The sequence below is a fragment of the Urocitellus parryii genome, chromosome X, assembly GCF_045843805.1.
Source record: "Urocitellus parryii isolate mUroPar1 chromosome X, mUroPar1.hap1, whole genome shotgun sequence".
Taxonomy (NCBI): Eukaryota; Metazoa; Chordata; class Mammalia; order Rodentia; family Sciuridae; genus Urocitellus; species Urocitellus parryii.
In genome coordinates this window covers 16,044,150-16,188,328 of record NC_135547.1, presented here as the reverse complement: position 1 = coordinate 16,188,328, position 144,179 = coordinate 16,044,150, and the positions used below count along the sequence as shown (strand labels likewise).

The 144,179-nt window shown below is 38.0% G+C and overlaps 2 protein-coding genes and 1 pseudogene across 5 annotated transcripts; 2 read left to right on the top strand and 1 right to left on the bottom strand.

Moving 5' to 3' along the window:
• The first annotated feature begins 3,357 nt into the window (after positions 1–3,357).
• On the top strand, positions 3,358–15,508 carry Cd40lg (CD40 ligand). The gene is made up of 5 exons (XM_026392229.2): positions 3,358–3,619; positions 5,511–5,642; positions 10,302–10,356; positions 12,234–12,293; positions 15,132–15,508. The coding sequence occupies exons 1-5, from the start codon at positions 3,464–3,466 to the stop codon at positions 15,506–15,508; spliced, it is 780 nt and encodes a 259-aa protein (XP_026248014.1). The 5' UTR covers positions 3,358–3,463.
• A 12,241-nt stretch (positions 15,509–27,749) lies between these two features.
• Arhgef6 (Rac/Cdc42 guanine nucleotide exchange factor 6) lies at positions 27,750–135,606 on the bottom strand. 4 transcript variants are annotated; one of them, XM_026392203.1, is made up of 22 exons: positions 135,406–135,606; positions 133,980–134,063; positions 107,419–107,503; positions 105,100–105,224; positions 103,386–103,587; positions 89,949–90,019; positions 72,138–72,232; positions 68,493–68,588; positions 66,884–67,006; positions 49,687–49,825; positions 47,489–47,548; positions 45,146–45,292; positions 42,295–42,381; positions 41,423–41,501; positions 40,275–40,420; positions 39,087–39,212; positions 37,504–37,524; positions 35,899–35,992; positions 34,737–34,814; positions 32,143–32,242; positions 30,023–30,077; positions 27,750–28,101 (listed from the first exon to the last, which is right to left on the bottom strand). In XM_026392203.1, the coding sequence occupies exons 1-22, from the start codon at positions 135,568–135,570 to the stop codon at positions 27,961–27,963; spliced, it is 2,319 nt and encodes a 772-aa protein (XP_026247988.1). In that variant the 5' UTR covers positions 135,571–135,606; the 3' UTR covers positions 27,750–27,960. The 4 variants fall into 4 exon arrangements, with proteins under 4 accessions (XP_026247988.1, XP_077649691.1, XP_026247989.1 ...); XM_077793565.1 differs by lacking the exon at positions 39,087–39,212 and having other exon boundaries at positions 135,406–135,604; XM_026392204.2 differs by lacking the exons at positions 133,980–134,063; positions 135,406–135,606 and adding an exon at positions 126,978–127,065.
• Positions 28,550–28,884, top strand: LOC113185193 (protein BEX3-like; annotated as a pseudogene).
• Positions 135,607–144,179: the final 8,573 nt, after the last annotated feature.

The window sequence follows — 144,179 nt, the reverse complement described above, 5'->3', positions numbered from 1 at the left end:
GTAGAGCATATTATATTCCATGCATCTATGATTATGTTTAAATGAACCCCACTATTATGTACAACTATAATGCACTAATAATTTTTTTAAAAAGGAAAAAAAACTGAAAAATGAGAATACGTATCATTAACTTAATTATTTCTGTGCAATAAGAAAAAGATGGTCAATATTTGATTTTGACAACAGGCACTTTCATGAACTCCATAGATGTCCCCTTTTCATGAAAGCAATGTTTGAGAATCTTTTCTAATGGGTTAGGCAGCTGAAGATTTTTAACTGGGGAAAACTCGATGGCCATCCCACTCTTTGTTGGGGAGAGAGAGGTATGGGGGTGTTGACACAAAGGCCATCTGATACAGAAGCAGATATCAGAAAATGGAGCTTCAGCTTGGGAACTAAGCAGGTAGCCAATTATGGCACCAAACTAGGAGGCTAGGTAGAAGAAGGATGGGAGAAAGAAGAAGCTTCAAGGATTGAAATACAAGCGGTGCATTCTGGAGCTATTATTCATGCTGAACACACCAGGGCACTATATCAATATGCTTCCTTGGGTCTGGGATAGAATCTCAGGAAGTCAAATCAGATTAGTTAATATGATCACTTAAAAGACTTAGAATTAACATTCTGCTGGTGGCATGGAAGATAGATGGGGTGAGGCAGGAAATAAATAAATCAGGATGATACAGTTTCATAAATTACAAAAGAAAGGATATATAGGCCTGGACTAGGATGTTTGCAAGGAGACATGGAGAGAAGTAGTGGTAATCAAGAAGATTTGGGGAGGAAGAAACCATTGAAATTGGGGAATTGTCTGGGTAAGAAAGATGAGGGAATCATAAATGACTCCCAGGTCTCTGGCCTGGGCAATTAGAAGCGTGGTGGAACCTGATTCATCAAGATACGGAGAACTTGAAGGGAGAAGTAGTCTGCGTTGGAAATGAGATAAGTCTGGGGCATCTCAAGTGTAAGGTGGATCTGGAACATCTAAGTAGAGATATTTAGTGGTAGCTAAACTTTCAAGACAGCAGTCTTTAGGATCTCCAAGTGGCCTATTATTTGGGCAATGGAAATATTATTAATCAGGACTTACAAATTCCCAATATTGAAGTAAGAAACAATATTTGAATGTACATAAGGGGAGGACCTTAAATTGGAAGGACTGTCTAAATAGGACATGTCATGGAAAGCCTGTAAAATACTGGTAAAAACAAGACTAATTATTTTACAGTATATACATATATCATCATGGTGTATACTTTAAATATATACAATTTGCATTTCTCAATTACACTTCAATAAATCTGGGGAAGCAAACAAGAAAAAAGTGTATTATGGTATAGATTTCAAGGGTGGTGTGTATTCAGAAGAGTAACAACAGAATAATAGGTCAATAGGATAATAAAGTGGTCACTAAAAATGAATTCTAAAAACTACGCAACTCAAACTATTATTGAGCTAATAATAGTAGGAGCAGTTTCAGTGGTATTTATGGGCAGAAGTCATAGTGAAGAAGGTTGGAGATCACAAAGGAGACCAGAAAGGTTAGACAACAACTCTTTCTTGAAACTGATCACACAAACAAATCCTGACATTGCATCTCTGTGGTCTCTTCAGCATCCTCTTCCTCTGGGCTTGGCTGAACCGATCTTCACAGGGACCTTGCAACTCTGATATTCTGTAATCGTATGAAACTGACTCTGGAGGAGGCCTTGAGCCCATTTTGGCTCTCATATTAATTTTCCTTCAGCAGTACTAAGGTCACTACTCTAAGAACTGAATCCTCTGACTTGACTGATCAAAGTTCATCATGTGCATTGAAGCTACCTACTTGGCAAATGTAGTGAAAAGCTAGCTGCACAGATCAGGGCCCAGGACAGGATGCTGGGGCGTGGGAGGGAAGAAAGCAGGTGCTAATTCCACAGAGAGCATGCCTATCAGAGCAGTTTTTACGTTTTCTATTTGTCTCTCAAAACAATTGTATAGGAATCACCAAAGCAATTTTATCACTTTCTAGACAAGGTTGGGATGTGGGCTAGGGAGTACCGCAACTGCATTTAGTTTGAAGACTTCTAAGATAGCACACAGTAGCCAGTCAGGAACAGATAATCCTACACACCTCAATGATTCAATTTATGGTCACAACTTTAGGTGCCTTTTGGGGGGCAGCACTGGGGATTGAACTCAGGGATGCTCGGCCACTGAGCCACATCCCCAGCCCTATTTTATATTTTATTTAGAGACAGGATCTCACTGAGTTGCTTAGTGCCTTGACATTGCTGAGGCTGGCCCTGAACTTGCAATCCTCCTACCTTAGCCTCCCAAGCCACTGGGATTACAGGCATGAGCCACTTGATGTTTGTTGTTCATATGTTTTTTTAAAACCACTGTAAAGAGTAGGCAATGATTTATAAAGCTCAAATTTTAGGCTAAATAATTGTTTAAAAAATAGGGATGAGAGCTACCTATTGCTGAACATGTTTCAAATCTCTTTTGTGTACATCTTTTTTCTGTCTTCACAACAGCCTATGGGATAAACAAAGCAGGTGCCCTCTTTGGGTCTGAAGAATCTGAGATCTACAGAAGTTTGTGATTTACAAAGTCCATAGCAATTTGTTGGTAGAGCAAGGAATAGAATCCAGGTGTCTCAAGTGCAGCCTATTTTCATTATTCTGAACCATTGTATCATCATTAGCAATTGAGACCTGCAACAGCTAAGCCAAGTTAATATTTCTGCTTTAATTTCTGTCCCAGAGTTTTGGCCTGATTTCCTCAAAGACCCTACTTAGCTCTGCCTTTGGACAAAGATAATATTGTTCTTGCATCACCTTTTTGCCTAAATTTTATTCAGTAATTTTTAGAACTCATTTTTTTTTCTTTACGCCATGTAGTCTTGACTTGCAAAGCTTCTGGGATTTTTATTGAGCTGAAAATGTAAAGAAATAGTCTTGAGAAGAAATCAGCCAGTAGCACACCAGTCACAAAATCAATCCAGACTTTTGTTGACAATTTTTTCTGTCTTCTTATACCAGTTTCCCACTTTATATTAGTAAGATTGAAATTGAAATGAGTCGATTGCTTGTGGATGAATTTGTCACTTTCCTTGAAACTGGTGAACCCAAAAAGTTAGATAGCGATAGGAAAATGCTGCCATTGTCTGTTAAGAAGTCTATGACATCTCAAGGCAAGAATGAATATATGGAAGAAGAAACTTGTTTCTTCTTTACTAACAAAAAGGAAAGCCTGGAAGTGAATGATATGGGTATAATTAAAAAAAAAAACAAAAAACCTTTACGTAACTTTTTAACTAGGAGAGAAGACTACGAAGCACTTTTTCCAGGAAGTGTGGGTTGCAACGATTGTGCGCTCTTAACTAATCCTGAGTAAGGTGGCCACTTTGACAGTCTTCTCATGCTGCCTCTGCCACCTTTTTGGTCAGAAGATATCATTTCAATTTTAACCCAGCATGATCGAAACGTACAGCCAACCTACTCCCCGATCTGTGGCCACTGGACTGCCTGTCAGCATGAAAATTTTTATGTGTTTACTTACTGTTTTTCTTATCACCCAGATGATTGGATCGGCACTTTTTGCTGTGTATCTTCATAGAAGGTTGGACAAGGTAAGATGAACCATGAGCCTTTATTAACTAATTCAAACTCTTATTGATCTGTGGGTTGCTTGGTTTTAGTTCTAACCAAATGATGGTCGATGGTAGAAAACCAAGCTGATTACTGGCCTTGTGGCATGTTTGTTGTCTATTCAGTCAAGTGTCATGTTCTTACCTCTGATTAAGATCAAATGAGTCCAACCTTGTAAAGAGCTTAGAACAGTTGCCTTGCACATAGTAAGTTCTATGTGGGCATAGCTATAATTATTTGCTAAAGTTTTATTTGAAAAGTAATTTTTTCTGATAGAGACAACTTTTTTCTTTTAAACTTCCATCTAGGGGAGGAGAGAATCAATTTGATCTGAAAAGTCAAAGTGCTGCAGATTAGCACAGACATGGAAAAGTGCTTAAATTGGCAGGGTTTTTTTAAAAGCAAAAATGGTGTTCTCTGAACAATGCTTCAAACACCAGTTGTAGTTGCAAGCTGCTCAGTTTCCCTCTGAGGTGTTTTACCTTCTTAAACAGTTGGGCTTATAGAAACAGAAAAAAAGAGTAAAATTAGCACGAAGTTTTGCATTCTCAGAAAAAAATAACAGGAGTTTTCCTGTTTCCATATATTTGTCCACTTATTGGCTCTATTGATAAAACACCAATCATAGTGTGACTAGGAGAAAATGAATCAATTATCTGGTTGTTCCTAAAAGTCTGGAGGTGGCAACTGTAGCTAGACAGCACCTGGGTGACTGCAGTTTCTCAGGGATCCTTGACTGTCCTCTCTTGGAATGCACATCTAGAATTAAGGTCACAGACTTCTCTATCAGTAAAAGGTGAGGTAGTGAGGGCTGAGGCAATCTACTACAAAACTCAAATTGTAGATTTCACTGCTGAAAAAAAAAAAAAAGATGGGTTCTAGGACTGCTTGCTCGTTTGTTTGTATTTGGTCTGGTAGATTCTGTCAATCAAATGCCTGGACATAGGCTTAGCTCTTAAAGGAGAAATACTGACCTGGGTAGACTTAAATGTTCCATAACATTCAGGTGTGTTCTTAGTGACCCCCAAAGCTGCTGGTTAACTTGGGTTTTATTTGTTTGTTTGTTTTCATGCTGAAGATTTGAACCCAGGGACACTTTACCACTGAGCTGCCTCCCCAGTCCTTTTTATTTTTATTTTGAGACAGGTTCTCTCTAAGTTGCCCAGGCTGGCTTCAAACTTGTGATCCTCCTCCCTCAGCCTCCAGAGTGGCTGGGATTATAGGCCCAGCTTTCGATCTTGTTCTGAATCTTAGAAATCTGCTCCTAAAACAAGATAATGCTATAGGATTAGTTGATGACACAAGTGAATTCTATACATTTAATTACTAGAACATTGGAAAACAAAATATCTTGTTAACTTTGGGGATTAAAAACAATTTCTTTAAAAATGCAAATATTTTCTACAAATATTGAAGTTATGAAGGAAGAAAATTGTAATTAGAATCAAAGTAAAATGGACTCACATCATAAATTAACTTCTTTTGAAAGCACCTCTTCATGAACAATAAAATAAAGTGGGTAAATTAGCCCAGCAGGAAACTATTTTATAGACTGATGGGAAATATTACAATTATACAATATTGTAACTATGGTACTTTGAAAAATATACACTTTGTAATGACAGTTCATTAGAATAGCTGTGATTCTACCTACAGTTTCAGATAATATGCTTTCTTAATTGCTGGATTTTGCAGATTTTTAAATGGCAAATACCAAAGGCAATGATCTGACATAATAATTTATAATCTTCCCCACTTATGCTTTCTCAATGTCCTCTTGTTGGTATAATGGAACTGAATGTGGAGGCAGGCATTGTTAGCTGTATTCTTCTAATGAATGACATTTCTCATCTCCTTGTTATTTCAAAACAGATAGAAGATGAAAGGAATCTTCATGAGGATTTTGTATTCATGAAAACGATACAGAGATGCAACAAAGGAGATGGATCTTTATCCTTGCTGAACTGTGAGGAAATCCGAAGTCAATTTGAAGGCTTTGTCAAGGTAATGCACTCAGTTACTGGTAAAAGTCATTTAAAAGTTTTACTATACTTGTTAGGTTGAGAAACTGAAATCTGACAATGTGAAAGTTTGAAGATTTGTTATATCTACACATGCACATATACACATACATATGTAAAAATATATACATACTTGCATGGATAAGAATGTGTGTATGAAAAAAAAGCAAAAATTAAGCCAAAATCCTACATTAAAAAGAAAAGTTGGATGGGCTGGGGTTGTGGCTCAGCAGTAGAGTGCTCACCTAGCATGTGTGAGGCACTGGGTTTGATCCTCAGCATCACATAAAAATAAATAAATAAAATAAAGGTATTGTGTCCAACTATAACTAAAAAAATATTTTTAAAAAGTTAAAAAAAAGGAAAGTTGGTTTCCAGGCACAGTGGCATATGCCTGTAATCCCAGCAGCATGGGAGGCTGAGGCAGGAGGATTGCAAGTTCAAAGTCAGCCTCAGCAATTTTAGTAAGGTGCTAAGCAACTCAGTGAGACCCTCCCTATCTCTAAATAAAATATAAAATAGGGCTGGGGATGTGGCTCAGTGGTCAAGTGCCCCTGAATTCAATCCCTAGTACCGAAAAAAAAAAAAAAGGTGGAAATGGGTACATTCCTGCTTGATTAAAAACAAAAAGGCTCTCTCTGGGAAAAAATATACTTGTGGGCACATTCATGCATCCTCAGTAACTCACACATGTTGATGCCACTGAGAAAAAATGATGAAGAAGTACACCAAGTTCTATTTTTTGCATTTCTGTATCTCCCCACCCAAACCTTGATGTTTTCCCACTGGGCACCATAGTCTGTTCCCCATTTTCCAGGAAAGCAATAACTATTGGCAGCTGCCATGTTGGCAGGTCACAAGTGAATGTTGCTTATACCAGGAGTAGTAGGGATTCCTGACAGATGCAGTCTCTAGTACTTATCCCATGAAGGACTTCCAGGTACTAACAAACATATCTACCTACCTAACAAACATATTTCCATGCCAATCAAACCAGACTTCATAACATACCACTTGCTCACAAAGTCAGTCCAGTAGAGCCAATCATGGCCAGAGGCAGAGAAGGTTTGAAGCCTTTTAACACAAAAGGCTATTAGCCACCCACTAGTGATATGGCCAATAATGGGTACCTAAAATAAGAACTTCTAGAATTTTTATATTACTTTGGTCATCACAGACATAATATCAAATGGCTCTTTTTCCTGAAACAGACCATCAGGAATTCTCTCTGCCCATTTCCCTCTCTGAACACTGAGTCAAGTGCCCTTGGCCTTCAGCTCACTTAGGGGTTATGTCCAGGAGGCAGCACACCACATTGAGGACAGCCCTGTGTCAGGTTGAGTGGATACCTGAATAAATCAACAGGAATTAGTTCTCACATGCAGATAATATGTAATTGAATAAGGGAGTAAGGGACTTCAGAATTTATTCTTGTCCTCCTGTACTGTCACCAATGTATAATTTAACCCAGTAGTGAAAACTCAAAGAGCTTATTCCTGAGTCACCTATGGGGATCAAAATGTGGCTCAAATCTGTAGCTGACTTTCAGATTCTTTACACTAGGTTTTATGGAAATTTTAAAAATAATTTTAGATGGACACAATACCTTATTTTATTTATTTATTTTTTATGTGGTACTGAGGATGGAACCCGGTGCCTCACATGTGCTACGCAACTGCTGTACCAGTGAGCTACAGCCCCAGCCCCTATACTAGGTTTTAAATGAAACTTCCAACCCTTTATCTGTAAGACTAACCAGATTGGGAAATTTGGGGTTTGTCCAGTTCTTGGAGGTTTCTAGCAAAGAGTATTGGGAAGTATTGCAAATTTAAATGTAAATAAAACCACATTTAAAAAATTATTAATTATCCAAATAGCATAATCCAAGTCTATGTGCCTTGAGCTAATGACTTCACCTCTCTGGGCCTCTGTTTTCTGATGTATAACATGAGAAGGCTCAGATTATCTGCAAGGGCACTACCAGCTCTGACAGTCTGTAATAATATGATTAGCCCTCAGTCCCTTCCAATGGCAGTGAGAACAGCTTGTTGGTTTTTCCTTCTCTCTCTTATGGAGAGTTTTACAGTTGAACTGCCAATTCCTCGTGTCCTTATTTCAGATCAGAATTGTAAAACTTCCAAAACCAACTACCGGATAGGTGTAAGGAAAACAGTTGGTTTGATCTCTCTGTTTATACATATATGAAAAAAGTAACAGCTCCAAGTTTTGTATTTTAAAAAGATAGACCTTTTCAGGCAAGTCAACCAGTGACCTCCTCCTTGTTGAGACCCAGGAGGTCCCTTGTCTGAAATGTAGCAGGTATGGAACCCTGATCAAAGCCATCTGACAAAGTCCTTCAACTGCCCAATCCTCCTCCAATGCCTGACCCCTTTTCAAATACCAATTCCCCCAAATTTCTCACTCCAAAAATATTTTGGACTCTTTTTAATCCAACAGTCCAACTACAGAATAACCTCAGATAGGATTTGTGTTTTCTCATCTAATGGTAGCAGGCTTTCTTTCCAGGCTATAATCTGGCTTGTCCAGAGCAACAAGCTTAAATTTTAGGGCTTTGAGTCATAGGGCTTAACAGAGTCTTAGAAATTATCAGATCCGCTGGGCCATAATCCCAGAAATTTAGAGGGCTGATGTGGGAGGATCACAAGTTCCAGGCCAGTCTCAGCAACTTAGCAAAGACCTGTACAAGGCCCTGGGTTCAATCTGTAGCACTGCAAAAAGGAGAAAGGAAGGAAAAAATAAGTCTTTTTCCACTACCCCTACCAAGTGATCACCCCATCTTTATTTTAGCATGCCTACTGACAAGGAACTCATTATCATCTGAGGCAGGTAACCGTGCTGTCACTTTGGGAGGAAAATGGGATTCAGGGCTCAGGGCTAAATGAAGGCATCATTTTGAAAAGAGAAATTTCACATAAAAACTACCTGTCTCGCTCCCTGCTAGAATGTTCTATTCAATGATTATCTGCACATAATCCCTGAGATGCCTTTGAAAGAGTCAAATCATTTTGTTTTCAAGTTAAAGGGCAACCTGTCCATATGTGCCACATAGAGTTCTAATTAAGAGAGAAATAACTATTCCTAGATTTTCTGAAAATCAACTTTAAAAAGTCTTTCTGTTCAAATGATGAGAGAAGGAGAGAGAGAGAGAGAGAGAGAGAGAGAGAGAGAGAGAGAGAGAGAGAGAGAGAGAGAGAACGAGAGAGAGGCTCTGGGGAGTGTGGCTGGGAAAAGTTCACGAAAAGGCAAGGCGGGGTGCATAAAAGACAAACTTTGCTGACTTCACATTTTCATCTTGGCCAGGTCCTGACACCAATGCAAACATCTAGCCTAAAAGTATCTCAACCTTGATCATCACACTCTAGTTTTTTAAAAGACACTAAATAGTCATTTGTTTACTTGTTATCTCGCAAACATTTTCCTGTTGCCGCATTTTCACGAGGCCCCACTTCAGCTCAAATGGAAAGTTGAAGGCCTGCGGCCCCTGTGAGAGTTTTGAGACTCAGGTTCTCCTTGGGGCTCTGTGACTTACGCCCTCACATCTGGCAACTGAGCTGAGCCCACAGCTAAACAGTTAATAGGAGCAACACAAATTCCTTCTTGGGGAGGGATGCAAAGGGAGGGCTCTGTATGCAATTGATTTCAGAGATGGGAGGAAGCCCAGGACTTTGACTATCAGAAGATGGGAAAATACCATTATCTTCCCACTTGTGTTCCTAATATAGAATAATGGAACAAATCAAGCCAGACCTGCGAATGTGTTTCTACTCTTGGTTTAAGCCTTGGACTCTTTGGGTGACCTCCAATCAGCCAGTTAAGCCCCCCAGGCCTTTTGTTCCAGTCTCTTTAAAATGGCAGAAATGGCCTTGATCATCTTTCAACCAATGTCAATGGCAGTTGTTTTTGGCTTCTTAAGAACCTCTAATATCCCTTCAGTTTGTAGTGAAAATAAATCTGTTAAGTGTTGTATCTGCCTTTGAACAAAGCAGCATTGGGAGATGACCTGTTTTCCTAATAAATACAGATTCAAATAAATTCAAAATAAATACACTCCATATAGGATGACCACTGAGAGAATCTCTTAAGCCCATTGACAAGAATAACAAAATTTAAAATGTCTGAAGGTCTTTTCATATCCTGGAATTTTTGTCTTAAGGTTAAATTTATTATTTATTATCTTTTCCTATGAGATTTCAGGCCAATTTTATCCTAATAGATATACACTATGCTTTATGTTAAAAAATATGCCATTACAAGTTCCCAGGGTAGAATCAGCTCTCCATTCAGCATTATTTGTCAATACCTGTCAAAGCCAGGGAGGTCGGGGTCATAGGGAGGCTCAGTACCACAGCCTCTGGTATAGAGAGAGCACTGGAATGGAGATAATAAGGCCTGGATTTTGTTTCCAGATTCTCCCCTGGGATTTCTGGCCTTGTCAACCCATCTGTCAGAGCCATGGGCTCCCAATTGGTATGATAGAATTAATGACAGCATCTTTGTCTATATGATAATCCTCACCAGAAACAGACTACAAAGTAATGACGGATACCAAATCAATTATATTTCTAAAATCCTGCAGCAGAGTTCCTGTCAAAATAACCTTTTGCAATGATTCTTCTTTTAGGATATAATGTTAAACAAAGAGGAAAAGAAGAAAGAAAGTGTTGAAATGCAAAAAGGTAAGCTGCTTTTTACCAATTTTGATGAACACGTGAAAAGTAAAAGGAAGTTTGAGGCTGATCATATTGAACAACCCAGTGATGAATCAGGAAAGTTTTAGCCCTGGAAATAAAACAGAAATACCATTTACAAATGGGTACTTTCTCTGGTCCCTCTGATTTGGAAAGGCTTGGTGTGTATGTTCCTTTAATGATGACTACTAAATATGAAAAATCCCATTATATTCAATTTCTTAATTCAAAAACCATACAGCCTGGTACCACCTTCAGAGGATGAGATGACAAAAAAGCCATCAATTGGTAAAGGCGGCATCGATCACCCAATGATAACAATTTTTTCATCGGGGACAGTAGCCAGTAGAGCTTCTAGAATCCAAAAATGATAGTGTGACAGCATTCTAATTTTTGTCCTATGCTTGAACTCAGAGTATCCTGAACATCTAGGGTTAGGAAGGGACCATGATGGTTCTCAAATCTAGCACAATCCCCAGAATATAAATCTCTTTTAGTAAAAAATAAAAGGGGACACTATCAGGTCCCTGTTCAAACATGCCTAGGTATGAGGTAGCTTCTACCTCATAAGATGGCCTGGTCTACCTCTGAACAGCTCTAATAATTGTGGTAAGTTTAATATACTACTCAACAGAAGTCTTTCATCCTCTTGAGTTGAATTTAGTTCCAGTAGTTTCCACTCACTGAACCCAGTTCTGCTCTTTGGGGCTAAACTAACCAACTGTCTAGATATGGAAGACAACAAATATGGCCCCTGTACTTTGATTGGGTTTTTTATTTTCTGGTTTAAAATACTCTGTGTCTTCTAGTATTCCTCTGACAACAGTTTCTAGGCTTTTTCCTCTTCTAGTTACCTCCTTTTCTGGAAACACCCACTTTTACCTGTTCCTTTTAGACTATAGCACCCCCAAAGCAGCACAATAATACCTGACATGACTTGAGCAACTGAAGCAGGAGAGAGTATTGCCAGAGAGACTAGTATATAACAAAGTTGGTGACTAAAATGCTATAGCTTGTGCAAATCTAAAACACATGAAGAAATGCATATAAATAGAGACATAGATACTATTTTCTGACACAAAAAGAGTACTCAGAGCCTTAACCATTGGTTGGTATGCTAAAGAGTCATCTGATTCCCATGGAAGTTTCATCCTCAGAATGACTACAAGATAGGTTGAGTGGTACCATGTTGTATGTTAATTACAGTGAAATTTGAGAAAACAGTTCATGTGGATGCTGCCTTGTAGTCTTCAGGAAAATCATAAACTTAACCAAACTGGCCTTTCAGGTCATGCAGTTTGATGTCAACATTTGCAGGGTACCTTCAAAGTGCCCAGCACCACACATATAACTGGAAAAAAAGAAACTTCCAGACAGCCTTTGTACTTTCAAGACCAGCACATCTAATTAAGGAGCAAGGCTTTCTACATGAGAAACAGAGAAAAATCCAATAGTTTAGCCAGTTTCTTGACCAAATCAGACTCAATAAGCATCTTACTAGCAAAGTCTGCAGACACAACTTTGGGACCCACTGAAACCCCCATTGTGTGAGTTGTTCCTAAAAGCAAGATTCAAATTAGGCTTAATGAAGAAAGTATTTTAGCCTCTTTAAGTCTGTGTCAATTGGAATTCAGTATTGAACAACTATTAGGAGAATGAAATCAGTGAAAAATTTCTAGTTTAATTATTGATATTAGAAACCAACTTTTCCTTCAGTGGGAAGAATTTCAGACCACATAATCATTCTTTTTTATAATCTGTTTTAGCATAGTCTCTGTGACACACTTGTAGAAACTGCACCATATAGTCCTATGAGCAGTTTCATATTTTCTTGGCCTGACAGTTTGCTTTTGGTTTCATTTCAGGTGATCAGAATCCACAAATTGCTGTACATGTTGTAAGTGAGGCCAGTAAAACAGCATCTGGTAAGTCCCATAGCATCTGAGCACCAGCCACTCAAGGGGGAAAACTGGGATATAGAAGCAATGCAGCCTAATGATGAGGCTCCCCTCTTCCTCTGGGGCCCAATTTACAAACCTACTCATACACCTCAAATGCTGTCCTTTGTCTTCAAAGTGAGCTCAAATGCACAGATGGGACTTAGAGGGACAAAGGGAGATGGGAAGCAGTCCCCATGTTCTCATTATGTTCTTGCTCAATGGCTGATTCTAAATGATGAATTACTGGGTGGAGGGACCATTATTCTGACAGCATAGAAGAGATGGCATGTAGTGACCTCCTGCCTGGGAGCATCCCTCCTCCTAACCCCTCTTCACTATGTGTAAATGGGCCTCAGGGGGTCTTTTCTGTCTTCTGTCAATCCCTGTATGATTAACCCCAGCCTCACTGGGGCCAACCTCAGGGAAATTAAAGGTAAAATCATTCTGTAAAGATCAATAGGTGCCAAGACGTTAGATTTTCCAATGAAGTAACAACAGACGACATACTGTGATCTTTTCAACTCTGAATGATTTTATTTCCATATATGTTCTGCTATCATTCTAGCCCTTAGATTTTTTCCCAAATCTGTACCTTGCAAAAGCTGATGTTAGAGAATGTGTCGCATCTGATAAATGATGGAAACACGTACGCTAGCATAAAATCCCCCATCTACATAAAGGCAAGAGCATCAGAGCAGTCTTTGAAAATTTCAGCAGATTGCTCTGGAATGGAGTTCTAAAGAGAGAGAGAGAGCACTCACACGTGTGAGCACGCATGTGACAAAAACAGAGACTGAAAGAAAGAGAGGAAGACACTGTCTTATTGCTGAGGCAGCTTGGGCTTCTCAGTGGACCATGTATATACATGGTTATCATGGATCATGGTATGGAAATAAAAGCACCTGATAGAGAGCTTTTGAACAATGGGATTCAAGAACCATGACCACCACTTAGTGGTGAGTGGCGTTAGGCAAGTTCCTTTAACTATGCAGCAGTTTCCTGCCTTACCTACTTGACAGGGTGACTTTGAGTATCAAGTCAGCTAATGTGAAAGAAAGTTATGCTGTCAAATTATGCTATACCACTGAAAGGTGCCACTACTTAGCTTACCTCATTGTGATTTAGATGTCAAAAGAGTGACATAAAGTCCCTAATTAATATCAGTTATTCCTATAATAGTTAATAATTCTATCAGATGTCCCTTTCTCAGAAAATACACTTAATGGAGAACATCACAACTACATTGTAACTACATTGTTATGCCCATGGAAGCCATTCACATGACACCTTCTCTTTTGGATTACATGACAGCAACAGAGAAACCTCTTAAAATCATCTCCTGCTAGTCTTTGTCCACCTATACCTAAATTTTTGCTCTTGGATATATTTCCTGGAATTCAGACTCTCCCCAAAGTCTCATGACTGATATCAGTCCTACAATATCTTAAAGTCTATATCAAGTAGTTCTGCAGGGGGTCAAATGGGAAGACAATAACATCCCTCTCCATCCCAGTCTCCAATTTCTCATTCCTACCCAGTCACACTGCTGTAGACTTGACTTACATCTTTCAGCAAGGACTAAAATAAAGAATTAACAAAGTGAACAAAATGGAATAAAAGATAGAGAACCCGTCCCTTTTTCTGAATGGTCCCAAAGTGAAAACATCATATGGGAAGCATAATTTCCAAAGTTTTTTTGTTGGGGGGGGAACCTAAAAATGTCAGGCATTTTAGTATACCTCTCTCTTACCTGAGGATGAGTCTTTTTTTTAATATTGTTTAGTTTTCAACGGATCTTTATTTTATATGTTTATATGTGGTGCTGAGGATTGAACCCAGTGCCTCATACATGCTAGGCAAGTGCTCTACCACTGAGCCTCAGCCCCTAAGGATGAGTCTTAAAGATAGAGTCTAGTGCCCTGATAGACCTAAGACCACTGAATAGGACTTTTAAAAAAATGCTCAAGGAAGCAAATGCATCAATACTTTCACTTTTCCTCAACCCCCACCCCCTGTTAGCCAATCTAGCTCTCTGTGGGAGCTGAGATTTGAAGTTGGGCACATATACTACTTTGAACCCACTCAACATCTCAGCAGAGAAAATGGCACATGGTTGGTGGGTACTCTGGCTTAGCCACAAGAATACAGGCACTTTCAAGTTGGTGGCACCCACTACAATGGGAGATCAAAATGCACATAGTGAAATGAACACACAGTTTATTTTCATACTTCCTTGCCTAATTTTAGTCCTTGCTGTGGGAGGCAGGTCGGTTTTGCTACATGATCAGCTAGGAAGAAACAGGGGCTTTTCTCTGAGCTAAGGCAGAGCTAGGTAGGGTAACAGCTCTTTGACTTTATGAAATTCAAGGCAAGCAAGGTATCCATGTTAATATTAGCAATGATTTTGTCTGAATAATTTGGTATGCATAATTCATGATGTGGAATTTTGAAATCACTTGCACTTTCTTAAATCCAAGGGAAAATTGGCTTTTAAGAACTAAAAAGACAAGGAAACTCACTGTGAACTGTTACTTTATTTAATCTCCACAAGTTTCTGAAATGTGTTTGTTTTAATATCAGCTCCACATTGCCAATGAGGAACTGAGGCTCAGGGAGATTAAGTGACTTGTCCAAGGTTGAAGAAAGCTAGCACTGAAATCCAGCTCTGACTCTAAAGCCCATGCTAATTTGTTATCCACAATTCCTCCATAACTCTGAGGGCTGGAAGGAGCCTTGAGAATCCATTCCTACACAAAGCTATTTCCAATTAGAATGTGAACCATGTTCTTGCTTGCCCTTAACCAGAATTTTCTCTTTTTTCAGTTCTACAGTGGGCCAAAAAAGGATATTACACCATGAGCAACAACTTGGTAACCCTTGAAAATGGGAAACAGCTGACTGTTAAAAGAGAAGGACTCTATTATGTCTACACCCAAGTTACCTTCTGTTCCAACCGGGAAGCTTTGAGTCAAGCTCCATTTATAGTCAGCCTCTGTCTGAAGTCCTCAAGTGAATCTGAGAGAATCTTACTGAGGGCGGCAACCAGCCACAGTTCCTCCAAACCTTGCGGCCAACAGTCCACTCATTTGGGAGGAGTATTTGAATTGCAATCAGGTGCTTCACTGTTTGTCAACGTGACTGATCCAAGCCAAGTGAGCCATGGGACTGGCTTCACGTCTTTTGGCTTACTCAAACTCTGAACAGTGCAACCTCCTAGGCTGTGGTCAAGCTGACAGTGGCAGTCTTCATAACACAGCAAAGCAGTTGAGACCACCCCCTGTTGAACTGCCTATTTATAACCCTAGGATCCTCCTCATGGAGAAATATTTATTATGCACCCCAAGGCATGTAGGTCTGTAACAAGTGAATTACAGGATGGGCAACACCCTAACAGACCCTGCTCCATAAGAGCTTATATTCTGAAGCAGCAACCCCACTGATGCAGACACCCACAGACTCCCATGAAAAGACGAGGTCATTATGCACAGATAGAAATCTGAGTAAACAGCAGATTATTAGCCAAGTTCAGTTTTGTTTATTTATGTGCGTGTCTTTCAGTGGATAATGTATTTGATTTACTAGTGAAGATGCAGAAGGGAAATGAGGAGCCTCAGCTCACACTCATATGTGGTTGACTCTGGGTCCCTGAGGCCCTGATGAAGGAGGCCAGGTTCTAGAAAGTCTACCATTGTGGAGAACTGAGAAACCCTACCCCACTACCACCCTAACACTCATTCATTCTTTCTCAATCTCCATCCCTCCCTGTCTCTCTCACTTCAACACACACACACACACACATACACATACACACACAGTTAGGCTGTTAGTAATCAGCTGCCTTATTTCTACCCTGTCCGTATCTGCAGCACTGAGATGAGAGGCAGCAGCAGAGAAATCAGCTCCAAGCCTGCCTTCTTCTCATCATGAAATGACTGTATTTAAAGAAAATCTATTTTGTGTCCCTATGGTATCCTTTGTCTCCAGAGTGAATTTGTCATTATCTTGTTATTTATTTTTTGAATAATAAAGATCCCTTAACATTATTGTTATTGTTTAGTACCTAAAACTCACAGCCAGGTTGGGGGAAGAGGAAGGAAGTATTTGGAGGGGATTTTGCCAACCTTTGTACTAATCTCATAAACTTAGTTCTCAAGCTTGGAACATAACAAAATGTCTTGGTGACAACATACTCTCCAAAGTTTGTCATTACCTTCAATTCTTCAATGGATGACAAAGAGGCCTATTCGGTGAAAAGCAATCTGGGTCTTTATCTCCAGTTTGCATGAAAAAGGTTAAAGGAGATTGACATTTAAAAAACTTAATCACAGATAAGCAAAACTGGAGGGAGGGCCTTAAATGAGAAGCAGTAGCCTATCATTTTAACAGCTGTCTAGGTTGTTCCATCTTAGACAAGAGGAAATGGAAACAGGATACCCTGTGGGTTTATTGGCCCCATAGTCTTCCACTGAGTCCAATAAAGTCATTTCTAGTTGCCTCTAATCAGGGAATTGTTCATGTAAGAAAAACAGAGTGGCATCTTCATCTTTACTGATAGAGTGCTTTTTAAGACAAACATCATCTATCCATCTAAAAAACTATTACTGTAGAAATAAGAAAGAGGAAGAAGCAGAAGTATGGCATCCACTCTTGGCCACCACCCCTGCTCTTCAGCCCTGTGGCTAGCACAGCCCTGTCTGGACAGGGTGACTCTGAAGAGCTTGCAGTATGAGTACCCAAAACAAGGCTGATATGCCAGACCAATGTAGGTGGCTTGTATACTTTCTCCAATGGGAGAACTTTGATATGAACAAGGGTGATGTTGATTCGGGAGCTCACTGTATATGGGTCCACAGTGCTTTCTTATCCTCCAGAAGCAAAGATCTTTCTACCCTGTTAACCTTTGCATGGGAGGACTGAAGGAAGTGGGGCAGCTGAGGAGACACTATGATAACCTTACAGGTATGGGTCTTCCTTAGGAAGGCCAGGATTCCAAGACTACCTGAGGGAAGGACCTGGCCCAGTTAAAAGAGAAGGACACAATACACAGGTCCCAGCTCTCTCTTCCTTATAGTAGGTGAGTGCCCACTGTAGTATTGCCAAAATGCATTCTACTGTCATGTATTATTAATTAGAATAAAAATGGCTATAAAATTATCACATTCCACATGACCTATTTCCTCCAGCCACTCCCACCCCACTTACCACCCAATAGTTCAAATTGTTAATCCATTGAATTGAATAATTCACCAATGAGGTTTCAGCTCTCATAATCTAACCATTTAACCTCTGAACATGATTACATGGGATATCATATATGTTTCTAACACTTGAGCTTTTGGGGAAACACTTCATGTCCAAACCATACCAATAGGTTCATCAGAAGGGAATTCATGTCCACGTAGGCACACTTTTTTTTTTTATACTTTACACTCATGACCTCTTTTCATTTAAACATCACCCCTGCATTTCACCCTGTTTTCTTCTTCCTTGGGAATCATTAACTTCAAGATTATTTCTACCTGTAGTAACCAAGTTCCTAACAATATCTATTATCAAAAGTAATGTTATTGATACAAAACACTACATTTTCTAGGCTCATTTTCTCCCATGGTTTCTACTGCCCTCTAAATGTCATCTCCTGTAGTATCAACCCAGACCTTTTCCCTAAGCTTCAGTCTCATATAGATAACTGCCTTCAGCCTCTCAGACTATTTCATCAGGAGGACATCTTGATCCCATCCATCACCCTCTTTTCTTTATGTCCTCTGTACTTACCATGAGCCATCTCCCCGGGTTCATGGTTTTAATTACCACTTTCATGCTTCTAATGTAGTACTTTTAGTTTTTACCTAACCTCTTGAATTTGCCTCCATCTCCAAATGGTAGGCCCAAGCCCTTAAACCTAATGCATCCAAATGGAACTCTTGATCTTGCCCTCCACTTGATAGGATCCACTTTCACAGTTGCTCACTCCAGTGAGTGGCATCTTCCTCTACTCTGTCTAATCCAGAAACCTGGCTTAACTATCTCTCAATGTCCTCATTCCCCATGTGCAACTCTGCCTGCTTATACTCATCAACCCTATTTCTTAGTTCTTTTTTTCTCCTGGGGATGGAGATATTCTAGGCACAGCCAACTACCACCAAATTACACCCCTATCTCCTTACTTTTTACTTCTATTTCTTCTGTCACTAGTCCAGCCTAAATTATCATTATTTCTCTTCTGGAATAGTAAAGTAGCCTCCAAGATTTCTTGACCCTTCTCATCCATTCTCCATGCACAGCCATAGTGCTGTTAAACACAGTTATGATTTTACCACTCTCCTGATTCTTATTGACCTAAGAATGAAGACAAAAATAATTAACTTATCATATCTTCTACCATCACCTCTAAGTCTCCAGATGTAAGACCCATTTCATTCCCCAAATGCATGCTGCAGTTTTTTTTTGTTTCTTTTTTTTCCTTTTTTTATTGATTGTTCCAAATATTACAGAGCTCTTGATAAATCATCTTTCATACATTTGACTCTATTGGGTTTTGAACTCCCATTTCTACCCCAAATACAGATAGCAGAATCACATCTGTTACATACTCACATTTTTACATAATGGCATTAATGTCTTAATCTGCTACCTTTCCTAACCCCTACTATCCCCCCTCCCCTCCCCTCCCACCTTCCCTCTCTGCCTCCTCAGCTGTTGTTCAATTCTCTCCCTTTTGCATGCTGCAGTTAACAAGTATGGCACTTAATGTGGTTGCGATTTTCCGTACTGTGCTGTGAGATTCTTGAGGACCAAGACCTTGTCCTCTTCACCATGGTAACATCATTGTCTACCACAATGTTCAGCATAGAATTGGCCCCTTTTTGTTTCATGAAGGAATAAATGAGTGAATAAATGCAGCTGCTTTATAACTCAAGAGTCCAGGAAATAGTTCTGTGTGTTAGTTGAAGAAAAATTTACAAAATACTCATTATATCAAAAATATCTAAATAATAAAAATGTGTCCCTGGAGTAGAAGACAATTTAGAACTAAACTGTGGATAAAAATAGATAATTTATATTTGTTATAATTTCATTGTAGTCTGAAAAATAGTACATGATGCTTGCTCCAAACTTCACTTGAACACTTTAGTAGTTGTTCTAATAAATGACAAGAATTTGAGTACATTTCTGACCTACCTATAGTAAGTCATCTAATTTAGTTCCAGTTTTATAAACATGTTACTTACGTATTCCATCTAAAGATGAAGAAGGAATGCTTGAAATTCCTAAAAATTTTTATTTCTAGATAAACAAAAAATTAACAAAGTAAAAATATTACAATGTTTGTTGTTTGATGGGAAACAAATGACTATAAAATGCAAATAGGATGTGTAGCAAGCTGTCAGTACAGGGCACCCCACTTACAGGAAACAACACATAAACACTTGGGCTTCAGGAGAGAACCCATTTTGAACCATATTTGACTATTTCTACAGAGTCTGATACCACTGTGTTGGTACCTGTGCTATCTTAGGTCTCTCAATAAACCTAAGGCCCTTTGAGACACAGAAACATGGAACTAATTATAATTTTAGTTATGCTCTTTTTTTGTGAACCACATGCCCATTTAAAAAAAAAACAGAAATATTCATTGTAGTGTGGAGATTAATTCTGGAGCCTAGCAGATATAGTCTTAACCGAGGTTCTGCTATTTACCAACGTTATAACCATATGCAAGTCTTTTTGCCTCCTCTCATCCCTTGTCTCCTCATCTGAAAATTTTGCACATTTTAGCTTTGAGATGATACAGACATACAACCTGAAATTGTAGCTGCATCCATGGGTCCAGAGCTCAAAAGAAAGGTCAGAATGAAAAAAAAATGTATGGATGTGGAAGTCATTGCATTTTTATAAATGAAATAATAGGACTACTTCAGGAAGAGGCTAGAGAGTGGAAAAGAATGTTAAGGATCAGCAATATTCAGGGGACAGGCAAAGGATATGGGTACAGCAAAGAAGATAGAGGGGTAACCAGAAAGATTGAATGAAGGGCAAGGAAGTTAAGGATGACAAAAACAAAGGAAAAAGAGCTCTATTGAGAAGGCAGGGTTGAATACTCTAGAGAGGTCAAGATGGGTATTAGCAGGCAATCATCTGAATTTCTCAATTAAGAGCTCATTGTTATATTCCATGCCTTTATAACTATGTCAAAATGAATCCTATCATCACATATAACTTAAAAGAGTCAATAATAAATAAGGCTCATCGTTGACCTTACAAGGGTAGATAGCTAAGATAGAAGCCTTAACAGTTGTCAAGTGCAGAGGAGGAAATGTGGTAGAAAGAGGTAGATAGATGGAGTCCAAGAGGCAGATAGCTCAGGAGATTAAATCCCAGCTCCACCACGTACTAGCATATTGTTCAACATCTCTGTGCCTCTGTTCATTTGTAAGATGGAAATAACGGTAGATAACATCATATGGTTGTTGGGAGGCTTACATGAGCTTAATATAAAACACAGTACAGTGCCTAACACAGGAGAGGTACAATACTGTATCTATTGGTTCAGAATAGGAAAGGTTAACCACTGAAGGTGTATCAGACAGAAAGGCTATTAGGTGTCTACCAAAACCTAGGGCTATAGAAGTAGGAATCAAGGGACTTCCAGTGATCTAACGGCTTCAAGTTCATCCCACTGCAGTTGGAATCCAAATGTCATGAAGCTACTGCTGCTACTACTGCCCATGAATGCTGGCTGTCACATAGCCTCTCACCCACAAAGGTTTAGTAGACATATTGGAATGTGGAATACAGAAGCCACAAACATGTATTTAGAACTGCCTACAGGCCACCATGCTCCAAGAAGAGAGCTCCTGCCTAATTTAAGTACTCCAAATCTCATTGGCAGAACTTAAAATGCATCAGAATCCTCATTTTATCCAGAAATATAGCTGCAAGGAATTCTCATAAATGTACTTTTTGGCCTTTGTTAGCAGGAGGGTAAATAAAAAAGGGATAGGAATGGATGGTGGATAGCAAGGGATCCTACACAGCTCATCTACCTTTAGGTAGAACAAATGTTTTCTTCCTGACAGATGACACTAGCCTTTGACCGTGGACAAAATAGAGGATCTCACTGATCAAAAAAGTCATATAAAATATAAAGATAGACAAGGACAAGACTAAAGATCAAGAGATAAGCTTGAACGGGAAAATAAATGTATCCTTTTTTAGTATTAAAAGGGAAATGATGAGAAGAGGTACAAATAGTTTATAATTTGGGGCCAAAATAATAGAGGTAGGGAAGTTAAGAAAAGTTCAAATTCATGGGCAGATGATATTTGCTCCCTACTTTACAGAGATAATACATGCCATGAAATAGAATCTTCCCTGAGTAGAAAAGGTAGAGATAGGCTAGGGGTCCCAATGAGACTGGACTAGCAAATAATTCTAACCCCAAACTAAAAACCATCTATATTCCTTCTCACCATTTCCAAAGGAAATGAAATTAGAATGTCAAAGAGCTATCTGCACTCCTGTATTTATTGCAGCACTATACATAGTAGCCAAGTTGTGAAACCAGCGTAGGTTTCCATCAACAGATGAAAGGATAATATGATATACGTACACACAATGGAATACTATTCATACTTAAAAAGAAAGAAATGCTGTCATTTATGACAACATGGATGAACCTGGAGGACATTATGCTATGTAAAATAAGCCAGGCACAGAAAGACAGATATGGTATGAACTCACTTTATATGCAATCTAAAAGAATCAAACTATGAGAATCAATAAATGGGGTGGCATCAATATGAACATCATATTAAGTGAAATAAGCCAGGGTCATATATTTTCTGTCATATGCCCTTCAGTAGATGGATAAAGAAACTGTGATATATACGTGTGTGTGTGTATGTGTGTGTGTGTATGTATAGTTTTATATATATATATATATATATATATATATATATATATAAACTAGAGATAAATAAAGGACAAAAGGGTGATTTTCACAAGAATAGAAGGGAGATCAGCAGAGTAGAGGATGGGAATTAAGAGGGAGGGAAGAAGGAAGGGAAAGAGGAGGTACTGAGCAATGAAATTTACCAAATTATGTATTTATACAAATGTAACCAATGAACCCACTATTTTGTAAAACTATAATGCACCAATTAAAAAGGAGAAGTAAATAAAGATGGTTCTGTCTCTTGCTTTAAAAAAAAAGAAGAGGTACATATGGCTAACAATTATATGAAAAAAATGTTCAGCTTATCAGGGAAATGCAAATCAACATTATACTGAGATTCCATCTCATTCCACTAAGAATAGCAGCCATCAAGGATAAAAATAACAGTGCCTAATAGAACAAAAAGTAGGCCCAAATTTTCATCATGTCAGATTAGGTCCTGACTTCCTTCACTAGGCTCCTAAAACACAAGAAAAAAAAATCAAGAATCAATCGCTTCTCGGCCTTTTGGCTAAGATCAAGTGTAAGAATCAATAAATAGGATGGATTCTAACTAAAAAGCTTCTTCTCAGCAAAGGAAATGATCAATAGCGTGAAGAGAGAGCCCACAGAGTGGGAGAACTTCTTTACTACATGCACACCAGATAGAGCACTAATCTCTAGGATATATAAAGAACTCAAAAAACTTAACACCAAAAAAAAAACCCAATCAATAAATGGACAAAGAAACTCAACAGACACTTCTCAGAAGATATACAATCGATCAACAAGTATATGAAAAAAAATGTTCAACATCTGTAGCAATTAGAGAAATTAAAATCAAAAATACTCTAAGATTTCATCTCAGTCCAGTCAGAATGGCAATTATCAAGAATACAAGCAGCAATAAGTGTTGGTGGGAATGTGGGGGAAAAAGGTACACTCATATAGGGCTGTGGTTGTAGTTCAGTGGTAGAACACTTGCCTTGTACATGTGAGGCACTGGGTTCGATCCTCAGCACCACATAAAAATAAAGTAAATAAAATAAAGGCATTGTGTTCACCTACAACTGTTGAGAGCCACAGCCAAAGGGGCCCCAGCAAACTTCCAGCTGCCGGCTGATGATTGGCTCACAGTGGCCCCAGCAACATCTAGCTGATTGGCTCCTCTGCGGTCATGTTCATTGGGCTGTTTCCCTGCCCTTCAGACTGCCAGCTGATGATTGGCTCACAGCGGCCCCAGCAACATCTAGCTGATTGGCTCCTCTGCGGTCATGTTCATTGGGCTGTTTCCCTGCCCTTCAGACTACGGAACTGCTCATTGGGGGACTTCTTTGGCTCCGCCCACACGACCTAGCCAATCGGCCTCAAGAGCAGGAGGATTGTGGGAGGTGGTTGTTGGTGTGGGGGGATAGGCTTGTGGAAGCCGGTGGTGGCAGTTGGGCTCTGAGGGTTTCTTTTCCTGAGGAGCTGTTTTGCTTGGCGTTTGTAGTTCTAAAAATAAAGTTAGTTTCTTTTGACAAGTGGCTCCTGAATTGTGCCCAGCCAGACTGCGGCATACAACTAAACAAGAAATTTTTTTTAAAAAGGCACACTCACACATTGCTGGTGGGACTACAAATTGATGCAACTAATCTGGAAAGCAGTATGGAGATTCCTTAGAAAACTGGTATGGAACCACCATTCAAGACAGCTATCCCACTCCATGGTCTATACCCAAAGGACTTAAAATCAGCATACTATAGTAATGCAGCCACATCAATGTTTATAGCAGCTCAATTCACAATAGCTAAATTATAGAACCAACCTAGATGCCCTTCAGTAGATGAATGGGTAAAGAAACTGTGGTATATATATACTCAATGGAATATTACTTAGCATTAAAATAGAATAAAATTATGGCATTTTCAAGTAAATGGATGGAGTTAGAGAATATCATGCTAAGCATAATAAGCCAATCCCCTAAAAAAACAAGACCAAATGTTCTTTCTGATAAGTGGATGCTGATCCATAATGGGGGGGAGGGGGTATGGGAAGAATGAAGGAACTGAGATAAGGCAAAGGAGAGAGGGGAGGGGAGGGAGCATGGGGGTAGGTAAGATGGTGGAATGAGATGGACATTATTATCCTAAATATATTTATGATTGCACAAATGGTGTGACTCCGCATCGCTTACAACCAGAGAAATGAAAAGTTGTGTTCCATTTGTATACAATGAAACGAAATACATTCTGCTGTCATGTAAACTAATTAGAAAAAAATAGAAAATAAATAAAAGTTAAAAAAAAGAATACAAATAACAAAGCTAGGTGTGGTGGCACATGCCTATAATTCCAGTGGCTTGGTAGACAATAGGTAGGCAGGAGGATCACAAGTTCAAAGCCAGCCTCAGCAACTTAGCGAGACACTAAGCAACTTAGTGAGACCCTGTCTCTAAATAAGAGGCTGGGGATGTGGCTCAGTGGTAAAATGCCCCTGGATTCAATTCCTGATTCTCTCTCTCTCTCTCTCTCTCTCTCTCTCTCTCTCTCTCTCTATATATATATATATATATATATATATATATATATATGCTGGCAAGCATGTGTGGGAGGAAGGTGATACTATAAATCAGTCCAGCTACCATGGAAATAGTACAGAGGTTCCTCAAAAAACTAAACATGGAACAACCATATGATATAGCCATACCACTTCTCAGTGTTTATCCAAAGGAACTAAAGGAGTTTTATAAAATAGAACAAAATTATGTCATTTGCAAGAAAATAGATGGAACTGGAGAGAATTATGTTAAGTGATATAAGTCAGACTCAGAAAAACAAGGGTCATATATTTTCTCTCATATATGGAAGCTATAGGGTAAAAAAGAAATCTCTTGTGAAAAGTAGAAGGAAATCATGGACAGAGGAAGAGGATCAGGGGAGGGAAGAGGGAAGGCAAGGAGAGGTATTAAGAAGTGAAATTGATCAGATTATTTGCATGTATGAATATGCTGCAATGGAATCCATTACTCTGTACAATTAATGTACACCAATAAAAATTTCAAGTGAAACTCTCAGAAGTAGAGAATAGAATGGTGGTTTCCAGAGGCTGGGGTGGGGGTGGGGAGATGAGGAAATGCTCATCAAAGTGTACAAAGTTTTAGTTAGAAGGAATGAGTATGTGAGACCATTGTAAAACACGCTGACTACAGCTAATGCTAATTTATGATGTATTTCAAAATAGTTAAGAGAGAATTTGTAAATGTTCTCACCACAAAGGTATGATGACTATTTGAGGCAAGAGACATGTTTGTTAGCTGATATGATCTACCACAATGTATATATATTGAAACACCATACTATACCCATAAGTACATACAATTATTTTTCAATTAAAAATAAAATGAAACTTTAAACAATTAAAAGTGAAAAAAAAGAAATCTTTCTTCACTCCACCTAGAAAAAATAGAAACAAGTCACTTATGTTATAAAGCACTGTTTATTCTTCTTTATGGAAAATGTCAATTTTAAAAGTTTTTAAACTAAAAACAAGTTAGAAAATTTGCGCTTGTGTAAGAAGGGACATGACAGAGAAGAAACTGAGAGGCCTCTAAAGGCAGCAGTTTAGTTACAGAGGAACAAGAACCCATTTATAGAGTATTGTAAACAACACAGCTATGAAGACACTTCTCTCGGGTTAACATGGCTTCATTTCCTTTATATTATTGTTTAGTGTATGAACACGGACAGCTCTCTGCACAAGCTTCATTACCCAGAGTACCAAGGGCCTCTCATCAGAAGGGCCAAGTCCCCAAAACATGCATATGTACATATCACTTTAAAATAAAGATCTTTCAATATCTTAAGCAATCAACTAAAATATTTTATAGTCACAAAAACGTTTCCTATGGATATACTTTGCACATTTATTGCAAGCCGTTAACTAACGCAGACAGGGCAGATGTGAAGATCTGTGTTGTTATTGTTTTAATTTTGAGGTGAAAGATGTCATATCTAAACTTCTGTGCTTAAAAACAGAACAACAACCATTCTTAGAAATATTCACTATTCACCTTCCGAAGATGTCTGTGTGTGATTGGCTGATGTTGGATTGTGGATGCTGTAATTTCTGCCATGCAGCAGGCACACAGAAGCCCTGTACCATAAAGCTATGGAACCCTGAGACTCTCAGTGCCAGAAAGCAAAAGGGCTCCTCAGCAAGCTGAGGGATTCAAGTTCCAAGTTTGATTTTCAAACATTTGCAAATCGCACATTTATTAGGAATCCATCAAATGTATCTGTGCAGGACAACTTTTATCAGCCTATTGACCGTTTGCCTTTCTTTCCAGTAACCATCCCCATCTGTCCAAATGTCCCCTGTCTAGGTGGGAAGGAGGAGTGGGCTGCATTACTCTGTCCTATAGTCTTGGATAGACATTGAATTGAGCTGAATTTGGATGTGCACTGTTCTTTTGTGACTTTCTTCTAAACCTGGTTTCTCACAATTCTAATTTCTGGGATACTTACAAAATCAATGGTCTGATTCAATAAGTAACTTGAGTAAATCAGTTTCAAATAATCAGCATCACTAGGAACCAACAGAGCTACTAGAGGAGCCCTTTCATTCTGGATATACAAACTGGACCAACTTCACATTTCTGCAAATAATTCTTACAGTCCTACTCAAAAGAGGCTAATGATTATTACAACTTCTCATGGTGTAAAGGGGAAAGCAATAAAGTGAGTGACATGTCTATTAGGGCACAATATCTTCTCAATGTAGATTCTTTCAAAGAATGAGAGGTTGCAGTTTGAATATGCAATGTCAAATAACCACTCACATTCTAAGTTCATTTTTTTAAAAAGTAAGCAAAGCACATACATACTGGTTTACACAGCACTCAATATGGTTGGCTAAAAGCACAAGAGAAATATAGAACTTACACACTAGGCAGAAGGCTTAGAGAAGGGAACCCCATCATGCACTAGGAAGAGCTGGTCAACTCTGCAGCTGAAGGAGGATTGCCTAATGTAATTTGCTGCTGGATTTGGTGTTGGCATGAATGACCAGAGCTTCTGCTCCACCTAGTTAAAATGTACACCAGCACAAAAAAATATCAGGGTACTATAGTTTTCTTGGTCTTGTAGACAACATAGGGCAATAGTTTTAAATGGTGTGATTGAAGGGTGGCATGTGACAGTCTAGGAATAGTCGGGTAGATCCCTACTCTACTCATAGCTCAAGAAGATTGCCTTCAGTAAATCAGGTACTGAGGAGCAGCTGAGCACAGGAAGTGAAGAGGGAAACCTGGGTTCATAATTATTACTCCATGGCTAGCTACTTTATGAAAACAGTCAACCCAACAAGCATGACCAGAGGGCAATGGCTATTGCAGAGGCACTGCGAAATGAAGGCCATCTGAAGAACACTGAAGCCATTTGCCTACATTAGCTTTTCTCTTCTTATTGAAAGAAGAAGATGCTGGGGCCACTTCTACCACCACCTTTTGCTTTTTCCCATTGAAAAGAAAAACCAATCAACCAATAATCAATCAACAGCAAACACCCAAACACACAGACTCACACACACATATACCTGAGCACACTCACACATATACACACAGAGAGAGACTCAAACACAAAACAGAAGCCATAGAAGTGAGCAAAATGAGTCAAATCATTCAGCCAGACATTTGAAGATGCACCAAAAGCACAATGCCCAGCCGCACAGTGATGGTTATGGAAGAATCGGGGTCTTGCTACTGGATTCAGCTCGAATGCACTCATCTGTTTGCTTCAAGAGCCTCCGGACCAGTTTTTCTAGATCCCTTCTTGACTTCAATTCTTCTTCCAGGCACTGCTTCATTCTTTTATTCTCCTACAATGGAAAAAGACCTGTCAATTACTGAACAGAGCAAGCCTTTCCCAGGCTCTTCCTGCTAATCTTCTTGGCACCCTTTACCTGTGATTACACTTTTTCTTTCTCAAACTCTGTTCCTGCAGCTTTTAAGACAAAGCAATTTCCTCACCTGCCTCTGCCCAACCCTTTCCATTCCTCTTTACTGAAATATAAGCATTCTTTTAATTTAACACTCCTGTCACTTAGTGTCTTCTCTTTCAACCCAAGTGTCTACTAAGGGACACCTCCCAAATAACTCTGGTAGTGGTCACTCATGTCTAGCTACCAGCTCCCTGCTGCCCTGCACATGGTGGGCTGGCATCGGGCCCAGGGAAAGCAGAGCAGGTCTGCGGGGCCCAGTGTTGCAGCAGTGCACCTGGCTGTGAGAATTCAGAGGAGGGAGAGAAGGCAAGGATAGGCCCAGGAAAACAAAGAAATGGAGCAGCCTGTGCAGAATGGAGACGAAGACCGCCCTTTGGGAGGAGGTAAAGGCTACCAGCCTGCAGGAAATAACAGATGGGGACAGGCCTGTCAACTTGCCCCTAATTTTCGATGGGCCATACCCAATAGGCAGATCAATGATGGGATGGGAGGAGATGGAGATGATATGGAAATGTTCATGGAGGAGATGAAATAAACCAGGAGAAAACTTAGGAACTGCAGTTGAGAAATTGTCTTGGTATTCTCAAGGGGGAGCTCTCTAATCACCATGACCATCATAATGAATTTTGCTTATGCCTTGACTTCTGCAATTTTCCATGAGATTAATACTGTGATTCCCCCTGTTTTCCTTTTCCTTGCATTTTCCCTATATGCCTTTACTGATCTTTTTGCTGTGAACCTTGTTATTTCCATGTGTCAAGTGGGTCTTACGTTGCCAGCTTCTGATGAAGATTGTCTTTGCACCCAGCCTAAGTTTCTGCCAGCAGTAAAGTTTTACCCATTTGCATGGAAAAATTTAAATTTAATAAAGCAGTTAAAAAGTAAAATAATAATAATAACAACAACAACAACTCTGGTAGTGACCCCATCTCCTGAGCACAATGTCCACAACCCCAAATGCCAGCTTGGTATTTCTACCTAAGAGGTTCCAATCACATCAAACTCCCTAGGGATCCACAAACCATGATTGATGGTTCACTTTACATTATATGCTGTTGTGATTTGGATAAGAGTTGTCCCCTGAAAGTACCTGGATTAATGCAGTCATGTTCAGAGATGAAATAGATTAGGAGATCTGAAACCTAACTCGTGGATTAATCCATCCATTTTATAGATTAATAATTTGAATGGAATAAGTAGGTAGTAACTGTAGGCAGGTAGCATAAAGCTAGAGGAGACAGGTCACTGGGGATATGTCTTTGGGGTTTATATTTTGGATCCTCAGTCTCTTTCTCTCTGCCTCTCGGCTGCTATGAGCTGAACAGCTTTCCTCCAGTAGGCTCTTCCACTATGTTATTCAGCTTCACTCAGGCCCAAAGCAGTGGAGTTAGTAGACCATAGACTGAGACCTCTAAAACCATGAGCCCCAAATAAACCTCCCCTAAGTTGTTCTTGTCAGGTATTTTGGTCACAGCAATGAAAAGCTGACTAACACACACACACACAATTGATTGATATGCCTTTCCTGAAGCTCTGTTTACAGATGTCAAAACAAAATAATCATAACTAAGATTGGAACCCTATTTCAAACTGATAAGTAGGAATATAAGTAAGCCTCAGAAATCTAAACTCCAGGCCACATGGCAAAATCAATAAAACCCACCTTGATGACACAAGGAAAATAAAAATTCCCCCTTATCACCTTGCTCCTGGGCCTTTCCTGACAGCATCTCCCAGTGGGCAGCAAGGAAGATGGAGAGGTTCTGTTATCAGAGAAAATGACTTTTAATTTTATTACCTGCTTCAGTTCTTTGACTTCATCCTTCAAGGCATAAACAGTATCAACGAGGCTTCTAGAACATAAAGAGAAAATTCACAGATGAACGACTGGCACCAACATACAATTAAGTAATACTTAACTCCATAAACATATGGATCCTGGGAAGCAGTATATCTCTAGCCAGTGGGGAATGGGACTGCACTGACTAGTCCTTGCTTTCTTTTCATGGAAGAACAACTGCTGCATTCCAGAGTCGTGTATTGCACCTTCTCTGTAATTCCCTCCTCCTTGGCTACTCCCAGCTTGTATAACCAGAAAACAAGAGACTTTGACTATCATAAAGTTTTTCCCACCTTGAAATATAATTAACAAATAAAAAATAGTATATATTTAAGGTATACAAATAAAAATTGTATATATTTAAGGTATACAAATAAAAATTGTATATATTTAATGTGTCTGGTGAGAACACTTATAATCTACTCTCTTAGAACACTCCAAATATATAGTACTGTATTGTTAATTTAGATCCCATGCTGTACATGAAGTCTACCAAAAAGTATTGATCCTGCCTAACCAAAACTTCATACCCTTTGACCAACAAGTTCCCATTTCCTCTACACCATGACAGCTTCCAGCAACCATTTCTCTGCTTCTATGAGTTTAACTTTTTAGATTCCCATCATAAGGTTTGGATTTCTGTGGCTTTAAGGCAGGAATGAATATCACTTAATGTATAATGAGAAGTGTCAGAAGGCCCTGTCCATACTACAGTAGCTCTGCTAAACCATTGCCTTTTTCACTTACCTGACCATAACTGACCTCACATGACACAAAATCAGGGCATTATTTCTGGACTATTTCATATGTTACAAAAAATGAGGAAGTACCCTGGATAAGCTGTGAAGCAGTCTTTCCTCTCAGGCTCTATTCCTGAACAAGGAGTTTAGAGATCTACATTCCAGTTCAGATCCTGCCACTTACTAGTCTTTTAACTTTGGATAATCAGCTTCCTTCTCATCTTCTCTTGGTCTTAGTTTCTTTGCATATAAAATGGGAATAAAAACCACATTCCCTGAAACTCTAGGAAAATTGTGAAGACTAATATAGAATAATAAAATTTATTATTATTATATTTATGTACTGAATACAAGCTTTTATACTTAACTATAATTGTTCATACAACAACTTTAAAAGCATTGCTATCATTCATATTGTTCATATGAGGCAACAAGTCCAGAGAGGTGAAGGAAGTAGCACCAGGTCATACAACTAATGAGTAGCAGAATCAAGAGTTGAACCAGGCCTGGGCATGCATGCGTGTTCTCGCTCTCTCTTTCTCGCTCGCTCTCTCTCTCTCTCTCTCTCTCTCTCTCTCTCTCATTTAATTGTAGATGGACATAATATCTTTATTTTATTTATTTATTTTGATGTGGTGCTGGGGATGGAACCCAGTGCCTCACACATGCAAGGTGAGCACTCCACCACTGAGCCACAACCCCAGCCCAAGTGCTTTACCATTTCTGCCATATCACTTTATACACCAGATATAAGAATACGTAATGATGTGAAGCACTTTGAAATGTGCTATCTTGTGCAAATTCAGGTCTGACTTCAGAAATGACTCAAGATTAAACAAATTAATTTTAACTACTTTGTATTTATTTTATGAGCCATAAGGTATCTATCCTCCAAGTCATACTTACTTCTGTGAAAGGTAGATCAGAGACTTAATTTCCCTGAATCTCAGCTTCCTCATCTGTAAAAGTGGTGAGAATCATGTTCGTCTCACTGTATTACTGTAGGACTTTGAGGTCAACCATGTGAAAGACTAGCCCTGACTCAAAAAATGTGAGAGGCACCCCTGTAGGCAGGGAAATCACAGCTATGGCATTCCTAAATACCTTCCAGAGCACTGAACTCTTGGGTGCTCTGAAGCACATTACTTTCTGGGGGAGCTGGCTGCAAATGGAATTGTTCTGGAGGATTTTGGTCCTTCCACCATTCCTTTCCCCTTTTTCCTTCCCTTTGTAAGGGAGATATCCCTCCCAAGGCCCCCAACTGCATGCTCAGCAGAGGACTAGACTTTCTTTCCAGCCCCTGGACAAAACAGGAAAGATGTCACCTGCTCTACTCACTTTTCTTCAATTATGGTCTGGCCATTGCTTCTGGTTTCTTCAATGATGAGTTTCTCTTCCTCGGGGAGTAAGACTTGTGGAACAGAATCTTTGCGAGCACCTATAAATGAGGGTTGCAAGAGGGATAAGTGACTAGGAAAGATTACTTGTAAGAATTAGTTCTTTTCCACTATCATTACGGTTGGGTCTTTGTTCATAACATCCTGCTACCTTGTACTCAGAGATGAATATTTACTGATTATTTTTCCCTGGCACAAGAAATTCTAAATGCTAAAATATATTACTTAATTTGGAGGGGGCATTTTGCATTCAGAAAAATAAAATGAAATGATCACTGTAATAGCTGTTCTCAATCAAGACTCACAGAATTTCCTGTTTTGCCCACTACAGCAAAGAGCTAACTAGCAATTGCTCCATGCCTGCAGTTCTCTAGGACATTCACACTACATCCTATGCTATGCTATTCTATAATTTTAGTAAAGTTCAGGTTAAAAGTAGCACTGCATTAGACACAATGCTCTTAAAGGGTTCCAGAAGCAGCATTCCTGCTCATTTCTTTTCTTTGTGGTCCTAAAGGGGAACGGTGGGTCACTTAAACTGTTTTGGGGGAGGTACAGGGAGTTGAACTTAGGGGAACTTAACCACTAAGCCGCATCCCCAGCCCCTTTTTGTATTTTATTAGAAACAGGGTCTCACTGAGTTGCTTAGCGCCTCACTGTTTCTGAGGCTGGCTTTGAATTTGCAGTCCTCCTGCCTTAGCCTCCAGAGCCACTGGGATTACAGGCATGTGCCACCATGCCCAGCCACTTAAGACTATTTTGATCCTGGGTAGAATGAGATCATCATGCCAGCAGAAAAGCTTCAAGTGTCCACACTTCTCTCTGCTCAGACTGTCTCCAGGCAATGGCACAGTAAAGGTGACAAAACAGACATGGAGGCCTGACCAAACAGCTCTCCTGAATCTTCAACTTCCTCCTCATTCTGGATCCTTCCTCTATGAGCTCAATTGCTTAATCCTTGGTCTCTCTGAGATGCTGGCCAAGTTCCTTCAGAGTTGTGTAAACTCACTGCCTTCACTTGATCATGCCCTGCTTTCATGAGGTGAGATGTGTCTCTACATTCTCCAGGGAATAGCACTTTGTAGATACATAATAAGTGTACAGAAGACTGGCTGACTGATAAATAAATGCAGCAAAAACAAAGAGCAGTCAGTTCCCGGGAAACAGGACATCTGACTGGGCTTGGCATCTGTCAAACATGCAAAAGAGAGGCTAAGGAGAAGGGGCATAAACGTGGCTATATTCAGGCTAGGACACCTGCTTACACCTTCGCCTGTGAGTAGATGGGTGAACACTATGGAAGTGAAAAGAAGTGGTGGGGGACAGAGATGAGGTCCGATTCTATAGGAATATGCTCCTTCTGGTGTCTGCTTGTCTCCCTTGTACTCCTAACTTTCACAATAAAAACTGCTCTCACTTTTTTCTTCTGCATCCTCCAAACTTGTTTTCAAAACTGGGCATGCCTGAAGTCACAGCCAGGTTTTGTCTGTGAAGCAGAAAGTGTCCCTTCATGGTCAAATGGTTGACTTCCATGTGGAATTCTTTCCTCTTGACAGACTCAGATACTTTGAAAGAATATGTGAAAGCAGTCTGCCTAAAAAATCCCCTCCCACACCAAGTGATTGATAAGTGGCTGTTCAAATGGAGCATTGTGGGGCATTTGTTTCTTATGCAAATGTGAAAACCTCACAGTATCTTGAATGTCTATGATAATGGCAGACAAAAGACATTATCCATGTGACCTGGCTTTTATAAAGCACAAAGATGCATCAGAAAACATAATCCAGCTTTCATTTTGTAGCCTGCAAGTTGTGTAGGGAAATAACCTCACCTCAGAGCTCCCTGATCAATCTCATACATTTTGAACAGCCCTGCTACACTGCTACATATCCAGATTTTCAGAGAAACTTTGAAACTTGATTCTGGTGAAGCATTGTTTGTTTAAAATGCAGCTGATCAAAGATAGTATTTTGACTTCCTTTCCAAATCTGCCTCTAACATGAGATTAGCATCAGTTCACAGACACAGGAACTCTCTGGGCTCTTTAATTCCTAACTAGTGCTGGTGCAGGTATCTGTGTACTTCAAAGGAGAATGAATGGCTTTTTCAAATTGTTTTCATTTCGATCACCTCCAACTTTTTCCCTCTTGCATCTCTTTCTCTCTGGGTGAAAAGCAACAGTGGTAAACAAACCGCTCAGTAGCTAAAACCGCCTTATCTGAAAGATGCAGTCCTGCACCGCTCCTCTGCACTCAGTCACCTGCTTTCCACACCCTGCAACCCCATATGCATTGGCCCTCCCTCCCCCCCTCTATCTCCCCCTCCCTCCCTCCCTCCCTCTCCCCCTCCCTCCCCCCCTCTCTCTCTCTCTTTCTCTCTCACTCTCTTTCTCTCTCTCTCTCTCTCTCTCTCTCTCTCTCTCTCTCTCTCTCTCTCTCTCTCTCTCTCTCTCTCTCCTAAGAGGCAGTGAGCAGTAAAGGAAGAAACACCAGTCATTAGAGAAAGTAGTTTGAAAGAATCTAGTTGAGGCATTACCTTGTTGAAAATTGGCGCTGGTGCAGTAGGCTTCGATCACCTTAAGAATCTGCGCATCTTCTTCCAGAGCAGCTGTACCTGTCAAATTGAATTAAAAAGGATTTCATAGATCAATGCCTCTGAACCCTCGAAATGATACAGCATACTTCACCACCAAGGACCTCTCTGATGAGTAATGTTTCTAAAAGGCAGCAGAAACAACTATTAGATCCTCATGCTAGAGAAGAGTGATAGCAACCCCACAGAGCTCTGCACTGAGAGAGGCCTGCTCCTGCAGCCCAGAACTCTAAATTGGAGAGTCCTGTTTGCCATTTCTTGGAGGCCAAAATCACAGTGTGGACTTGATACTGGCTTCAGCTCTCATCCAATATACCACAACCTTCCTCTCCTTCAAATTTCAAGGCTCGACTTCTCTAGAAAACTTTCCACATTAACCCCCATCCATCTTTCCAACCACCTGGCATATTCATTGACTCTCCCTCTTCTCACCCATCTCCCCAACTCATTCTTGAAATGACTGGAAGGCACCCTGTTAATAAGTTGATGAAAATACTCAAGGTGTTGTGGGGGATGAGGCATGCAGAAGTTAGAATCCAGCAAGAATTCATCCAAACTATAATTTTTACTAATGCACATAGTACTACCACCTGTTTCAGACTTGCTTTTTTTACATGAGTCTCAAAGTACCTTGTCCACAGTATTATAGCCAAATAGGTATGTATGATTGGCTAACTGGCTTTGCAGCTTGCCTCTAAATAAAGCCCTGTTTCTAGATGTCAGCAGGCCAATTCCTTGACGGAAAACATCACTGAGCTTTAGACTTCCTGAAAGGCTTCAGTATTCAGATCTATTTAGTCTACACTGTACAGGAAAACATTTCAGCCATCAGAAACTAAGAGGAAGAAATATGTATCCTTAGCAAATGAGTCCCATTAGCAGTTCTAAACCAGGTGGGGCAAAATGTTCGGTGTCATAAAAATAAGTAGATGATGTCTGCCTAAGATGACAAGAAGTACTTATTTAAAAGTCTTAGAGATGACCAAACCTATCCATGCATTTATGTAACTGATGATGCCAAGAACAAACTGCTCTGATCATGTGCTTTGAAAAAATTCTCGTTAGTTCATCCATAAATAACTTTCAGAAAATACAAAACACATACTTTTTCTAATTACATATTCCTCCTCTGATGGTTTTCTCTCAGTCTTTCTTTTATGAAGAAACTTCTTCATTGTTTTGGGGCTTTTACTGGACTCCTGTAAGGATAAAGTTCTCTTAATGAATTAAAATTCTCTCCCAAATTCAAATTAAAATAGAGCAAATTAAACACAATAGAATACCTTTCTCTTATTTTGATAGTTAGGAGTGCATCAGAATTTAATACTTTACATAATAAAAATGACTCAAATAAACTCTACAAGGTTAGATAAAATACAGACGATGATATTATCCTCTCAAGTGCCATAACAATGAGAATAAGAATGGAGACAGTCTACTAAAGATGAGGCCAAATGCCTTTAGGGTACCATCTGCAGAGAAAGTAATGGGTACCAACCCTAGAAAAAAATAATAATATTTTTAAATTGGTTTATGTTCTCCACTGATACCATTTGAAGGGAATTAAATAATAACTGTGGCTAATAATATAGCATTTATCACTTTTCAAGAGCTTCAAAACTACTTTTAAGAGTATTTTTAGCAACAGCACCACAAAAAATATAATGTTCATTTGTCAGATGGGAAAGATTAAGACAGAGAGATTAAGTAATTTTTCCAAACTCAGAGAGAAGAGCCAAGTGAAGGATTTTCCAATAAATGATTGGGTTAAGAGTAATATACCGACAGACAAGCTGACCTATATATGTATAAAGCCATACTTTGAATTAGTAGACAGTGGAGAAGAGAATGACTAAATTTGCTTTTGCTTTAAGAATGATGAGAAAATTGAAAAAGAGTGCTCATTGTCAATATCCAAGCAAATGGATTAAATCTTACATTAGGGAAAAACTGATTACCTTATCCTAATCTTCCATGCAATGCACATATGTGATGCATAGATGATCATTAGTATTTTAAAATATATTAAACAATGCCAAATGTTTTCTCTGATATGAGGATGATCCATAAAGGGGATGGGAGGTGGAGCATGGGAGGAATGGAGGAACTCTATATAGGGCAGAGGGAAGAGAGGAGAAGGAGGGGGGTATGGGGACAGGAAAGATGGTGGAATGAGATGGACATCATTACCCTAAGTACATGTATGAAGACCTGAATTAAGTACATGTATGAAGACCTGAATGGTGTGACTCTACTTTGTATACAACTAGAGACATGAAAAATTATGCTCTATATGTGTACTATGAATTGAAATGTATTATGCTGTCATATATAACAAATTAGAAAAAAGAAAGAAAATATATTAAACAAAGAATTTCATTCCTTTTGCTTAGCCACAGTGATCCACTTAGGCTTAAAAACAGACAGACATGAAAAACTCACATGTGACAAAAATAAGAGGAAAAAACAGTATTTAAAAAAAAACAGGAAATGGACCTTTTTAAAGCATTACATAGAAGATGACACTTTTTTTATGTATCTCTCACAAGCCTGCTTTTTGAAGAAAGTACTTACATGTCAGAATCGCATCTTCATATTTGAGCCACCAATTATAACAAGGGACAAAACAAGCATAAAGCAAAGCTTCATTCATCAAAGGTTACAGCACAACATATGTCACTGTAAGCCAAAGATATTGTTCTACCCTTACCTTTAAGATATAAGACATCCTCTAAAATGAATATGTAAAGAAAGAGAAGATGAGCGTGAGAGGTCGATGGTTATAATGACCAAATCCATTTATCAATAATTCTAAAACAACATTTGAAATGTTAGTGTTATCATAAATTACACAGAAAGAATATCATCACATTTCCCACATTAGTTTCAGGTGCAATTTCATCATGCAGAAGTCCAAAGAATACAGTACTGTGAAGAATAACGAAAACTGAAAATAACTGAAATACACACTGCATAGTAAGAATATATTAATAAATCTCTTTCTCCAGCAGAAACAAAGTGATCATGCCTTAGTTTTAATAGATTAGTTATGTGAAGGATTAAGTCAACTGTATACTTCAAAGCTCACCCCTGCTCTGAATTTAATAACTGACAACTATAAATTACCCAGCATTGAAAAGGGGACCTACATAACTAGGAAGTGGCACTCCTGCTTTAGGTAATCAATGAAGAAAAGTAGATGATTGCATGAATTTCAGGTTAATTTCCAAGGCAAATCTATGGGACAGTTTTCTGGCCAAATTCTGAATAGAGGTGAACAATTCAGATTCAACTCAAGCATTTTCTCTCCTATTGTGTTGGGTCAAAAGTATCCAAAAAAAATCTCCTCCAATGTTCATACATCATTCTATTTTTACTGCACTAAGAGTTGGAGGCAACAATTAATCAAAGCAGAAGCATGGTGGTTAAAATCAAAACATACTCAAAATTGAGCTAAGTCTGCATCATCCACTGAAACACAAATTTGATATGCTGCCTTTGCAGTATAATTCTAAAGCTTATATCATAATTGTCACAAACTTATTCTTCCCTCAATGAGACCTATTTAAAAACAGATATTAATAAACAAGCACTTATTCTGAAAGCTAAAACTATAAGAAATTGGTTAGAGGGAGAAAAAATCCCACTATATGGAAAAACTAACACTCCACACAGTTATAGAAGCTAGTGACTGACCTAACTGCAACTATGAGAGAAAAAAAAACACCACCACCTTGAAATCCCACCTACTCAGATATCCAATGTCCCTTAAGGTTGTTGACAAGAAACCTCTCTTTAAAAAGACATTTCTTCCATTGAATTCTTTTCCCATTCCCACTGCAATAAATATTATTTTCATAGTTTGAACTCATGGCCTGCTCCTATAACACTTTCCTGATTTGGCTTAATAGGTCAAAATGCTCCAAAATACAGAATTGGGTCTGTTTTGTTGAAAATTCAACTCCAAATAAAGTGGCTCTCATTCGAGATGTGTGTGCATGGTTAACTAAGAATTCTCACAATCACATAAAGGTAAACCAGAGGCACTTCAGGAGGAGGTTGGAAAAATTCAGGTAGTGCACATTAACCATGTAGGTATCTGATAAACTTCTGTAGATGGACAAAAGGGAAATAGAAAATTAAGAAACAAAAAAAATCACTGAGCCTGGTAATTCAAGATTAACTGACATATATCACCTATCGTACATTCTAGCACATTCTCACAGAACTGTTTGGAATAAGCTACAAGATTAGCTTGTCAGAAGCATTTTATACCATATGTAGCAAAATTACCTCTTTATAACCTAGGGCTGCTGATGGTCTAAGTGGAGGTGCAGGTCGTAGACAACTTAAACTCCACGGTTTTATAATTTGAGGAGGCTCCAAGGGTCCTCGGGGCTGTCCAGTAGAGCTAAAAGACTGGGAAAACGTCTTATGAGATGTTGGCAATCTGCCATCTGAACCCGACCTTGGGTCACACAGTAAGACAACCACAATCACTTCATTGGGTCAGCAAAGCCAGCCAGAGAAAGGAAATGATGGGGAAACAAAAGTCTCCAGTTTGAGAACTGGCACTTTCCACTAGAGATTATGGGGTCTCTAAAGAATAGCACAAAATTGACTCAACATCCCATGATCCTGTCCTTTCTCTCTCTCTTCTGCAATTTCGTTAAAGTCAGAAGGTTCTCCCCTCTAGAAAAGAGGAAAGTTGTGTACCAGGCAACATTTGAGTTCAGTGATGTGTTTAGAACTCAAAAAGGTGTTTAAATAGGTTATTTTATCAGAACAACATACAGCACAGACTCAGCAATTGAAATCTAGCTAGTAGTTGGCAAAGTCAAGATTTGAACACAGATCTGAGGCCAAAGCCCATGTTCTACCACCACAATGCACAGTGCTCAAAATAGGAATTTTGGCATCACGGGAGTGTTAACAGACAACACAGCATATCTTCCATTTCACTCAACAAGTACAGTAAAATCTCATCAATTCAATTTTCATGAATTCTAAATGCAAGAACTCAGAGGAAGACAATACTGAAAGTTTATCTTTGAAGAAGGTTATTGAGCAAATGTGATAGCATGAATGAGGTTACATGGAAATGTTTAAGTACTTAGGGAAATAAGCTATTTGTTTTGACTCAGCATATTATTAATATGAAAATAACAGTTGCTAAACAAAGTAAGTTTTGTTGATCATGAAAACATCTTAGCAGGACTTTCGGTTGAAAACACTTGGCTAGTAGTTATTTGGAGAATCTGAATACTGTCAAACAAAACTGCACACCTCTAAATGAAACTTTTTATTAATTTGGATGAGCCTCACAATGAGAAATCAGAATTAGTGAGGTTTAACTGTACTTCGAAATCTATGAATAAAAGACTAACCAAAGACGAAGGTTGTGCTCACTACTTCGTATTAAGTGTTCAGCAGGCAAGATCTGAAGTAAGCATTCCTGGGCAGAAAAAATGGACTACTTACGGAATGAGCACTACATGACGATGATGATGTTTTGGATAATGAACCACCAGAGGCAGGTCCTTTAGTTAGTCTGGACAGCTGCTCCAGCCATTCCTGGAAGTCCTGGCTATTGTTGCAATGGACCACAACTCTCTCTACTATGTTACCTGCATCATCCGATTGTGAACATTTGAAAAGAAAAGGCAAGGAAAACCTTGAGTTTGTCTCATTCATAAATATACCTCATGCAACTAAGACTTGGATGTCTATTTTCTGGGGTCTTCATATTCATGGATAACCTTTTCAAACTTCTATATTAGGAATAGATAAGCTATGATAAGAAAGTAAATAAATATTCATGTCTGTGTTATAAAACTGTACTTGATTTCTTCCACTTACAGAATCTTAGAAGTAGTGTAAAACCTCACTATGAACAAAATAGCAATCCAAAAATTTAAGCAGAATGTGCATCTAGTTCATAGTCTAAAGTGAGGCTCTTGTACTGGATCCCCCAATATTAAAGTCAGAATAAGATTTGGGCAAATACCAAATTATATGCTTTCTATTGGGAAAGAAGAGTACTGGTAAGGCCAAGGGTCATTATCCCAGTCTTAGCTGCTGAACCACATCAGTGCAAAAAGTGCAGTCATTACATGTAAATCACACAGGCCTGGCAAAAGGAATAACAGCCCAAAATGTCAGAGAGCATTATCAAGACCTGGCATTTTGCTCAAATTGTGAAGAAAGTTTCATGGCTTTTTAGCACTTTTTTGAAACACAACCAAATCTTGCTAATTCATAGGGGGATATTAAGATTGCTGGTAAAAGTCTACATCTTTGGATCCTCTGCCACTAGGGAATAGATGACCGAGAGAGAGAAAATTACATTTACGTCAGTCCATTTTGTTATTCTTTAGCTCTCACCAGTAGCTCTTATGCAAGGGAAGATTGAAACTAATGGCAAAGCCAAGGCTTTTAAATGACCAGGTGACTTCTCTGTTCTATCACTGTACCCTAGTTATTCCAAGAAATGGAATATGCTGTGCCATGTCCACATAAAACTTTCTCATGGACTGTATAACAGAAAATAATTGCATTTATTTATTTAAACTCCACTTCATCCCCAAAAAGATTTGAAGTAGCTACATGAAAAAATGAAAATTGCCTACCTGTGATTTCAAATGTGCAGTCATTCCCTTCAATTTCATCTAATCTAGTCACCACCATTCCTGGTATTGGTATTTTTCCCTACCAGAAAAAAAAAGTAGATTCCCATTAATTCTATGATTTTATGTATCTCTCTTAGATTCTTTGATCCTCTCTGAAATCACTGCTGAATTATAGGTAGATATATTTCTCTAGCCTGTTGATAGATAATGTTTCCTCGTTTAAAATTTTAATCAGACAAGGAAGCAAAGGGGAAACAAGGGTTGTGTTTGCCTAATACACCCTAAACAATGAGATCAGGATTTATAAAACGATTTACTTTTTGAACACGTTTTCACATGAAGTAGTAAACAAAGAAAAGGCTCAATTTTATGAAAATTTGCCATGGTCAGGCCAGGATATAACAGGCATTAATAACTTATAACACTCTGTATCTTGGGAGCACACTGAGGGAAGTTTAATTTCCTAAGGAGTTTAATGACTTGCATCTTAGATACCCAAATTGTGTGATGTGACTGTAATAAGACAATCACAGGAGCAGGTGCCAGCTTTGTATTTTCTCACCAGTGATGATATGGACCTATAAAATATTGCTGCTAATTTATCCAACTGTAGACTTAGATTTCTATTTATACATTCAAAACCCAGTTCAGAAGCAGACCAATAGATATTCAGGACAAACTCATTACTAACACAAAGGTCTTTGATCTAATGAACATCTGTTCTGATAAGCTGTTTAATTACAATGAAGGATCAGAACATTCTGCCTGCCTTTGCTGGCTTGAGCTTTTAATGCTATAGTGGAGACATTATGTCTGAATGGAAGCCTATTTCATGTGGGTCCTGCCATTTGTCTTATATGAAATCTACTAACCTGATAGATAAAGCCACTCATCCGAGGACTTGCAGACAACATTAGCAAGACATTTGAAAATAACATAAGGTATCGCTCCTCTTTTTCCTGTGGTGGAATGAAAATATTAAATGGAGAATAGAAATTGGTCATTTTTATTAAGAATTTTAGATTTTAAAAAAACATACTCAACCTCAAAGCACAAAACTAGTTTAATTATACTTTCACATGGACATAAACACACAATTTCTCTCTCCTTCTTAAACATAAAGTTAAATACAAATAACCACACATGTTTCCCAAATACATAAGCCTGAGAGGTCAACAGTTTATGTAGCCAGTGCAATGAGCTAGGCCTGGGCACAAATAAGTCTCTAAGTTCACAAAATAAAAATACAATTTTACTTTGAAAAGTGGCAAAAGAATTGGTTTCTTACTTTTTTTTTTCTTTCTTTCCTTTTTTTTTGTGATACTAGGGATTGAACCCAAGGATTTACACATACTAGGCAGAGACCCTACCACTGAGCTACACCCCCAGCCCATGAAGTGGCTTTTTGAGTTATGCTCTAATGCATGTGAATTTTTTATTCACAAAATTATTTTTAATCATCAAAAATAGGATAATTAATTATATCCATATAAAATACAGAAGTAAACACACTTTTAAAAAATTTTGTGTGGTTTTGTATATGAATAGTGCTGGGGGTCAAACCCAGGGCCTCATGAATACTAAACACACACTCTAACACTGAGCTGCACTCCTCAGCCCAATTTTGTGGGTTTTTTTTAATTTACACATAATAATTGTACATATTTATATGGTACAATGTTATATTTCATGTATACATTGTGTAATGATTAAATCAGTATAATTAGTATATTCACCATCTTAAACTTTTCTCATTTCTTTACAGTGAGCACATTCAAAATCCTCACTCCCAGCTCTTTTGAGATACATATAATGCATTAATGTTAACTATATTTTTATAGCATTAGAAGAATCTTCATATATGAGGGTTCTTGGAATCCCTTAAATAGACATGCAATTGGTAAATGCAAAATTCCCATTTGGCTTTCATGCCCAGCCATCTTAGCCACAATTGTCTGCATGCCTGTCTGTATTCACCTCCTCCTATTTGAGAAGAGTTAACACTCAGAGGCTAACTATTCTAACAAGTGCTCTACATTCTCACCAACCTTTCTCTCATCTAGTTTTCTTCTGCATATATCTCCTCTCCTCCTTCCTCCTGCAGCCTCCCATGCTTTACTAAGCTTTTCCCCTTTTGCCTTTAACATATGTGGATCTGCTGTCCTAAAAGGCTTTGCTCTTCCCATGTGACTCCTTATACATAATATCTCATTTCTTGACATTTTACTGCCAAATTACTTGCTGCCTTCATTTTCTTCCCATTGATCCCTCCCTAACTGCACCCCTACTGCTTTCTCAAAGCCATCAATAACTGCCTTCTAGCAAAATCCAATGGCTTCTTCTTGGTTCTCACATTCCTTGACCTTTGAACCTTCTGGAGCACTTAACTTGCTGACAACTTTCAAGTGCTCCTCCAGGAATTTCCATGATACCACAAACCCCCAATTCTTTTCTACCCTCCTATTTGTCTTTCTTTTTTCTGGCATTTGTTCCTCCTCCTTTCACCCAAGGGATTTATCCCAAAGATGTGAAATGACTAATAGTTAGACTCACTGCATTAACCTTCCCCAGGGTATCTGCATTTTCAATGAGATTGCTTATTAACCCAAAGTAATGAATCTCTGCCAGAGACACATCTGGGAATATAGGAAGATGTTTTAGGAGAGGGAAGACAATTCTAACACCCGATAAATCATAGCAGGTGACATAATCAACCTTTCTCCCTTACCCTACCCCCTTCTTAAAAGAAATAATCTATCTTCAGCCCCTGTGCTTCTCTTTGAATATTTACCTCCTAGGAAGGCACATCTGTCAGGGACATCTAAATCTCTGCCTGTAACTCTGACCTATCACCCACATTTCCATACTATTTCAACAGCTGCCTACAAGACATCTTCACATGGATAGCTATAGTCTCTTGAAAGTTAACAGGTCTAAAATTACATTCATCATCTCCTCTAGCCCATGGGTCACCCATTCCCATTGACTTTCCCATTTAAGAATGTTTCAGAGTTGCCTCTTATGCTCTATTACCTCTACCACCACCTTGGCTGGGGGTACTTCTCACTTCCCATTCAGGTTGCCCTTTTTGTTTCTAGTCCCATCCTCATCTGATATATGTGTTCACCAGATTAAGTGTCAAACAGCCCTTTCATTATGTTTTTCTGCTACTCAGTACTCTTTCATTACTTCCTATTGCCTGCTGCATCAATCTAAACTGCTCTAGCCCAATGTCCAATGTTCTTCAAAACCTGATTCAATTAACCTTTTCTTTCATTCACTATGTCTAAAATGCTTCTTCTGATGCCCGAAGTCTAGTTTTCTTACTGCCCTACAGAAAAAAGTCACATTCCTGTTCTCGCTTGAAATAAAAATGACCTCTACTTTATCCTCCCTTTTTCTTTTTAGCATCTTCCTCCTTGAGTCCTGTCTCTATAAGGTCTTTTTGGTTGCTCCCTTCTCTGAATTTCTATGGACTCTACTGCTGGCTATTTGGTTTGTTTTCTAGTTGCAATTTGCATTTGAATCTATTTTAGTGTGTTATTTGAAAGCAAAGCTTGTTCCTTCTCTCTATTTCCCATAGCACCTAGCAGACTGTTGGGCAAAGAACGGGTGTTCAGTTTCTGATTTGAATGCTCAAGCATTTGTCCTTGATAGAAGGACAAATAAAGGAAGAAAAATATGAAACATAGAAGAAAAATGTTAACATTTAAAGCACTTTACCTCACATGTTCCATACTGCACCATTACTTGTGACATAAAAATCACATTTCCCAAGGTTTTAATATCTTCCCCTTCCCATGCCTGAATAGGTTCTGAAAGTATCTGTAACTCCAGCTGTTTTCTCTTTCTCAGATCTTGGCACTGTCCCTACAGAACCAAAACAGAGCACATTTTTGCAAAACAAGAATTCTTATGAAACAAATCAGTGAAAGTTATCAGACCTAACAGAAGATCAACGTAAGATGCAACATTTGCCTCTCACATTCACGAATCCCATTATTTTTCACCTTGAATTCCATGAACAGACCCATTCCTGACAGACAGAAGATCCACTATCTTTAGTCTCAAGCTTTGAGCTCCTTAAAAGTTATATGAGGATGAACTACTTTTCATTTCACCAAAGCATCAAAATAGAAGGGTAGAGGGCTAGGGATACAGCTCAGTTGGTAGAGTCCTTGCCTTGCATGCAAAAGGCCCTGGGTTCAATCCAGCTCCACACACACACCAAAAAAAAAGATCGAAGGGTAGAAAGGGTTTGTTTGTCCCTCCTTGTAAGAGTCTAGAAGGACAAGTAGTGGAATCACATAAAGCAGAGGCAGGAAAACAGCTGACAGATTTAGATCTGTAGATTGGTACCGTGCTCTAGATCCTTGCCATCTTGTCTATCTTGGTATAAATAGGGCTTCAGTTATTACAAAGTAATTTTATTTTTCTAGCATATCTTCACTTTCCATCAAGGTAACATCCTCATAATAACAAAAACAAACAAACAAACAAAAGCTACAAGACTTATAGAAAAGAGACTGGCAAGAAAAATGTAAATTCATTTTTATGACACAGGGAACCAAACTGAGCTTATAATGAAACACATGCACCACTCTGCTCTGTGCAGAGGGAGCAATACTAGATTGCTATAAAAAATACTAAATTAATTTTCCTTTCCAAAAGGATTAGGAAAAGGAGGACAACAGAATTTCATGATGACAAACTGAAAATTCAAACCAAGAAACAATTTACTGTTTATGTTCACACTGGCAAACAGTAAATTGTGGAGTGTGAACATTATATATATATATATATATATATATATATATATACACACATACACACACACACACACACACACACACACACACATCCCTGCTTTAGAAAGTGTGAGGCTACCTTACAGTAATTTAACAGCACTCATTCCAAATTGAATACAAAATAAGCATATGGTTAGTTATATTACTGTTTCCAAATGACTGTAATGTAATAGCTTTTTGGAAGTGATTTTTCCATAAAATCTCTGTTGTCTCATTCAGCTAAATGGATACTTGAAGAAATAAATTTATTATAAAGATACTTTCCTGCATGTATACCAAAAATAAACAGACTACAACCACCAAAGCAGGTTTTACATGATCAAAAATAAAAGCAGTTTTTTTTTTCAAAGAGGCATTTTATATTCCATTGACACAGAAAAAATAAGAAACAAATTACAACAAATGCCATGGGTTTCAGTGGGCTGTTCAATTAGGTGGAGCCATGTGAAACTGCCAGGATTTGATTGTTTTTAAGGCACAACAGCAGCGATGTTAACTTAATACTTTACTCTGGTCTTCAACTTGCTGTTTAACCATGGATATGCCAGTTACTGATCTTTTAACAGCAATATAAATGAGGTGATGGTAAACATTGCATCACAAACTTACAGCAAGGAAAATAACTGAACATTGATCCAAATAACTTAGTATGCTACAGAAATGTCAAAAATGTAGCTAAACTTAATCCATCACCAAAAATAAAATTTTCTTTGCTTTTAAAATGGCACCAAGTTGTTTTACATCAGTGGGTTCAAGAACACACATTAATCATGATGTTCAAGATACAAGATTTCAGTACCTTTGGTAGCAACCTATATAAAGCAATTGTATTTAGTAGATGATAGAGGTTTTTTTTTCCTTTTATAAAGGATTTCTTTTTCATATGCAAAGAACAAACTCAAGTCCTTTGACATAGTTGATTCCAGTACTGATGCCAATCAGTGAATGATGAGTTATACAGACATACGGTGAGGAAAGGGGGTAAAGACAAAGACAAAAGGAAACCCCCCACCTACACACCAATGCTTAATGTGGCCAAGACCTCAAATGTGATTGCTTTATATCTTTAGCCTGGCAACCTTTCATAGATAAGCATGATTTGGGGAGGACAAAATGACATGAAACAATCACTGCAATACTGTCATGAAAGGTCTGAAGACCTTTGCATAATAAAGAAAATATTACACACAAATCATTCTTTCAGGAACAAAATACAGAAAACGAAGAGTGACCATTCTCCACTTAAAACATGACCTACCATGAGCATTTTGAATGCTACGATTGCTTTCAGAATATCCTGATGATCTGGATGAGTATCCTATCAAAGTAAATATTGAAAACAATATTAGCAGAGAACGGGTCATCAGTAGCCAGGGGTTCCAGGTGGGAGGAAAGTGTGGCCCTAAATGATAGTAAGCAAGAATTTTGGAAGGTGACAGAATCATCCCAACTGTAGTGATGATAATACAAGTCTATACCTGTGTTAAAGTCAAAGAACAGTGAACCAAAAGAAAATTTAATTATCTAATAATTGAGATTCCAAATGTCAGTCTGTGTTTTAATCCTTAAACTAGCATAGAGTATAATGGACTTTTAAAACAGCAGGTATCACAGCATATATTTAGTAACAGCACAGTAGATATAATTATTGAAGCAAGAGTTCCCATTTCTCTTTTTTGCTGTTGTGCTTTAGATAATAAATATTTAGCAATGAATATGGTAATTAAATAATTACCTGAGAGACCATGTTAAGTCATAGCATATACCTAACCTTGAGGGGTTATATGGGGTTATACCTCACCTGAAGGGTGTATGTTAAATGTATGTAAACCTAACCCCTGGAACTCAGCTGGCACAGTAGGAAGATGCAATCTGCTCAACTGGTTTTGGGTGAGAAAATACAGAGCTGAACTTGAACATTATCAGAGTCTGACTCAAGCCAAGAATAATATTGCTCATGGAAAGTAGGTTTGTATTCCTTTATAACAAAATTTGTAGTCACCCAAACCAGTTGACAATTGAGAATTTCAGATTCCATTCTACTGCTAGCCAGCGATCATGCCCAGCAATCAGAAATATGGATAGTGTCTCAGCACTGGTGAACTAGCAGGAAGGAGGTGTCTTATAGGATGGTGGGCAATGGGAAGCAAGCCAAAGACAATGTGAACAATTGAAGGCAGGGGTAGAAACAGGCTCCACTACAAGGAAAGCCAAAATAGAGAATCTGAGCTGTGGGAGCATCTTCTTACTGCTTTGAGGTTTTATTTTCTCCCCAAATTAAATGTGTATTTGTACTTCAGTAATAAGAAGTAACAGAAACTTAGGCCATTGGTTTCTGGATTTTTGTGATAAGCAAGGAGGGGCAAACCTCAAACGGTTCAGCCAACCAGTTTGATTATGGAAAGACCTCCAGAGGCCAACACCAAGCCCTAACTGAAATTTCATTCCGGCAGGCTTTATTCACCTGCTCCCCACTGCCTCCAGCTTTCAGGCAGGTCAAACACCCTGAGAATGCGGTTTCCCTCAGAGTACATGATTTCAATCCTGACAAATGCTGACAAGCCTGACAGCATGCAACCTTTTGCTTTAAAGATAATCAGCCCTTTTAAAACCTCAAAACCTTCCCCCAGACACCGGAAGAGCAACTAGGGTAAATGCAGCCTCCCCCAGGGGGCCCTCCTCTCCCACCCACACCTCCACACCCCATGCATAATCACCAAAGAACAGTTTAAAGAGCTATCCCTGTTGACTGGTTTTTAATCACAACAGGATTTGGGCTCTTGATGAAAAATGATTCAATGATCAGTCTTCATCACAAATCTTAATATTTACAAAAGATTATACACTGTGTCATGTAAACTGTAAGTTTATGAGCCAAAATGTGATGGGACTTTGATGTAGATGTACTGGTGTACAGAGAAATGCATTAATATTGGATGCATTGATTAATCTTGAAGGAATACCAGAATCTTCCACTGTAATCCAGAGTCAGAAAGCTGAATGATTGCAGTGTTCTGGAGATTAAATATTCCTGTCTACAATGAATGTGTTGTTTGTATTTTCTGATGTTGGTTTGCTTTACCTCCCACAATACATTTGGTTAATAGACCAGAACAGAGATTTCTAGGTCTGATTTTGACTGCACCACCATCTACAGATGAAAAGGCAAAAGAAAACCTAAGTAAATATAGATTTGAAGCAAGAAACAGGACCAAGACTTGGGAAGAAGGGAGGGGGATAATGATCATGAACATTTAGTACAAAAGAAAATAGATCTTACTTGGTTGCATAAATAAGTAAAGTAGAAGGCTTGGAAGAAGGAAGATGGGAGTGAGTAAATTTTGAAATAGACATTTTCTGGATCCTCATCAGGGCTAGTTTAGAGGCAAACTGACTGCTTTCCAGAGCAGAGGGTCATACAGGTACAGAAGCTTAGAAAAGCTTGCCTTGCCTTACCTCCATATGTCGTTCCAGCTCTTGTAAAAGAGTAACATACTTTTCTAGTCGCATAAATGGCTTGCTGAGGCTTGTGGTTAAAATGAGGATACCTGGACTGGATGCACCTTGATTTTCCATAAATTGTTCCAGATCATCACTAGCAAAAAACGAATATAGCTTTGTTACTGCTGACTATCCCAAGTAAACAGTTGTCAATCAAACATTATTTTACTGTATTTCCCACGATATAAAACCAAATAAAAATTTATTTAACTGGTCCAAAATGCTGTTCAATTTATTTCAACTCCATTCAACCAACATTTATTCAGTTCTTCCTTTGCCATTGGCCCTGTGCCCAGCAAGGGGACTCCAGTGGTGACCAGTCATGATCTCTGATGTCCTTGACTCAGTCAGCACTTACTGACTAAGCATCTACTAAGTGGTATGCTCTGTTCTCTGACGGGGATATAGCAATGAATGAAGCAAAAATCCGCAGGATGGGGCACCCATCCTTCAGGAGCTTGCACCCAGGGGGATGGGGCATGTAGACCATCAGATGACCTCAACTTAAGTTTAAAAAAATAATATATTTTCTTAGTCACTTCAAATATTCTAGGTATTTGCTGGTCAAATACTAAGATTAGCAACTCACTAAGTACTCCCTGTCACCCATTTGCAATGTTCTAGAATAAAGTCCTACATTCAGGTAACAATATGTTGTAAGACTCACCAAAAAGTCACTTAGCCTAGGATCTGAATCCAGTGTTGCAGAATACCTGAACACTTCCATAAGGCAGCAATATGGTGAAAAGAGTAATAATAGCTTGTGAACTATGTCCTATAAATGTTTAACTCTCAGCCCTTTAGCATGCTTCCAAATCGTCTCCTTTCCACTCATAGGGGTGTTGAGTCCTGGGACCACTTGGTCATTTTAATAATCTTCTGCCTGACTGACAACATATTTTGAAATTTTTGTTTTCTCCCTTGACTCCTTGACTTTCTTGGTTGCCCATTCATATCCAACCAGTCCTAGTTCTCCTTGGATCCATTCCCTCTGCTACAGCCTAAATCCAAGCTTTCATTGCATCCAAATCTGGCTTGCTTCAATAGGCCAACTGATCTCCTAGCTTCCAGACTCTTTCACCTGCAAATCATCCTGCAGACCACGACTTAAGTCCCACTACTTTCCTACTCAAAAACCTCTGAGTTGGGTGTGGTGGTGCATGCCTGTAATCCCAGCAGCTCTGAAGCCTTGAGGTGGGAGGATCATGAGTTCAAAGCCAGCCTCAGCAACTTACCAAGGCCCTAAGCAACTCAGTGAGTTGAGTGCCTACAAGGTCAAGTATTAACTTTTTAGACTCTTACTGATTGCAACAACCTTTCTCACCACTCCCCAACAGGAACCCCTATACTGAGAAGTGACCTACTTATTCTTCCTAGAGCACATCTTGTGCTGTGGTTCCAACTGTAGTATGTTGCCACAGGTTGCAAAATGTGTTTAAAGAGACTTGTTATTGGTATTCAAGTATGGGGGATTGGGAATAGAGTGGATCACAGTTGATTTCTATTAATAATAAACACTCTTCCTCCTTGGGCATCTGTAAGCAACTAACACATCAGTAGCTTGGAGTCATGCATTAGCACACGTATGTCAGGGAGAAGAGGGGTTGGGGTTGTAGCTCAATGGCAGAGCACTTGCTTAGCATGTGTGAGGCACTGGGTTCGATCTTCAGCACCACATTAAAAATAATAAATAAAATAAAGGTATAAAATGTTTTTAAAGAAAAAAATGATGTAGTTTGATCCCCAACACCATAAAAATCAATTTAAAAAGAAGAGAGAAGAAAGGCAGGAATGGGCATCACATTTGGGTGGTCCCATCAAACCATGGCTACTAAGTATTTTATTTCAGTTTTGTCCCAGAAGCAACTGAGAAGTAGGAAGTGCCCTGGGCTTAGAATCAGAAAACAGATTTGGTGACCCTGGGTGAGTTGCCTGAGCCTCAAATGACTCATTCGTAAAACCTACTTCCTAATAAAATTGTGCTGATTAAATTGGTGGGGTTTGTTAAGGCTACAATTTGATGCTAGGATCTTTACATGAATTCATTCTTGTGTAACATTCACAACAGTATTTCAACATAGGCATTACCTCCATTTTACAGATGAGAAACCTGAGAATCAGGAAGGGTGAGTAATAGCTATGATGGGGTTCATAACCAGGTCTGAAGCTAAAGCTTCAGGTCATTCCATGTTACCGCCCTGCCTGACTGCAGAAAAGGATTGTTTAAACTCTAGTCAACAGATGTATTATTATCTTTATTCCAAGACACCTTGCCAGAATCTGATCTTTAAAAATTACTAGTACCCATGATTCCCAAATTAAAATTCAATTGATATTTAATTTCCAACCAAGAGCATAAATCACATAGAGGTTTAAAAATTCATCACATGTAAAATATAATTAGAAAAATAACTCAGATTTGGAGAGTGCATTTGAGTAGAAATGTAATTTGGAGAAAATCACTATCCTAACTTCTTTAGAGTTAACAAGTCCTATGTTTTCTTTCCATGACTAAATGACTGCTATATCTTCAATAGTCTACTCTAATTGATGAAAGAGTTATAGCAATTAAAAGAAAATGCTTATAGGTATTTTATTATTACTTTCCATTCATCATACTAACTTCTAGGCTTACTAAATGTTATTAAACAATATATTTTTTTGGTACCAGGGATTGAACCCAGGGGCGTTTTACTACTGAGCCACAACCCCAGCCTTTTTTATTTATTTATTTTTTAAAATAAATTTTTTACTTGTAGAAGATCCTCCTGCCTCAGCATCTGGCACTGAGATTACGGGTACGTGCCACCACACCTAGCTTAACTAATTTTTAAAGTTTTCAGTATAATATGAGCTCAATATCTCAGATTAAAACAGAGGCTATTGGACAGACAAGAAAATGTTGCTACTGCAAAAAAGAACAAAACTGTTTTATATGGCCACTGCCTATTATAAGCAGATCCTAAAAAGCACATTTCACTTAGCCAAATAAGCTTAGTACACAAATTAATATCATTATATGCAAATATGTATCATTATACTAAGAACAATCTGTCTTTAAAATGCAGTTTATAATTTTAAATGATCTGTTTGAAACAACAGTGGGTTAAGACTTACTTTTCAAGCTTAATGTTCTGTATGTATATGTGCTGTGATAAAATAAAAGAAGTTCTCAATGTACAAATGATGTTTAAAACTCAACATGCATTTACCTAATAGAATACACAGCAGATGGGGCTCTTTTATGTTCCTGGTTGGATAGGAAGGCAGGAGAAAACTATTCTACCTCATAACACTACAGAACTTAACCATCTCATACAACAGTGTTTCTGTGGAATCTTTGTGTAGATTTTCAATTTGAAAGGTCATGACTCTCCCTAAAAGAGGGTTAAAGATTCCTGTTTCCCATCGCATTCCTTTCCCACAAGCCTGTCATGGGAATTTCTGTGGCCTGGACAGATTAGGTGAAGCAAGAGGAGTTGGAAGGCCCAATTTCTGGCCAGTGAAAAATCCCAGTTTTGCTACTCACACTGGACTGGATGGATCCCTATTTTCCCTTTTTCATTTATCCAGACCCAAGAGTAAGCTGTCTGATTCTTTCTTGTCCCTACCACATTTTGTGTGCAATCATTCTCTTTTTTCCTGGTTTCTCAAAGACAGTAGCAAAACAGGATTGAGGCTCAGAATTTTTCCTATGCTCCTTACCCCCAAAGCAAATACACAGCTTTTGGGGGGTTTTCTGAAAGTCGTCATTGCTGGCAACAATGGTAAACAGAAGGTGAATAAAACTAACAAGAGGAAAAGTACACAGGGTGTTTGTGGTAGTTGCTACAACACAGACGGAAGTGAGATCCACATCTGTCTTAACGCCAACTCTTGTCCTCTCCTGGCTCTCTTGGAACCTTCTCCCTCATGGAAAGAATGGATATTACACCACTACACTGAAGCACAGGAAAGAAGTGGGTATTTTTGTAAGGGAGAAGTTATTCCCAGGAAGGGACAGAAGCTACCTAAGCAAGTCAGCAGGGGAGAGATAGGGGAAATCCCTGAAGGCCTCACCCAGGGGATAACAAAAAGCTGGGGCAACCATACGAATATATGTAAATATGGGGATACACCAGGTTTGGGTCAATTACATGTCCAAATTTGGGCAACATGTTACTGCATTTTTATCCCAGCATCTGCATGCAATCAAACAATTTTAGGGTTGGATGTCTTGTCATCGTTGACTGTTGTGAACATTTCTGGTTTGAGATTGCCACCTACAGACCAAAAGAAAGAAGTTACCTGAGCATCAAAGATTCAGCAGAAAGAGGAACTCAAATCCACGGATGTCCCCATTTCAGCCAAAATATTCATCAAAAATAAAATTTTAATCTGAATTTTCTGTGAATTTCATCCAACTATGTTTTGCCTCTAATATGTCTTCATATATTTACAAGAGACCTCATCGAAAATACCAGCGATTACATTAGAAGCATATCTAAGGAAAATCCCAAGTATTTAAGTTCAAATTTCATCCCTTTTATGCCTACATTCATCAGAATGTAGGCATTTAGCTCTATGAAGACTTCAGTGAGTCTTCCATCATTTCAGGGTGTATAATAAAATTCTCAAAAAACAACACTAATTAGGAGCTGGGGTTGTGGCTCAGTGGTAAAGATATTGTGTCCACCTAAAACTAAAATAAATATTTTTTAAAAAAACAACACTAATTAAAATCAAGCAAACAGTATTGTGATTCTCAAAATAATTGAGAAATCTTTAAATCCATTGGGTAACAAATTTTAAATCATTAAAGTTGAAGGCATCTTTAGTTATAAAATTAAATTCTTAACATAGGTAAATGCAGAAAATATTATTTAGCACACAGGGCTACAACAGAAACTTCTCTGAAACACCACAGAGAGTCTAGTCTTTAAAGGAAACCATTTCTTTCTGGTATTTATCCAGAGCTGTTCTCATATCAAAAGAAAAAGAACATGCACTCATATAAATAACTAATATGCCAGGGATCTCATATTTTATTGGTATGAAGCAATTTTCCCTTACACAAACAGAATATTTATATCTTCATGAAAGGGAGAAATGCCTCTTAATGACTTTTTCCTTATTGTATATATGAAGTATGAAAACATTCCTGGAAATGAAAAAACCAAGTTCAGACTATGGTTCCCTCTGGTGAGAGAGGAGGAACAAAATATATTAGAGAGTAAATATAGGACTTGAATTGCATTTGTAATTTGTTTCTAATGTTAAATGGTGGGCATGTACATTATATTGTCTATTATTTGTGTCTTGAAATATTTCTTGAAAGCCACTGGTAGCAGCAGGTAGAAGATGAATAAAGTCATATGGTGTATGGTGTCAACTACCTCATACTGTGTACTACATACTTTGTATATATCACTTCATTTAATCCTCACATCAATCCTGCAAGGTTGATGTGAGGATTTATCCTCATTTTATAGTTGAGGAAAACAAAATGTAGAAGTTAAGTGAAATGCCTTCAGTAAAACAACTTTTAAGTGGTTGAATTTTGAACATACAATTTTGAGACAATACAAAAGCAGTAAAACTTTTAGGCTAAGATGAGGTAGGGGCACATGAAGACTTAAAAGGAAATGGGGAAGAAATCCCCTTTTAGGATGGTGGCATGAGCTGCCCATTAGACCCACTCTCCAGTGAAACTGGAATAAGTGGAAACAATAAAAAACAACCATTTAAATTGTCTAAAAATTATTCTAATGGCACATGACAGATGAAGAAACATTCATTTAAAAAATGTACTAAAACTCATGAACAACAGGAAAGTGTGGCATTTGAATCACAACCTGCTGTATCCTTCTTCCCAACTCATCTTGACAGATGCTCCATTCCAGGCAAATGTGGCCAAGAAAACAAGCCCTCTCCTTCCTCAGTTCTCAATCAATAGGCGTATTTCACCAAGCGGGGCAGACCACCAGCACATCTCATCCACTATAACTTTGGGTAAAATAGACTAAATTTATGGAGAGTGTGGCTGAGAGGTAGGAAACTCCCTTCATCTAAGCTCCCACACATAGGGTTGAAGCTGTACCCCAGGACTGGCAGGTTGAAAATAGTGGGGCCAAATCGCCCTCACCCCAGCTCACTTGAAGGAGGTTCCCTGGCAGATGAGGAAAGCTGAGAACACCAGGAGACATCACCCTGCCAAGTGTCCAGAGTAGTGACTCAGAGAAAAAGGTCATCTATAGGAACAGAGAGCTCTGAAGGTCTTCCCAAGGAATTGGTTTGATTTGAAAGGGTCTGAGGAGATTTAAGCCTAAGGGCTCTTGCAAAAACAATGGAGATTATGGTAATAAGAAAATAAAAGGAATCTGGTGATTCCTTTAACTGAAGAGCAATAACCTGTACTCGTAGGCCAGCTAGGTCACCAGAAAGAACTAGGGAAATAAAATAGGAATTGCTCAAAAGAAAAAAAAAACCCACTCCTCCTTGAATTTAATTAGATTAAATAGTGGGGCAATTTATGCCCCAGAGAATTGTCAAAAATATTAGAAACAATCAGTGGAGTTTAACAGTGGGTATGATACTAAATTGGTTTTAACAGAGACATTAGGGACAGAGGTGGTCAAAGAGAGTCCTTTTCATACTCCTGTCATTCCAAGAGACAGCGTACCTGTGCCCTCTGAGGAGTGACACCAGAGGCTGTACACTGTGGGGAAATGGACTTCACTAAAATAGTTCAGTCAAGCTACTAAATTAACAAACAAACAACAACAACCAAAGCCCCAAAGAAGGGGTAGTGGAATCAGGATCTGGAGCTGTAAAACCTAAAATTACCTAAAATGTTTATTTTTCAACCCCAAAAATGTGGTATGCAAAAAAAGAAAAAGAAACAGGAATGTGTGACCCATACACTGGGGGAAAAATAAGAGCAACTGAATATCAGATTTAACAATGACTTCAAGTAGCCATTATAAATATGTTCAAAGAACTAAAGAAAACCATGTTTAAAGATATATGAGGGCAATGTGTCATCAAATAAAGAATACAAGTAAGGGCTGGGGATATACCTCAGTTGGTACAGTGCTTGCCTCACATGCCCAAGGCCCTGGGTTCAATCCCCAGCACCACAAAAAAATAAATATAAGTAAAATTAAATTATGAAAAAGAACCAAATGGAAATTTGGGAGTTAAAAAGGACAATAACTGAAATTCAAAATTTCATTAGAGGGACTCAACAGAAGATCTGTGAATTGGCAGAAGAAAGTCAATGAATTAATGACAGATTGATAGAGACTATGCAATCTGGAAAAGAGAGAATAAAGAAAAATGGACAAAGCCTCAAAGAAATACGAAACATCTATTTTTTGGAGAAGGGTAGTTATTGCCGATTGAGTCCCAGGTCACTTTACCACTGAGCTACATTCCTGGCCTTTTAATTTTTATTTTATTTAACTTTGAGACAGTGTCTCACTAAATTGCTGAGGGCCTTCCTAAGTTGCCAAGGCTGCCCTCAAACTTGGAATCCTCCTGCCTCAGCCTTCTGAGTCACTGGATTACAGGCGGTATGCCACCACACCCAGATGAAATATGGGACATCTTTAGGCATGGGAGTACCAAAAGGAAAGAAGAGAGAAATTGGAGCCAAAAATTTTTCAAAGAAATAATGATGGAAAACTTCTCAAATTTGAGGAAAATATTTATGTATACATCTAAGAAGCTGAACGAATTCCAAATGGGGTAAAAACAAGAGATCCACACTCAGACAAATCATAGTGAACCTGCTTAAAGACAAAGATGAAGACAAAAATCTCAAAAGCAGCTAGAGATAAACTCATCAAGGAACCCAAATAATATTAACAGTTGATTTCTCATCAAAATCGTGGTCAAAGGGCAGTGGGTTGACATACTCAAAGTACTGAAAGAAACAAAACTGCCAACCAAGAATTCCATATCCACTCAAACTATTTTTTAAAATTGAAGGTGGAATGAAAGCATTCTCAGACAAATGAAAACTGAGTTAATCCTTTGCTAGAAAATGCACCTTATAAGAAATAGTGAAAGAAATTCTTCAGACTAAAAACAAAAAAATCCAAATGTAAATTTAAATCCACATATAAAAACAAAGTACCAGTAAATGGAATTATGCAATTATGAATGATAGTATAAATACATGCTTATTCACCTTCTCTTAACTGATATAAAGGCAATTGCACATAGCAAAATTATATTATACCTCTTCCATATCTGTTCTACAAGAAATGCTAAAGGAAGTTCTTGAAACTGAAACAGATGTTATTGAACAAAAAGAAAGAATGGGAAAACATAATACTCATTAGTAAGAGTAACTATGTAGACAAATTCAGAATTCTCTAATATTGTTAACATGGTGCATAACCCATTCATATCTTTAGTATGAAGACCAAAAATCAAAACAAATAAAAATAAAAATACATTGAATATGTTAAGAGGGGGCTGGGGTTGTGGCTCAGTGGTAGAGCACTCGCCTCGCACTTATGAGGTACTGGGTTTGATCATCAGTACCACATAAAAATAAATACATAAAGATATAAAAATATGTTAAGAGATAGGCAACACATAAAGATGCAAAGTGAAACATCTAAAATTCAAAATGTAGAAAGGAATGGGATACAGAAGCACATGGATCCTTCTCAAAAATAGATCATATATTATGTCACAGGGTAACTCTTAGACAATATAAAGGAGTAGAGATAATACCATGCATCTTATCTGATCATAATGGAATGAAACTGTACTAAAACTCATGAACAACAGGAAAAAAGAAGGAAGGAAAAACCATGCATCACTTGGAGAATGAACAATAGGTTACTAAATGATCAATGGGTTATAGAAAACATCAAGGAGGAAATTAAAAAATTCTTAGAGATAAATGAAAACACAGACACAACATATCAGAATCTATGGGACACATTGAAAGCAGTTCTAAGAGGAAAATTTATTGCTTGGAGTTCATTCCTTAAAAAAAGAAAAAACCAACAAATAAATGATCTCATACTTCATCTCAAAATCCTAGAAAAAGAAGAGCAAAAGAAGTAGAAGGCAAGAAATTATTAAAATCAGAGCTGAAATTAATAAAATCGAAACAAAAGAAACAATTGAAAAAATTGACAAAACTAAAAGTTGGTTCTTTGAAAAAATAAATAAAATTGACAGACCCTTAGCCATGCTAACGAAGAGAAGAAGAGAGAGAACCCAAATTACTAGCATACGGGATGAAAAAGGCAATATCACAACAGACACTTCAGAAATACAGAAGATAATCAGAAATTACTTTGAATCCTTATACTCCAATAAAATAGAAGATAGTGAAGGCATCGATAAGTTTCTTAAGTCATATGATCTGCCCAGATTGAGTCAGGAGGATATAGACAACCTAAACAGACCAATATCAATTGAGGAAATAGAAGAAACCATCAAAAGACTACCAACTAAGAAAAGCCCAGGACTGGATGGGTATACAGCAGAGTTTTACAAAACCTTTAAAGAGAAACTAATACCAATACTCTTCAAGCTATTTCAGGAAATAGAAAAAGAGGGAGAACTTCCAAATTCATTCTACGAGGCCAACATCACCCTAATTCCTAAACCAGACAAAGACACTTCAAAGAAAGAAAACTACAGACCAATATCTCTAATGAACCTAGATGCAAAAATCCTCAATAAAATTCTGGCGAATCGGATTCAAAAACATATCAAAAAAATTGTGCACCATGATCAAGTAGGATTCATCCCTGGGATGCAAGGCTGGTTCAATATACGGAAATCAATAAATGTAATTCACCACATCAATAGACTTAAAAATAAGAACCATATGATCATCTCGATAGATGCAGAAAAGGCATTCGACAAAGTACAGCATCCCTTTATGTTCAAAACATTAGAAAAACTAGGGATAACAGGAACATACCTCAACATTGTAAAAGCAATCTATGATAAGCCACAGGCCAGCATCATTCTGAATGGAGAAAAATTGAAGGCATTCCCTCTAAGATCTGGTACAAGACAGGGATGCCCTCTCTCACCACTTCTGTTCAACATAGTCCTCGAAACACTGGCCAGAGCAATTAGACAGACGAAAGAAATTAAAGGCATAAAAATAGGAAAAGAAGAACTTAAATTATCACTATTTGCAGATGACATGATTCTATACCTAGCAGACCCAAAAAGGGTCTACAAAGAAACTATTAGAGCTAATAAATGAATTTAGCAAAGTGGCAGGATATAAAATCAACACGCATAAATCAAAGGCATTCCTGTATATCAGCGACAAATCCTCTGAAATGGAAATGAGGAAAAACACTCCATTCACAATATCCTCAAAAATAATAAAATACTTGGGAATCAACCTAACAAAAGAGGTGAAAGACTTATACAATGAAAACTACAGAACCCTAAAGAGAGAAATAGAAGAAGATCTTAGAAGATGGAAAATATACCCTGTTCATGGATAGGCAGAACTAACATCATCAAAATGGCGATATTACCAAAAGTTCTCTATAGGTTTAATGCAATACCAATCAAAATTCCAACGGCATTTCTTGTAGAAATAGAGAAAGCAATCATGAAATTCATATGGAAAAATAAAAGACCCAGAATAGCAAAAACAATGCTAAGCAGGAAGTGTGAATCAGGCGGTATACCAATACCAGACTTCAAACTATACTACAGAGCAATAGTAACAAAAACAGCATGGTACTGGTACCAAAACAGGCGGGTGGACAAATGGTACAGAATAGAGGACACAGAAACCAATCCACAAAACTACAACTATCTTATATTTGATAAAGGGGCTAAAAGCATGCAATGGAGGAAGGATAGCATCTTCAACAAATGGTGCTGGGAAAACTGGAAATCCATATGCATCAAAATGAAACTGAATCCCTTTCTCTCGCCATGCACAAAAGTTAACTCAAAATGGATCAAGGAGCTTGATATCAAATCAGAGACACGGCGTCTGATAGAAGAAAAAGTTGGCTACGACCTACATACTGTGGGGTCGGGCTCCAAATTCCTCAATAGGACACCCATAGCACAAGAGTTAATAACTAGAATCAACAAATGGGACTTACTCAAACTAAAAAGTTTTTTCTCAGCAAAAGAAACAATAAGAGAGGTAAATAGGGAGCCTACATCCTGGGAACAAATTTTTACTCATCACACTTCAGATAGAGCCCTAATAACCAGAATATACAAAGAACTCAAAAACTTAGACAATAAGATAACAAATAACCCAATCAACAAATGGGCCAAAGACCTGAACAGACACTTCTCAGAGGAGGACATACAATCAATCAACAAGTACATGAAAAAATGCTCAACATCGCTAGCAGTCAGAGAAATGCAAATCAAAACCACCCTAAGATACCATCTCACTCCAGTAAGATTGGCAGCCATTAGGAAGTCGAACAACAACAAGTGCTGGCGAGGATGTGGGGAAAAGGGTACACTTGTTCATTGTTGGTGGGACTGCAAATTGGTGCAGCCAATTTGGAAAGCAGTATGGAGATTTCTTGGAAAGCTGGGAATGGAACCACCATTTGACCCAGCTATTCCCCTTCTCGGTCTATTCCCTAAAGACCTAAAAAGAGCATGCTACAGGGACACTGCTACATCGATGTTCATAGCAGCACAATTCACAATAGCAAGACTGTGGAACCAACCTAGATGCCCTTCAATAGATGAATGGATTAAAAAATGTGGCATTTATACACAATGGAGTATTACTCTGCATTAAAAAATGACAAAATCATAGAATTTGGAGGGAAATGGATGGCATCAGAGCAGATTATGCTAAGTGAAGCCAGCCAGTCCCTAAAAAACAAATGCCAAATGTCTTCTTTGATATAAGGAGAGTAACTAAGAACAGAGTAGGGACGAAGAGCATGAGAAGAAGATTAACATTAAACAGGGATGAGAGGTGGGAGGGAAAGGGAGAGAGAAGGGAAATTGCATGGAAATGGAAGGAGACCCTCAGGGTTATACAAAATTACATACAAGAAGAAGTGAGGGGAAAGGGGAAAATAATACAAGGGGGAGAAATGAATTACAGTAGAGGGGGTAGAGAGAGAAGAGGGGAGGGGAGGGGAGGGGAGGGGGATAGTAGAGGATAGGAAAGGCAGCAGAATACAACAGACACTAGTATGGCAATATGTAAATCAATGGAAGTGTAACTGATGTGATACAGCAATCTGTATATGGGGTAATAATGGGAGTTCATAACCCACTTGAATCAAAGTGTGAAATATGATATGTCAAGAACTATGTAATGTTTTGAACAACCAACAATTTAAAAAAAAATAAAATAAATAAATAAATCAAATTTTAAAAAAAGAAGAAGACATACAAATGAGCAATAAATTTAAAAAATACTAATGTCACTAATCATCAGGAAATGTAAATCAAAATGACAATCAAAGCCAGGCATGGAGGTGCACACCTCTAATCCCAGTGGCTTGGGAGGCTGAGGCAGGAAGATTCTGAGTTCAAAACCAGCTTCAACAAGTTAGTGAGGCCCTAAGAAACTTAGGAAGACTCTGTCTCAAAATCAAATATTTTTAAAAAGGACTGGGGATGTGGCTCAATGGTTAAGACCCCTGGATTAAATCCCTGGTACCAAAAAAAAAAAAGTCAATGAATTATCACATAAGAATGGTTCTTATCAAAATGACAGAAAATAACAATTTTTGGCAAGGATGTATAGAAAAGGGAACCCTAATACACCGTTGGAGGGAAAAGAAATTAGTACAATTATTAAAGAAAACAGTATGGAGGTTCCTCAAAAAATTAGAAATAGAATTACCATATGATCCTACAAACCTGATACTGGATATTTATGCAAATGATATTAAATCAGTATGTCAAAGAAACATCTGCACTTCCATATTTGTTGCAGCATTGTTCATTAATGTCCAAGACATAGAAACAATCTAATGGTCCATCAACCAATGAATGGTTAAAAAAAAAATGTGGTATGGTATACATAATGGAATACTATTCAACCATTAAAAAAGAAGAAAATAATGTCATTTGTGTCCATGTGGATGGACCTTGAGTTAATTATATTAAGTGAAAGAAGCTAGTTACAGAAAGACAAGTACTACATGATCTCACTCATATATGGAATCTAAACAGTTGAATTCACAGAAGCTTAGAATGGTGGTTACTTGAGGCTGGAGAGAGTACAGGGAAGGGAAGGACAGAAAAACACTGATCAATGGGTACAAAATTATACATAGGAGCAAGAAGTTCTGGTGTGCTATTGCACAGTAGGGGATTCTAGATAACGACAATAATAATAATAATAACAACAACAACAACAACAACACGTTTTAAAAAGCTAGAGGATTAGAGGATTTTGATGGGTTTTCATCATAAAGAAATGATAACTGTAGCCAGGCATGGTGTTGCATACTTGTAATCTCAGTGACTCAGGAGGCTGAGGCAGAAGGATTGCAAATTCAAGGCCAGCCTCAGCAACTTAGTGAGAACCTGTCTCAACTGTCTCAAATTAAAAATGTTGGGGATGTAGCTCAGTGGTAAAGCACCCTGGGTTCAATCCCAGTACCGAGAGAGAGAGAGAGAGAGAGAGAGAGAGAGAGAGAGAGAGAGAGAGAGAGAACTTTTGACTAAATAAATATGTATACTTGATTTAAACATTAGATGATACATACATTTATTAAAACTTCATATGATACCCATTAATATGTATTAAAAGATAAAAATAAAATATAATATAAAAATAGGTAAAGGCTCTGAACAGACATTTTGCAAATAAATATGTACAAATTCTTAATAAATACATGAAAAACTCTCAATTAGTCATTAGAAAAATACAAATCAATGCCACAATGAGAAACCTACTTCACTGTCACTAATAAGAGTGATAATCAGAAAGACTGACAATAGCAAATGTTGGTGAGGGCATGGAGAAAAATGGAACACTCATATACTGCTGGTGGGAAACCAAATTGATATAGCCCCTTTAGAAACATTCTGTTAGTCCATAAATTTGCTTCTACACTATAATTTAATGAATTTAAGTACATTTGTTTTATATATAAAAACTATAGTGTTTTAAATATGAGAACCTTATTGTCTAAAATATTAAAAAGAAAATAATTGTGAACTGATGTATACATGTGATGCCCATGTAATCACTGCTTTGGAAACATGTTCACAGTATACCATTTCATGGGTAAAAAGAAGCAGATTAGAAACAAACAAAAAATAAAACAGTCTGATAGTTTCTCTGAAGGTGAAACAGAGTTTCTACATGATCCACCAGTTTAACTCCTAGGTGTTTATCCAAGAGAAACAAAAACATGCCCACACAAACACTTATACATGAAGGTTCAAAACTGCACTATTCACAATCCAGCATTATTTACTAGTGGAGGGAAGAACAATATGGTAGCCACACAACAGAATAGTATTTATTGATTTAAAACTGAAGTACTGATTCATACTACAATGTGAATGAACCTTGGAAACATGCTAAGTGAAAGAAGACAGACACAAAAGTCCATACTTTTTATGATTCTACATAAATGTCCAGCATAAGGAAATCCATAATGACATAAAGTATTTTAATGTGGCTACCTTGGGCTGGTAGGGTTGGGGAAAATGGGAAGGGACTGTTAGTGGTATAGGTTTCCTTAGGAAGTGAACCAAACAAAAAATATTCTAAACTGATTCTGGGGATAGTTACACATGTCTATGAATATACTAAAAATCAACTCACTGTACACTTGAAAAGGATGATGTCAATCTCATTCCACCATCTTTCCTGCCCCCTCCCCACTAACCCCTGTCCCCCTCCCCACTTCTCCCTCCCCTTTGCCCAATCACAGTTCCTCCATTTTGAAGTGTAAGATTTGTGAATTATTTTTCAATGAACTGGTAGTAGGAACCTGGTGCTCATTTTAATTCTCTAAATTTGATTTTAGATTATTCTTTGTGGATAACATCTTTTTAAAAAGCATTTTTAGGGCTGGGGATATGGCTCAAGCGGTAGCGCGCTCGCCTGGCATGCGTGCGGCCCGGGTTCGATCCTCAGCACCACATACAAACAAAGATGTTGTCTCCGCCGAGAACTAAAAAAAATAAATATTAAAATTCTCTCTCTCTCTCTCTCTCTCTCTCTCTCTCTCTCTCTCTCTCTCCCCCCCCCCCGTCTCTCTTTCTTTAAAAAAAAAAAGCATTTTGGGGGAGTCTAACAGACCCGAATTCTGGTTCAACCACTTAACAACTATGAATTCTTGGGCAGATTGCTTAACCTAAGCCTTCCAATGTCTTATCTGTAAAGCAGAGATGGTAATAATAGTAACTCCCTGGTAGGCTTTTGTATCATGTGCCTGGCACATTGCCAGTACTATTATTAGCTAATGTTACTTCTAAGCATTTGAACCACTTGCCTTAAAAACAAAAATCCATGCCTCTCTTGCTTTAAAATCCAACTTCCATGTTTGCTATTTCAAAAGTGTTTATAACTTTGTTCAGGGGAGAAAATTGACCTTCTGCTAGGACCTACTGGATTCAAATCTAAAAATGTCCTTAAATAACAGGTCTATAATACAACTGAAGCTCTAAACAAACCAAGGCAAAAACCAAAATTTCTGTCACTTCTGAGGGTTGGTGTTAACTAATTTTCTCACCTGATTCTGGGAGTTTAAATCTAGGCCAGATTAAGAGAAACTTATTCTTTCAGTGTCAAGCAGTCTCCAGAATCTGTGTCTGCTCTGAATCTAGTCCCAGAGTTAAAGTCAAAAGAACCCCTGAGGGGCTGGGGCTGTAGCTCAGTGGTAGAGCACCCGCTTCGCACATGTGAGGCCCTGGGTTTGATCTTCAGCACCACATAAAAATAAATAAAGATATTGTGTCCAAATACAACTAAAAAAAAAAAAAAAAAGCCCCTGAGCGTGAGTCTTGCTATTGTCCCACTTGGATTTCTAACATATGACATCAAAAGGCAAGCTGCACCTTTGAGCCTCTCATACAGTTTTCTGGTCCAGATGAATGTGTCAGCGAATGTGTCAGGGATGGGTAGTCTGAAGCTAAGGAAAGGTAGGAGAGTTGTGGCATTCATCCTGGGGTCTTCAAAAGACTTTTATTCTTTTTTTTTAATGTGGTGCTGGGGATTGAACCCAGGCCTTGTGCATGCGAGGCAAGTACTCTACCAACTGAGCTATATCCCCAGCCCAAGACCCTTATTCTTTTTTTTTCAAATATTTTTTAGTTGTAGATGGACACAATACCTTTATTTTATTTATTTTTATGTGGTGCTGAGAATTGAACCCAGTGCCTCACATATACCAGGCAAGTGCTCCACCTCTGAACCACAACCCCAGCCCCCAAAACCCTTATTCTTTTCTTAATATTTATTTTTTAGGTGTAGATGGACACAACACAATACCTTTATTTTTATGTGGTGCCGAGGACCAAACCCGGGCCCCACCCATGCTAGGTGAGCGCTCTACTGCTGAACCACAATCCCAGACCCAAGACCCTTATTCTTAAAGGAGACACTATTTTATTGTTCTTCATGAACCTGAAACAATTTATATTTGTGTAAATTATCATTAGAACCCTTTGTTAAAGGTTGTGGCACACAGCTCACACAAGTGTTGGTCTTCTTTCACCATTTCTTACCAATACCTGTTTCGAGAAGTGACTTCCTCTACCCACAAAATATTCAATAAAACATTGAATAATAATATAATAATACTCCAATAAAACATTCATCAGGGTGGGGAAGGCTAAGTTCATACCACATTACCAAACTCTCCCAGATTCTTTTAATTATGCTTTTGGAATACAATGTGTTCACAATGTTTTATTTAATACCTGTATTTCCCTCAAGAATCTATGTTCCACAAGGGAAGGGTTCTTCTATTCTTTGTTCACTACTAAATTCCCATCAGATACTATGAGGCCTTACACATAGTAGGTGCTCAATAAAGTATGTGTTGGATTAATGACCAACTCATGTAACAATGAAGTAATTCCTGGAATCAAGAACATGGATAACCAAGAGTTCAACTGAGGCCTTGGATTTCCAAATGAGGTGGTCCTAAGAAAGGATCTTATACAAAACAACATAGTTGGGAAAATATTAACAATTTACCTGTGCTGGGTAAGCACATTTACAGCTGAAGGATGATTTGCACAATAAGCCAGATACATAGATTTAAAATGAGGCATGAGATTCAGCAGACAACCTCCTACTTTGTGTTGATTTTCTGGAAATCTGTAAGAGAAACAGGTGAAATGCAGAATGTAAAATAGGAAACAGAAGGTGAAAGATGATTCCAGTTAAACTTGGCAGCATGTAAACCTTTTGACTGTTTTGCCATGGATAAAAATGAAACTGTATTAAAACCATTTTATCCATGAAATATAGGCTTTTTTGAGCACTGCTTTAAACTCTAACCACCAAATACAGCTATAATACATATGTCAGATGCTTACCTAGAATTAGTAGGTAGGGTTGTTTGTTTATTTCTAAGATGCTTATATTCAAATTTAGCTTGACACATTAAAAATACTCTTGACTGGTTTATATGAAGTACAGACAAAACTAATCAAATCCAAAAGCTACACACCACAAAAGAATATGATATAGTCCTGTTGGCCTGGTGGTTGCTTGGCAGGGTGGCCTCAAGATTTTTTTAATTTTAAAAATTAAAAGTCATCCCTTTTTGTTTGTAGAAAACTCAGAGGAGCATGAGAAAGAAAAACTTACTCAAAATCACACCCTTCAATTATATCTACTGTAATAATTTTGGCATATTCCATGGGCTTTTATTTCTATGTGTTTCTCCATAGAACAGCAAACAAAGATCATGAATCTAGTTTGCAAAACTGCCCTTCTCAGTAAACATCTTTCCATATCAAATATCTAGATCTCTACTGGCATTTGAAGTGACTCCTCAGGTCTCTGTAGTTTAAGATCTTTCCATCTTTCTCCCTGGACAGCCCTCCCGGACCCATAAAACCAAAGAAACAGGCAACTACCCGCATTTTCTTTATAGAGATGAAAGTTACCCATATCTCCAAGATATGCTATTTAGAAAATTAATCTTGCAACAGAAATACATTGCACAATGACTAGGACTGTTAACTTTGTAGTACAAAGTTGAATGCCTCAGCAACCAGCCATCAAATTATTTTGTAGTTCATATAAAGATATACTTTTCCTTCCTCACTTTTATGTGTTTGAACACCTAATATAATAGACACAATTCTAGGAATGAGTAAAAGAGAGAAAATGGTCTGGGGTGTAGCTCAGTAGTAGAGAGCATGTTTAGCATGCACAAGACCCTGGGTTCAATTCCCATGAGAGAAAACAAACATGTGAAATAGAATAATCTGAATGCCATTTCCATGTAATTTGCAATGTACCAAAGAAAATATTTAATCAGAGTCAAAGGTGTCATCCATGGTCAATTAAAGAACTTATGTATCTCTTAAAGTGACCAGAAGTAGTAAATTGATATGATTTTAAATTAAAGTCAGAAATAATTTACCAAACGTACAGCCCTGATATACATCTAGTGCTTTGACACTGCAAACAACACCACCTAATGCATCTTCTCTGTATTGTTATTTTGTTCTGGGACAATGTATCAAAACTAAAGCAAATGGATAAATATAAAGCACCCTTATATAAGGCAACAGATAAGACAAGAACAACTCAATGTTGCTGGCCATCCTAACAAATATGCCACACTTACTTTGAACATTCTTCCAAGGCTTGACAGAGTGTTTGTTGAAATGTACATACTTCCTCGAAGTTTCCCAGTAAAGATGTAAACTCCACAGAACTCAGACTGAAAAAATAATAATAATAATGCACGGAGTTTCAGTTAACAGAATTGAAGGATGCTGTTACATTATCTATAGTCTAGTTAGCAGAGTGATTGCTAATGTCTGGCAAATATGAAGGTAGCAATCCCTGTATTTTAACTGTTGCTTCTTAATTTACACCAACTCTTGGTCTTGGGCAACTTTTTAAGTTTCTTTCTTTGGTCTCCCTTTCCTATATTAACAATTCTAAACAAAATGAGTGGTAATACGGTGGCATTTTGGTAGTTTGTAAACCCATGAGGAAAATCAATAACAAGTGCATAAAAACCTAAGTAATCTAAATAGATAAAATATACATCAGGGCTAGGAATAAGTGTAAAAACTTTTGTGTACCCTCTCCTGGGAAAACCAGAAAAGTAATTGAAAGACATATGCTCAAATAATGCACAGAAAAAAAAAACAGAAAAATCATCTTTCTCCTGAACTAAAATGCTCATAAATCAACTAAAAGAAATCTTTATGAAAGAAAATAAGAGGAAGAGAATATACTGATGTTTATTTCTTCATTTTTGTAATGGAGTAGAATAAAAGAAAATTGAATAATTTTACCTAGGGCCTCTCTATGAAGAATGTTCTTGTCTAGTTTTCCCTTACCAAACAGTAAATGATAATGAGAACAAGATCCAACCTTCATACAGTGATGAACAGTTATTCAAGCTTTTAACAAATAACAACTCATTTTAACAACCTTATAATAACTGTATGGGGTAGGTACTACTGCTGTATCTATTTTACAGGTTAGACAACCCAGACCCAGAGAGGTTAAGCACACCAACCAAAGTCACAAAGCCAATGAATTGGAAAGACAGAAATTGAAACAAAACATCCTATCTCCAGATTCCATGCTCCCAACCACTTCTAAAGAGAAAATTTTCCAAAGATTTACTCAACATATTAGTGTTTGCCACTTGTTCTTTCTCCTTAAGAATAAAATTATCCTTGGAAAGTATTTCCAAGAGAATATTTTTGCTAATAAAAAATGGGAAGACCCAGACAAACATCTCCAGTAACCCCTAGAGTGTAAAAGCTTCCAGTTCTTCTGCTATAATGCCCTCTTGAACAACAAGCTGGAAAACCCCCCCAATGATGGGTGACAGAAGCGAAACTGCTAGCGGCCAGCTTGTCTGCTTGCTGCTCTTTGTAGCAGCAAAGGCTCGAATCAGGAGCTTACTTAAGCCAGACAGGGAGCTTCTCTGGCACCTTCAGGATCAGACAATAAACACTCTAATTTTCTGAGATCACTCTGGGATCGACCAGATAGACAGAACTAATGGAAACTGAACTACAACCACATACCGAATATATTTAGGAACAATGCAGGTCTGACTCAGGTCTCTCACCTCCCCTGCCCTGGCTCTTGGCTTATCTTTTCCTCTCACTGTGTCTTGATTGCTAATCAGTCTGTTCCTCATTTGAAATACTACCCCCTCCCCTCCCAGGTTTACCACTTAAATTCCTCTATCCTCTGCTTGTCACCTCCAGAAAACAAAGAGCATATTTCACCTGGTGTCAAGAGACATGGTGGATCCAGTCGGGTCTCTTACTGTCTGCGTACAGACAAGGCAGGAAACCTCTCTGAGCTTCAGTCTCTCTTTTTAAGTCTGTGCAATGGAGATAGCAATTTTCTCCCAGGGCACTGGACCCTGAGGTGCCATCCAACTCTAAGAACTATGATTCATATCAAACTTCATAGTTCGCATAGCAATAACAGCCCAGAACAATGTTGTTGATCATGTTCAAACTCTTCCCACAAGGGAATACACAATCCTTTCATACTGAAGAAAGATTCCTATAATGCCATGAGAATAAGCCAGAAATTCAGCAAGACAAACCTGAACAAACATAATTTTTAAAAAGGAAGACAAATAGCGAAAAACTCATTTAAGATGATAGTAGACCACTGTCTAGCAAAAGTAAGCAAGTTCAAGGTCTAGGCAAGGAAACTTAGCAAGATCCTGCCTCAAAATAAAAAAACATAAAGGAGCAGCCCTGGGTTCAATCCCCAGTACAAAAATAAATAAATAAATAAAAGTCAGTTCCTATGGAGATTAAAGGGGAGACTTTTGTCCTTCATTCCTTGGATTGATTGCTAAATTTTCTACTTTATTTATGTATCACGATCTCTAGTGATATATAATCAATTAAAATAATACAAATAAAGCAGTTAGCCCCTATATGTTTAATTTTTTAGCATATTAAATGGTCAAGAGTTTTCTTTTGTAAAAACTAAGTTTTCATTTCAGGCCTTTGACAATCACTTTAAATTTCTAACACCAAAATAAGGTTCAAACATTTTTGTTTTAAAGAACAAGGGCAGCAGAATAAAATAGACACTAGTATTGCTGTATGTATATACATGTCTGTATAACCAATGTGATTCTGCAATCTGTACACTCAGAAAAATGAGAAACTATATCCCATTTGATTCAAATGTATGATATGTCAAGATCATTGTATTGTCATGAGCAACTAATAAAAAATAAAAAATAAACATTTTGATATCTCATTATCATTCACATTTGCTCAACGAAAGACTGTCTTGAATTGTTGTTATGAATATCTACAAAATGCTACATGCATTGCACTCTCACAGCATGGCAAAGAAGTTCTGTCCTGGCAAGGAAATACCAAATGTGCACGAGAATTTACAGTTTATGTGCTTTCTCAATAAAAGCACCAACAAGTCTTTAGTAATGGTAAATAAGACATGCCACTTTTAAAATGTACTAGATACATGGAAGATTAAAAAAAAGTTCATCTAATAGATGCAGAGAGTGAAATAATGGTTACCAGAACCTGGGAAGGGTGTGAGGAAGGAGGAAGGGAAGAGGATGTTTAACAGGTGCAACTAGATAAGAGGAATGACTTCTAATATTCAATAGCACCATAGGGTAACATGGTTGATACCGATTAATTGTATATTTAAAAAGAATTGGTAGAGAGGCTTTTGAAAATTCCCAACACAAAGAAAACATATTTAGGGTGCTGGATACACCAATCTGCTGGATCTGATCATTACACATATGTATTAAAACTTCATACTGGGCTGGGGCTGTAGCTCAGTGGTAGAGCAGTTGCCTACCACATGTGAGGCACTGAGTTCAATCCTCAGCACCACATAAAAATAAAAAATAAAGACATTGTGTCCGTCTATAACTAATTTTTTTTAAAAAAACTTTATACTGTATCACATAAATATGTGCAATTAGTATTTGTTGATTATGTTTTGAAAAAAAAAACTTAAATAATGAAAGACACAAAAATGTACAAAATAAAAAATTGTAACAGGAGAAATTCATATCTACTCATTCCTTCCACAGAAAGCAAGCCAAGCTCTCCCAGAGCAACGTCTTGCATAATTTCTGTTGCCCTGACCATGTTCTTGGCAACCTGTGATCTGTGGAAATTCTTCTAAAGGGCAAAATCAATTATTCAGTGACATAAGAGTAATGACTCCATATGCTGACATTATCTTTCTTTATTTAGCAAGGAGTTTCAAAGGAAAAACTTACTTGTTATTGGATTGCAAGGGTCTCAAGTAAGTAACAAGAAGAGACTGAAGTTCTTTAGCATATTCTCTTTCAGTGTCCAAGATGTTCTGTAACACCTATGGAAAAAAAAAAGGTTAAGGTATTATAATTGTCAAGAGAGTCCAAGGTCTAATATAGCTTTAGATATTTTAACCAAATTACTAGCAAAATAAAGGCCTTATTTACTTAGGTTGGCACTATAAGTAAGGAGCACAGAATCTGAATGCACTTTATTTTGATCTAGCAAGGTATTCTAATAATTGACAACTGGTTATATTGCATAACTCATACAAACACAATTTTTCGGAGTCACCCATATCTGGAGGAGCTTTTCCATTTACATGTTCAAAATACTTTCATGTGTGTTGAATAATTTGATTCTCAGGAAAGGGCTCAGTTAGTTAACAAAGGATTATTATCCCCATTTTATGGATGAGAAAATTGAGACCAACTATCTTAAGATGTAGAGATTCAATGCCAAGATAATTTAAGGATAACTGTATGTCAAGCATCACAAAATATTTGAAAGGGTATATAGTTCAGTGGCAGAGCACCTGCCTTGCATATGTGGTGCCCTGGAATCCATCCTCAGCAACACACATACACACACACACACACACACACACACACCAAAAAAAGTCACCTTTTTTAAAAAAGTCACCTTTTTTTTTTTTTTTTTTTGGTATCAGAGTTTAAACCCAGGGACACTTAACCACTGAGCTACATCGACATCCCCAGCCCTATTTTGTATTCTATTTAGATTCAGGGTCTCACTGAGTTGCTTAGGGCCTAAGTCACTGGCTTTAAACTTGCAATCCTGCTGCCTCAGCCTCCCAAGCCACTGGGATTACTGACATGTGTCATGGCACCTGGCTTGAAAGTATTTTTTATTGAAAATATTTTTAGTAATATCATCTGTACTGAACATGTATAAATTTTTTCTTTTCAGTAAATAATATAGTATGACAACTATTTACATAGCATTCACATTTTATTACGTATTATAAGTAGTTAGAAACTATTTAAAGTATATAGGAGGATGTACACTATTATATGCAAATACTATGTGTGGCCTTTTATATAAGGAACACAGCATTCAGATTTTGTTATTGGGTAGGGGGGTTGTGGAACCAATTACCCAAAGATACTAAAGAGTGGCTGTACTCACAAGGCAATGCATGATGGTCTGCTTTTAAAAGGTGGAATGGAATAGCAAGTGGAGGCACAGGTAGTTAGCTGTGGATTTTCTAGGAAACAACTGGACTGGAGGATGGTAATCCTGACTCTGCTACTGACTGACAGGTTACTTAAGTTTTAATGCTTAACTCACCTCATCTCAGATTGTGACATTTCAGCTACCTCAGGGACCATTGTGAACAAGTAGTGAGCTACTATACAGGCAAGTGCTGGGTGAGTGGGAAATAGTCTGATTAATTTAAGAGGTTTAAAGGGTGTTTTTCAACTGCAGCATTACTGACATTTCAGATCAGATGATCCCTGTGTTGTGAGCGGATGCACTGTGCATCATGGGATGTTTAGCAGCATCCCTGGCCTCTACCCACTAGATGTAAGGTGCGTCCTACCTCATAGCCCAATTATAGCAACCAAACATGTGTCCAGATATTTCCAAGTATCATCTAAAGGGAAATACTGCTGCTGGTTAAGAATCACTAACTTAGAAGGTTACAGGCCACAGGGTAACTTTAAAAGCTAGAGGTTAAGTTGTAACCCCCACTCCCAGCCACTCTTATCTACTTTCAGTTCCTTTATTCCTCAGAAACTATTCTCTAAAAATATAAATACAGGGTTCTGAAAGTATTGATATTCTCTGAAGTTAATCCAGTGATGGAAAAGAAACATTGTCCCCTATAGATAATCCAAGCACAAACACAAATTTTCTAATGAGAAAAATGTGGAATGAATTAAAATGATACATAGCATATAAAAACTTAGGGAATACAGTTAAAGTAGTTCTTATTGTAAACAACTATATTAAAAAGAATAAAGATGATTTCTGATTTCCAGTCCATCATACAATGAACTTGGATGTTGTTACTTCATCCTAACAAGAAGTAAATAGCTAGACAAAATGAAAAAATAGCAAACAGATTTTTTCTTAGATCTGTTAGAAAAGTGAGGCCATAAGAGCACTGCTACTCCAAAAAGTTGAGTGACAGCTGACAAGGAGAATTACAATTTATCAGAGGAAAGACCCACAATTAGAAGCCTCTACAGGAATCAGGACCAGGCAGGGAAACCTGAAGCATTAATTGACAAGATTGGTAGGGGCTCAGTATGGATATACCTGAGAATTGAGAACTCCGGGGCAGGGTCAGTATTAAGGGAATACAGCCACACTTCTTTGAGTTTTATCTCCAAAAGCCCTACAAGTTGTCCCAGTCAAGAACAGAGGCAATATCCTCATGCTTTATACAGGAGGAGGGGGAAAGTAGCCATTTTGAATAACACCAGAACAGTCTGTTCTTAAAATGTCCTGCCCTCAGGAGAAACTACCAGCACACAAGTTATTAGAATTTCATGAGAGCTAAACAGACATGGAGAAGAGAAATGCTCAACACCAACCATCTTCTACCCTTCAGTGTGGAGGAAGGGAAAACACCCAACTCCATTCCCCTCTAGCCATCCTGTCCCACCTGAGTGGGAACTGAGAAGCAAATATATGTAATAGGAATACCAGAAATAAAGGAAAGCAAGCAACATCTCTAGCAATTCGAGAAGTGCAAATCAAAACTACTCTAAGATTTCATCTCACTCCAGTCAGAATAGTAGTTTTCAAGAATATAAACAACAATAATTGCTAGTGAGGATGTGGGAGGAAAGGCACACTCATACATTGCTGGTGGAATTGCAAAATGATACAACCACTTTAGAAAGCGGTATGCAGATTCCTTAGAAAACTTGGAATGGAACCACCATTTGACCCAGCTATCCCACTCACACCTGTAATCCCAGCATACTACAGTGATATAGCCACAACAATGTTCTTAGCAGCTCAATTCACAATAGCTAAACTGTGGAAACAGCCTAGATGTCCTTCGATAGATGAATGGATAAAGAAACTGTGGTATATATATTCAATGGAATATTACTCCGCATTAAAAGAGAATAAAATTATGGCATTTGCAGGTAAATGGATGCAGCTGGAGAATATCATGCTTAGCAAAGTAAGCCAATCCCCAAAAACCAAAGGCCAGATGTTCTCTCCAATAAGTGGATGCTGATCCATAATGGAGAGAGCAAGGAAAGAATGAAGGAACTTTGGATTAAACAGAGGTGAGGGTGGGGAGGGGAAGGGATCTGTAGGAGGGAAGGTGGTGGAATAAGATGGACAATATTACCCCATGTATGGATGGGTACGATTACACGAATGGTGTGACTACATCATGTACAACCAGAGAAATGAAAAGTTGTGCTTCATTTGTGTAAAAAATAAAATAAAATTAATTTAATTTTAAAAAAAGAAATGAATGGAAGGCATACTTAAAACAATAATGGCTGAGAATTTCACCAAAATTCATGTCAGACACCAAACACAGATCCAGGAATCTGAGGGAACAACAAGGAGAATAAATGCAAAATAATCTAGGCATATAATATTCAGACACCAGAAAATTTTTTAAAAAAAGACAAATAAAATAAAATCTTTGAAGAAGATAGAGGAACCAAGCAGCTTATCTATTCAGGAGATCGGGTAAAAGTTACATTTGACTTCTCAGAACATGCAAGCAAGAAAAGAGTGCAGTAAACTATTTAAAATGTTGAGGAACAAAACACCAACCTTAAATTCTGTACCTTGTGAAACTATTATTCAAAAGTGAAGGAAAACTAAGACTTCCTTAGACAAACAAAAACTGTCAACAGTAAGCCTGATTTCCATAAATGTTAAAAAAAAGTTCCTCAGAGAAAAGGAAAATGATATAAATCAGAAACTTGAAGGTACACAAACAAGAAAAGAATAGAAAAGGAATAAGTGAAGACAAAATAAAAATTTTCATTTTTTTCTCATTCTTAACTTACCTAAGAGACAATAAACTATTCAAAATAGCAATGATGTATTTGATTATTTGTGTATATGTATACACTTAGGTATGCTTATATATAAGTGAAATGAATAACATCAATGATGAAATAAAGAAGTGATTAGGACAAACTTGTTATTATAAGGCATTGTAATAAATGTGGATATAGTGCATATCTTGTATGGCATTATTTGAAAATAAACTGGGATTCGATGTTAATGTATATTTTAAACTCCAGGGCAATCAATAAAAAACAGTTTTAAACATTATTATTAATATGCTGAGAAAATGGAATCCTATAAAATGCTAAATTAAAACAATAAAAAACAGAAAAATATAGAAGATATAAACAGAACAAGAACAAGGGCAAGAAGCTGGACATGGTGGCTCACACCTGTAATCTCAGTGGCTCAGGAGGCTGAGACAGGAGGATCTCAAGTTCAAAGCTAGCCTCAGCAACTTAGTGAGGCCCTAAGCAACTTAGTGAAACTGTTTCAAAAAAAAATTTTAAAGGCTGGGGATGTGGGCTGGGGTTGTGGTTCAGTGGTAGAGTGTTCACCTTGCATGTGCAAGGCCCTGGGTTTCATCCTCAGCACCACATAAAAATAAATAAATAAAACAAAGTACTATGTCCACCCACAACTAAAAAATAAATAAATATTTTTTTTTTTAAAAAAAAAAGGTCAGGGATGTGACTCAGTGGTTAAATGCCCCTAGTACAATCCCTAGTACAAAAAAAAAAAAAAAAAAAAAAAAAAAAAAAAACAAGGGCAACAAATAGAAAACAGCAACAAAATGATAGGTATTCAACCATATTAATGCCTATTTTAAGTGCCAATTGGTTAAATATTCTAATTAAGAGATAGATATTTTCAGAAGGGATAAAAAACCAAGGCCCAAACATGCTATTTACAAGAAATACAATTGAAACATAAAACATATAAATGAAAAGGAATAGAGAAAGAGATATCATGTTAACACTAATGAAAAGAAAGTTAGATGCTGGGCATGGTGGCACACACCTGTAATCTCAGCAACTCAGGAGGCTGAGGCAGGAGGGTTACAAGTTCAAAGCCAGCCTCAGCAACTTATCGAGGCCCTAAGCATATCAGTGAGACCCTGTCTGAAAATAAAGAACAAAAATGGCGAGGGATGTGGCTTAGTAGTTTAGCACCTCTATGTTCACCTTGGTACAAAAAAAAAAAAAAAGAAAGAAAAAAAGATAGTTGGAATTACTAAGTGAAAGAAGCTAATCTGTGAATCCTACACACTGTTTAATTCCAACTATATGATATTCAGGAAAAGACAAAACTATGAAGATTGTAAAAAAGAAAATAGAAAGAAATCAGTGGTTGTCAGGAAATAATGGGTTGGAGGGAAGAATGAATAGGCAAAACAGAGGAATTTTGAGGTAGTGAAGCTATTTAGTATAATACTATAATGGTGGGTAAATGTCATTATATGTGTTATGTATAATGTTGTTCTTCACAGAAATAAAGAAAACAATTCTACTTCATATGGAACTAAAAAAAAAAAAAAAAAAAAAAAAAAAAAACGACCCTAACCAAAAAGAACAAAGCTGGTGGCATCACAATATCTGAATTCAAAATACACTACAAAGCCATAGTAATAAAAACAGCATAATACTGACATAAAAACAAACACACAGGCCGATGGAACAGAAATAACAATTCAGAAATAAATCACACATTTATAGCCAATGGATTTTTTTACAAAGGTTCTAAGAACACACATGGCAAAAGTATGGTTTTGTTAATAAATGATGTTGAGAAAACTGAATATCCACATGCAGAAGAATGAAAACAGATTGTGGTTTTATGCCATATACAAAAATCAACTTAAAAATAAAAAGCTGGTGCAGTGGCGCACACCTGTAATCTCAGTGGCTTGGGAGACTGAGGCAGGAGAATCACAAGTTGAAAGCCAGCCTCAGCAACTCAGCAAGGTCCTAAGCAACTTAGTGAGACCCAAATATTTAAAAAAGGTGTGGGTGGCGGGCTTGGGATGTGGCTCAGTGGTTAAGCACCCCTGGGTTCTTAATATATAATAAATAAATAAAATAAAAGCATAAATGGCTGGGGATATCGCTCAGTGATATATTGTCTCTGGGTTCAATTCCCAGTACCACACACAAAAAAAGATAAAATACTTACATGTAAGACTAAATGTTAAACTACTAGAAGAAAACAGGGAAATCTCATCCATTCCATTGGTCTGGATGATGATATTTTTATACACCACCACAAAAGCACAAGAAAAAAGAGCAAAAAAAATCAAACTAAAAAGCTTGCATACAGCAAAAGATCACAGAATAAAGAGAATTACCCACAGAATAGGAGAAAATATTTGCAAACTATACATCTGATAAGGGGTTAATATCCAAAATACATAAGGAACTCAAATAACTCAACAGCAAGAAAACAATTTGATTTTAAAATGGCAAATAGTCTGGACAGACATTCTGAAAATAATATATACAAATCACCAACAGGTATATTTAAAAAAAATACTTAACATTACTAATCATCAGGGAAACCAAATCAAAACCACAAGGATATCACCTCACACCTGTTAGGAAAGTTATTGTCAAAAAGATAAAATATTGGGCTGGGGATGTAGCTCAGTGGTAGAGGATTTGTGTAGGATGCATGAGACCCTGGAGTTTGATCCCCCGAACCACACATACACACACACACACACACAAAAAAAAAAAAAGTGTTAGCAAGGATGTAGAGAAAAAGGAATCTCTGTACATGGCTGGTGGGTATGTAAATTAGCATAGCTGTGATTTTAAAAAATGGATATTAAACAACAAAAAAAAATCTAAAAATAGAACTAGCACGCAATCCATCAATGCGTATATAAATGAAATCAGTATGTTGAAGATATATCTGTATTCCCACATTTATTGTAACATTACCTGGTATAATCAAGAAATAGAATCAACCTAAATATCCATCAGAGATTATTTAGTGGATAAAGAAAATGTGGTATATATGCACAATATAATACTGTTCCATCCTTTATTTTTTTAATCTTTTATTTGTTTTAATTAGTTACACATGACAATACAATGATCTTGACATATCATACATTTGAATTAGATGGGTTATAATTTCTCATTTTTCTGAGTGTACAGGTTGCAGAATCACATTGGTTATACAGACATGTATATACTTACAGCAATACTAGTGTCTATTTTATTCTGCTGCCCTTCCTATCCCCCCTTCCCCTCCCCTCCCCTCCCATCACTTCTCCCTACCCAATCTAATGTGACACATTTCTTTTTTTCCCCCCTCACATCATCATACCTGTATTCTGTATAACGATGAGGGTCTCCTTCCATCTTCTGTGCAATTCCCCTCTCCCTCCCTTTCCCTCCCACCTCTCTTCCCTATCTAGAGGTAATTTTCTTCTCATGCTCTTCCTCCCTACCCCATTTTGAGTCACCCCCTTATATCAGAGAACACATTCTGCATTTGTTTTTTTTTTTTTGGGGGGGGGGTATTGGCTAACTTCACTTAGCATAATCAGCTCTAATGTCATCCATTTCTGTTCCATCCTTTAAAAAGAGGAAATCTTGCCATTTGTGATGACATGGAAGAACCTGGAGGACATCATATTAAGTGGACTAAGCCTGGCACAGAAAAACTAATAACTGCATCATCTCCTTATATGTGGACTCTAGTTGAACCCCCTGGTGGTTGCCAGGGGCTGGGACAGTTGTAGGAGAAGAGTTAAGGTGATGGTGATCAAAGAGTGTGGAATTCCTATTAGATAGAAGGAATAAGTTCAAGAGATTTATGGCACAATATGATTACTACAGCTAATAACAACATAAGGTTTTCTTGGAAAATGTTAAGAGAGTAGATGTTTAAGTGTTCTCACCAAATTATGTTAGGTAATGCATATGTTAATTAGCTGGATATAGTCATTCCACAATGTACATGTACTTCAAAGCATCATGTTGTACATGATAAATACTATTTATCTGTCAATCTAAAGATAAAATAGTTTTTAAAAGATTGTGTAGTACTGACATAAAGGTAGATCTATAGATCAATAGAGAACAATTGCAATTCTAGAAATGAAACCAAACATCTTTGGTCAATTGATTTTTGACAAGGATATCAAAGCCACTCAATGGGAAAAGAACCATGTTTTTAACAAATGGTGCTTGGAAAACAGGATATCCAAATGTAAAATAAAGAATTTGCATCCCTACCTCACATCATTTATATATATAAAAAATTCAATTAGATTTAAAAGTTAAATCTATAGCCAGGCACAGTGGTGCACATTTATAATCCCAGTTACTCAGAAGGCTAAGTCAGGAAAATAGCAAGTTTGAGGCCAACCTGGGCAACTTACTTAGACCCTGTCTCAAAACACCAAACAAAAACGGTTGGGGATGTAGCTCTGTGGTAGAGTGCTTCTGAGTTCAATCCTTAGTATCTCAAAAAAAAAGTTAAATCTACAAAAGTCTTAAACAGAGGAGGAAATCTTCATGAGCTTGCATTTGGCAACAGATTGTTGGACAATACCAAAAGGATTAGCAACAAAAGAAAAAAATAGGTAAATTGAATCCATGAAAATTGAAAATTTTTCAAGAAAGTAAAAAGAAAACTTACAGAATGGAAGAAATATTTTCAAATCATATCTATGTTAAAAGTCTAGTATCTAGAATATATATAGAACTCTTATAGCAAAAAAAAAAAATAATAATCAATTAGAGGTTGGCAAAGGATATGAATAGACATTTCTCCAAAGATTTACAAATGGCCATTAAGTATACTCAACATCATTAAATGTTAGAAAAATTGTAATCAAAACCACAATCAGATACTACTTTGCACTTACTAGGGTGGTGTAATAAAACTTTAAAAATAGACAATAGAAAGTGTTGGTGAGGACGTGGGGAAGCTGGAACCTAAGTACATTGCTTGTAAGAATGTAAAACAGTCCAGCTACCAGGAAAACAATTTGACCATTAAAATCAAAAAGTCAAACAAAGAGTTACCATATAACCCAGCAATTCTACTCCTAAAGAAATGAAAACATATGCCCCACCAAAAAACAATCGCACACAAATGTTCATAGCAGCATGAGTAAAGTAATAATAACTCCAAATTGGAAGCAACACAAAGGTCTATCAGCTGATAAATGGATAAACAAACCATGGTACATCCATGCAACAGAATATCATTCATCCATAAAAAATAAAGAAATACTAATATATGCTACAATATGGATGAAACTTGAAAATAATTATGCTATGAAGCCAGACATAAAATACTACATATTATATAATTCCATTTATATGAAGCTTCCAGAAAAGGCAAAATCCAGAGAGACAGAAAAGAGATAAAAAGCTGTCAGGATGGGGAAATTGGGGATTGCTAATAGGTTTCCTCTTGGAGTAATGACAATGTTATAAAATTAACTGAGATAGTGTTCTTCATTGTACATCTCTGTGAATATAATAAAAACAGTGAGTGGTACTCTTAAAATGTTGAATTTTATGGTATGTGAATGATATCTCAATGAAGCCATTATCAAAAACAAACAAACAAACAAACACTCAAAGCACTGATTTTCCATCTATTAATAAAAATTCTGGTTCTTCTCTGATTCCAAGTCCTTTTCCAGTGTTGTGTGATGTCTGAAGTTCAAGTTTGCCCATCTTCATAGCTCTCTGCCCAGCTCAGCTGCTGTTTATTGCAGTACTTCAAAAACAACCACTTATACTCATGTTCAGCCCTAATATTCATTTTCTTATTCATAGAAATGGATAGAACTGGGGCTGAGGTTGTGGCTCAGTGGTAGGGCGCTTTCTTAGCATGTGTGGGGCACTGGGTTCGATCCTCAGCACAACGTAAACAAATAAACAACATAGAGTTATTGTGTCCAGCTACAACTAAAAAAATATTTTAAAAAGAAATGGATAGAACTGTCCTAGAATTCAACAGTACTATATTCTTACAAGAAAAGGAGGGGGCAAGACTCACATACAGATGGCTTTATTTAAAAAAATTATTTGGTCGTCTCTAGTGTTTGTATTGGGAGTCAAAAATGATGGTGTCATGCCTTCCTTCTTATTTTCAAGGGAGAATTAAATCTTCTCATCATATTTTTGTCCATATGTTTTTCTAAAATGACTGTGTCTGGTAATAAGCCATCTCCTTCACTCTCCCTTCAAGCACTGTTGTCTATAACAATCACACCACATGAATTATAGAGTCTATTGAAATAAAGAAAAACAAAATAGAACACTCAATGCCTGAAGGGAATTTTTTCTTCTTTCTTTCTTAAATTATTTTAGTTTAGTACATGCTAGGCATGTGTTCTGCTGGAGGAAATTCTTAAATTAGAAAAATTATGGATATGCCAGGTGTGATGGTGCACACCTATAATCCCAGCAACTCTGGAGACTGAGGCAGGAGGATCAAAGGTTCCAGGCCAGTTTCAGTAACTTAGCAAGGCTCTGTTTCAATAAAAAATAAAAAGGGCTGAAGGTGTAACTCTGTGGTAGAGTGCACCTGGGTTCAATCTCTAGTACCACCCACAGGAAGGAAGGAAGGAAGGAAGGAAGGAAGGAAGGAAGGAAGGAAAGGACAGAGGGAGAGAAGGAAGGAGGGGGGAGAAAAATCAAGATATTTTCATCATAAAATTTGATTTTGAAAAAACTAAACATTCCTTTAACTCCATGATTGATGCAATGCAACCTCCATCTCCCACAATGAAATAGCTTTATAATTTCATTTTTTAAGTCCTAGCATCTGGGACTCTTTTACATGAAATTGCTAGGATTTTTCAAGAAAGGTGCCAACTGTTCTGTTCCCAAGGGTTCATTTGTTAGGTGGGGCAACATGTATTCTAGGAGTGCCATCTCTACTGGAACCTCTGGGATGGGACAAACAAAAGACAAAGGCAAGGGAGACAGACAGATACTTCCTGCTGCCTTTCAGTGAAATCTAGAAAGCTAAACAGAAATATACATTAAACTCACATTACTGCAAGTTTTGAGGGTGGCAAGACGCTGGCTTCATAAAACTAAAGGGACAAAGGTAGTTAATAAGTTTTGTCACCAATTATGTCTCCCAAACTATATATAGATGGTAGTATATTAAATAGAACTGCCCTTGCCATGTTTTGATTAGCAGAAATGCCCATCAGGGTGGATGCTTGAGATTCTTTCCCAAATTCACTTGGACATTTATTGCTTTCTTCAATCCCAAAAGACTGACTGATGAACTTCTGAGACTGGTTATTTTTCAGGCCACAGGGCATGTAATATGAAAGGATAAGAAGGGAAGCAGACAGAAAAGGCTGTGTGTTTCCCAACAGAGGTCTCAGTGGTGAGTCAGAAGGCAAGGAGTTTGGCAGGCCAACCAACTTCAGAGAAGTACAATTTGATCGAGACAAAATCCATTCAAACTTAACTAAAATAGACTGCCCAGACACTGCCTTTGCCCATCATGTTGCTCAACTAACCTTTGCCTGAATCGAGAAGAAATCAGGTGGTGAGAAGCCACAGAAAAGAGGTGGAAGCCTTTTGTACGTCCATTCTCAGCTATTGATTTTCCAGTAAAATAAATTTCCTACATTTCCTGGAAAGGCTGTAGAGTCAGTTTATCTCTATAACTATGGTTTCTAAAAGAAAGGAGTCATATAAGTACAAAGAAATTGTTTTAAGGGTTTAAAATGCATAAACCATGTCTGAAAATATATTTTGAGACATGTCCCATGATAAAGGAAGAATATAATGGTCTCAGGAGACCTGAAATCAAAGTAAAACAATGTTGTTTTACTTTGAGATAATTATGATGCCCCTAAGAATGAGTTAATATTGGTAAAGTACTTTGCGACTGCAAAAGGCAATATATTGCTGTATTGGGGTCATATTTGATTTCTATACCAGTGGAACTATCTGTCTACCTTCAAGAGTAGGGATTCATTTTACACCACCAGGTGATCAGCTTTCACAAAACATGCAGCAATATCCTTTAGTATCTGGAAACAGACTCACCAACTCCACAAAATTTTGTTACTTCCTCTACCTGCAGCATTTAGATGGAAGAGAACATGGAGGAATAAGACAGGAAGAGGATAGGTTAAAAAAAAATAGGGGATGTGAGTCAGATTTTGGTCATTGTGATAAAATACCTGGAAAAAAAGAACCTAGAGGAGGAAAGATTTATTTTGACTCACAGTTTCAGAGATTTCAGTCCATGCTCACCTGTCTCCGTTGCTATGGGCCTGTGGTGAGGCAGAACATCATGGCAGAGAGGGTGTGATGGAGCAGAGCTGCTCACCTCATGGTGGCCAGGAAGCAAAAGAGAGAGGAAATGGCCAGGAACAAGATATAGTCCCTAAGGGCAAGCCTCCAGGGAATCACTGCTTTCAACCATGTCCTATCTCCTATAGTTTCCAGCACCTCCAAACGTGCATTCAAATTATAAATCCATCAGTAGATTAATCCACTTGATGAAATCAAAGTCTTCATGATCCAATCACTTCCCCAAATCCCTATTTCTAAACATCACTGCACTTGAGACCAAGCCTTCAACACATGAGCCTTTGGGCAACAGTCCAAATCCAAACCATAACAGAGGATATAGAAAATAAAATTAATGGAGAGTTGTGTAAGGTCATTTAGACTAGCAGAATAAAAAGAGTGGATAAGCACTAAAAAGGTAGAGAAAATTCAGGGTGGGAGCAAGTGGGTGGAGAGATGGGAGAGAAAATGAGGGTAAGCAGGTAGGAGGCTACAGCAAGAGTTACAGGAGGCTTCCTAGGATATTTTATTTTAAATGCCACAGACTTCCTCCCACCTTTCCTACTGCATGTCGGTTCTGTGAGACATGCCCTTTAGGCATCAACTGTAAGTTATATAAAATGGAAGAAAGTCAGAACAAAATAAATAATACTGGATCTTACTTGAATGTACAGAGATAGCATTTCTCACTCTGCAGATAGAAGCTCATTCCCAAAGTTGAAAACTGTGCATATAGCCTTTGTGATACCACAAAAGACAGCTTTGTTACAGTGTGCTGCAATAGTTCCAAGGGACATTTTGATGGGGGAAGAAGAGAGTATGGTCAACTCTATGACCTACAGGGATGAATTGCAGGCATATACATTCTTGCCTGGTGAACTTTGCTCATATAGTTCTTCCTGTCTGAATTTCCTTTCAGTTTTTCTCTGCTTATATAAGCTCTGATTTTCTTCTTAGACACATCTTGAATACTACCTCCTCCATTCCCTTTCCCCTACTGATTCTCATATTTTACTTTAAGTAAGCACCAAAATCACCTGTGGGGAGGGAAGGGGGTTGTGAAACAGACAGGGTAAGTTGCTTAAAAATCCAATTCATGGGATTTATGTCCAGAGATTCTAATGTAGCAAGTCATCTATGGGCCCATCTGTGTGTAGTTGTACCAAGCTTCCTGGGCGCTTCTGATGCAAAACATCCCCAACCACATTTTGAGATACCCATCTTATGACATCATTCTCTCTTCTGTGGCTAAAGCTATCATGTCAGTCCTACCTTCCTAAATGAGACTATGGGTGCCAAGGCCTATGTACAGTCTAGCAATTAGGCTGCATAGATTCCTTTTTCTGTTCTTTGCTTTTTTTTTTTTTCTTTTGGTATTGGGGATTTAACTCAAGGGCACTTGAGCACTGAGCCACATCCCCAGCTCTATTTTGTATTTTATTAGACAGGGTCTCACTGAGTTGCTTAGCGCCTCACTTTTGCTGAGGCTGGCTTTAAACTCACAATTCTCCTATTTCAGCCTCCCAAGCAACTGGATCACCACACCTGGCTCCTGTTCTTTGCTTTTTAATCCTTCCTGGCACATAACATCAAGTTTCAATGGGCAAAGAAAGCCAATATGAAGACTATTAGAAAAAAATATATAAATAAGAAAATGAATTTTTTTCAATGATAATAAAAGCATAACATATGGCAGAAAAGTTTGAGGACAATGAAGAAACCAAGGTCAGGTGCAGCTAAGTCTTCCTCTGCGGTGCCACATTCTTAATGGATGCTAAGTTCCCATTCAAAACAACAGGCTGCTGGTAGAAAAGCCTCAATTATACACATTAAACATGTCCCATGGCAGATATGGGTCTAAGATGGGTGCCTAACTTCATCTTGGTTACAATGAAGAACTTCTTAACATTTCAAAATTGATATGACACCAGAATTGCATCAAGGTTTAAGTGGGGCTGAAATCAGCTAACAATTCCCTGGAAATTTGAAAATTGGGGAGAAAACTGTTCATTTTCAAATTCCAAGAACTCTCTACCCTGCCCAAGTTTACAGAAATTCATGGATAATTTTACATGTCAACTTGACTGGATCCTGGGGTGCCCAGATATAGTATTTAGCTAAACATTATTTCTGGGTATGCCTTTGAGGAGGTTTCTGGGATAAGATTGCCTCCCCAATGTAGGTGGCCATCATCCAATCCACTGAAGGCCTACATAGAACACAAAGGTAGAGGAAGGGAAAACTTGTTCTCTACAAAACTATTTGAACTGGAACATTGGTTTTTTCTTGTCCTTAAAATGAAACTCACACTGTCAGCTGTCTGGTCATATCAGACCTTAAGACTCAAGACTGAATTATAGTACTGGCTCTCCTGGCTCTCCAGCTTGCAGACAGCAGGTCGTGGGATTTCTCAGCCTCCATAGACACATGAGCCAATTTCTTATAGGAAATCTCCCTACTCATATTTCCTCCTCTCTCTCTCTTTTTCTCTGTCTCTCTGTCTCTCTCTCCATCCTCTGCCCTTTGGAGAATTTGACAATACATAGAAGTATAAAGGGAGCTTGAACTAGCAAAAATTCTTCAAATGTAAGAACACAAAAATGGGTCTGAATAAGGGAAGGAAGTGGGGCTGGGAATGGGAAAGACAGTAGAATAAAACCAGACATAACTTTCCTATGTTCATATGTGAACACACAATCAGTGAAGCTCCACATCATGTACAACCACAAGAATGAGAAGTTATACTCCATGTATGTATGATGTGTCAAAATGCATTCTATTGTCATGTATATCTAAAATAAATAAATAATAATGGGTCTGGTCAGAGATAAGTACTAGGGGAGTGTGGGGATAGAAAAATCTCCTTGAAGGGGAAATAATGAAGAATACATAGTACCTATTTTTATTTTTAAAAAGATACAGACATATACCATATACACACATGTATCCCACTATATATATGTATATATATATATACATATATATGCATATAACATATGCCTTTCATAAAAAGTTTGACATGAGATTCACTCACATGTTAATACTGATCATTTTTAAGTGGTGGGGACTACAGGTGTATCTATTTTCTTCTTTAGACTTCTCCTGTACTGTCTGATATTTAATAACAATTTTTATGTAATAGGTCAAATAATCAGAAAAGTTGTTTTTGAAATTGAGTAAAAATCAGTCACTTGTAGTTTTATCGATCTAGCAATAGGAAAGCTACACAATTAATGTCTCTTAGTGGGAAGAAGAGTTAATATAAGATCAGATGGAGACATCTTTCATGTGGTGAATGTGACTTTCCACTTCTCCAAATCCTATAGATGAGATAATATTTGGTGGGGGGTACTGGGGATTGAACTCAGGGGAACTCAACCTCTGAGCCACCCCCCCAGCCCCATTTTGTATTTTATTTAGAGACAGGGTCTCACTGAAATGCTTAGCACCTTGGTTTTGCTGAAGTTAGCTTGGAGCGTGCTATCCTCCTGCCTCAGCCTCCTGAGCCGCTAAGATTACAGGCATGCACCACTGTGCCCAGCTTTGATGGGACAGTATTTTTAAAATTTGTTTCAGGCATTCAATTCAAATAAGGAAGGCAATCACAACACTGAGAACTTATGTTGAGTTAAGCACCACTAAAAATGTGTATAAACACTCAAAGCCAAAGAAATGTAAATTGTAAAACAACACCAACTAAAATCTCTTCACATCCATACATAGTTACAACATGACCAACTGGCCTCTAGTCAATAATTTAACAATATTAATGCGAAAGTTCTCTATTTCCTTCATAAGTCAGTATGAATTGGCCAAGACTTTATATTTTCTTCATTAAGCTTGCGATTTGAGACAATATCCATCAATAAGTTTTAAGAACATATATATCTTTCAAACAAACAATTTGCCTTCTAAGAATTTACCCTACATATCTTGATATGCTTTGATAAAGTTGTATATATAAGATGTTCACTGCAAAATTGTTTATAGTATAAAGGAATTAGAAACAATGCATATGTTTTCCAATAAGAGGTAGATTATATAAACTGTAGTTTCTATAAAATATATGTATAGGATTTACATAAAGCCCATAAAAACCACAGAAGTTAATCTGCCAGGTAATCTGTCAGGTAATCCCTACATTTTTTTTCTCAGTGCTGGTGATAAAATCCAGGGCCTTGTGCATGCTAGGCAAACACTCTACCACTGAGCTATACCCCAGACCCCTAACAACAGTTTGAACTGGTGGAACCAGCAGACAAAGAGAGAAATTGCAAGCAGACTTATAGTATGCTCCAGATCTCCAGAGAAGAAGCTATGGTAACATTTTCATCTATCACTCAACTGTCTGCTTTCCTTAAAAATTAAATTATTAGAGGTCACCTGGACCAGTAAAAAAGTGATCGGGAAGAAAGGGATGAAGGAACCCAGCACTGCTAAGTCATACATTTTTTTCCTCAGAAATTTTAGAGAAAAAAAATATTGACAAAATAGTTTCCTTATGATTACTGTCCATGTTACCTATAAAGTTCCTGTCTTAAGTTTTCTCATTACCTACTGCTTATGTCACCAGTATGGAACAAATCCACTGAAGAGTGAAATTCAATTTTTGGAAACCAAATGACATTCACATACCTATATAGAGATGATTAAAAACTTCTTTTCCATGCACAAAATGAAATGAGCATGCAGTACAAATTCACAGAAAACACTGGGTAAAAACTGAAGCTGTGTTTCAGCAGAGGTTGGAGGGAGGCAACCAGACAGGGCAACTTAGAGTGATGATGACTTGGCCTTTTCATTAGTGACTGAGCCAAGTCGGAAAAGGAGGCATGAAGGCAAGCAGAGAGTAGATTAAGGAGAATGATGTGATTTCTTTTCAAACAGGAACTTATTTTGAGTATTGCACATGCCCTATTTATAGCTAATAAAGTTTGATATATCTGTGTTCAAGCCAGAGCTGTTTCATTCTTCCCTCTGTGCCAAAGAGTAGTCTTCCTTAGGTCTCTCCTCAAGAATAGAGTTGATAATATTCCAGAGGATATAATGGATTGATTGATTCTAAAGTAAAATTTACAGAACATAATCACTTAAAACGTACAGCAATAGAGAAACTTGGGAAATCACCTTCTTGATATCTAGAAAGACTTTGTCTAACTGCTGAATTTCTCCATAATGCTTATGTATGAACCAATTTCTCTTTCACTGGTATTTAACAGGCCTCATTCTTTGTGCTACCCTTGAATTGTTTAGTACCATGTATGTAGAACTTCCAGACATCCATAAGAATCCTACAAGCAGAAGAGCAATGTGGTAATGCAAATGGCACTGGAACCTTACGATACAACTTTATCCAGTTTTTCCTTTGTGTCACCTGAAAACATCAATGGTTTGACAAGTAGAAAGTTTCCATACAGAGTCAAGAAAATTTTTGCTCATCATCTGAACACTCACCACAGTATAATAATTCTTGGTAAGTGGAGCAGTTTCAAATCCTTTGACAGCCTTGGGGGAGAGAGGTCTCTCTGTGAAAAAAAAAATATTTAAATTATGTTAATATCCAACAACTCAGTGAAACAACATAGATCAACTAACATACTATAATTATTCTTAGTGGAAATACTAAGGGAAATATACATTCCTAAATAAATAAAACTACAACTTTACTAAACTATAAACGGTTCAAGCTATTCAACTTGCTAGGTGGAATAAGCCAAGGAGTTAAGCATAATTAATGGCAGAGTTTGGGCAAGAATGTCACTCCCAATTTGAATTTCATTACTCTAGTTTGCCTCTCCATTAAACTTATTAAAAATAGATATGAGGGCTGGGAATGTGGCTCAAGCGGTAACCCACTCACCTGGCATGCGCAGGGCGCTGGGTTCAATCCTCATCACCACATACAAGTAAAATAAAGATGTTGTGTCCACCGAAAACTAAAAAAATAAATATTAAAAAATCCTCTCTCGGGGCTGGAGATGTGGCTCAGTGGTAGCGCGCTCGCCTGGCATGCGTGCGGCCAGGGTTCGATCCTCAGCACCACATACCAACAAAGATGTTGTGTCCGCCGAGAACTAAAAAATAAATATTAAAAATTCTCTCTCTCTCTCTCTCTCCTCTCTCACTCTCTCTTTAAAAAAAATCCTCTCTCTCTCTCTCTCTCTCTCTCTCTCTCTTAAAACAAACAAACAAAAAAAAAAAACAGATATGAGCCAGGTATGGTGGCGCATGCCTGTAATCCCAGCAGCATGGGAGGCTGAGGCAGGAGGATCACGAGTTCAGCAATGGTGAGATGCTAAGCAACGGAGTGAGACCCTGTCTCTAAATAAAATACAAAATAGGGCTGGGGATGTGGCTCAGTGGTTGAGTGCCCTGAGTTCAATCCCCAGTACCAAGGAGAAAAAAAAAAGACATGAAAACTCAACACTAATCAAATGTATATTTGTAACTTGCATATTATGAATATAATATAATATAACCAATAGCAACTGTGCCTTCTTGGAGATGTTTACTGTCCCAACAATAAAATAACCAGAGACATCATTATCCAAAGTACATGTATGAAGACATGAATTAGTGTCAACATACTTTATATGCAACCAGAGATATGAAAAATTGTGCTGTATATGTGTAATGAGAATAGTGATGCAAAAAAAACTAGAATTTTTAACTCACTCAAAACTACCAGAAAATTCTTTTGTACATCATTTCTTAGTTTCTTAATTTTTTTAGTTCTGGTGGATACAATACCCTTATTTTTATTTATTTATTTTTATGTGGTGCTGAAGATGGAACCCAGTGCCTTACCCATGCTAGGCAAGTGCTTTACCACTGAGCCACAGCCCCAGTCATTTTTGTACATCATTTTAATTTGATTACATTATATTGTAAAATGCTGCCTTTATTTTACAGAGTTAATCTTACCTATTAATTTATGACTGACGAAAACATTCTTTAAAAAAACACAAGATAGTTAATACCAAATATTTAAAAGTGTCACTACATATCATCTCCCTATCTGTTTTCTCTTTTGTTTCTTTTTGTCTTACATTTCAGTTTTATCTTGCTATATTATATGCTACTTTAAAGCCTTTCCAAAATATGGTGGAATATAAATAATAAAATAACAACATACCACCAGACTTTGATTTTTCTTTTTTAAATAATATTTTAAATTTATAAATCTACTCTAGTCCCATCCTTAAAAATTCAAAATACAGAGAAAAACAGTGATCATCCCATCACCCAGAACTAACCATTACTCAGAGTAACATTTTGAAGAGTGTCTTCTATTCTTTTAATGTACATATTTGTAAACACACACTTAAACACACATGGATCTTTCTTACTTTACCTATAGTGCTGCAATTCTCTTATTACATCATTATATCATGAATATTTTCTCATTTAACCTTGATTTTTAACTATTATTGTATTAAAACCCCACAATATTTAGTTGGCACTTAATAGCTTTTAAGATATTTTATCTGATCTTTATAATAACTGGGACAGGCAGAGATGATTTTTCATTTTACAGAGGAGGCCATCAAGATTCAGGGAAGCAAAGTCACCTGCCTAAGGTCATGCAGCTAAAAAATGGCAGAGCCAAGACTGAAGCCCAGGAATGTCTTGACAAGACCTTGTGTTCCCAAACCAATGATTCCCAAAAAAACAAACAAACAACAACAAAAAAAAAAACAGCTCAATGGCATAGGCAGAAAATGCTACTAGAGTTCAGAGTGTCCATCAGTTTAATCTGTGATTGCCAGAGAAGATCTCTCTGGTCAGGGATTACTTGATTTAGCCCTGGAGAGTGGCTAGAATTCAGAGAAGTACAGAAGAAAGCAAGGAGATTTCTAGGCAGGGAGCATTCCTAAAACACAGTTGCAAAAATGACAATACTCAAGGCAGTTGTGTACATGGAACACTAAAGTCTTCCAACTCAGCTAAGCTGGGCAAGGTGGTAATAAGTCAAAAACACAGCAATGAATGCCAACTTGTTACTCCCCTGGGATGACAGTATATATGACCAGTTTCTAAAAACTTGATGCTACTTCAAGATCTACCTTCAATCCACTTAGTGACCTTATAAGGCTTCATTGGAATAGACCTAAGCAATGAAGAGTCACTCTGGCTATTCTTTAGATTGTAAGCAATATAGCCAGGACCTAAACCCTAGTGTGGTGTCACCATGCCTTTCCAGTACACTATGGTCTTGCACACTTAGATGTGTTCAAAATTGGCAACTATCAAATTATTTGGGTTTTTTATTAGGCAAGATTTCTACAATGTAGCTATAATGGTTCTAATTAGAACTCAGAGTTGTCTTGTGCAATTATTATTTAAAGCAGTCTTAATAAAAAATGAAACCTAGAAATACCAGCAAGATGTGGTCACCTTTCAGAAGCAAGGCCAAAAGGAAGGGTAAACATAATAGAGCACCCGCCAAGACACAGAAGAGGAGAGAAAAGGCCACAGGAATGTGTAATGCAACTGAAAGAAAATGTTAACTATGTAAAAGTAGGATAGAGGAGAAACAAACTGAAAAGAAAGAAGTGACTGTCTTAGAGATTCTCAGTGTGTGAACATGATGCAAAATGAATTGGTGCTTTAAAAAGATCAATAAAATTTTTGAAAATCAATAAAACTATCAAACCTCTAGCATGACTGAGAGGAAAAAAGAGAGAAAACACAAATTACCAAAATCAGAAATGAAACAGAGGATATTGTTCCAGATCAAGGAGCTATCAAAAGAAAAACAAAAGAATATTATGAGCAACCCTTCACACATAAAATTTGACAATTGTATGAAACAAACCAATCCCTCAGAAAACAAAAACTATAGCTTACCCAATATGAAAGAGATAATTTGAATAGAATTGTAAATATTAAGGAAATATGCCGCAGTCTGGCTGGGCACAATTCACGAGCCACTTGTCAAAAGAAACAAACTTTATTTTTAGAACACACGCTGCACCAATAGAGCTCTTCAGGAATTCCCTCAGAGCCCAACTGCCACCACTGGCTTCCCACAAGCCTCTCAACGCCCCCACTCCTCCTGCTCTTGAGGCCGATTGGCTGGGTAGAGTGGGCAGAGCCAAAAGAGTCCCCCAATGAGCAGCTCCGTGGTCTGAAAGGGCGGGGAAACAGCCCAATGAGCATCACCGTAGAGGAGCCAATCAGCTGGAAGTTTGCTGGGGCCATGGTGAGCCAATCAGCTAGAAGTTTGCTGGGGCCGCTTCGGCTGTGGCTCTCAACAGAAATAAAATTTGTAAATTAAAATTCTAAAAAAAATATTTCCAGGCACATGTAGTTTCACTGGAGAGTTCTATCAAATGTTTAAGGAAAAATCAAAATCAATTATATAAAATCTCTTGTGGAAAATAAAAAAGAGATCACTTCTGAAATCATTTTTTAATTTTTTAAATTTTTCAATGGACCTTTATTTTACTTATTTATATGTGGTGCTGAGGATTGAACCCAGTGCTTCACACATGCTAGGCAAGCACTCTACCACTGAGCCCCAGCCCCAGCCCCTAAAATCATTTTTGAGAAGGTCTCTATTAGACTGAAACAAACCCAAAGACAGTACAAAAAAGGAAAGAAAGAAAAAAAAAAACAACTTCAGACCAGCATCCCTCAAGTATAAAATACAAAAAAAAAAAGGAAAAAAAACCAACAAAATATTAGCAGATAGAGTTCCACAATGTATTAAAAATTATATACCAGAGGATTCATCCTATGGATGCAAGATTGGTTAAATATTCAAAACAATCAAAGAGGCTGTGCACAGTGGTGCATGCCTGTAATTCCAACAGCTCCATAGGCCGAGGCAGGAAGATCGTGAAGTTCAAAGCCAGCCTCAGCAACCTAGCAAGGCCTGAAGCAACTTAGTGAGATCCTGTCTCAAAATAAAAAGTAAAAAGGGATAGGGATGTGGCTCAGTGGTTAAGCAGCCCTGAGTTCAATCCCCAGTACCAAAAAAAAAAAAAATAGAATCAATATAACCTGTGACCTTAGAAGTCTAAAAATAGAAATTACATAATAATTATCAATCAATGCATAAAAAGCACTTGACAAAATTCAACACCCATTTAAGAAAAACAAACTCCAAAAAAAAAAAAGAATAAAGAGAAACTTCTTCAACTCAACATCTACAAAAAAGCTTCTTCAGCCAGCATTTTATAAAACAGTGAATGACTGAATACTGAATGCTTTCTCTGGGATTAGGAACATGACAAGGATGTATGTTCTCACCACTCTTCATTCAGCACCATGCTGAACTTCTAGTTCTCTCTGCAGGCTTGCTCTAGGAAGAGGGATCAACACAAGGAACAGAAGGAAGACTAATTTGGAAGGACAAACTTGGGAAATCTAAAATAACACAGCTCTTGCAAATAAATGGCTTCATGAAAAAATTCAAGAGGGGGATGCAAAGAGAAAAAACACCAGCACTATGACCTCAGTGACAGTTTAAGGCCTTTTTGTACTTCCTTTGTTCCCCACCCCCCTTTCACTACTCTCACCATGTGAAGTTCTCTCTGAAATCCATGCTCAGCAACATGCAAAGAAGGAATAAATATGTGGAGGTTGAGAAGAGACAAGTTCAGTCCCTAGGGGTAGTTTAAAGTGACTTAATCAGAACTAACATGAAAACATAAATATTTGATGGTGTTTCTAAGGCAATAAAAAGATTGGTCAACAAGGGTATAGAATAGAAGACACAGAGACAAACCTACATAAATACAGTCATCTCATACTAGACAAAGAGGCCATAAACATTCATAGGAGAAAAGCCTCTTCAACAGATGGTACTGGGAAAACTGGAAATCCATATGTAACAAAATTAAATAGACCCCTATCTCTCACCATGCACAAAACTCAACTGAAAGTGGATCAAGGACTTAGGAATAAAACAAGAGACCCTGTGCCTACTAGAAGAAAAAGTAAGCCCAAATCTTTATCATGTCAGCTTAGGAACCGAATTTCTCAACAAGACTCCTAAAGCACAAAGAAGTAAAATGAAGAATCAACAAGTGGGAGTTATCAAACTAAAAAGCTTCTTCACAACAAAGGAAACAATCAAGAATGTGAAGAGAGAGCCTACAGAATGGAAGAAAATCTTTGCCACCTGCACCTCAGATAGAGCATTAAATCTCTAGGATATGTAATGAACTCAGAAACTTAACACCAAAAATAAATAACCCAATCAATAAATGGCCAAAGGAACTGAACAGACATTTCACAGAAAAAAAATCAGGGAACAAATATATGAAAATATTCAACATCTCGAACAATTAGAGAAATGCAAATTAAAACTACACTGAGATTTCATTTCACTTCAGTCCGAATGGCAATTACCAAAAATACAAGTAACAATAAATGTTGATGAGGGTGTGGGAGTAAAGGTCAACTCGTACATTGCTGGTGGGACTGCAAATTGGTGCAACCACTATGGAAAGCGGTATGGAGATTCCTCAGAAAAACTGGAATGAAATCACCATTTGACTCAGTTATCCCACTCCTCAGTATATACCCAAAGGACTTAAAATCAGCATACTACAGTGACACAGCCACATCAATATTCACAGCAGTTCAATTCACAATAGCTAAGCTATGGAACTAATCTAGGTGTCCTTCAACAGATGAATGAATAAAGAAAATATGGTGTGTGTGTGTGTGTGTGTATGTGTGTGTGTATGTATGTATATATAATAAAGAAAATATGGTGTGTGAGTATGTATACACACACACACACACCATATTTTCTTTATTTTACACACACACACACACACACACACACACACACACACACACTAGAATATTATTCAGCCAGAAAGAACAATGAAATGAAATTCTGGCATTTGCTGGTAAATGGATGGAACTAGAGACTATCATGCTAAGTGAAATAAGCCAATCCCAAAAAACCAAAAGCCAAATGTTTTCTCTAATATGCAGATGGTAACACACAAAAAAGTGGAGGGGAGGAGAATAGAAGTTCATTGGATTAGACAAGGGGGAATGAAGGGAAGGGAAGGGGAATGGGATTAGGGAAGACCGTAGAATGAATCAGACATAACTTTCCTCTGTTCATATATGAGTACATGACCAGTGTAACTCCATGTCATGTACGACCACAAGAATGGGAAGTTTTACTCCATGTATGTATGATATGTCAAAATACATTCTACTGTCATCTGTAATTAAAAAGAACAAAAATTGGTCAATTTAATTCAATCAGTGAAAAATAATCAGTCAGTGTAAAGAAATATTCACTTTTGATTTTTTCCTCTTTTTTGCTAATGTCCAGATTCTTAGTATTTGTTGATGGTGATAGAACTAAAAGAAATATAGTGATAAACAGTTTTTGTGGACATGGGGCATCTATGTGATACACCTGAGGGATTAAAACAGAAAGTTGAAATATAAAGCTCAACCCTAACCTTGTTTTATAATGAGCAGGAAGAATTACTCTTAATCTGCTTTAATACAAATTTAATTAACCATGTACCTAATAATCCCCTCAATTGGTATCTATACTTGCCTACTAATGTTTTAGAAGGATTTAATGATCCCTTAACAGAATTAGAAGGAGAAAATAGAATTTGTTCAAAATATCTCCTCTAATCATACTTGTCTCAATGCTTTCCTGGCATGGGAAAATTTTTCCAGGAAAATTTTTAATGCAAAGTCCTAACAAAATCCTTTGCCTTTCTAGGTAACAGAACAAAGACAAAAATAAAAAAGATATAATTTATGATGTTATACATGCACTGGCAGAAATTTCTTTGTTGTATTAATAACATATTAGTTTATAATATGTTATAAGTAGTGGTAATGTAGTTTATAGATTACCACTACTTTTTTAAAAAGAACAGGAAATTGTATAAATGACTAATTTTCTTATTTACAATGTATCTGACTCAAATGAAACAAAGGAGTAAAGGCCCTTCTATGGCTTATATAATGACTGAGTTTTCAATACATATACTTTTATAAATAAGATCTTTGAAAAATATATTTCTGCTAAAATAGGGGTTTTTCCTCACATAATAAGAAATTTAGAGATAGGCAAGAATAACTGGTAACAATGGCTTCTTGATGTCATCAGTGTCCAGGTTCCATCATTTTTGCTGAGAGGTTTGTATCTTTGTTCTTGTTTGTTTGTTTGTTTTTGTAGTGCTGGCGATGAACCCAAGGCTTTCACCATGTTCAACAAGTACTATGCCCTCAGCTACATCTCCAGCCCTTTGGTGAGATGTTTTTATAATCATGGTCATAAAGACACACCCTATCTTCAGCCTCAAGCTCATGCTGAAAGCATATTTGAGTATTATGCTCAAATATTCTATTTCTTAAGTTTCTATAGTATTAGGTGGGCTGTTCTTTATGTTATACACCCCTTGAAATCAGTCTTCTCTCAAAGAGCAGAACAAAGCTGTCCCTAGAGCTTTGGCCATAGTTATCTACAGACAAGAGCTACAGTGGAATATGAAACTTACAATGCCAAGGGAAAATTTACTACATCACAGAGTGCAATGGTGTAACAGCACTCTACAGGGTGAGGATTATATGGCTCTGGACTTGCTTTGCTTAACTTTTAAGGCATTACAAAAGCTTGTGTACTGTCAAGCTATATGTATGAATTTGTCTCAATTGCTGACTATCCAAGCAACCTCAGTATCACACATTGGACCCAATAGTAATCACATGGAGACCACTGAAGTTCTTCAGTTATATTCCTAATTCAACTTCATAAATGGCCCAATAGTTTGTATGGCAGTGGGGTTTAAATTTTTAAATTGAAGCTTTTGTTTCCCTGAAATATACATTTCATCTAAGAATCACTATTTTTCAACCTCCTGCAAGACAAATCTTCTTTCCTAAGTTACAGAACAGAGTTTATGTAAAGAATAAAAAATGACAATATTTTCTAGACTAAACAGGAAAAAAACAAGCATTAGAATTCATAATGTCCCTCTGCAGCATCCTAGATAGATTTTGGCTTACTATTTTGTAGAAGTGGCAAAGAGTTGGGTTGAAAAAGAATTCAGGTCAGCAAAGATTTATTGCTCATCTAACTTTCCCAACGAGAAATTTTCATTATACTATGTTAATCTATTGTACTATCCCCCAAGCTCCCTCTGCTCTGTTCTACCAGAGAACCTTCATGGTGTCTTTTTTCCCAACCAATTATTATGACTTAGATTGTCCCTCCCCTTATTCTGGGCCTGTCCACAGCCTGTCTGTCTTTCAGCATTCAGCTCAAGCCCTATCACTTCCATCCTTAATGCACTTTCAGCCTCAGAGTTTTGATCTGCAATATATTTTACACTTCATTGCCTATAACCTTATACTGTCATTTGTTTGTTTCATCTCTAGTTCTTAATCTCCCTCCCATGTCCCTATCCACACTGTTTGCTGGAAATATTTGGAACTATGACTTGCTACAATTTCACTCAGCAACTCTCAAACAATCCATCATCTTCAGTATCAATCATCACTAACCCCCAACACACACACACCACCACCACCCATCACCACCACCAACACCACCACCAACACGACCAACAACAACCTCCTCCTATTTTCTCCACTAACTGAATTCAGCACTATATTAGTTTGTTTTCTGTTGCTGTAACAACATACTTGAAGCTGGGTACCTTATAAATAAAATAGGTTTATTTATCTTGAAGTTTTAGAGGTCAAAAGTTCCAGATTGAGTGGCCTCATCTGTTTGGCCTCTAGTCAGGGCTCCTTTGGCTAGGTCACAATATAGCAGAGAAATGGAAAGGAGATTTCCTTTCATGTACAGAAGAGGAGATCACTTAGTGAGGCAGAAAGCCAGAAATGTTCAGGGTCCAGATTTACTCTTTTTATAACAACCCATTCACACAGAAACTAACTGGCATTCTTCAAGGACTACATTAGTCTCTTCCAAGTGTGATGCCCCTGGTGAGTAATCATTGCTTACTAGGCCCAACTTCTAAAAGTTCCACAACATCTTAACACTGCCACACTAGGGGCCAAGTTTCAAACACGTGAACTTTTAGGGGACATGTTCAAACCATATCCAACTATAATAAGTATGGATAAAACATGTCTTATGTTTAAAGCCCTGTGTTATGGAGACAGAAAGGTGCATAAAGATCAATAAGTTCCCCTTGACCTCCCTATCAGGATGATTAGATGCCTCTCTTTTCCTTGCCACTTTCTATATAACCTTGTAGTAGCTCTATCCCTGAACTTACCATACTATATTCTAATAGCTTCCTCTTATTTAGATCTCTGTTTATGTCACTTACTCTAGCTTATCCTGTTAGTTGTGCATGCACTTATCTTGACTATCAAAAAGTTTTAAGGGGCAGAGTCTATGAGGAATAGATTGTTATAGATGCCCTGAGTACCTAGCCTTAAGTAACATGAGGGCAAGAGTCATGTTTTATTCTTCTCTACTCTACCAGTTCCCAGGACAGAATTAATATCCTAATCATGGGAAATACATCTTTACTGGATGGCTGGATGGGTTATAGTGCATGCCCTAAAGAACCCACCATCAAGCTGAACCCCTAGATGTAGAATTATCCTCACCTCTTCCCTTGTCCTCATAATTAATCACTGGCAAGTTTTTAATTGTTTCAACAACATGTACTGTATCTATCCACTTCTCTTCCTCCCTACTATCACCAAGATTAGTCTATACCACTATCTAGACTGCCTGGACCTCAGCAATAGCCTTTGCTGGAATTCCTGAAATTCAGCCCCCAACAGAAAGATCTTCCTACCACCAGAAATATCTTCTCAAACCACATGCTATCCTTTGCTTAAAACTTTACATTGGCACCCTATTCATGCAGTTCTAGCTCAAGACCTCAGTCATACTCTTTATGTACCTAATTTAAACCCAAATCACTCTGCCACCCATATACCATGCTTTCCTACTTTTGTGCTTTAACTTACCACCTTCCCCTAACCTTCTATCTTCTTCATCTTTTAAGACCCAGTTCAAGTTCTTAGACCCATGTATGTCATTGTTAATTGAATTGGGTCTTTCTGCTCCACCAGCATCTTATTTAGATCTCTCTGTCACTTACTCTAGCCTATCCTGTTAGTTGTACACGCACTTATTTTGACTATCAGAAGGTCCTAAGGGGCAGATCCATGAGGAATAGATTGTTCTAGATGCCCTGAGTACCCAAGAGATACTTAATGAAAACAATGAATTTCATTACATACCATATGATATTCGTTCATTTTATAAATATTTACTGAGCACAAGCAAAATAGAAAAGAATATCCCTGCTCTTGTGGTGTCTACATTTAAATGGTGAGATTTAGAGAGTAAATTAAATAAGCAGTAATATAGCATGTTATATGGAGAGAAATGACAAAGAAAGAAAGAAAGAAAGAAAGAAAGAAAGAAAGAAAGAAAGAAAGCAAGAAAGCAGGAGAGGGGCATAGAGGCAGTAGGGACAGGGTTTGATTTTCTCCTGTGTGACCAGGAGTCTCTACTGTGAAGCAGAAAGTAAGCAGAGCAGAAGGAGGTGAGGGAAGCAACCATGTTGACATCTGAGGAAGATGGTCCACATAGAAGGACCATACAGGAGACCGAAGTCTGTCTGGCACAGGCAGGCAAGAGGCCAGTATAGCTAGAATGGAATGAGTGATGGATCAGAGGTCAGAAAAGAGGCAGGATCCTGGAGGACTTCTAGGCTATTGTGATGACTTTGGCCTTTATCTTTTTTTTAATTTTTTAATATTTATTTATTTTTTAGTTTTCAGCAGACACAACATCTTTGTATGTGGTGCTGAGAATCGAATCTGGGCCGCACGCATGCCAAGTGAGTGCGCTACCGCTTGAGCCACATCCCCAGCACGGCCTTTATCCTTTTTGAGATGAGAAGTTGTGACTCAAGTTAAGTATTGAAAGAATCACTCTGGCTCCTGAATTTAGATCACATTACAGAAGTGACAAGAACAGGACCAAGGACACCAATTAGGAAACTATTGTACTGAGCTAATGAGAGATGCTGTTTCATAAACTTCTAATCCTAGGCCATCTCTGACTAGCAGGCCTCCTGTCTCCCAAATCTCAGACCTATCCTTAACATCTGGTTTAGCTATTTCTAGGGATTACCTAGGTGCTTGACTCAGAGTCAGAATTTACCATATGAGTCCCAAATCAAAGAGCATATAGAAAAAAAATTGAAGGGAAGGGGTTGGACACCAGAACTAACAGTCTGGGGCAGTCCACAAAGGAGTGACCAGACTGCTACAAAAGGTATCATAATAGGGGACACCATTATGAAAGCCATCAAAGTGAGGACATCCTATGCACTTCCCATGTCCCCTCAACAATGCTTGGAATTTCCAGATCAGGCAACAAGGCCTGATCCTTTTGGTTCTGCAGATGATGACACTTAATCAAGGAAAAAACGTCAGAGTAAATCTGGAAAATGTTTTAGGAGTCCTAACAAGCAGATTATATCAATGGAAAGATGTAGCCATGGGTAAATATCAGCTGTAAAAATCATCAGAACCAAGGAAATTCCAGGCAAGGCCTGTGAAAATACTTCAAGGCTTAACTGAAACATCTCAATTCCCAATAATTAAAAATACTGGAGGCTGGGGATGTGATTCAGTGATAGATTGCTTGCCTAGCATGCATGAGCTGGGTTCCATCCCCAGTATTGGGGAAAAATGTTGAGAAGTCTATGCACCACAAAAATAATTACAAATCTGGTAGTAAACATATTCCATTAAAGGATATGCCCCTTTTTATCCAAACACAGAAAGTGTGCAAACTAAATTTTATCTTAAATGCTTTTGGGAGAAGCTTCTAACAATGGTTATCTAGGAGGAGGGGTAAAGAGAAAAGGAACTTTTATTGTCTACACTATATTTCCATAATGTTTCATTTTATTTACAGTGAATCTATAATTTTATTAATTAAAAGTAGCAATTTGGAGGCATTAAGAAAGCAATGAAACTAGGTGTAGTTGTGTACATCTGTAATCCCAGCAGTTTGGGAGGCTGAGACGGAGATTGTAAACTAGAGGCCAGGCACAGCAACTTGGCAAGGCCATAGGCAACTTAGTGAAACCCCATCTCAAAAAATGAAAAAGGTCTGGGAATGTAGCTCAGTAATAGATTGCACCTGTGTTCAATTCCCAGCCCCCCCCCCAAAAAAAAAGCAATGAAGATACCTACAGAAGAGATAACACACAAAGAGCTATTAACTTAAAGGAGCCCTTGGATAGATATTATTAGAAAGTGAAGTCTGTGTTGTAACATGCTTTTATGTATCAGAGTATTGGAATTAGTTTGGTTTGGTTTGGTTTTAGTTTGGTTTTTGAAATATAAGTAGAGTTTCCCTTCTTTCTTAAGAACATACAATAGGTTAAAGACAATAATGTTAATAAAGCAGCCAGACAACTTCCTCCAACCCTATGATTGTTATCTCTCAAACACATCTTTGAGGCATGTAGTCTTAGGTCTACTTAGGGCTAAAAAAGGAAGTCAGCACTTGGCCTCCTTTATTATTGTATTCTGCCATGGAGACTCAGAGTAGCAGGAAGGACTATGTACTATATTACAGGGGCCTGAATTAGTAGACAGAAAGGGACATAGTTAAGGTGGAACAGTTGTCTAAGCTTTGAATTCCTTTGCTTTTTTAGCTTTCTGTTGCCTTGAAGTAATCTAAATACAACTGTGTTTCAAAATATCTAACCACAGATTTTTCCCAGTTCTGTTCTAGTCTTATTTTTGACTACACATGTAAGTATAAACAGTTTCTGTTAACCAATTAAAACTACAAGATTTTCAATAAGAAAATTTCAATAAGAAAACACAAAAGTCATATTCAAAAAGACAGTTAAAGGTCTCACTTACCACTGGATTTAATTTCTCGGACATAATTACTAGGGAACCAGCCTGTTCTCCCATTTAATGTGCCTTCCCACCAGCCTCCTTCTTCAACTCGAGTGACATAAATGATGTCCCCTTTACAGACTGACAGCTCATCTTCATTAGTCTGCTTAAAGTTGAATCTTGCCTTCACTATCAACTGGTGACTTCCATTTTCCGTCATCTCCTAGAGAAACAAAAGCCACAGCACATTAAGAGGCATCTAATTGAGGCACGGTAGAAATTATATGGTTTTAGGTAAGACCTATCCTTGAGTGACCAAGAATAAAACCCTATATCCATCTCAGTTCTGATTTTTAAACTTAGGAGTCTATGAATGGCCCTCCAGAGGTATTAATTAACCCCTTGAAACTTTATGCAAATTTTTGCATTGTCAGAATGTGTATTTTGGATGGGGTCATAGCTTTCATTTCCCTCTCCCTTCATCTATTATCTAAAGATACCTATTTTAACCAACCTAAGTAATAGAGTGAGTGATGATAAACGATTTCACCCTGCCTCTACCCAACACACAATCTTAGCCCACATATTAGGTACTAATCAACTCTCACAGAAATCTGTTCCTATCTTCCAATTACTAAGAACATCTTAATTTGGTTACATTTGGTCCCATGCAAAGATCAAATATCTCATAGCTAACTAAATTAGGAATAATCTTAGCCTGTCTTGCATCAATTGGGCTTAAATTTTTGAGACCCTTTTGAGAAAATAATAAGCACAATGGCTCTTTACCCAAACGAGTTCATAAACATGACTTTTGGTATAAAATTTAATAGGGTACAAATGGTGTGGTGCCATCAGCTTCTCAATGAGATCTGTGGTCTCAGAAAGGTTAAGAACCACCCGTTTAACTGCTTTGGAAGTAACAGGACATGATGACCTACAGGGAGCAGGTGGCTTTTGACAGAGAAGAGAGGCTTCACCCAAAGACAAGATGGAGCATTTCCTCCCAAATAAAAACTCCCAATAAGATAAAATGCATCAGGGCATGGTGGCACGTGCCTATAATCCCAGCGGCTTTGGAGGCTGAGACAGGAGGATCATGAGTTCAAAGCCAGCCTCAGCAACTTGTGAGACCCTGTCTCTAAATAAAATATAAAAAGGGGGGGGGTAGGGATGTGGCTCAGTGGTCAAGTGCCCCTGAGTTAAATCCCCATACCCTCCCCCACACACACAAAAAAAGACCAAATGCAAAGACAACTGGGAGATCTCAATATAAAAGTTCATCATAGGCTGATATTTAAAATCAAGTCTTACTCAAAGAGAAAAATAAAGGTGACAATAATGCTAAGAACAGCACTGAATATTTATTGATTGCCTACTAAAGTGCCAGGTACCCACTTAGTTCTAATAAACCAAGGAATAGGGAAAATAACAGCAAAGTGTCATCCAGAATTGTCATAACTTACATTTGCATAGCACTCTCAGTTAAGTAACTTGCCAGATTCTAATAAGCAGCCAAGCTAGGGCTTTAACCCTGATTTTCAGACTCTGGGCCCCACATGCCTGATTTGTTCCAAAGTCTAGCCTGAATGGGTGTTTAGTTTATAGCTAGTTTTCTTGGTGGCACCCAAAACAAACAGAATGACAATTTCACCACATATGAAAATGCAACTGGGATATGAGTCCTATTTTATGAATTTTAAAACAGACAGGGAGAATTCGGGACTATACTTACCACTGTCTTTGCCTGCTTTTGCAGCCCTGGAGCTGTGCTAGAAACTGCTCCCTGTGGGTTTGTCTGAGAACTGTTAGCAGCACTAAGAGAAGAGGAACGTCCACATGGTCTTTCTGAGAGCTGATCTGTGAAAAGAGGAAAAGGCATGGTAAAGGAAGCACTCAGGTCAGAAAACCATCTACAATATAACATTATCTTGTATGGGACTTTATAAAAAGCATCCTAGCTATAATTCCAATGGTATTGTTATGAACATGCCAACTGTGTTTCAAACCCACCCCCACCCCTGCCTCCTCCCTTTTTGGTGGCCAACTTCTTGTTCTTAACCTTACTGGCCATTGCTCTCCAGTAGAATGAAAAGCAGCGACAGAACCACATTTTCTCTTAACCCATTCCCTACAACTCTTCCTTCCTGAACCAGTCGCAACTATATGCCCTGTTATCCAAGGCAGAACTATATCGGGTACCAAACAGCTGTTTGTGGCTCTTATTACTTTGAAATATTTTAAATTTCTCGCCCTGTTTTCTGGCCCATAACTCAGTGGCTCTTTCTTACATGTAAGGATTTATGTGGCACATACAATCTAAAATCTCCCTAGTGTGCCGTGGGAAGAGTGGAGAATAAGAAAGAGTGCGTGTCTGAGACAGATGCGATCTTGATACTAGAATAATTTGTTGTTTAAAATCAAACTCAGGAGTCTTCTCTTCCTTGAAACCTTGTGAAATTTGATCAGACCAAAGCTGAGTTGGATGTTTTCAGTATGCTGAAAGTGTACTAAAGAGAGAATCTGGCTTCTTGACAAATTCAAATGAGAGTTCTTTTCCTCTCCATTTATTTTTAAAAGATATAAACTGCAAAAGTCTAAAGCCCAAACATTCCCTAGGCGACAAGCTCAGTATCCAAGTAATTTCCTTGATGCCGTGGGTTTTAACTTTCACCTTCTTGTATTTTTATAAATATCTGCGGCAAGGGAAGAGACTGTAAAACTTGCTAGGAGAGTTTGGCAAAGGAACATATAATTTGTATGGCATAATGTTAGAATTATATGATCCTCCCTGCCCAGAACTGGATAGTTGTCATGTGTGTTAAATATAGTTACTTGAATTAGCTGTACTTTCTGCTATACGCCTTGCAATAGCTCAAATGCATTTTTTTCAAATAGCAAAAGAACAACTTTAAAGAAGTATTTTCCATGTCTTGCTATTATATACAGCTCTTTTGACTAAAACTATAATTACTTGATAGCTTCCTAGATGTTCCATCTTATTTGGCACTTGATTATATTGTCTGTTCTTGCTCTCCAATTGTTTCTGCTGGGTAAGTTGAGTCTCCCTAAATAGATGGTAATTTTTCCAAGGGCAGGGGAATTATGTCTTCCACTTTCTTGGTAAAACCTGGCAGTGCTGGGCACACAGCTTCTTGCCTCTCTAACAGTTTGAGCAGGAAGATTCAGATTTGAGTTCAAGGGCTCTCAAGTCAGTCAGGTATGAGTTTGAATTCTAACTCATCCACCTTCTAGTTGGGCAACTGTGGACCTGACTTTCCTTATTGATAATAGGGACCTAATAATAATAATGCCTATCCCCAGGTGTGTTTCAAACATGGAATAAGACCACTTAGGGCTCCTAGGACAGGCTAGACCCAGGGAAAGGGTTCAAAGAATTTGAACTATGATTATTACTACCACTGTAGGTAAGACACTGTATCATAGAAGGAGTGAAATTCCACTCTTAAGTTTATCAACACTTTCCTCAAATTTACTAGGATTTATATTTAATAACCTCCAATGTAATTGATTGTAAACATTTAAACAAAAGATACTTTTAATTTACTAAGACCTTGAAGTTTCATTTCCAGTGCAAGGTTACTGAGGGGTTCCTTCAACATACACACAGGCACAGGGAAGACTATGAGAAAAATGTGTTCCTAGTGTGGAAAGGGAAGTGATGGCTATACTTGGTAAACTTTATTTTAAAAAGAGGGAACTGGTCTTTTCTTTTTTTCTTTTTTTTTTTTTGTCTTGCTATACTGAGTTGACTATTCAAAAGTTTTGGAACAAAATTGGGTTTTCTTTGTTCCTATTATTGTACTAAGGGCATTAGAATACCTCTGTGATATGCATGTTTAAATATGGTGATAAGTATGTTTAAACCATGAAAAAATTAAAGTATTTGATATTTGTTGGGGTTTATTTGGGGGCAAAAGGGGCAAATTTTCACCAATTAATCAATCCAGGGCATGGTTGACTCTTAGAACAATCAGAAACACATGGATTCAAAAATGTCACCCAGAACTCATAAATCACAAACTTTACTTACCTTCTGTTGCTTTGTTGACAGCTAAAAGAGTACTCAGAACCTTGGAGAAATTAACCCCTGAATAAAGGTCATCAGGATCAAATACCTATGAGCAAGAAATATTGAAACTGTAAGACACGATAAGTATTCAACTCAATGAACCAAACTGTGAAAAGGCCACTTCCTCCAGCTCTCGGAGGAAAAAAAATGTAAAAGCCAAGATGCAAACCTCTGTATACCTTTGGGAGAAATGAGAGCAGCAGCTGAGCTGCCTAATGACATGTGGCAGGCCATCAGTGAGTCACAGCAAAGCAGTAATGGGAAATGAGAGCCAAGCTGAGAAGGCAGCGCCCACCCGGAAATGCATAGCACATACTCAGACCTACTCTTTTGACCTAAACATATCAATATGCTCAGCCCAGTTACAGGAAGCTCGTGTGCCTAGGTTATAGTTAATGCCTATCACCTACAGAATGTCCTCAACCGTCCACAAATAAGCAGGTGGAGCCTTTTTGACACACTTTCATCTTTACAGTTTATTCTCTGTGTTCACTAGGGGCACTTTCTGAAGTGCATTTCTCTCTAATCCCCTTCCTCCCTAGTGCCGACTGCTGGATGCCAATTGCCTGGGATCCCAACTCCATGTTGCCAAACTTTCTGCCCAGGTCTGCCTTTTGCCCCCAGCCTCAGTTTTTGGATTCTACTGCTTCATCTTGCCCTTTGCAGTTCATCTTAGAACTGAGAGAATATAAACCTTTGCCTGGCGGAGCCTATGGGTTCTTCCCAGCCTTAGGTGACTTTTCCAAATATAACCTCTGGCCTTCCTGATACCACTCATCTTTTAGCAACAAACTGTTAAGTAAATAGAAAATTTCACTTTCCCCATCACAATTACATGCTGATATGCTACTGTCCCTAGTGAAGACACCAATCACTTGTTATTGTTTTAAATACAGTTTAAAATTGTTAATTTTTCCATGTATTCAACATGTTAAAATGTATTGAGAGTGTCTATCTTCTTTATAACAGTGAGGGTGAGACTTCTGATCCCTGACTAGGAGGTCATCACCTCTTGGTGGCCTGAAGTAGCCCTAAGATGGATCTTCACCCCTCACCAAGTCTCAAGATTAAGGGATCAATATCTCGGGGAGGGAAATGAGATAGGGAATTAGGATAAAGAGAGAGATATACTGAATCTTAAAGGAAACATCCACAAGCCACTGAGATGCAGAAAACGCACTTGTAAATCTTGAGCTTAAGGTACATGCCCTTGGTCCATGCCCTTGTAAAATGAGGGAAATGTGCAAGCAAAGGAAAAACTGGCACAAAATTGTGTAGCTCCACCCCACCTCCATCTCTTGTCCAGCCCCTAGCAACGACCTTCTGTAAATATTAACACTCCACACCAATGGGTTGTCATCTCTCCCTCTGGAGATAGCCCACATTCTCCCTTGAGTGCATATTCCTTGCTTTACCCAAAAGGTATGTCTCTTGTGAGATTGTTCCCCCACCCCATTGTCCCTTGAATGTGTATCTACTCTCCTAAATAAACCTCTGTTTTATGCCTTTAGGAAACAAATGTTGAGACTTCTTATAGTCACTAACACATACGTTTGAAACTAGAAGCATTCTCAGGCATAGGCTCAATCTATTAATTGCTAGTTGACAGTGTAGAAATACAGAAATGCTCCTTCTAAAAAACATCTCATTCCAGGATTTTAAAAGTCTCTTGAAGAAAACAGATTACATCATTTTTCCCAAAATATGGTGATGAGAGTCACATGTAACTTTTCAAATGGGACATGATTAATACTGATTTTGAAGGGTCTGTCTTCCCATTAGGTAGAGCCATTTGTTCCATTTTTAATCTGCATATTTTCTGGGAGTCATGTCAAGATAATTTTTATCTTATTTTTGTACATATTCTTGAAGAATCAAACTTTGTTTCTAGAATGGAAATATGTAATATCCTTTTATTCACCAAGTCTGGGGGCAATATAGATTCATGCAAATGTGAGCCTACACAAGTCTGACTATTTTGGGATTCTACTATTCACCCAATCCATGAATGGTTTGGATTCAAAGTTAAATGACTGAAGAGACCAACTGTACCTAAAAAGGAAACACTGCCAGACTTTTAATAAAAGGGTAGCATTAATATTACTAAAGAGTTAAATGACACTACAATCCAAATAATTTCTGACTACTACAATATAAAATGAGAAGTTTTCCAAGAGCAAATTAAGAATTCTATTTTTGTCAAACCCTGGGTGAACAAGATGCAGTAAACTCTAGAAAGAGTATTCAGAACCCCAGAGGATTCCAGACATATTGAATCCCCTCAAAAGTGGTCAAGTAGGAAAGGGTTAATGACATCTATGCCAAACTAGTCACAAAGCAAAAAAATCACTTGTCTTTAGCCTGTGATTCTCAAAGGCAGAGTGAATATGTGTGTGTGCATGTAGATATATTCGTTGGGTGGGTGTGGCGGGAGGTGAGTAGAGTAAAATTATAACCAGAAGTAAATACTAGCAGAATAAGGTAGATAAGCAAAAACTGATAAAAATCTCCCCTTTTTGTTTTGCTTGCTCCTTATCCAGGTTAATTGACTGCTTATTCATGGAAACATCAGAATTATTCATTTGTACTAATTTAAGAACAAACTGATCAGAAAATGAAATGTGCACCAACAAGAATCATTGCATCTGCTTGAGGGAAGTTGCCTGGACTGTGCAGTTCCCTTTTCAGAAAACCACAATATACTCAAGTCTATCCATGGGTACTGTTGCTGTCACTGCCAAGTCCATTCTATAGTACTAGGAACTATACAGGAAGGAACTGCAAGAGGCCACAAGGGACTGGTATGGAGAGAGAAAAGGCAAAGCCTCACCATTATTATTTCAAAGTAGTCAGAAGCTTAGATACAACTATGAATATCCTACACCACCCCACACCCTCCCAAGCTCCAAATTGAATAATATTAAAAATTCCACCCCAGATTTTTCTTCCATAAAGATCTATCCCCTACAAAATGGAAATATTATTTGGGAAAAAGCATACTTTCAGCTACTTATCACTCATGTTTGCCTTAATGGAAATGAGAGTGGGAGACCAAGTTTAGAGATGATGATGTGCAGAAAGACTGATGGCTCTGATGCTCAACTGGGAGAAAGCAAGGAAGAATCCCTCAATGTGGAGAGGTGTGAGAAAGGTATATTGCAGTATAGACCACTTGCTTTGACCTACTGCCACTCATACATACAAAATAGAGAACCAATTCTTCTGTCTGTCTGAAAAGCAGTGGAATATGTTAAAAGGTAAAGTATAGTCGCCTGTTTATGTTGTATGTGATTTTCCAAAGTCCTTTTCAAATGAATTTTTCAAAGTTCCATCATGACAAACTTATGATGATACATACCCATCTTCTGGCATCTTGTGCAAGCCTCACTAGCCTGCTTAGCATCTCTGGTATGTAACTGAGTCCCAGAGTAGCTGAACTTTCTTTTTTTAATTATTTTTTTCTTATTTATATGTGTCAACAGAATTCATTACAATTCTTATTACACATATACAGCACAATTTTTCATATCTTTGGTTGTATACAAAGTATACTCACACCAATTCGTGTCTTCATACACGTACTTTGGATAATAATGTCCATCACATTCCACCATCATTTCTAACCCTATGCCCCCTCCCTTCCTCTCCCTCCCCTCTGCCCTATCTAGAGTTCGTCTGTTACTCCCATGCTCCCCCTCCCTACCCTTCTATGAATCAGCCTCCTTAGAGAAGACATTCGGCATTTGGTTTTGGGGAATTGGCTAACTTCACTTAGCATTATCTTCTCTAACTCTGAACTTTCTTAACATCTATTCTGCACCAGAAATAAGCTAGTTAGTTCCAGTTAGATCTGTGAAGATCAGATGAACAGCAGGATTTCTGCCCCCCATTCATTTTACCACTACTGTGATGCCAACAAGAAAAAAAGGACTGCTTCTTAGATTACAGAGAGATAGTTTCAAAGTACCACTTTTGCAACAGAATGAGGCAAGATTCAACTGTATCAACAGCAAAAATATTTACACCACTCTGTGTAAGTAATAGGAGAGACAGGGACTAAACTTCATTAAATATTTTTTTAAGCATTTATAAATTGCCAGCCTAGGGTTCAATCCTATATGAGCAGATATAGGATTGAAATATATATATATATATATATATATATATATATATATATATATATAGAGAGAGAGAGAGAGAGAGAGAGACATTTTGCTTTTAAATGTTTATGTTTCCCCACATTTCCACTCTGGATATCCACAATGACAACAAAATCTATTTTCCGTCCACTAAACACCAGGTGCTAATTCTGAAATGTTGGGATCTGTCAGTACAAATTGAGCAGAAGTTAATATTTTTATGACTTTACAAGTAGATTCTTTTGGAGTAGCTTTCGGTTTCAACATATGTGCTATTTTAAGACACTGTCCCTAAACTGACAAAAGCAATGAAGCACATGAGAAGAAACTCCCCTGATCCCCTGTTCCATTCCCTCACTAATCTTATAGCTACCATTACTGACTTACTGTGCCCCTACCATGTGCCTAACACCATACGTGGAGATTACATATATATTGCTATGGTTGGATTGTCTGTACCCAGGCCCTACATTCTTACATTTAAACCTAATCCCATTTCTGATGGTAATTGAAGTTGGGGTCGTTGGAAGCTGATTAGTTCATGAAGATGGAGCCCTCCTGAATGGGATCAGTGGCCTTATAAAAGGGATCCCAGAGAGCTGTCTTGCCCCTCCACCTAGTGAGGACACAGTAAGCATGTCCTCACCAGACAGTGAATCTGCTACTAGTGCCTTGATTTTCAACTTCCCAGCCTCCAGAACCATGGGAAATATATTTCCATTGTTTATAAAGTATCCAGCTTATGGTATTTTGTTATAGCAGCAAAAATGGACTAAACTGTGTATTTTTTTCATTGCATTTGGTTCTCCCAGAACTCCTGCACTAGGGGCACAATTATTTCCTTCATTTCTTAGGTAAACAATAAGACTTGGAGTAGTTAAGTCACAGAACAAGAAAGGGATAGAGCCAATAAAAACACACACATAAGTGCCCTGAGGGGTGTTGTAGCCTGTGTGCACGCTTTATGTTTCTGTGAAACAGAAAACCATGAAAAAGCAATTTGTGGATTTCTACACAGAAAGAAATCCCTTGCTGCTGTCAACACAAGCAGAACCTTCCTCATCTGGAGCAAGTTGGTTCAACCTGTAAAATGACTAATTCAACTAACTGTGGGGAAGAGAAAATCTTCCACATGCCTAGACTGTCTTGAAGGGGCTTTGCTTAATTCCTGTGCTGTTCTTCGGATTTCAGGGGACAGCTCTGACTAAGTAGGCACTTGGCCACTTTTGCCAGAAGTGGGGAAGAGCTACACAGTTCATATTGAGTTGCTTATAGGGTGGGGTTCAGCTTGTGGTTACAGGACCAAACTAAGCTAAGGCAAACAGGCCCAAGGTATCGGTCACATGCAGTGACATTCAGCCCCCAATTTCCTTGGTATTATGCTGTGACTATCTAAGTCAACCAGTCACAGCACTCCAGCCACATCCTGGTTAAGAAAGGAAGTCATACTTTATTCTCACTCAGAACTAGTAATGCCTTTAATGTCATCTTAGCTTCAGTAATACCCAATCAACTTCCATTAAAGATAACTTATGGTTTGGGGTGATCATAGTAGATTCCATCACTCAACTTTAAGAAATTTAATCAACTGAAAAGCAAGTGATTCTGTGGGACCACAAGGATATACAACTTATGTTTTAAAAAAATGATTCCAAATATTTAAGAACATTTCAGCTCTTCCTTATTTTTCTTACTCTTATTGAACAAAATCTTTGTTGCTGTTGTTGTTGTTATTGTTGTTTTGTTCATGTGGTACTAAACATGGAACCCATGGGTGATTTACCACTGTGTTCCATCCCCAGATCTTTTGATTTTTTTGTTTTGAGATAGGGTCTCCCTAAGTTTCTGAGGCTGATCTCAAACTTGCTGTCCTCCTGCTTCAGCCTCCCAGAGTAGCTGGGATTACAGGTATGTGCCACCACACCCAGCTTACTGAACAAAATTTTAAATTGACTTAGATTATAAATAAATCCTCAGAGCTGAGCACCTGAACCCTTGAACTTTGGAGGAAAAGTCATTACATAGTGAGATAGAGCAAGCAAATCTGAGCTGCTTAGTCATATCTCACTGGGTAATACTGCGCCTGGCTCTGGGAACTTGACCTGGGATGCTTTCACATAGCTCCTACTAATAGCAGTCACAAAGTCAGTAAAAATAATGTTCTTAGTTCAGAAACTTGATTCATTGCCCACTGGCATTCCACTTAATAGAATACAGTGGATGGCATTTGTACCCTGCCTGGTTTTAATAATAACTCTTCCTATTGATGTGGAACAAACTTAAGAGACCAAAGTCTGCACTCTACTTTTGTTTTCTCCATTTCTCCATGTTTCAGAAATTTAGAGAACAAGATCTGACTTGTGTATTATAGCTGCAGCAACCTAGGTATATTGAAAAGAAAACTGGTGTTGGGGGTCAGAAAACCCTGATCCCAATCCTAGGTTTGTCACTCCTGAGCAGTTATAAGGACCTTAGGGAGGCAGCACTACTTTTCTGTGGCTTTCCCATCTGAAAATTGAGAGGTATATTTGACTTAAGGAAATCAATGAGAGGCCTGATGGTGCATCTTTGAATAAGAGCTCTCAAAGGCAGCAGTTTAGCTGGGTCTCCCGGGTCCAAAATCTGGTCTTCAATCCTCAAGGATCTTGAGAATGGCATTACACTAGCCAAGTTCACCAAAGACCAACACATAAACCAAAATGCCAATTTCTTAATTTTGGATAAAATGAACTACTAAGAGGACTGGGTACTCTCATTTCATGGCCAGGCATTCTCTCTCCATACATAAATCCACCTGGTAAGCCAGGTTATAATTATAAATGGGTTGGATAGTGTAGAATGAGAACAAGAGAGTCTTGGGTATTATAGACTGAGATAATTATTATCTCTTTATAAGTTGATGTTTCAAATGTCATTTTAAAATGACCTATTTATAAATTCTACCTCTATCTTGCTGCCAAGAGGCATTTGGACTTGATTGTGGACAATTTAAACCATCTATGTTCTTTTGTCTCTATGAATTTCTATAATTATTTTATGTAACTAATATGGGCTTCTGAATGACTTGAACCTCATATAATTCGAAGCAAGGAAGTTCAATTCCATAGAGCTCCTATGGTAGGAGCCAAGATGTGAGCTTAATCCCTCACTGTTTACTCCCCATTTTAAATTTACCAAATCTACTTCCTGCCCCCTACCCCCTGTCACTGTAACACACCTTATGACTTCCATTCTTCTGTTAGCACTCCTTTAGGGGAAATTCAGCTTTCTCCACAATAGAGATTTATCTTCAGTTGACTATTAAGTGTTCAGGAAAGAGGAAGATGAATGAGGAATAAAATAGACACATTGGTCTAAAAGGAGAGATCACAAAAGAACAACTGATTTAGGATAATCTCACCAAAAAGAGAGTAGGCATGAAGGAAAGGAAAAGATGAAATCTTTCTTGTCAGTAGTGCTTGCCAAGCCAAGGTCAAGAAGCAAAGGGCTTAAAACCAGCTGACTTTCAGCCAGCCAACCAGTGTGGCTTGCCCCTGCCCCTCCTCCCATTATCCTGTCACCACAGCCCTTGCAGGAGCCACACTGGCTGCCAGTTTTAAAGGATGGGGGTGGATGAGTGATACCTTAGCTGCTGGAGTGTCTGTATACCAGAGTGTGGGTACCCTCCCAACACCCCCTTGTTCCTTCAGAGAAAGGGACTGACTTCCTAGTGTTCCAAATTGGAATGCAGAACACATTTTCCCAGAGACACAGCATCACACCTGTCACTTAGAATCTGTTAGTTCTATAGTTTAGTGACATTAAGTATTAAACAGGCTGTTGTGGGCCAACCAAAAAAACATAATCATCATGTAGAACCTTGTTTCTACAGGGAAATATTTTCTGTGTTCCCAACAGTAACTCACAAATAAACTGTTGGAAAATAATCCATTTTCATTTTGAAGAGTGCTTGGATGTGTGTTTCCAATGAATGTCCAATATCTTTTAGGGTTTTTTTTCCCTTGTCCTTTTATAAAACAGATGAACAAATGCCCTAGACACTCGTAGTACTATTTATTTTAGAACTCTCCTTGATTAAAGAACCAGGCAAATATATGAAGACTATGAGAATATTCTCAAAAATGTCAGTAGTTAAAAGTAACTGCCTGAAGCAGGCGTGGTGGCACATGCCTGTAATCCTAGCAGCTCAGGAGGCTGAGGCAAGAGGATCATGAGCTCAAAGCCAGCCTCAGCAACTTAGAGAGGCCCTAAGCAACTTAGTGAGACCCTGTCTCTAAATAAAATACAACATAGGGCTGGGGATGTGGCTCAGTGATTAAGTGCCCCTGGGTTCATTCCCCAGTACAAAAAATAAATAAATAAATAACTGCCTGGGGCTGGGGTTGTATCTCAGTGGTAGAGAGATACAGCTCTTGTATAACACATGAAAGGCACTGTGTTTCATCCTCAGCACCACATAAAAATAAAGATATTGTATCCATCTAAAACTAAAAAAAATTTTTTTTTAAAGTAACTACCTCTGCGGCTGGGGTTGTACCTCAGTGGTAGAGCACTTGCCTTGCATGTGTGAGGTACTGGGTTCGATTCTCAGCACAAATAAATAAATAAATAAATATCCATTAATAACTAATAATTTTTTTAAAAAGTAACTACCTCTGCAATTGTCCAGGCAGCTAGGGAAGATGCTTACCTACAAAGAGAGGGCTCCCTCAGCCCCTGATTTCCTAGAAGTATTTGATGGTTTGGGGTTGGAGCCCTAGAACTAGTAGAAGCAATTACTTAGGTAATCCAGGTACAGGAGAGACAGATGGTAAATGAGTTCTGCACAAAGATCAGGGAGAGACAAGGGCCACAAGCAAAGGCACTGTTGCAGGTTGCTTTAAGTAGCAGTTCCTCTGGTAGTTTCTATCAAGTCTTCACTGACCTACCTTTACATTTTTTTCTTCTGAACAGCTCCAGCCTGCTGTGCTGCTGCACACTTGAGCCCTCAATGATCTACCAGCATAAAAATCTTTATTTAGTCTCTGTGTGTTAAGATTCTTGGATTTCCAAGTAGGAGTTGGGTTCTTTGAAGTCCAAATTTCCCTGCACTCCTGACCTAATACTCAACATATATGAAATACTTAATAAATAATTATTCACTGATTGATCAACAGGGTGCTCTCTCAAAGAGACTTATGGGTACATTACGCCTAAAATTTAATGACACAAGTATAATTTTTGTTCACCTCTGTATATTCACTTTGTAGAAGAGTTCCTATAACATGGTAGGAACTCAATCAACATTTGATTAATTAATGAACGTGTAGATGTTCTTGTTAATAGATAATAATTGAAGAAAAAGAATTTCTGGAAGTAAAATAAACTCAGAAAGAAATAATAGTTAGGAAAGAAAATATCAATATCCATGCAACTTTTCAGGAAATGTCTATTACATAAAACGAGATAAATCTGTTCCCATCTACAAAACTAAGCCCCGTGACTGTGAGGCGACCAAAGGTGCTTCCATCTCCATGGTCTAGATTTTTTAAGTCATGTACCAAGTATAGACAATGTCCACAATAGCTTGCCTGTCCCAGGCAATAGAAGTTCCTTTCAATCCCACCACAAACACTGTGAACTAAGTATTATGATAAAGGAAACAGGAAAGAACTGTGGAATTTTGCTGCTTTGCTGAAATTGGCTGTATTTTTTAACTTTCATTACAAAATAGAATAAATAACAAATACTACAAGCTACACTCACCTGTCTATACCGTGCTCTAAAACCAGCTCCAAGTTATAGCCAGAGCACAGTAGGGCGTGGCAAAATATCTCATCAGAAGCAAGAAGGGGTAACAAACAATTTAAAAGACTATAAAGCACATGCCCAAAGTCTTTCTAACACCAGCTAATTTGGGCAAGAAGGATGTTGTACCAAAGTTACTATCATTTTCTTTCTTTCTTTAGAGATCACCTTCAGTAATTCATTTGGGAAAGACTTTTGGCACTCCATGCTTTTATCTCTGTGTGAGTCACTTTTTCAAAAGCATGTCATTGTCAGGAACTGGAGATATAACTCAGGGATAGAGCACTTGCCTAGCATGCACAAAACCTTGGATTTGATCCTCAGCATCAACATAAGAAGAAAAAAAAAAAAGATGTCAAGTATGTCATTTTCAGAGACACCATTAATGTCTAACAGACATCAATTAATTGATGAATTGATAAATCAATTTTGCTACATCTTTTTAGAATCTGGATTTGCACCTCAGAAACAATCCAAACACTGTGAGGTGGATATTCAGGAGCTCAGATATGAGAGACATCAGGAATGGTGCTTTCTGTTAGCACTCACATCGCAAAGCACAGAAATTCTATTCTATAGGAATGTGACCCAGCCTACAACTACTTACAAGATGAAGTCTACCCTCTTCAGGCTAGCATCCAAATTTCTTCTCAAGCTGACTCCAACCTAGCCCATCATTTTTCACCGTGTTCTCCTTGTATTTCCCTGAATGTTTCATTTGCTTTGCTGTGCTTCTCTGTAATATTTATACTTCTCCTTCTGAAAGTTCCCTCAACTATCTGAATCTGAGCTCTTCATCAGAGACCATCCCATATCACTCCCATCAGTTGGGTTTTCTCCAACCACTACTCCTCTGTTTACAACAGGCCTCCCTATTTCTGAACTCCTCTTGCATTTGGGCTTTAGACTCTGGATCCCCTAGCTTAGACACCCAGCTGTACATGGCTATACCCTGTTAATTTCTACTTTTTCATACATTCACAGGCAGAAGCCCACCTGGTACTCATTGTCTAGATGGTGAATATCAGTCTTTCCTCCCAATCTAAAATTCAGATTATCCTGAAACACCTGTCCTTTTGGCATGCCTTTCCCCAAAGGAAAGAAAAAGGAAAAACCTTTTTTTCCCTTGTAGAATTGGATAAATCATGGTCCATATAGTTTCCATCACTTGCTAAAATAAATTATTCTTTTAAAAGAATATGATTGAGTGAAGTGAAGAATGCTGACAGAGCACCTACCTCACCAAAAGAAAGTGAGGTTGCTGACTGGATCACTTTGGAGAAAGTCACAGCTTAGGGAGGTTGTGTTCAAAGCTCACAACTTGAAAGCTCAGTGAAATCAAAAGACTTTGGGTAATATAAGAAACAAGAAGCAGCCTGTGGACTGGAAAAGTAGAGAAGAGCTTCCATATGAACCATGCTACCTAACCTCTCAAACCTTATTATTTTAATTTTATAAAAAACATGAAATAGGTACTTTAGTTTGGCATAGAGACTCTGAGTAATGCTATGTTAGGGGAGCCCTGGCTTTATTTTTATTCTTTCTTTTTTATACTTTCTGTTTATACTTTCTTTTATACACTAAAGAGTCATTTCTATGAATAAAAGTCAACTCTTGATCATCTATATGTAGGCTGATATCTCAAAGAGAATTTCTAAAAAATCATTTCTATTCAAAAATCTACTTATTATGTATTCAACAAATATTTACTGAACACCTGATACATGCCAGGCACTAATAATTAAACTCATTTTAAGAGAAAAAATCCAGCTGGGTGCAGTGGCTCAGGAGGCTGAGACAGGAGGATCGAGAGTTCACTAAATTGCCTCAGCAATTTAGTAAGGTCCTAGGCAACTCGGCCAGACCCTGTCTCTAAATAAAATACAAAATAGGTCTGGGGATGTGGCTTAGTGGTCGAGTGCCTGAGTTCAATCCCTGTACCAAAAAAAAAAAAAAAAAAAAACAAAAAAAAAACTGAAGGACAGTATATAAAATCCAGCAAATGAAGAAGTCACCCACAAGTATACCAACCCTTAAACTATTGTTTTCCATTCTGCTCATTGTCCTTCTTTTTAATCCCAAAACAATATTTTTCCCCAATATACAACATATTCCCAAATGCCTCCAGAGAAGGCAACTAATTAAATTACAATGTAGATGCTTATACTATCACAATGCATATTTTCCCCACAAAAGATATTCAATTTCTTTTGCAAATGAAATATTGTGTGTTTTTTTTTGGCGTGTATACCTTTCTCAGAAACTATTAGTAAATATCCCCATTTTGCTATAGACCAAGATATGAGGAACAAATTATAAAACAAAATACTTCTTAGTGTTCAGGCCTGCTTCACAGGCAGACTCTTCATAAAAGATATTAGGATCTTGACACCTTAAAGCTGCCTCTTAAAATAATGTCCACACTTCCAGAGAGTAGGAAAATGTCTTTGTTATTGTTGAGGGTGAGACAAATGCTTCCTAACGGTTTTACTTGCTGCTTTGCAAACTGCTGCATTTCATCTCACCTTAATTTAATTCTTTCTTTTCCCTATTGTCCTATTCAATCCCTCAATTGACATGTCTGATCTCTGTAATAATATTCAAGTCCCCAAGAAAATATAAAACTGGGATTTTACTCTATTTGTCTAAGGAGAACTTAATTAGGAAGGTAAATCTTCTGCCAGAAGTCAAACAGAAATGAGGTGTGACTCTATGCTGTTTTGGATGATCCATATCTCTGAACCCATACACTTCTTTGTGTGGTAGGGTACAGTTTGCCAGGATCTGACAAAGCCTGGAGCTAATCAGACAGAAGTCTGGCAGTGTCTTTCTTCCAGATGACAACAAAGAAAAAAGCAATGTCCAAGTTGAAAGGCAGATAGGGAGAGCTGCAAATATTCTTTTCTCACATTCTTTTAGTTTACGTGTAGACTAGAAAAGAATGAAAAGCTTTCCTGATTTTTCAACTCTGGACTCAGGGGAGGTCACCCCCTCTAAAATGTTGGTAAACAAGGACCCCAAGAAACTGGCAAATGCCTTCACACTTCAGTCATTAGCAATTCAAAAAGCAGACCTTGCATATTTTTTGTAGTAACCCCAAATATATGCACACCAATTGCTGTGCATACCTTATGCTGTGTGCTGCCAATGCAGCATTACCTCTTAGACTGATCTTGGTGGCCATCTCAGTGACACATATGACCAAATTATAATGGAGTTGGAATAGAGAATAGCTGGCCAAGATTGTGTGGTTTTAATAAAGGGACATATTGTGCTCTGTTGCCCCCAGAAACAGTCTGGATTAAAGTCAGCATTAAAACCAACTTAGAGAGAGTTCAATTTAAAACAAAATAATTTACATCTCCAGTTAGGAAGATTCCATTGATCAAATTTTTTCTAACAAAATACTTTCCTTTTCTTATGTATTTGGTACATTCAACTCAATTCAGAAACATTGTATTTCCTTTTTAGAAATTATATTATATACTGTTATTTTTTTCAAATGGGATCCATTGATACTGATTTCCCCTCAGCTATGCTCAATTCAACAGGTTTATTACTTATTTCCTGAATGCAAGGGGGGAACGTTTCTGTCAGTAATTACCAAAAAGAAAAGATGATTCATTTAATTGTTTAATTTAACCAAAACATTGAGCATGTTTCTCTGGGGTGTATTTTAAATTTCTGAGATATTTTAATTATAAAATACATAAAACTGTTTTAAAAGACACACAAAAAGGTGAAACTACTTCATCTGGGTAAACATGAGAAGCTGCAAATATTCTTTTCTTACATTCTTTTAGTTTATGTGTAGACTAGAAAAGAATGAAAAGCTTTCCTGATTTTTCAACTCCAAAAGGAATCCGTCCAAACTGTTTCTATTATTAGAACACAAAATGGTAGCTAAAGAAGTTACTGTGGTTAACAACTGAATAATTCATAGTCTCTGAAGAGTTCAGTTGCTTTGTCTTCTCCAGTTCCCCCTTTACAACTGGATCCCCAAACATTTCTAGTCCTGACTTGTTATAAAGGAAACCATATACAAATTGGTTTCATCAGTTAAAAAATTGACTCTGCTAAGCATTGAGAACAATACAATGAGCAGAAAAGAGAACAAGAACCGTTATAACCAGGTCTTTAAGATTATGTATCTATTGTCTAAAACTACAATTTAAATTCCAAACTGTGTCCATGGACATCACTGGAATTTCCAATATCACTGAAATTTACACTTACTGTAGTCATCCAAATAAATACACAGATTAAATATGATATTTAAATGATTTTAAAAATATTTCAAAACACTCTAAATTCAAATTGTTTTCTATGATAAAAGGCACTGAGAATTTCAAGTTCAGGAAAATAAAAAGTTACTTCAGGGCTGAAGCTGCAGCTCAGTGGTAGAGTGTTTGCCTGGCATGTGTGAGGCACTGGGTTTGATCCTCAGCACCACATAAAAATAAACAAATAAAATAAGGCATTCTGTCCATCTATAACTACAAAAAAAAATTAAATTGTAATTATAGATTATAGCATCCCTTTATTTTATTTACTTATTTTTGTTTGTGGTGCTAAGGATTGAACCCAGTGCCTCACCCATGCTAGGCAAGTGTTCTGCCACTGAGCCCCAGCCACAGCCCCTCCAAAAAAAAAAAAAAAAAAGATTCTTTAGGTTGTGGCTCAGCGGTAGAGCACTTGCCTAGCATGTGTGAGGCCCTGGGTTCAGTCCTCAGCACCACATAAAAATAAACAAATAAATGTATTGTGTCCAACTACAACTAAAAAATAAATGTTCAAAAAAGGTACTTCAATTAGTGAAAGAAAGATGCTTATGATGTTGAGAGGATTATTTTTGCTGCTGAGCATGAGAACAGGAGCCAAGCCCATGATCACTATTCATCTAAAACACCCAGAAACATTCAACTTTGTTTTTCTTTCTGAAGAGGTGTATTAAGTATTCAAAAATATGTGGGGCTTTCACCTTTGACTTTATTTTTTAAACCATTTTTCCAAAAACAAGTAACCTCTGCCAAAATAGTACATGTATCTGAGACACAAGATGGCTGGATCTTTGTTTTCTTATTTCAAGCTTCATCTCTGTCTAAAATTTCAATGTAACTAATGTAAAATCTCAGAACACTTAGAGAGTCCACAGTTTATCCTTCTCTGCATTCAATTTGTTTAAATGTGAAGATTTCAAGAGGAAATCATTCTAAAAGGCAAAGACTCAGTTGTTAAACAGAGTTAGCTTAACATAACTGAATTAAGTAAACATTTTTTTGATAATGCAATACCATTTATGAACACCAGTCTACATGAAAATTCCAGTTAGGAACTAGCTTTCATTGAGAGTTTACTTAGTGTCGGGCACTGTACTAGGTGCATTACTTGCTTTCTCATTTAACTCTAGAGGTAGCAACGTACCTTATAAATGGTATTCCCTACCATCTAGGAGATTAGCATATACTACTAAGTGGTTGACCCAGGTCAGTTCAAATCCAAAGCTCAAGATTTCAGACTTGGCGCTACTGTACTACTTTTCAAAGGAAAATAAAAACAAGTTACCCTAACCTGAAATCAAACCCAGACCAAAGCAAGGAAAGGGAAAAGCTCTTGCCATTAGACCTACACAGATTATGCCTGATGCCACACTAAAGGGCCTCGGGTAGTTATACATGTTTGTGGGTCTGCTTTTTTGGGGGGGAGGGTACTGGGCATTGAACCCAGGGGTACTTAACCACTGAGCCACATCCCCAGCCCTTTTTATGTTTTATATAGAGACAAGGTCTCACTGAATTGCTTAGGGCCTCATTAAGTTGCTGAGGCTGGCTTTGAATTCATGATCCTCCTGCCTCAGCCTCCCAAGCCACTGGAATTACAGGTGTGCACCATCATGCCTAGCTCTATCTATTTAGATGCTGTGTTCCAGTTTATAAAGTGCTTCCACATACCTTACTTCATCTCATCTAAGTTTCTATTTCTAATCAGCTTTAAGATGAACAACCAGGGTACCCATAATGCTAACATGTTTAGATAAGTTAAAACAATCAAGCTGTGAGTGAGGACCTGAGGCATTCTCCTAGGAATAAAGTACATAAGTCTTGGTGCAAACATAGGACTTCTTTCCAGCCCAGATCCTCTCCAACTACTCAGTCATCCTATAGATGAAGCATTTACTCTGCACCTCTATGTGCCATGTTCTATCCTGGGTGCTAGGGTTATAAGGATGACCAAACTTTGGTTCCTGCCTTTGAGAAGGTCTAAGACTAGCATATAGGTGTGTTGAATATGACCAAAATCAGAGTGGATGAATAGAGTGAGGGTAGCTTGGCAAAAGCAATTATGGGGAAATTGATGCAAGCTGTGTAATTTAGCAAAGAAGATAATCTAGAAGATCTGAGGTTGAAAAGGAGACTACTATCTCATTTATGGTTCTCAGCCAGGTGGTAAATGTTTGAGGTGGTCACACTGCTGAACTCTGCATAAACCAGGGAATTGGTTCTCAACTCTGGATACACATAAGAATCACTTGTGGAGCTTTAAAAAATATAACCACAGGGCTTGATCCTTTTGGAAAACTGTTGGGGAGTACCAACTAAAGCTGAATGTTATATTCCCTAGAACCCAGATTATAAATTCAACAGAAATATAGGTATATGTTCTTCAGGAAACACCCACAAGGATATTCATGACAGCACCATTCATAGCAACCAAAAACTGGAAATTACTTAGATATCCATCAACAAGTAAATGGAAAAACAAAACATGGTACGTCCATGCAATTAAATGCTACTCAGCCATCAAAAAGGATGAACCACTATTATCTGCAACAACATGGGTTGCTAGTACAATTATTCTGAGTAGTAGAAACCTTATACAAATGAGTACATACTGTTTGATTCTACTCATATAAAATAAAATAGAAAAAATAAATTTATTGTTTTAGAATTCAGGGTGGTAGTGCCCCTTAAGGAGAGATAGTGACTGGGAAGGGGTATGAGGGTGGCTCTGGGTGTCTGTACTGGTCTGTTTCTTAATTGGGGTGCAGATTATATAGTGTATTCAGTTCATGAGTATTCATCAAACTAAATACTTAGGATTTGTGCAATTTCCTGAATGTATTTTATATTTCAATATAAAGTTGACTTAAACATTTTTTAAGAATATTTTTAGTTATAGATGGACACAATACCTTTATTTTATTTGTTTATTTATTTTTATGTGATGCTGAGTATTGAACCCAGTGCCTCACATGTGCTAGGCAAGTGCTCTACCACTGAACCACAACCCCAGCCCTGACTTAAACATTTTTTAAAAAAAGAAACACCAATGCCTAGGCCTTACTGTAGGCTAATTAACTCAGAATCTGTGGGTGATTGGACTCAAAGATTTGTCTTTTTTTAAAAAAAGCATCCCAGATGACTCTAATGTATCATCATATCTGAAAACCAAGGGGCTAGTTGGTTCCTGGATTTGTAAACAGCTCCTTGGAGGCAGCAGCCCAGCACATGATAAAAGAAATGAGCTCTGGAATAAGGCACATCAGTAAACCACATGAGTGGTTCTGCTTTGGGCTGGCAACGTGAAGCTTTTGTCTGGATCATGCTCAAACCTCAGTCTCGGCCTCTGTATAATGTTTGCAATGCCACCTGCCTCCCAGGATTGTTGTGAGGACTAAATAAGATAATATACTTAGAGCACCTATCACAGTGCCTGCAACATAGTAGGTGCTGGAGAAATGGTAGATATTCAACTCCTTTTCATCCTTTGCATCTGAGTTGCTAAGCACAGTGGTGAACATATTGCCTTAAATGAACAAAAACTCATGCTCCCAGGTTTCTCCTCCTGAATGAATTTCTAAAGATTGAAGAAACATTATAGTTGGAATAATGATGCCAAATGAATATTGGAAATTTCTGGACCCTGGGCACTCACTCTGTTCAGCACCTACTATCCCTGAGTGTGATTGGAGAGGAGGCAGATCATAGATAAATACAAATCACAGACCTTCTTTGGAAGACTTACCCCTGTGTTCACCTCTAAGAATGTGCTAGTCAAGATGAGGCCAAAATGTGAGTTGGCAAAAAAAAAATAGAAAAAAAAAAAAAAAAACTAGTAATCCAGAAGACATACTATTCATAAAATGACAAATGAACACTTTTGTACAAAATGTCATGCTTTCGAAAAAACAAACAAAACAAAATCTGGGCTGAAAACAGGAGATAGTTAGAGTTTTGGCTCTAGCAATAATAAGTTGTATGACTAAAAAAAATAATAATAAGTTGTATGACTTTGGATAACCAAACTTTTCTGTTTGTCAAATGAAAGTAATGCCATCTCTCCTACATCCTTTATAAGGACCCAATGAGTTTGAGATAAGTAAAAGGCATTCAAAAATTAAGCTCCAAAGAAATGCAAGATGAGAATACTAGCTGGAAATTTACTTTGCCCCAGACTGAGACAGACACTCTTGTTTTAACTACTCTGAGCACACCAGGAGCTACACCGGCCTGAGCTCACTTATGTAAGAAGGGACTGCAGCACTGCCTGGCATGTAGCATAATACTTTGCTTAATAGAATTCCTTGAAAATGTGAAGTCCAAGGACAGGCCCAGGCTGTATATTTTGGATAGAGGTACTCTCAGTCACAGAACACCAAACTGTGGCTGGAGAAAATGATGTCATCGAAGATCCTCTTACCATGGCCAATGTCAAAATTAAGATAGGAAGTTCAAGGACAAACTGTAGGTTTTCCAGACAAATATAAATTAGAAAAGCAGTTCAGATCCAAAATTCTGTCTTAAAATTTATGAATACTTTACAAAACATCAAGTGAAATTCATCCTATTCTGTAAGGTTTTTTTGGTTGTTGTTTATGTGAAGGTTTTGACAAAAATATACCTTAGTTGTACAGGAAAATATATTCCCTGACTGTATTATTACTCCCTCTACACATTAAGAAAAGGGGAAAATTTTCATTAAGTCTCCCCTATGTCTAAAAACAATGCCAAACCGAAAATAAAAATGTTTTAAGAGACAGATAAACTTGAGGGCTCGCCACTCTGGAGCTAAGAAATGTAATAGCTCAAATACCTGTTGGGTTCCTAAATGACTAGAAAATGAAAACTCGAAATTAACCATGAACACTAGGAAATACCTTGTTCAGTACAGGGCTTTCCCATCCACAAACCATTTCTGCGACAGACCAGTGTAAAACATCCCCAAATGTACGGATGCTTGGGGTTGGGAGGGCATCAAATTAGTAGCAGAAATAGTACTGTTGACTCTTGCTCTGGTTCCGGGGGAAAGAAAGAATCCGGTCTGATGTAAACCCCGAGGCCAGAGCTGGACAACTCGCCCCTAAGTTTGGCGCGTCCTAGCTCGGCGCCCTCGGCCCCCGCTCCCCCCCTTTCGCGGCACCCAGAATCCCAGTGCACCGTGAGGCCCTGGCAGGGAACGGACCCCGCGGCTGGGGCTGGGAACCGTGGCAATTGGGGAGGAAGGGCGGCTCCTCTCTAACCGGTTCCTTCGGCACCCAGCCCCCGGCTCTCACGCGCTCCCCTACCCCTGACCCCTTGCCCCCGGGCAGGTCACCTGGCTCGGCCGCTGCCCGCCTGTCCTCCAGCTGCTCGCTCTCTCCTGCCGCGCCGCCGCCGCCTCCTGGAAGCGGCTCGCCCTCCCGAGTCACGGGGCCGGCGAGCGGGCGGGCGAGCCTGTGCCAAGGTTGCGGGAACCGTTCTACTCAGCCAGAGCTGGGACCCTGCCCTGAGCACGGCTGCCACCAGAGCGAAACTGGAGAGCTGGGCTCGGCTCGCCCCAGCGGGGAGGGGCGGCTGCAACTTTGCTCCTGGACGCGGGCGAGGAGGGGGCGCCCGTCTCCAAACTCCGTGCCGCGCCGCCAGTCTCTCCAGTCCAGGGATTTTTTCAACCACCCCCCCCCCTTTTTTTAATCTAAAGGGAAGTCATTCTTGTCCTCAAGTTCTTGCTGCCAGAGCTGTGCGGCTCAGCGGGGCGGAGGACCTCGGGGCCCAACTGGGGGTGCGGGAAGCGCGCCCCGCTGGGTGCGCTGGCGACTAGCCTGGTGAGGGCGCGTGGGGCGGCGGCGGGAGGGGAGCGGCTACTCAGGGAGCCTGCTCGTAAGGCTCCTTGGGACTCCACTCCTCTGCCAGCACTGACCTCCCTCCTACCCAGAGCCAGAGCCCAGGAGGGGAAGCGGCCTGGAGGGACTGGGCCAGCGGCAGGGAAGCAGTGACCCGGACCTGGATCGCAGAAGTAGGAACTGGAAGTGACAGCGGCATAGGGCAGAGCAGCAGCAGCAGCAGCAGCAGCAGCAGCACCAGCAGCAGCACCAGCAACAACAGCAGCCTGGCTAGCTGTGGCAGCAGCAAAAGCCGTGGTAGAACAGCAGCAGCCACACTGCGCATGCTGCTGCCACCGGGTTCAGTCCCAAGCCCTGGGCTACCAGTGCCTGGCTGGCCATGGGCCACTGCCAAAGATTCGGGCGGGAATCCTGGGCTAGACATTCCTAGTAGTGGCCCACTTTCTCCCCCACCCCCAGATGCTACTCAGAACCCCCAAGCTTCCTGTTGAGCCATGAGACACCCAAGCACAAAGCTTTCAGTGGCCCTTCACATACCTCCCCTCCCTGAACTACCCTAGATGCCCTTCCTAAGCTTTCTGACAACAGACCTCAAATCAAATAGTCTCTTTGAGGAAGAATAAATCAGTTTCCTGATAGATGGGAAATATTTACAACCTTACTTGAAGTCTAATTTTTACAGAAATACAATGTGGTCAATAAAAAATTAGGATGGCCAGAGTCATGGGTGACATTCAATTAAGTAGTGGAAATTCCATTTGGTGTGTCATATATGTGCTCAGCAGGAGAAGAAAAACTTACCAAAATCCTCTTTAGTCTTCTCACTAGTCAAATTGAGCAGCTAATTATGCAAAGCTTGCCCACTGGAGAATGATGGCAATGGAAAAATTAAGAGGAGTCTCAGACCATTAGACATTACCCAAGCCCTACACTAGTCTCATTTTACAGGTGAGTCAACTGAGGCCTAGAGAGGAGGCTCCGACTTCACACAGATGACAGGGTCAGGGCTTGGAAGAAGGCCTGTTGTACCATTACAGATAAGGGTTGGTTCTGGGCCTTGGGTCTATGCTCCAGGGAGGTACAGCTCTCCTAAGAGCTGGAGCTGGCTGGTTGGAGATTTCTGCTTGATTCATGATTATTAGTAGAGCTGCCTTACTCCTGCCTCCCTGCAGAGCAGCCCCTGGGAAATGGCAAATCGTCCATCCCACAGGCCTCACTTTGGGGAAGGCACCCATGCTGTTCCGGTGACAAGGCAGATGGAGTGACTCAGGGAGACAGGAGGGAGTGAGGGGGTGGGGACAGAGAAAAAACCATACACTTTCCAGCTGGTATTGGAAGGAAGGAAGGAAGAAAGAAGGAAGAAATGAAGAGAGAGGGGAAGAAAAAAAGGGAAGGAGGGAAAGAGAGAAAGTGAAAGAAACACTAACTGAGCCTCATATTCATTCAATGAAACCCTTCATGAGCAAAACATCCTTTGGCAAAAGTAAGCTGGACCCAGGAGCAAAATACGAGATGTTAGGATGTCCCTAGCAGTGAGTAGGTAGCAGTGGTGGTAGAGGACAAAACAAGAGTACCTATTGGGGATGAAGCAGGGAAAAGGCCTGGTCCTTTAAGCAGAGGAAGCCATAAGGCTGGAACTTTCGCAGACCAGTCAGTCCTGTGGCTGTTGCCAGAACAATGCAGGGAGGTACTACATAGGCCACTTCCAACAGATGAGAATCATATGTGTCCCTGATACCCACTGAGTCCAAAGGCAAAACACCAACAAATCTATCTATCATTGCTAGAACTCATGTTGTCATGTTGTGAAAGACTTCCTAGTCACATTAGTTACACTACCTGGAAACAAAGATTTTTTTTTCCATAGGGGATTTGGAAAGTTTTTACTTCAGACCCAAATACCACCCCCTGGCCTTCTTCATTGTGTAAGAAACTAAAAAAGATATATTTGGTTTAGAAAAAGCAATACAGATGGACTATAAGGGAGAGGATGTCCCAATTCATTAGGAATCATGAAATACAAATTACAGCAAAAAAATAAAATATAGTTTTTATCCATTAGTTTAGCAAACTTTAAAGATAAATAATATCCCATGCTGTCATATACACAAGGAAGAGGACACTTCTAACTGTTGGTGGCAGTGTAACTTTGGATAGCATTTTTCTAGAAGAATATTATCTATCAAATTTTGACACAGTCATTCCACTTCTGAGAAAGATTCTTCAAGAATAATCACAATTGTACACAATTTTTTACGTGCATATGCAACATAACTCACTGGAATTTATCCATAATGGAAGATTGATTTAACATATGAAAATCAATGAATGTAATAGAACATATCAATATAAAAAACAATGATCATCTTCACAGAAGCAGTAAAAGCATTTGACAAAATCCAGCACCCTTTTACGATTTAAAAAAAAAAATCCCTCAACAAACTAGCAGTGTTAGGGAATTTCCTCAACATTAGATAAAGGGTATCTATGAAAAATACACTGCTAATAACATATTCAGTAGTGAAAGTCTGAAAGCTTTAATCTTTAAAATCAGAAACAAGACAAGGACTTTCTCACTACTTCTATTTAACATTGTGCTGGAGGTTCTAGGCAGACAGATGAAGGAAGAAAATGAAATGAAAGTTATCCAGATTGGAAGGAAAGAAGAAATGGTATCTGTTCACAGATGACATAATCTTATACAAAATTGAAGAGAAATATAAAAAATCAATTGTATTTCTATACACTTGAAATGAAAAATTCAAATACAAAATTAAGAAAATAATTCTATTTATAATAGCTTCAAGAAGAATAAAATACTTTGGAAAAAATTAAACCAAGGAGGCATAGGACATTTACACTGACGACTACAAAACATTGTCAAATAAAATTAAAGAAGACCTAAATAAATGGAAAGATATCCTGTGTTTATAGATTCAAAGACTGAAAAGTTATGAAGATGACAATATTTCCCAAAGTGATCTGCAGATTGAACACAATAACTATCAAAATCTCAGCTGGCTTTTTTCCCCCCACAGAAATGGACAAGCTGGTCCTAAAATTCACATGGACATGCAAGGGATCCAGAATAGCCAAAACAATCTTGAAAATGAAGAACAAAGCTGAGGACTCACACCTTCTGATTTTAAAAAGCTACATTAATCAATTCAACTGAAGAAAGAATAATTTTTCAATAAATTATACTGAGGAAAAATGCATGTGTGCATGCAAAGGAATTCATTTAGACCCTTGTCTCCTATCACATAAAGAAATTAACTCAAAATGGATCAAGGCACCTAGTGTAAGAATTAGAACTGTAACACTCTTAAAAGAAAAATCAAAGTAAATCTTCATAACCTTTGAATAGGCAAGGGTTTCTTAGATGATATGAAAGATACAAATAACAAAATTAACAAAAAAAATGAATTTGACTTCATCAGAATTTTTTAAACTTTTGTGTTTCAAGGGATTTTATCAAAGTTGGGGAAGTGCTTCAGAGAACACTGTTACCCAGGTGTCTCAGCAGACTTCCCCCATCAGTTACTATTTGTGTGATCCTCTGGAGACCCTAAGACATTGTCACAATATGAGAACACAAAGATAGAAGTCATCTGGAAAAAACCAAATGGCCTCAGAGGTCCAGAAGGCAGCAGCTCTTTAATGTGGTCCCAATGCCCCAGAATCTGATTCCCAACTGCTTCTCAGGCTCCATGTTTTCTACATTGTCAAACTGACCATTTCAAGCTGGCACTCATTCTTTAGATGAGTAACGGTGTGTTCTGGGCAATAGTCAAGCCCTGATTTTTCTTTCTTTTAATATACTCACAGTTTTATAGAGTGAACAAAACTTCATTAGACATACCTTATGTCAGGCACTATGCTAGGCCTGACAGATACTCTGTCTAGTGACACTTGAAAATATTTGTGTGTTTGAGTCTGTTTCCTGGCTTGAGACTTTATGGTCAACATAGCTGCTTAGAGCTTCCCAGCTCAGCTTCCAGTCTCATCCCTTGTTTACTAATTTTATGAGTCTTCTCTCAGGGTTCTAGGAGGGCCCCAGTATGGCACCTGTATATCACCTACAGGCATGAGTAACAACACATCCAAGAACAGCCAGTATTCATATTTTTGTGCAGTGATATATTAAGTGCCTTGGATGCATCATCTCATTTGATCCTCAAAGCAATCCTGTGTGGTACATATTGCTAATGTCCTCATTATACAAATGAGGAAACAGGAGCATAGACATGGCAAGTAACTTTTCCCAGAGTCAGTAACTGACCAAGCCAAGACTCTAACTCAGATTAAACTAGGGAAGGCTTATGAGTAACTACAATTGCAGATATTGCTTTTTACCATATTCATAACACACTCAGGTCAGCCTGAATTATCAAAAGGAGATGAAAATATGCCCAATCCTTTTTAAGAAGATGAATTATTGTGATGCACTTTCTATTTAGAAAGATTTCTACCCAAAGTGGATAAAAATATTTTAAGCACTTATGCTTAAAGGAGTAAGCATTAGTTATTGGAAAAATCCCCAACAATTCCAGACCCAGGAGGTATTTCTGTACCATCTAGTATTCTTAGAACTGCAGAGAAGCTCAGTCTACCTTCTGGCAGCTTCAGAGCACAGCAATCATTGGCAACTTCACCATGTTTTTATTTGAAAAATTAAAAAAGAAAATACCATGATCTGTTCCATAGTAGACATCATTCTATAAGAAATATCAAGTGGTGGTCTGAAGCCATGTCTACCCCAAAAGCCACATGCATGCACATGTGTGTCACACACACACACACACACACACACACACACACACACACACACACACATACACACACAGCTCTCAAATTGAGCAATAGGGAAAACTGGAATAAGATATTCTGAGATAGGTGTTGCTTTACACTAGGGCTAGCTTTAGGGAAAATTGTGAAGCAAGCTAAGTATCTGGGGTGAAGTTCCTAGTACTGCTAATAAGAAGAATAACTACCACTTGAAAATGTTCCAAGAACTTGTTTGGGGGCTTTATATGACTAAATTCATTGAGATTTCACATCAGTCCTATGACATAGGTGCCCCTGTTATTCCCATTTCACAAGAGCATAGAGGCATATTTAAGTAATATGCCAGAGATCACAAATCCACTAGTGAAGAGAAATTAAGATTTTTTTTCTATTTTTGGTGGTGCTAGGGATTGAACCTAGGGGGCCTTGTGAATGCTAAGCAGGCACTCTACCAACTGAGCTATATCCCCAGCCCCTGGAATTGAGATTTAAACCCAAGAAATCTAGCACCAGAGTCCAGGCTCAAACCTCTACTACTCTGGGCTGGGATTGTGGCTCAGCGGTAGAGCGCTTACCTAGCATGCTTGGGGCCCTGGGTTCAATCCTCAGCACCACATAAAAATAAGTGAATGAGATAAAGGTATTGGGTCCAACTACAACTAAAAAAAAATTAAAAAACAAACACTACTACCTGTCCACAGGGAACACTGCTAATGCTAATCTACTAATAAAGGAAACTTTTGTCCCAGCCCTATGCTGAGGACATTAAATAAATTATCTCATGAGGTTGGTGCTTTTAGCCCTAAATTGTTATTCAGTGTCTCATTTGATCCATTAAGGAAAAGTAACTATTATTATGTCCATTTTGCAGATAAAAACATCAAGGCACAGAAAAGTTAAGTATCTTGACACACGGGTGGAAGCATCACCTCCGTTTCAGTAACACCATTATAAAAGCTGTAAGGACCCATTAGTGATGCAACATACTTTAATATATAATTTTTACCTTGAGGCCAGGCTCTCTCAACTTTTCAAGACCCCTGGTCTGAGGAGTTAATGGGAAAGAATGGCAATGGCCTTTCTTTGCTTCCCAACTCAAGGGAATTACAGTGACCCTCTTCAGCTATCAGTGGCCCACTTTTGGTTCCCCTTTGTGGGGAAGAACACCCACAAAAGCTCTGTCACTGGAAGCCTATTTTAAGGAATTGGATGTGTGTTTAAAAGGCATAATTTAGGGCTGGAGATGTAGCCCAGTGGTAGAGCATTATCCCAGAGTGCTTGAGACCCTGAGTTATATCCTTAGTGCTGAAAAATAATAATAATAAAAACAATAATAATAGGCACCACTGTTATTGGTAGTTGACAGAATTTACTTATTTATTTATTTATTTATTTATTTATTTATTTATTTATATGTGGTGCTGAAGCTTAAACCCAGGGTGTTGCACGCACGAGGTGAGCTCAGTACCACTGAGCCACAACCCCAGCACCATCTTTTGAGTTTTGTTTGGAACTGGTTTATGGAAAAGACCAACACTAGCAATCTACCTCTGCAGGCCACCAATCTCAACTCTGGTTTCTATAACATACTACTCCTGTTTAAGTCAGTGGCCATTGGCAGTGAAAATCGATGAAGTACTCTTACTCACCAATTTTTATCAGCAGAGCAAAAATAGTGACAACAAGGAAAATAAGCTGGGTAGGCTTACCTCCACTTGGAGGGTCGAACATCCTTTCAGGAAGCCATTGATGTTACTGATGCAGCTGGCTTCATTTTGGGGCTCCAGACAATACTAGAGAAATACAGTCAAATGTCACTTGGAGATTGTCATCCCATGCCCAGCAAACCATATTCATCATTCGCTGATAGCTAAATAAGGCAGAGGGTGATGCTGCCGCCAAACCAGGAAGAGAAATAACCACCAAAGGAAGTGATGCAAAAATCTAAATGGTTGGTTTTTCTTTCAAATGTCACCAAGCCACTTCTACTTACGAGCGTTTTCTCATGCCTTCAACCTTCAGGTGGTGATAACAAATTTAGAGAGACCAAGACAGTATTTGTTTGAGTTCAGTTCTTGCTTTCAAGCAAGAAAGCAATACTTCTTACCTCCCCTCCCCATGACAAATTATTAAAAACTTATTTCCCTTGGCTGTTGTCTAATTTGATTATATTTCTCTGTTTTACCCCCATTTTATCACCGTGTCTCAGGTTTAAGAGATTATAAATTAAATCTACTTGCTCAATAAAAATACAAACTGGTTCAAGAAGACAAAAGAATGCTACTCAGTCATATTCCATGATGAGCTTAAGAAAATAATTGCAGGACTCTACCATTAAGCTTACTTGAAGGGCCTAACTTAGAAATTATCTATTGTCAATATCATGGGCTCCCAACATCAAAATATCTTGGGATTTTGGGCTGGGATTATGGCTCAGTGGCAGAGTGCTTGCCTTGCATGTATGAGGCACTGAGTTTGATCCTCAGCACCACATAAAAATAATTAAATAAAGGTATTGTGTCCATCTATAACTTAAAAAATATTTTTAAAAATCTTGGAATTTTTTTAAGAGGGTAAGTTTAGTTTCACTTTGAACACACGTTGCATTCAAAATATATATTTGGTTTCTCTTGTTTTCACAAACCTTATGTGACATTTTAGACCACTTCTGCTTGCTAAATAGTCCCTTCTTCAATGGCAATTTTTTGAAAAGGAAATTTACATCAATTTTTAGACAACCCGTCAGTAAATATCATCAAGACCTGCTATAAATCATACAATTATTCCAAAGACTCATATGCACCCCAAGTTTTAAACATGTCTGACATACACAGGGAAGTGCAGTATGCATCTCCACGACACAGAAAATTTGTGATATGGGTGTTGCCCTGTCCCCTCTTGCCAGTAGTGTAACAGGTTATTATTCTGTGAAAATTTGGGGGCCAGTTACTGAAGGAATACACTTAGCTTCCTGACTATTTCAAACTACAAAAGCAGTACAAAGGAATGTCTAACTTTCAGAAACATATTCAAGTAGGAGATTCTCTCAACCTAGTAGTGGGAAATCTTGAGAGTTATATTATTACTGCTTTCTGATGGCAAGCAATCCCAAAGATACTGCAAAATTGACCTTACCTTTTCCACTGAGCCAGGCATAAGTCTGTTGATCAGTTTGCATAGCACTACCCCATTTTTCAGCGAGGACTTCAAGAACTCCTCCGGATCACAGATGGTCTTTTTTGGGGAATCTAAAACTCCCAAAGATATAAGCCATGTCACGATTCGCTCTTCTGGATTCATTACTGTGGATGGTACACTCTGAACAGTTCTCTGGGGCAGCTGCAAGGACTAAGCCACATCCGTGATTGCATCTGCTGTTGTCTTCCTTTTTCTGAGTTCTCTGCTGGTGCTTGCAGAGCAAAGGTTTAAAACAACTTTCCTTAGACAACAGTGGAACCCACACAAAAACGTGGGATCTGAAAACTACAGAGATCATACACAAAGATATGGAAACAGGAAAAAAAACCCAGATAAGAATCCTGGATAAACTGGTTTTCTTTTTCAAAATCTGAAAAACAAATTCATTGGGATAAAAAAGGAAGAAGAAGCACACATGCATGCACTCTCTCTCTCTCTCTCTCTCTCTCTCTCTCTCTCTCACACACACACACACACACACAACACACACACACACACACACAAAACCAACAGTGCAAGAAGCTATAAGGAAAGGAAGTGAGGAGGATGCTGGGAGGGAGGAAAGAAAAGGAAGCAAGTGCTGTGGAAAACAGAGGTGAACCAGCACTTTAGGGACCTTGGAAATGAGACACTCAGGGAAAACACTATCAGTAAATAGTGTAGCCTCAGTGAAAATCTGGCTTCTGTTAGGGGGAAGATGCCAACTGGCTCTTAGGGCAGACAGATCTAAGCCTGGTGGAGAGCTGTGCTGGCACAACAAAGCTCGGAAAAGTTAGGCAGGCTGAAAAAGTACCTCCAAAACATGACCGGATGTCCTTATACTATCTCAGAGAGATGCTGGGTGTCATGATCCTTCCTTGCAAAACACATTGAGTTGCACTGTGACATTGTGCCAAGCAAATGAAGATTGTGCCTGCTGTCAGCCATCACTGTGTATAAGCAGAAGTTAGAAGAATGGCATTTTACTTTGCAGCCAAAAAGCTATGTTTAGGGAAATAGGCTAAGGATAACATCTGACATCCTGTTTACTTGCATTCTTGAGCAATTCTTTTTCTGGACCTGGTTCCACTACACAATCCAGCTGCAGTACCCTTAGCAAAGGCTCAGACACAGTCACATAAGTGGGTAAAATACACTAAAAAACAATGTATGAGAACAAAAGAGCACTCGTCCTCTGTCTATACTACAGCTCGAAGGTTCATGTTTCCCCAACAAGGAACACTTTGCATTTAAAATACTGCTCTGAAAAAAAAAAAGTGAGTCCATAATAAGAGAGCTCTATTATTTTCAACTATATTTTCAGAACCAGTTAAAATAGTCATATTATTGAGAAATTTAAATAAAGCCAAGTTTAATAGGATAGCTCTACATTGGCAAATGTATGTCATTCACCAAAATCACTACCCCTGATGCCTGGGGGACATCCAGTCACAGTTCTTTCCTGCTAAGCTTCAGAATCCTTTTCAATACAGTTTCAGGCATCTACTATCAAATAATCAGCTCAGATAATCCTGATAAGCATTTTCAAAACTGCCCCTTCTTGCTCTGTCAGAACACTTATCACACTGTTATTATTTGTTGGCCTGTCTCCTCTGCCACAATGTAAGCTTCCTAGAGTAACTCTCATCTCCTTATTTAACACTGTGCTCTCAGCAGAGTGCCTGGTATGCACCATAGATGTTCAGTAATGCTGAATGTGTGAATGAATGAACTCAGATGGTGTCCCAGGTATAGACAACACTTGATTATAACAAGGATTTTGTTTTGGAGGGTTTTTTTAATTTTTATGTTTTGGTTTTCTGGTACTGGGGATTGAACTCAGGGGAACTTGACCACTTAGCCACACCCCCAGACCTATTTTGTATTTCATTTAAAGACAGGATCTCCTAAGTTGCTTAGTGCCTCCCTAAATTGCTGAGGCTGGCTTTGAGCTACAGATTCTCCTGTCTCAGCCTCCAGAACTGCTGATATTACAGGCATGTGTCATTGCATCTTGTGTTTTTTTTTAAATGACATAAGACAGTCTTACTAATTATTTTTGTGACTTTATTGAGATATAATTAATACATAATAAACTGCAATACTGAAGGCATACAAATTAATGAATTTTGACATATGCAACACTTTTGATATAATCACACACAAAATCTAGATAAACTTTCCATCACCCCCAAAAGTGTCTTTGTGCTCTTTTAACACCTTCTTCTCTTCCTTCTTCTGACATCTCAGACAACCAAACACCAATGTTTTCAGTCTCTTTAAATTAGTTGGTTAAAAAAAAAGATTAGTTTGTATTTTTAATTATCTTGTATAAATGGAAGTATACAGCACACTACTTCATTTCATGGGGTTTGTTTTTTAATAATATCATTTTTATTTATATATGACAGCAGAATGCATAACACTTCTTATTACATATATGGAGCACATTGTTTCATATCTCTGGTTGTATAGATAGTATATTCACTCCGATTCCTGTCTTCATACATGTACTTTGGATAGTAATGATCATCACATTCCAACATCATTAATTACCCATGCCCCCTCCCTTCCCCTCCAACCCCTCTCCCCTATCTAGAGTCCGTCTATTCCTCCAATGCTCCCGCTCCCTATCCCACTATGAATCAGCCTCCATATATCAAACAAAACAATCAGCATTTGGTTTTGGGGGATTGGTTAAATTCACTTAGCATTATCTTCTCTAGCTCCATCAATTTACCTGCAAATGCCATGATTTTATTCTCTTTTATTGCTGAGTAATATTCCATTGTGTATATATGCCATACTTTTTTTTTATCCATTCATCTATTGAAGGGCATCTAGGTTGGTTCTACTTCATGGGGTTTCTTAATTCAACATCATCATTTAGAGATTCATACATGTTGTGTCTATCCATAGTCCATCCATATAATAGGTATTTGACCCCCATATGTTTTGGCTGATAGACTTATAAGCAAAATAAATATAGTCAAATGTTTTATTGCCTTTGACCCATGGCCAAATCTATGTAATGGAAATAAAAACAGAATTCATTTGTTAAGAAATTAAATTCCCCGGTCTGACCTCTATAAACACTTTTATATGTCATTTGGACAATTTTCACAATTGCTCATCAAAATTTTACTCTACAGACAACAAAATTTGGCAGTATTATTAAGGTATCACTTTCATTTTCTAATGAAGAACAAAGCAAGAGTAACTTCAGGAACCTGGCCTAGTCCAAAATAGGCTTGAGTTTATTGAGGTCACCTGGATGAAAATCTGCCTCATTTTGGATGCTGGCTATAGCAAATTAATATAAGGAATAAAGTAGAACCAGAAAAGCAAGGTCACCACCTCAAGACAAAAGAAACAGCTCTATTAACATAAAGATGGGGCTGGGGATGTGGCTCAAGCAGTGGCGCACTCGCCTGGCATGCGTGCGGCCTGGGTTCGATCCTCAGCACCACATACAAACAAAGAAAGATGTTGTGCCCACCGAAAACTAAAAAATAAATATTAAAAAATTCTCTCTCACTCCTTCTCTCTCTCTCTCTCTCTCTCTCTCTCTCTCTCTCTCTCTCTCTCTCTCTCTCTCTCTCTCTCTCTCTCTCTCTCTCTGTCTCTCACTCACTCTTAAAAAAACATAAAGATTGGAGTCACAATTGGTATGGTATAATGTCAAAAAAGCAGGGAATTTCAGGGCAGTGGCAAGCATTTTGGTGAAATGACTAATCGTGGAACTTGAGCTGGCTTGGTAAAGGAACCGATGAACTAGGGGAATAAGATTGGCAGGGGAATACTGGAGGTCACAGGAACACAAAGAGCAGACTTCATCCATGAGCATGAGTAAAAAGGGCAAAAGTCTAGGACCACACCCTCTGGGACACTGAACCTGCCTCTGGAGTACTTGTCCATCTCCCCTTCTCATTTTATGAGTTTTCCAGCTGAGCACATTTTTACCAATTTTCCAAAAGCACCTCTAGCGTTAACATCCCTACTCAAAACCCTCAAAAGCTCTCCATAGCCTAAAGCAGTGATTGACAAACAAGGAAGTTCAGAATAATCACCTCCTAAGAGCGATAAATGAGAAAGGAATGAGTAAGTGGAACTTGAACTAAAATAGGTTTTGATGTAAAATAAAAATATCTGCAGAAAATAAGGCAAGTGTAAAGGTTTGTTAAAACTGGATATTTGGTACACTGGGACCTGTTATACTTTTTTCCTTCACTTTTATCTACTTGCAATAGTCATAATTGATGTACTTTTAAATTTCAAATCTAATGGCACACTTGTTAAAAAGAAGGTTTGGGGGCCCAATTCCCAAATATATTCTAACTCAGAAGATGTGCAATGGGGAAAGGAAAATGTATTATTAATATCACACTTGATTTTGCCAGCTTGTATGGTTTTAAGTTTTACCAGTAATCAATGGTGCAGAGACACTGAAGTAAGGGGGGGTTTACTTCCTGTTTCCTGTGTGCTCCCTCCACATACTCTTGCTGAGCTCCCAGCTTTCCTTTTGGTGCACCATTATGTCTACTCTGTGAAAATGGACCTGAACTTTGAAACATTTTTACTTTGCCCACCTTCTGAAGCGCTAGCTTCCCCAGGACACAGTGTACCAAATGTACTGCTTCCCTTGGCACTGCCCTTGGGCAGTTCTGTAGCTAATTGTCTCTGTTAAGACACCTTCCTTGTGAACTAGTATCTTAGAGGAGCATATTTATGGCTAGTTCCAGAGGACAGATGTCCAACAAGTTCCACTGACTCAGCACCAAACAACTTCTCTAATATATGGCCTAGATATCAGAGAGGAGGGTTATCACAGTTCTACGAGTATTGGCTATTACACGTTATTTGTCTTTGTGTGTGTGTGTGTGTGTGTGTGTGTGTGTGTGTGTGTGTATGTGGTGCTGGGGATTGAACCCAGGGACTTGTGCATACGAGGCAAGCACTCTACCAACTGAGCTACATCCCCAGCCCCTACATGTTATTTTTATATTGTCTGTTATTCTATATTACATCTGCTATTCCTATATTCTTTTAGAGTTCCCTTTTTTCTTAGTAGGCCAGTCCCTCAATGTTCCAATCCTGTTATACTTCTTTTTTTCTGTTGGTGGTGGTGGTGGTTGTATTGGGGATTGAACCCAGGGGCACTCAACCACTGAGCCACATTGCCAGCCCTTTTTATTTTTTATCCTTAATTTTTTTATGTTAAACCTTTTCTGTTCAAATTACTGTGGGGTTTCTCTATACTGATGGAATCTAAATTAACATACCTTGTTATCTTCAAAGAACAATTCCACTTTAGCAAACCATGTGCAAGGTTTCACCTTATACTTTGTCATCACACAAAATTTTCTGCCTCTTGAATCATGAATTCAAGCCTCATATTTACTAGACAACCTATATTTCCAACTTACTTGCTCAGTTACTCCTACCATCTTTCCATAACTTCAGATTTCCAAATCATTGTTTTCCAAAATGATGAGACAATGACTTCTTAGCTATCACACCAATGCCACCAACAACAAAAGAAAAAAAATTATATGAATTTACATTACCACAAGCAAGGTATAATTTCCCATTGTACCATATCATAGCTAATACTTGGTATTTCAGACTTTTAAATTTTTGTTATATTGTGGATATAAAATTTCTATTTCTATTATTACTACAATATTAAGGTTGGGTATTTTAATATGTTTATTTGCCATATATATTTCTCTTCTGTAAAACACTTGCTCATTTCTATGCCCATTTTTTATTGAGTCATCTTTTTGTTACCAATTGCTAAATGTTATACATTATGGATTCTAAACTTATGTCAGATACATGTTTGCAAATATAGTCTTACTCTCATTTTTTTCATTCTATGGTGCATTTAAGGAACAGAAGTTCTTTATTTTAAAGAATAAGATGTTTTATCTCACTCTCATGCATAACACAGCCAGAGTTTGGTGGTCCAAGCCTAGCATGTGGCTTCATAGTTATCAGAGACCCAGGGTTCTACTCTCCCGATACATTCCCACCTCAAAGTCAGAATGATAGTTATATGAACTTGACATTCTGTGGCTCCTTCGGGTAGGATTTTGACACTGCTAAGAGCCTCTTGGAAACCTCAGTGGGACCAGCAGCCACAAGAGGGGATGCAGCATTGCTGAAGGTGCCATCTTCCTGGGCTGGGCTCCAGCACAATCACCATCCTATAGAAATACAATAAGCAAGCACTGAAGATGCCACAAAGATGTCTGTTCTGAAAAAAAGTAAGATATGAAACTCTTTTATAATAAATTATTATACTCTGGTGGCTTTGAGTTCTTAATTGCTGTGACCAAATTTGCAAATTGTCTCTACTTTTGTGCTCAATATTTGATTTGTATAATCTACACAGAATGACTTTATGGTTTTTGTATTTCTTCTTACTGGAAAGTAAATACAATAGTAATTGAATTTATTTTTACTTAAGGAAGAGAGGGCTTTTGTTTGCTTTGTTATGTTTTCACAAAAGAGTAGCATGGCCTTGCAGTGGCTCTGCTGAAACATATTCCTCGTTTGGCTTCCATGACTCTCTACTGTTTTCCTCTGATCTCACTAGTTTCTGTTCATCTCTTTTGCTTGTTCCTCCTCCTTCTTCCAGATTGTTAAACACTGGAATGATCCAGGTCTCAGGCCTTGGGTATCTTCTCTTTTCTATCAATACTCACTCCCTGGGTGATTTCATCCAGTTTTGTGGCTGTAACTTGCCAGCCCTGTCATCTATTTTGAAGTCTAGACTCATATTTCAACTCCTACTCACCATATTCACTTGAATGATTTAACCTCAAACTCACTGTGACTCAGCTTGAGTATGTGACCTCCCACCCCACCACACACACACACACACACACACACACACACACACACACACACACACATCAAGCCTAAAGGAATTGAGATGGGAGGGAGTTGGATGGGTCATCTATATGAATACTGAAATCACCAAGCATAAAAATCTTCTAGTCATGCTTGACTCCTTTTCTTTCTCTTACACCTCACACCCAGGTAACCAATGGTCCTGTCACCAATAAACAAGTCCAGGACCCATCCTTGTCTCACCCCTTCCACTGCTATCACCCTGGTCTAAGCCACTTTGCCTCTCACCTGGATCACTGCTAACAGCTCATCACTCTGAGGTTCACACTTCTATTCTTGCCCCTATACAGTCTATTTACTACACAGGAGCAGAATAATTCTTTTAAAACAAAAATGAGATCATCTCTTTCACCTGCTTCCACTACTCCTATGGCTTTCATAATATTTGGAATAAGGCCCATAGGACTTATCCCAGACTATTAGGCTCTACACACCCTACCTACATTCAAACCTCACTTTCTACTACTTTTCCCCTTGCTTTGTCTGCTCCCCCCGCCCCCTCCCCCAGTCTCCTTGCACACCAAACACATTCCAATTTCAGGACTTTTGCCTTCATTTTCTCTCTGACAATAAAATATAATTTCTTCTTAAAAAATACTATTGAGTATCCTATCACTCTTTTAATATCCTTACCTCTCTTATTATCAAGTATTACTTAATATTACATCAGATATTTAATTGTATATTTGTTGGTAGTTCCCACTATAAAGTAAGTTTTTTGATGGCAAAGACTTTGTTTGGTTCATTGCTATAACCTCAGTGTCAAGAAAAATGTTTAGCACATAGAATGCATTCAATAAATGAGTGTTAAGTTCATGAATAAAGTAGTCAAAATTTCCATGGGGCTGGGGTGTTGTTCAGTGATACAGTGCCTTCCAAATATGTATGAGTCCTAAATTCCATCCCTTAAACTTCCACAAAAGAAGTACCATGGCCTTCTAAATGCTTGCTTGCTTATTTATTTATTTATTTGTTTGTTTATTTATTTATTTATTTTGAGTAGCTGAAATTACAGAAAATATGGGAGACAGTCTCTTTGTAAATTATATACTTCAGTAAGTATATATATATATATATATATATAGTAAGTATATATATAGTATATATAGTAAACATATATTACTTTTGTAAGCAGAACAAAACAATTTTAGATATATATATTGACATGAAAAGGAGAAAAATGTTATCACATAGTCTGATCTTATGTTTATAGTTGTGTCTGAGTATGTGTGGAAAACCTTCTGAAATTTATATCAGAATGTTAATAGTAATGAATTACTGATACAAATAACATGGATCAATCTTAAAAATATAATTTTGAACAAAAGAAGACATACATATAAAAGAGTAAATATCATATAATTTCACGTATATCAGTTTTAAAAATTGGTAAAATTAATCTACAGTGATGAAAATTAGAATAGCATTTGCCTCTCGTGGATGGTATAGACTGGAGGTACATGAGGTCGCATATGGGTCGATGACAATATTCTATATTTTGATCTGGGTGATGATTGCACAAGTGCATTCACATATAAAAATTTACTGAAATTTATTATATGCAAATTATTCTCTAATAAGAAATTTAAAAATACTATCAGTACTAATCTCTGGGTAGTAGTATTGTGGCTGATTTTTATTCTTTTTTTTAAATTCTGCTGTCCTTCCTTTCCCCCCTTGATTTTTATTCTTTATGTCTTTCTGTGTTGTCTATATTGCGTATCATAAGAAAACATTACTTTTATAAATAGAGAAATGAATGCTATGGTGTTTGTAAAGAATGAAGTCCTCTGAGACTCATAAACACATAGCTT

What these genes read in the sequence shown, in the direction of transcription:
- Arhgef6 (XM_026392203.1), bottom strand. Translation starts at nt 135,570, where the DNA reads ATGAATCCAGAAGAGCGAATCGTGACATGGCTTATATCTTTGGGAGTT. An exon ending in CCGAGAAATTAAATCCAGTG is followed by an intron (nt 90,020 to 103,385) that starts GTAAGTGAGACC and finishes TTTTTTTCACAG; the next exon opens with AGAGACCTCTCTCCCCCAAG. An exon ending in AGCTGGAACGACATATGGAG is followed by an intron (nt 47,549 to 49,686) that starts GTAAGGCAAGGC and finishes TTACTTTGATAG; the next exon opens with GATACTCATCCAGATCATCA.
- Cd40lg (XM_026392229.2), top strand. Translation starts at nt 3,464, where the DNA reads ATGATCGAAACGTACAGCCAACCTACTCCCCGATCTGTGGCCACTGGA. An exon ending in AAGTGTTGAAATGCAAAAAG is followed by an intron (nt 10,357 to 12,233) that starts GTAAGCTGCTTT and finishes GTTTCATTTCAG; the next exon opens with GTGATCAGAATCCACAAATT. An exon ending in GGCCAGTAAAACAGCATCTG is followed by an intron (nt 12,294 to 15,131) that starts GTAAGTCCCATA and finishes CTCTTTTTTCAG; the next exon opens with TTCTACAGTGGGCCAAAAAA.